The 118,822-nt window shown below is 28.4% G+C and overlaps 1 protein-coding gene across 3 annotated transcripts; it reads left to right on the forward strand.

Moving 5' to 3' along the window:
- Nucleotides 1-14,615: 14,615 nt before the first annotated feature.
- On the forward strand, nt 14,616-112,354 carry LOC119604677 (adenylate cyclase type 9). Of its 3 annotated transcripts, none has more exons than XM_037957450.1 (5): nt 14,616-15,119; nt 91,699-91,976; nt 103,817-104,959; nt 105,252-105,352; nt 105,419-112,354. In XM_037957450.1, exons 1-5 carry the CDS (start codon nt 15,093-15,095, stop codon nt 108,511-108,513), a joined length of 4,644 nt encoding a protein of 1,547 aa, XP_037813378.1. In that variant the 5' UTR covers nt 14,616-15,092; the 3' UTR covers nt 108,514-112,354. The 3 variants fall into 3 exon arrangements, with proteins under 3 accessions (XP_037813378.1, XP_037813379.1, XP_037813381.1); XM_037957451.1 differs by lacking the exon at nt 14,616-15,119 and adding an exon at nt 63,491-63,685; XM_037957453.1 differs by lacking the exon at nt 14,616-15,119 and adding an exon at nt 63,930-64,142.
- The last annotated feature ends 6,468 nt before the right edge of the window (nt 112,355-118,822 follow it).

Consider the following 118,822-nt stretch of genomic DNA (forward strand, 5'->3'; position numbering starts at 1 on the left):
ATACAAAAAAAAAACTAAACTCTGTCTGTCGTGCTTACAAACATAATTTATTTACAACATCATTTTTAATATAGAGAATGTATAAAATAAATTTTTATTACTGGAATTTGTGTGTGTGTGTGTTCTGTATACTGCATCTGGGGCCCAACCATTAAAATCATTTCTATATATTTTTTTGTAAACATTTTTACTAAGTGCTCTTATTGTGTGGCATAGAGATGGCAGCGTGTTGAGAAATTGTGGTTAAAGAGATTTAATTGAAATCGTGACTTGACAAATAAAAGCTTTTTTTCGCATGGGGTTTTCATAGAAAACCTTTAGTTCGAAAGACTTTTTATAGAAATGTATTCGTTTTTTTACAGAAAAGCTTTCGTTAGGAATTTTTTTCTTATAGAAAGCATTCGTTTTGGTGGTTTTTTAATAAAAAATCTTTTGATCTTCAAAATTTTCATAGAAAGCTTTAATTTGTTTATATTGAAAAGTTTTCGTACCTAACATTTATTTAAGAAAAGCTTTCATTTTAAATGGATATTTTATAAGCTTTTATTCGTGATGTTTTTATAGAAAAGCTTTAATGTAAAAGCTTAAATTCCAAATGTTTTTATAGAAAAGCTTTTGTTTGAAAATTTTTATAGAAAGTCTTGCTTTTTAAAAGAAAATCTTTCCTTCAAACGGTTTTTATAGAAAAGCTTAGAAAGGTTTTTATAGAATTCTTTAGAAACGTTTTTATAGAAAAAATTTTCTTAGAAAGGTTTTTATAGAAAAACTTTAAACTTTCCGTCTGACGGTTTTTGTAGATAAGATTTTTTGTTCGAAAGGTTTTTTTTAGAACAGCTTTTGTTCGAAAGGTTTTTATAGAAAAACTTTCTTTCGAACGGTTTTTATAGAAAATGTTGCATTTAGACGGTTTTTATAGAAAAGCTTTTATTCGAAAAGTTTTTATAGAAAAGCTTTCTTTCGAACAGTTTTGTAGGAAAGCTTTTTTATGGACAATTTTGCGTTTGAATTTTTTAAAAGCTTCCGTTCGAATGTTTTCTGCAGATAAGCTTTCGTTAGAAAAATTTTTATAAAAAATCTTTTGTTAGAAAGATTTTTATAGAAAACCGTTTAAAAGCTTTCCTTCGAATGGCTTTTGTGAATAGAATGTTTTTTTTCAAAACATTTTTTTAGAATAGCTTTTTTACGACTGGTTAAATAAAAAATCTTTCTTTCAAACGGTTTTTGTAGAAAAGTTGTCAAAGAAAATGAAAAAATATATTGGTATGTATTTATAGAAAAGCCGTACGAAAGTTTTTATAGAAAAGCTTTTGTATAAAAACTTGCATTCCAATGATTTTTATTGAAAATATAAAATGGTTTTTATAGAAAAGCATTTGTTTATAAGGTTTTTATAAAAAAAAATTTATACAAGAACTTTTAAAATTTTTTCATAGAAATACATCTTTTTAAAATTTTTTATAGAAAAGCTTTTTTCAAATGTTTTCCTTTAAAAAGTTTAATTAAAATGTTTTCAATTTAAAGTTTTCCAATAGAAAAGTTTTCAATTAAAATGAGTCAATAAAAAAGCTTTAAATTAAAAGATGTTCAATAGAAAAGCTTTCAATCAAAAGGTTACCTTGCAAAAACTTTCTATTATCAAACTTTGCAATGAAAACATTCAATGTAAAGGTTTTCTGTGTAAAGTGATTGTTAATTTTTTTTAATCACTTTTCCATCTCCTCTCAAGTACAGAGCACTTAGCGACAGTAATGTCTGCAAAACGACAAGGGCAAGCAATAGCTGTTGTTGTTGCTATTTCCTCATGGTCGTTATTCTTTCGGTGTCATACTGCATTTCCCGTTTGAAAAACAAAAACATTTGAGCGTCTTTAACTTCTGTTGCAGATCCCAGAGGGGGTTATTAATAAAAATAATTAAATAATATTATGTGGGTTTTATAGAAAAGTAAAAAAAAAGAAAATACAATGAAAGCATTAAATTTTAATTAAATATTATTACAATTTGAAAAATGAAAATATAATCATTTTATTATTGTTTTCGGCATAAAGTTTGATAAAGTGAAATTATTTGAAGTTTTTTGGTTATTAAATTTTATTTCTCACTAAGGGACAGATATAAAATTGTTAATTTTGTCATTTGGTTTTAAACCAAATTTTCTTAACATTAAAATTTTCTTAATATGAATTGAGTTGAAAACTTTGTGAATACAAAGTACTTATATAAGAAACATAATTTTAAATGTACATTATTCTTGTTGCTATAGGTAATTAAACTCAAGTTTATTAAAACTTAATGAACCTAAATTAATGTGTTTAATAAACCAAAATTTTACACCCAGACATAAATATATCAATTTCATATGGACAACAACACAAGTTGATCAAATTACATTGTACAACTTATTACATACAACAATATGAAAATGTTTCTTTTCAGAAGCAAAAACAAAAAATGTTTTATATCTTCTTACCAATAAAAAAAACAACAAATTGCTGTTTGCATCTTCACATCTTAACTTGGTTACCAACTCGACAAGTCTGTTTTAGTTTCTGTTGCCGGCTTAAATTTAAAACTTTGTCTTGGTATTAAAAAAAACACATATTTTCAAGCAGACTTTGTGACTCTGGCGCATGCTTAACCAGTTTGTTTAAATTTTTACACGATTTGTATGATGGATGAAGTAGTACGTATTGCTTGCTACTACTGATATAAATATATACATACAGACTGGTATTTTATAACATATAAAGTGTTATATAAGCTCAAACAGATCCAATCAGTAGTAGGTAAGTATGGAAATATTTTAAAATTTTTTAAATACAATTAAGTGATTTTAGTTTTATCGTCATCACTTTTAGTTATTGCTGAGAAAATTGTAGGGTAGTAGTACAGTTGTGAACAAATTTGGATGTGCTGGTGGTTATAAGTATGATGAGTTGTTTTAGCAAGTAGTTGGATCTGGACTTAGATATCACAAACAGCATTAAAATGTCTTTGTTTGAAAGGTTTTCTGTTTATAAAAGCTTTTGTTCCATAGGTTTTCTATATAGAATGATTTATAGCAAAGCTCATTTGCGAAAGATTTTCTTTATAAGAAAACGTTGGTTCCAAAGGTTTTCCTTTTAGAGAAGCTTACGTTCGAAATGTTTCTAAGAAAGTTTTCGCTACATACATATATATGTATATAGAAAGGTTTTCTTTATAGGAAAGCTTCCAAACGAGAAAGTTTTTTCTATAGAAGATCAAGGTTACAAATGCTTTTCTTTATACAAGAGCTGTCGATCAAAAGGTTTTCTTTATAGTGAATCATTCGTTCTAAAGGTTTTCTTAATAGATAAGCTTTGATTCGAATGTTAGAAAAGCTATTGTTTGAAATGTTTTTTTTTTATAGAAAAGCTTTCACTGAAAAGGTTTTCTTTATAAAAAATCATTCGTTGAAAAGGTTTTATTTGTAGAAAACTTTCGTTGAAATAATGTTTTTTAAGGAAAGCTCTCTTTAAAGGTTTTCCTTTATAAAAAGATTTCGCTCAAAAAGTTTTCTTTACAGAAAAGTTGAAAAGTTTATTTATAAAAAAGCTTTCGCTCAAAAGTTTTTTATAAGAAAGCTTTCCCTCGTAAGGTTTTCTTTTTTCATTCTAAAAGTTTTCTTTATATAAAAACTTTAGTTCAAAAGCTTTTCTTTATAAAAAAGCTTTTCTTAATAAAAAAGCTTTAGTTGCAAACGTTTTCTTTTTAGAAAAGCTTTCATTCTAAAGGTTTTATTTATAGACAAATTTCCATTCGAAATGTTTTTTATAGTAAAGCTCTCCTTCAAAATGTTTTATTTAGAAAAGCTTTCATTTGAAATGTTCTTTTATATAAAAGCTTTTATTCGATAGATATTTCTATAGAAATGCCTTCATTCGAAAATTTTTTATAAAAATGCTTTGATTTGAAAAGTTTTCTTTGAAAGAAAGTTTTCGTTTGAAATGTGTTGATATAGGAAATTATACGTTCGATTTCTTAAAAAATAGATAGAAACGCTTTCAGGCATTAGATCATTTTTATAAAAAAAATTTTGTTTAAAATGTGTTTTCTTAAAAAAGCTTTGAAAAATTTTCTATTATATTTTATTTTTTATAAAAAGCTTTCGCTCAAAATGTTTTCTTTAAAGAAAAGGTTTTCTTTATAGAAAAGCTTTCGTTCAAAATGTTTGCATTATAGAAAAGTTTTAATTCCAAACGTTTTCTTTATATAAAAGCTTTAGTGCGAAAAGTTTTCTTTTTAGAAAAGCTTTCATTCTAAAGGTTTTATTTAGAAAAGCTTTCGTTTTAAATGTTTTATTTAGAAAACCTTTTGTTAGAAATGTTCTTTTATAGAAAAGCTTTCGCTTGATAGATATTTCTATAGAAATGCTTCATTCGAAAAGTTTTTACAAAAATGCTTTAATTTGAAAGGTTTTCTTTAAAAGGAAGCTTTCGTTAGAAATGTGTTCATATAGAAAAGCTTTCGCTTGATAGATATTTCTATAGAAATGCTTCATTCGAAAAGTTTTTACAAAAAAGCTTTAATTTGAAAGGTTTTCTTTAAAAGGAAGCTTTTGTTTGAAATGTGTTCATATAGAAAAGCTTTCGCTTGATAGATATTTCTATAGAAATGCTACATTCGAAAAGTTTTTACAAAAATGCTTTAATTTGAAAGGTTTTCTTTAAAGGAAAGCTTTCGTTTGAAATGTGTTCATATAGAAAATTATTCGTTCGTTTTCTTATAAAAATGCTATCGTTCAGAAGACATTCTTTATAGAAAGGCATTCACTCATTAGATCTTTTTTATAGAAAAAACTTTTGTATAAAATGTTGTCATTATAAATAAGCTTTGAAAAATTATCTTTTTGTATTTGCTTAATAAATTAATTATTTATAGAATTTCATTTATTAAAAAATTGCCGATTATTTTCATCTATCATAAAAAATTTTGGATACATTCTTTGTTTACGCCAAACATTTCTCTTCTTAGTAAATGTAAAAAAAACTTAACTCTTTTCTCAAAACATATTTTGTGGAGAAGTGAAATGTAATATTTAAAAATTTTCCCTTCTCTTGATTATAAAATTATTTTGATATGAATCAAGTAATAATTAAAAACAAAAAACTTTTAATTACAGTTGTTTTAGAAAGAATTTCTATATCTAAACAACAACACCAAATAAATCATTTTACAACATTTCTTTTAAAGATAAACACAACCACAAATTTGTTGTGTTCTCATTTTTAACTAACTACTGTAATTAAACCTACTGAATTTTTAATGTTTTATAATTTCTTTGAGCAAAAAAAAAAAAAAGGAGGCAAAAACGAACTTCACAAATTAAAACACTTTCTTAACCTACTAAACTTTTACACTTCCAGCATTAGAACAGATATATAGAACGAACGTCGGAGGTAAAACTTGTTGCTTTTTTTCGTTTTTTTTTTAAGTTTATGACTTTTATAAAATTTTTTTTATCTGATGCCATTAACAATTGTAGAGGTATTTGCAGCAAAATACACACTGCCTACAGTACATTGAGAAAATAATAAACAGGGAAAACATACATGTGACTAAACATATAATGCAGTGATGGGCAACACATATGTATACTATTTCATTTATAGTGGGGAGTGAAGCAGCAAATAATAAAGTTTCACTCAAATAATTATTGATCTTCAAGAAGAGCTTAAGATTAACTATATGCTTTGGCGTAACTGCAACGCATTTGTACTGTTACCTAAGATTTATATATAAACCCCCATGGCTGCTATAAACTCTTATACTAAATTAAATATTTATGTAATAGATGTGTATCTAGTTTCTATGATTCAAGTACTATTCAAACAATTTAGTACAACAAAATAAAACAGCTGGTCTGCACAGTTTGCAAAGTGCATGCAGGAAGTTGTAAAACTTTTTTAAAATTTTTGAATATTAGTAGAAAAAAAAATAGAAAATAAAAATACTGAAAGTTTTTAAAGTATTCAACCAGTTTCCGCCGTTAATTGGGTCCGTGATGTTTTTTAATTTGAATTTTTTTCATATATTGTAACATCAAATTAACGGGTTTTATTATATGTATTTTTATTTTTTTTTTAAACAGTCACCTATCAAAAGGTGTCAAATACTACTCACAATTACTCGTTGTTATATATATGTATATATTTTTTCTTAATAATTTATTTAATTTTTAGCGTGTGCATGACTTGAGTCAGAAGAAAAAAAATATGTACATTATAAAAAAACGCAAAATACAGTTGTTGTTGTCTGGAGACAATTGCATTTGTGTCATAAAATGCATTTAATAATTGTTTATAGAGTGTTTTAAATTTCGTCTCGCGCCTACTCGGGTGTCAATAACTCTTATTTTAATCAGTAAATTTCATGATTTTTTTTTCGTTTGGGCGTTTTTGGCTTTTTATGTGAGTTAGTAGTGACTGCATATTTAGAATGGAGACAACAGAATATGTCTAGTAGAAATAAAAATTAGCTCAGAAATAATCATGACACCATCAAGTCTAGTTTAGAAATACATATATTAACTTATAATAGGCACGTGTACAGTGAAGGAGAAAAGTTTTCGTTTGAAAGATTTTCTTTAGAAAAAGTGTTTATAGAAAAGCTTTTGTTCGAAAGGGTTTCATATAGAAAAGCTTTCGTTTAATATGGGCTTTTATAAGCTTTAGGTCGAAAGCTTTTCTATATTGAAAGGCAATTCGTTCGAACATTTTCAGTCAAAATGATTTTTTGTAGAAAAGCTTTAGGTAGAAAGGTTTTCTTTGTGATGATGTATAAAGAAGCTTTCTTTCGAAAAGTTTTCTTTATCGAAAAACGTTCTTTCAAAATGTTATCTTTATAGAAAATCGTTCGAAATTGTTTCTTTATTGAGAAGCTTTATAAAAAGATTTTGTATAAGAAATCTTTTATTTTAATGGTTTTTTTTATATAAAAGCTGTAGTTCGAAAGGCATTCATTACAGACAATTTTTACAGAAAAGCTTTCAATGTAAAGGTTTCCTTATGGAAAATGCTTGTGTTCAAAAGGGTTTCTTTATATAAAAGCGTTTGTTCGGAAGTTTTTTATATGAGATTAATTTTGAATGTTTTTTCATATAAATGATTTCGTTCGATACATTTTCATTATAGAAAAGCTTTCTCTCTATATGCTTTCAGTATAGAAAAGCTATCATTCGAAAGGCTTTCTTTATAGAAAAGTATCTATTGAACATATTTGTTTACAGAAAAATTTTTGTTCGAAAAAGCTTTTTTTCGACAGCATTTCGTTAAAAGCTTTTTTTTCGAAGATTTCAGATATTTGGAAAATTAGTTATAAAGAATCCATATTTGTAGTTCCTGGGGTTTTCTTAAACTTGCATGTGTACTTGGGAAATAAAAATTAAACTTTTAAATGCTTAAAATTTAAATTCAACCATAAATATGTAAATTGACTAATAACAACTTCAAATTTACAAGAAAAACATAAAAACTGTTGAAAACATTTATTGGACTAAATTCTTTTATCTACTCAAATCACTTATTTAAAAGGAAATTTATTATCTACAGCCTGTATTGTGATTTTAGCAGAATTAACTTTTTTGTTTAAAACAAAAATTTTGTGTTCTAAGTTTTCAATTTCATGTTTGTAACTCAAGTATAACAAGTTGGTCATATTTTATAATTGCAGCCTTAAGCGTAATTGGATGTTTAAACATGTAAATTAAGTAGATGGTTTAAAATGAAACTATAACGAGCAGCAATTGCCAACAAACCAACAACAACCACAAACAATGGCCAAAAAGCTAAAATATAAAAATTTTAAATTTTTCATAAAAACCAACGAATTTATTGGAATTTTAGTAGTTCATATTTATTTTGTGATTTTTATCATATTTATTTTAAGCAATTTATTTTATATTGACCAAAATAATTTTCGTTGTTGGTGATTTTATTTGTCAATATGTGTGAGAGTGTGTATACTTGAATCCAATTATTATATTTATAACTTGTTATATTTAAATAATAATGAAAATTGTATGTGAAAATTATTATTACTATTAGTATGTTTAGTGTGTCTCTCTTCTAATAGACGGATAGAAATTTGAAGGTATGAAATCGTTATTCATCAAAAATTTTCTACTTTAAAAACTTGCCGAAAGTTTCTATAAAAAGATGAATTTATAGAAAATTTATAAAAAGAAGAAAAATTAACGAAAATTTTTATAAAAAGAGAACATTTATCGAACAGTTTTCGTTAAAAAGAAAATTTATCAAAAATTTTCTTAAAAAGAAAATTTATCTAAAATTTTTCTTAAAAAAAAAATTTATCGAAAGTTTTTTATAAAAGAGAGTTTATAGAAAATATTCTATCAAAAAAGATTTTATCGAGAATTTTCTATAAAAAAAAATTTATCGGAAATTTTCTACAGAAATAAAATTTATCGAAAATTTTATTTAAAAATAAAATTTATCGTGTATTTTCTATAAAAAGAAAATTTTTCGAAAATTTCTATAAAAAGAAAATTTTCTATAAAGAGAACATTTTTCGAAAATTTCAACAAAAATAAAATTTATCGAAAATGTTCTATAAAAAGAAAATTTATCGAAAATGTTCTAAAAAAGAAAATTTATCGAAAATGTTCTATAAAAAGAAAATTTATCGAAAATGTTCTAAAAAAGAAAATTTATCAAAAATTTTCTATAAAAAGAAAATTTATCGAAAATGTTCTATAAAAGGAACATTTATTGAAAATGTTGTATAAAAAAAAAAATTTATCGAAAATGTTGTATAAAAAGAAAATTTATCGAAAATGTTCTATAAAAAGAATATTTATCGAAAATGTTATAGAACATTCATAGAACATAGAAAATGTTATAGAACATTCTTTCTTTTTTCATAGAAAATTTTCGATAAATTCTCTTTTTATAGAAAATTTTCGATAACTCTCCTTTTATAGAAAATTTTCGATAAACTCTCCTTTTATAGAAAATTTTCGATAAACTCTCCTTTTATAGAAAATTTTCGATAAACTCTCCTTTTATAGAAAATTTTCGATAAACTCTCCTTTTATAGAAAATTTTCGATAAAGTCTCCTTTTATAGAAAATTTTCGATAAAGTCTCCTTTTATAGAAAATTTTCGATAAACTCTCCTTTTCTAGAAAATTTTCGATAAACTCTCCCTTTAATGGAAAATTTTCGATAAACTCTTCTTTTATAGAAAATTTTCGATAAACTCTCCTTTTATAGAAAATTTTCGATAAACTCTCCTTTTATAGAAAATTTTCGATAAACTCTCCTTTTATAGAAAATTTTCAATTAATTTTCTTTTAATAAAAAAATTTCTATAAATTTTCTTTTAATTAAAAATTTTCTGTAAATTTTCTTATTATAGAAAATATAAATATAAATTTTATTTTTAAATAAAATTTTCGATAATTTTTTTCCTATAAAAGGAGAATTTATCGAAAATTTTCTCTATAAAGAATATAATCGAATATGGACTATAAAGGAAATTTATCAATAAATAGAAAATTTATGGAAAATTTTCTATAAAAAATATTAATCGAAATTTTTCTATAAAAAGAATATTATACGAAAAATTTCTCGAAGTTTCCTATAAAAAAGAAAATTTATTGAAAATTTCCTATAAATTTTCTATAAAAAGAAAATATTTGAAAATTTTCGATAAAAAGATTCGATTTTAGCAAAAATTTTATATAAAAAGAAAAGTTAGTAAAAATTTTCTAAAAAAATTTCACGCAGATTTCCCACAAAAATAAATTTATTGAAATTTTTCCATAAAAGAAAATTTGTGAAAAATTCAACAAATTCCTTTAGATTGTTCCCCATCAAATCAAAATGTATGCATGTTTGTCCATAATATTAGAAATCATCATGACTTTTTATATTTTTCAAATCAAACAATCGTGAAGTGTTCATTTTGATATTTTTAAATTATTAATTAAGGTGCTAATTAAAAAAATTAATATAGACTCCACGAAAAAATAAAAAAAATTATAATTTCTCGATTTAATAAATTAAGTCAATCAATAACAGAAAATCTAAATAACCCAATTACGGAATTTTCAAGAATAGATCTCCTATACATTAATTATAAGATACCTCATCAATATTCAAAGAATTTCTTTAAATAATTAAGAATTAATTTTTACAATTAAATTTATAATTAACAAACATTAAAGCAGCAGCACCTGCTGTCGTTATGATAATTTTTTTTTTTTTTTTTAATTTTTTCTTCATTTAATTTATTTATTCCTCCAGCCGGATTTTATGAAATTCAGTTTTAATTCTTTTTTACATTTTATATTTTTATTTTATTTCATTAATGCATATGTCGGTCGTGTGGTTATTATGATTTTAATCAAATAAAAAAAGTGTAAAAAAAATAAATAATAAAATTTATTGAATATTTATAAATTGATTGTTCATACATTCCATCAATTGTGTGACTGTTGATATATTGATGCTGGCACTGCTGCAGCGTTTGATTGCTCGGCTGGCAGAGTTTATATTTTAGTAAATAGTTGACAAGTTGACATATTTTTTGGACCAGTCAGTTATTTAATTAACATAGTGTTATATTGATGTATTGATGCTGTTTAAACTACAAAAAATATACATATATCATTTGCCAGACATTGCTAGAGTAAGAAATAGAAATATTTAAATAAAAATATAAATATTTATGCAAATTAAATAATTAAATAATAGCGAACTTTTACTGCGCACATTTTAGATTTAGTTGAACTTGTGTGTTATTAAGTGGAAAATTAAAATAAGTATTATTAGATAATATTAAGTAATTCTTAACAATTAACTTTGCTATTAGGAAATTCATAACAGTGTCTATTAGGATAATGGAAATGTCAAATAATTAAGTCTCTGATTACAAAGAATTTTTCTTTTTATGCGTTAAAAATCTCGACAATAGTCTGAACTACAGATCAGTCGATAGCCTTGAAAATAGAACAGCCTATAGTTTCGACTATAGAGCAGATTATAATCTTAACTATAAAGCTTACTATGATTTAGACTATATTCAATCTATAGTTTCGACTATTAAGCAATCTATAGTCTCGACTATAGAGCAGGCTATATTCTCGACTATTGAGCAGCCTATAGTCTTGACTGTATAATAGTCTATAGTCTCGACTATATAGCAGCCTATAATGCAGTCTATAGTATCGACTATATAGCAGCATATAGTCTCGAGCAGCAGCCTGTAGTCTTGCCTATAAAGCAGCCTATGGTCTCGACTATAGAGCAGCCTAAAGTCTCGACTATAGAGTAGTCTATAGTCAAGACTATAGAGTAGTCTATAATCTCGAGCAGCCTTTAATCTCCACTATAGAGCAGACTGCAATCTGAACTATAAAGCTTACTATAGTTTCGATTATTGATCAGTCCATAGTTTTGGCTATATATCAGTCAATATATAGTTTATTCTATATATCAGTCTATAGATTCGACTATTGAGCAATCTATAGTCTCGACTATAGATCAGCCTATAGTAACGACAATCTCTAGTCTTGACTGTAGAGCAAACTATAATCTCGAATATAAAGCTGATTATAGTTTAGACTATTGACTATTGAGCAATCTATAGTCTCGACTATAGAGCAACCTATAGTCTCGTCTATAGAGCTGTCTATAGCCTCAACTATAGAGTAGCCTATAGTCTCAACTATAGAGTAGTCTATAGTCTCAACTATAGAGCAACCTATTTTCTCGACAATAGAGCAACCTAGCTAGTCTAGACTATAGTAAGCTTTATAGTTGAGATTGCAGTCTGCTCTATAGTGGAGCAGCCTATAGTCTAAACCATAGAGCAGTCTATAGTCTAAACCAGCGGTTCCCACCGTTTTTTACTTCGCGGACCCCTTGAGGAATTTATTTAATTTCACGGACCCCCATACATATTTTGATATCTTATTGTTATAAATAATTGTTCATCCGAAAATTGTCTTAGTCCTGGTCCATAAACCCTATGAAATATTCCCGTACATTGAGAATATTTAGTATTTCGGAGATGTTTTCAATTGCATGGTTTTAATTATAGAATGACTTCTAACATGATGTTTAATTTTATGATCGTGAGAGCTTTCATGTTCATTTCTCGTCAAGGTAGAGAAAAGGTTTCTTTAACAAGTATTGTCGACATGTGCTTAAAGAGTCATGTTTCTAAATTTTTTTGCGATTGCATAGGAGTGAGCTGAGTATGTAAGCTAAGTTTTCGGGAAAATATGTGAAAGTTAGACTTCTTCGATGTTGTTGCGGAATGCGTTACCCACATAAAATATGACCTGAACTCTTTGCGAATGTACTGTGAATTTGGATCTTAAATTTGAATTTTAAAATACCTACAAATTATTTTACTGCGTGGTTTTGACTATTTACGCAAAACGCTATGAATTTTCTGATGTTGATTTAATAATATTGGACAACAAAATGAAGTTAAAATCTGTGTATCACGTCGGAATGGAATATTTATATTTAAAATTAACTAGATTAACACTTTTGCTTACAATTTAAAAAAATATTATGAAATGTGACCTAACTTCATATTCCGGGATACCAGTATCAGTATTTAATTCTAAGGCAAATCATTATCCGTCTGATATAAAAACATTTATTTCGATACATATACATTTATAAAAATTACAAATCACGTAATATGTACTTTACTTTATAAAAGTGAAACGATAAATTTGTAGGGCCTAGCTTCATCCTGATAAACGACCGAAACAATAAAATTCAAAAAGTCGCCAACAAATCTGGGATTATTGAATAAAAATTGTGTATTTTACTATTTATGAAAAATTTGGAGATATTTTTAATATTTTCTAACATATAGAGAATATTTTTTATTCATTATTTTTTTCTTTCGTCTTCGCGGACCCCCTAGGATTTTGCTACGGACCACTAGGGGTCCGCGGACCCCCTTTTGGGAACCGTTGGTCTAAACCATAGAGCAACCTATAGTCTCGACTATAAAGCAGTCTATAGTCTTGGCTATAGAGCAGACTATAATTTCGAATATAAAGCTGATTATAGTTTAGACTATATATCAGTCTATAGATTCGACTATTGAGCAATCTATATTCTCGACTATAGAGCAGTTTATAGCCTCGACTATAGAGCGGCCTATAGTCTCGACTATAAAGCAGTCTATAGTCTCGACTATAGAGCATTTTATAGTCTAGACTATAGAGCAGCCTTTAGACTCGACTATAGAGGAGCCTATAGCCTGGACTGTAGAGGAGCCTATAGGCTGGACTGTAGACCTGTCTTTAGACTGAACTGAAGTAACCTATTGTCTTTACTATGTACTAACTGTAATCTCAACTATTGAGCACTCTATAGTACAACTATAGAACAGTCTATAGTCACGACTATGCAGAACAGTCCTTGGCAAAAGTTACTAAAATTTGACACTTTAGAATGGTTTTGGAATAAAAATATAACTAAAAATTTAACTGAAACATTTTACCACTTCCAATATTTGTGTCCTTTTTTATTAGTTTATTTACTATAGCAAGACGTCACATTGTCTTCACAATTTATTCAAATTCAATCAATTACCACCCACAACACACACACATGAAACGGCTTCTTGCATACAATCCGACTTAATTCCTAAATATCTCCTATTGATTAAGTATTAACCAACCACCACCTACGGTTTGTCAATATCAATTCAATTACTTTCAAATCTTCTAACAATTGTCTACACAATTCAAAAATACTTTTGCTCTCTGTCAATGCATTTATTAGATTTTCAATTTTGCAACATATTGTTTTTGATTAAATCATGTCATCGAGTAGAAAATCCCAATACTAATTCAGCATTCAACAAAAATATAGAAACAAAATTTATAAAAAAAGCAATTTGTGTATTTTAGGCTTCAATATGTCACGTCTAACTAACCGTAATTTAAACTGTAAGGATAAAAGGTCAAGAACATTTTTTAAATTATTGACCTGCTGTAAACAATAAACAAAACTGGGGTTTATATATATCTATGTATATGTTTATTCTGTTGGTTTCAATGTCTATAACTGTGTCTGTAATTTTCTTTTTTTTACTATTATTGAAAAATCATTTAAACGTGAATTTTTATACATGTAGATTTGTTATAATTAAAATATGTAAATATTTTTGTTAAATAATTAATGCAAAAATATATATTTTTAAACAACTAGTAAATATGCAAATTAAATTGTAAAAATTATTTTAATATATAAAGTTTATATTACATTTTTAATTACTTTTAAAATCGTAATGTTACCTGTGCCAAGTGTTATTTTTATTTTTTTTATTTTAACTAAATGGGAATTATAAAGTGAATACAAATTTTAATAGCTAGATATTAATAAAACTAGTTAGTACTACTTTTTATTAACGATAAAAGTTGATACTGAAGTTTAGACATTGATCAAATTATTACGAATTTATAATTTAATTGATTCAATTATTTTGTTAATTGAACAAATATTTTATTATATTAAATAATATTTAAATAATTAGTCCATTTTTCTCTCTCTTTACAGTTACTTTTGCAACCTTAAAATTACATTTACTTTTTAATAGTAAATAATTAAATCCAACAAACAGCACACAACCGCAACAAAAATGCATTTTCCAAAAAAATTTAAAAATCTAAACAAAAGCCATTTAATGCTAAAACGAACTATAAATGTATTAAATTCTACAACTATTGTACAGCAACAATTTAACTTAAAATCCCTTTAGAATTAGACAAAAATAAAATTGCTTTAAATACTATTTAAATAATACATTTTGATAAACATTTTCCTTGGAAAGTAAAACCCAACAAATTGTATGTGTTTTCCGGCATTTATGTTCCTGTATGTGATTTAAGTAGCTGAATTTTTTATCTTTTTTTTTTTTTGGATAATTTACACCTAAATAAAAAAAATCTTTAAAAACAAACTAACAACCAACAATATAAATTTTAAAAAATAAGCACAAAATCCTTGGCATCAACTCGTTGCGGTTTTAGTTATTTTGAAGCACAAAAAATTACTGTAACTGGAGGAAAACCATGAAGGAAAATTGTAAAATGTCAGAGGTATGTACACATTTTGTATTGCTCATATATATTGTATAAGCTGGTAGTTGTTTGTTTTTATTTACATTTATTATTTATGTTTTTATATGTATTTATTTATGTATATTAAATTAAATATGTCTGCAAGTTCATAATAATGATACTTGACAGGGAATATTTCTTGAGGCGTTACAAGGTCTTGTTTTCTTATAATATTCTCTGTATTTTTTTTATATTAAATTGTCACAAATGATTTAAGTTTTAAAACATCAAACAGTTACAATTTTTTTTTCTTTTTTATAAAAAAAAAGTATATTATTTTTCGTTATTAATTTCTAAGAATATTTAATACTTAGTATTAGAAGTCTTTTTGGCATTACAAATAATTTATATTATAATTTTGAGTTATTCAAAAAAGAATGGTTATACTATAGAACAGATTATAATCGGTACTAACAAATTTAATATCGATTATAAAACAATCAATAACGTCGACTTCATAAGACTTTAACCTCAACTATAAAACCTTCTAAAGTCTCAACTATATAAAATACGCATTTTTATAGTCACGACTGCAGACTATAGTCACGACTATAGATACATACGTCTCTTTTAGTCAAGACTGCAGACTATAGTCCCGACTATAGATACATAGGTCTTTCTATAGTCACTACTGTAGACTATAATCCTGACTATAGAGTAGTCTTTAGTCCAGAATATAGAGTAGTCCATAGTCAAGACCATAGAGTAAACTATAGTCCCGACTTTAGAGCATTTCCGATTATAGAGAAGTCTATAGTCCCGTCTATAGAGTTGTCTATAGTCCCGACTAAAGATCAGTATATAGTCCCGACTATAGAGTAGTCTATAGTTCCGACTATAGAGTATTCTCTATTCCCCACTATAGTGTAGTCTATAGTCCCGACTATAGAGTAGTCTATAGCCCCTACTATAGAGTTGTCTATAGTAACGTCTATATATTTGTCTATAATCCCGACTAAAGATCAGTCTATAGTCCCGACTATAGAGTAGTCTACAGTCCCGACTATAGAGTAGTCTACAGTCCCGACTGTAGAGTAGTCTATAGTCCCGACTGTAGAGTAGTCTATAGTCCCGACTATAGAGTATTCTCTATTCCCGACTACAGTGTAGTCTATAGTCCCGACTATAGAGTAGTCTATAGTCCCGACTATAGAGTAGTCTATAGTCCCGACTATAGAGTATTCTCTATTCCCGACTACAGTGTAGTCTATAATCCCGACTATAGAGTAGTCTATAGCCCCTACTATAGGGTTGTCTATAGTAACGTCTATATATTTGTCTATAATCCCGACTAAAGATCAGTCTATAGTCCGGACTATAGAGTAGTCTACAGTCCCGACTATAGAGTAGTCTATAGTCCCGACTATAGAGTAGTCTATAGTCCCGACTATAGAGTAGTCTATAGTCCCGACTATAGAGTAGTCTATAGTACCGGCTATAGAGTAGTCTATAGTCCCGACTATAGAGTAGTCTATAGTCCCGACTATAGAGTATTCTCTATTCCCGACTACAGTGTAGTCTATAGTCCCGACTATAGAGTAGTATATAGTCCCGACTATAGAGTAGTTTATAGTCCCGACTATAGAGTAGTATATAGTCCCGAATATAGAGTAGTCTATATTCCCGACTATAGAGTAGGTTATAGTCCCGAGTATAGTGTAGTCTATTGCCCCGACTATAAATTAGTCTATAGTCCCGACTACTCTATATTCTGGGCTATAGAATACTCTATAATCGGGACTACAGACTACTCTATAGTCGGACTATAGACTACTCTATATTTGGGACTATAGACTATAGTCCTGACTATAAAGTAGTCTATAGTCCTGACTATGGAGTAGTCTATAGTCCTGACTGTGGAGTAGTCTATAGTCCTGACTATAGTGTATAGTGCTGACTATAGAGTAGTTTATAGTCCCCACTATAAAGAAATCTGTAGTCCCCACTATAGAGTAGTATGTAGTCCCCACTATAGAGTAATCTGTAGTCCCGACTATAGAGTGGTCTGTAGTCCCGACTATAGAGTAGTCTATAATCTCAAGTATAGAGTAGTCAATAGTCTCGACTATAGAGTAGTCCATGATATCGACCATAGGGTAGTCTACAGTCTCGACTAGGTTCTTGTATAAGTTTCGCTACAGATTTTTTCGACCATAGATAAGTCTATACTCTCTGCTATAGAGTAGAGTATAGATCAGTCTATAGTCTCGATTATGTCTGATTCTATAATGCGAAAGTTTGGGCAGTCATTCAAAACTACTCAGTTACATTTGCAAACTTAAACTTTAAGGTCTGTGCTCAATCATGAAGTAACTCTAAGAACATCACATTTAATTTTTTATAAATTGTTTTTATACATGACCTTGACCACTGCAGGAATATACTTTAAATTTGACAAAATGTATTTTGTATTTATTTCGTTTAAAGCAAAAACAATTGTAATTTATATTAAAATAAAGAATTTTACATTAATGTTATAACCGTAGACAGATATTGTTTGGCTGATGATTTCCATGTAATGAAACGCATTTCATTCAATATTCATTTAGTTGATAACGATAAAATATACTGACTAATTAATTTTATTCCAATATTTAAGAAAATACAACAACGCAAATCAAATTGCTTTGTGGATTTTGTTTGTTTTGTGTGAATAAATAACTGTCAGTGTTGAAGTGCGTGCTGAAGTATATGTTTGACATTGTTTATAATTAACAGACGTTATGCCTAGAAATTAACTTCTCTAAGAAACTAGATTTTTTTTGGAGAATTTCATTGATGTCTAATTTGTTATTACATTTTTTTGTTTGTACAGTGGTTATGAAAGAACAAAAATTCTTTAAATTTTTTTTTTAGGATTGACTCCACTTTTTGTTTAGGATTGACTCCACTTAAGATTTTATAAAAAACAGATATCGACACAGTGTTTACATGTCATTAAATATATCAGACGTGATTTTGCTTTCATGATAACCAATATTCTATCGGCCGCTGGTGGCTGTAAATGCCCACCTCAACTATTTATAAAAAAAGTTTTGATTTGCCTTATTGATATACAAGTGCTGGTAATCAACAAAAAGTCATCAACTTTATGTTCATAAAAATAATTTAATATTAAACATAATTTTGTTTGTTTTCGTTTTCATTATTTTTAAATTAACAATGACAACAACAACAACAAAAAAAATCATTAAACCCTCAGATACCACCATACAATACACAAACAAGAAACTCACGTGTTACAATTAACTAAATTATGATTTTGTTTTGAATCTTTTGTTGTCATTGTTGTTGTTGCTGGGTCTATTAAAATTAAAATGTTTTGATTTTTTTTCCCTAGCTTTATGTTTTTGGGTGTTTAGTTTTTGTTTTCTTTCGTCTATGACCAAGTACTTGTTTATGATGGATTTTTTGTTGTTTGTTTGAATTTCATTGAAGTTCGATGAACTTTTTTATTTGTTGTTGAAATCATGTACAATGAATAGATTTTTATATAAACAAATAAAAACTAATTTAGTTAATTAGAAAGAAATTAATTTACACATTTTGTTAAACTGTTTTTTAATATAGGGAGCCAATTAACAGAGGAACAAGGTTATTTATAAAATTATATTTAAAATTAATTTTAAATATGTGAATTTTTTTTATAAATATATAGTTTTATACAAAATATTTTGCTTTTTTTCTATTTAGTTCTACCGTATCTGGTTTACTTTTCCATACATAAATTTTCATTCTCTGATTCATGTTTTACTTTTACTTTCTTTTGCTTTGGCGTTGATTACATTAACTATTGATTTTTTGTGTTGTGTTTCTGTCAATTTATGTTGTTTTTTGTGCAGATATTAAAGATTCAGTTGAAAATCATGAGTATTAAGGAATATGTTGCCAACCTATTAAATCGTCTTATTTTATTATATTTCAATTGAATTTGGTCATTTATTTATTTTAATAGTTTTTTTCATTATTTTCTTGTCAAGACTTTATTTAAATCTACATTATGTATTATAGAGAATTATAGATTATTCAATAGTCGGACCTATAGATTAATCTATAGTCTGGACTATAATTTTATGTATTATAGAACAATCTATAATCTCAACTATTGAGCGGTCTACAGTCAGGTTTATAAATTAGACTATAGTCTGAACATTATATCGGTCTATAATCTATAGGTTAGTCTATTGCGTAGAATATAAATTAGCCTATTGTCTGAACTATAAATAAGGAGAAAGGAGGAAATCTATAGCCTTAGTCGTTCATCAAGTTCTATTCTACAGCACAGTCTACGGTCTGATCAGTCTATAGTCTTGTCTACCGATCAATCTATAGTCTGGTCTATGGATCAGTCTATAGTCTCGACTATAAATCAGTCTATAGTCTCGACTATGAATCAGTCTTTAGAACAGTCTGGACTATAAAACAGTTTATAGTCTGGACTATAGAACAGTGTATAGTCTGGACTATAGAACAGTCTTTAGTCTGGACTATGGAACAGTCTACAATCTGGACTATGGAACAGTCTATATTCTGGACTATAGAACAGTCTATATTCTGGACTATAGAACAGTCTATAGTCTGGACTATAGAACAGTCTATAGTCTGGACTATAGAACAGTCTATAGTCTGGACTATAGAACAGTCTATAGTCTGGACTATAGAACAGTCTATAGTCTGAACTATAGAACAGTCTATAGTCTGGACTATAGAACAGTCTATAGTCTGGACTATAGAACAGTCTATGGTCTGGACTATAGAACAGTCTATAGTCTGGACTATAGAACAGTCTTTAGTATAGACTATAGAACATTATATAGTCTGGGCTATAGAACATTCTATAGTCTGGGCTATAAACAGTCTATATTCTGGACTATAAAACAGTCTATAGTCTGGACTATAGTACAGTCTATAGTCTGGACTATAGCACAGTCAATAGTCTGGACTATAGTACAGTCTACAGTCTGGTCTATAGTACAGTCTATAGTTTGGACTATAGTACTGTCTATAGTCTAAAGTATAGTACTGTCTATAGTCTAAAGTATAGTACTGTCTATAATCTAAACTATAGTACTTTCTATAATCTGGACTATAGTACAGTCTATAGTATGTACTATAGAACTGTCTATAGTATGTACTATAAAACAGTCTATAGTGTGGACTATAGAATAGTCTATAGTCTAGACTATAGAACAGTCTACAGCCTGAACTATGGAACAGTCTATAGTCTGGACTTTGGAACAGTCTATAGTCTGGACGAGAACAGTCTATAGTCTGGACTATAGAACAGTCTATAGTCTGGACTATAGAACAGTCTATTGTCTAGACTATAGAACAGTCTATAGTCTGGACTATAGAACAGTCTATAGTCTGGACTATAGAACTGTCTATAGTCTGGACTATAGACCAGTTTATAGTCTGAACTATAGAACAGTCTATAGTCTGGACTATAGATCTGTCTATAGTCTGGACTATAGATCTGTCTATAGTCTGGATTATAGAACTCTCTATAGTCTGGACTGTAGAACAGTCTATAGTCTGGGCTATAGAACAGTCTATAGTCTGAGCTATAGAACAGTCTATAGTCTGGGCTATAGAACAGTCTATAGTCTGGGCTACAGAACAGTCTATAGTCTGGGCTATAGAACAGTCTATAGTCTGGACTATAGACCAGTCTATAGTCTGGACTATAGACCAGTCTATAGTCTGGACTATAGTACAGTCTACAGTCTGGACTATAGAACAGTCTATAGTCTGGTCTATAGAACAGTCTATAGTCTGAACTATAGATCTGTCTATAGTCTGAACTATAGAACTGTCTATAGTCTGGACTATAGAACAGTTTATAGTGTGGACAGAACAGTCTATTGTCTAGACTATAGAACTATAGACTATATACTGTCTAGACTATAGAACTGTCTATAGTCTGGACTATAGAACTGTCTATAGTCTGGACTATAGAACTGTCTATAGTCTGGACTATAGAACTGTCTATAGTCTGGACTATAGAACTGTCTATAGTCTGGACTATAGAACAGTTTATAGTCTGGATTATAGAACAGTCTATAGTCTGGGCTACAGAACAGTCTACAGTCTGGACTATAGAACAGTCTATAGTCTGCAGTATAGAACAGTCTATAGTCTAGTCAGTCTACAGTCTGGACTATAGAACAGTCTATAGTCTGGACTATAGAACAGGCTGTACTAGAGAACAGTCTATAGTATGTACTATAGAACAATCTGTAGTATGTACTATAGAACAGTCTATAGTATGTACTATAGAACAGTCTATAATCTGTACTATAGAACAGTCTATAATATGTACTATAGAACTGATGTACTATAGCATAGTCTATAGCCTCTACTATAGAACAGTATATAGTCTGTACTATAGAATTTTTTTTCGACTATAGAGTAATAAGCAAACGAGTTCAGTCAATTTCAATGGTGCAAACTTCCTCTTAAGCACTTACTTTCCTATAAAATTTCCCCTCTATGATGTACAGTCACAAAAGTTATTTCTCATCATTATAATAGTATTTGTGGTATTTTTCTAATTCTCCTAACAATCTAACCATGGCTACTAAATTACTTACAAAAAAAATCAAACATACGAACATAAAAGATAAAAAGAAAATAAAATATATAATTTAAATTCTTGTTTCTAAAGATTCAAGGCACAAAACTTAATAAAAATTTTTTCATGCCACAAAAATTGAATTATACCTTTTGTTTGGAAATTTATAATAACACAGAATAAAGAAGTCTTTTGCTTATAAAAATTTTAATATGATTTCAGTTTAACTTTAATATTTTAATGGTTGTAAGTAATTATAACATGGTTTCCTGTCAGCTTTTTTGTATTTAATCATAAAGGTACTGCTGTACTTGAGAGGTTATTTATTTAAAGAAAAAAAGATCTGTTGAATGGAGTATAAAGTTGTTAATATTATTAAAGCTAAAGCAAAATGTTTGTTCAACCAAGGGTAATATGGAAGTATTCTTAGTTATGGGAGGTGGGCCTCTGAGTATCTATATGAGTAATTGTTTTGTTAAAAACATATTTATTATAAAATTTTTAAGCAGATTATGTTCATAGTTGAAGAAAGTTTATTTATCTAAATGCAGACGACATCAAAGTTCATAAAGGTTTAATATATTATATACATATATTATTTAAAATCCACACGTGTTGACATTTTTGCTTAAAACGAAAAATTTATGAACATTTTTATCTTTAACCCAATATTAAAATATTCCTTAATTTATACATAGAACCCATTTTATTATACAAATTTTATTATCGAAAACATTTTCTTTTCAATCTCAATTCAATTGACTGGCTATAATTTATTTTGTTTAACAATTTTGTGGCTTTTACTTTTACCCAAAAATAAAGCAAGAATAGAAAATAAAATTATTGGCATGAGAAAACCCCTAAAATAGAACATATACTCATGTATGCTTCCCAATCTATACTTTTTATAAATATTTCTAAATTTATTTCTATACTAAAAATATCATCAGACTAACATAACATTTTTACTTAGAAAAAAAAAGTATATATTACTTACTTCCTTAAACATATTATCTCATAAAATCATAACTATAAATATGTTAGATCGAAAATAACAGCAAAATAATCTATATTTTATTTATAAATATTTTAACTGACGAAAATTTGTAAAACCAATAAAATGTTTTCATGTTCAATATTTATGCATGGCTAAGTGTACATAAATATTTATGTTTGTGTGTGTGTATGTATAAATGTCCTTTTGTTTTTATATTTTATCCAATTTATATGATTGACAGGACATAAATAACAACTTAAAATGTTTACACATATCCTATTATATACATATTTATGCATGTGTGTGTGTGGTGGTATGTTTAAATGTGTGCTGGTGTATATAAATGAACATGACAGGAACCACTTTTCGCCCGGAAATTTAAAATATTTTACTGTGTTTTTGTGGGAAGCGGTAAGTTTTTGATTAATTTATTTTGATCACTTAAACATTTGATGGGCATAACAAAGCAGTTGGAATTAAAGCTAGATTTACATTTTTAAAATATTTGAGTTGAAGGATTAAATGTAAATAATACTACTAGGTATGTATATGTATAAATATTTGTATTTAATAGAGCGTTCGATTTTTTTCTAACTTTGTTAAAGCATATTTAAATTCAAAAAGAGTTTATTAAAGGAAAGACTTTAAGTGGGAGTGGCACGACCTCCCAGCTCTAGTTTACGTATAGTATTTACTTCCTAAGAGATTATTTAATTGGTTTTAATTACTCCTTGGTTCCACGAATTGAAATAAATCACATAACTGTTAACTCTTCCATGTCTTCATAAATATGTACCTGGAAGCGGAAGCTTTATCTATTTAGTTGTTGCTGAGAAAAATGTGTTAAATAAAACAAAATTTACATATCACACGGTCTTTTAATATGTAAATTATTATATATGCATGAAAATCATATTTTTGTTTGTAAATAAATATGACGCAATTTATATACCTTTTTTTTGTTATATTTAAAAATTCCATCACCTCATATCCTTTCCTAGAATCAAAGTGTAAAAAAAATCATACAAGTACATGTCATACACAATATTTTAAAATTAAACGAAAACGTAAAAATTTTTACTATAAAAATACAAGTACACAAACAAGTACTAAATAAGTATTCAAGCACATAAACCTTAAAAGTACTTTATGGTTGCTGAGGTACTGACATTAACAAAAGTATCTACCTACACATTTGCATAAAGAAAAAGGGTGATATTTAAAGCAAAATTTAAATACTAAATCTAATTTCTGCTTGGGAAGTTAGTATAAACATTGTTAGATACACAGATTTTCGATTTAAATAAAATCCTTATTTTTGAACCTTAAATTACTCTTTTACCTTTAATTTTTATAGAAACTTTACATTATTTTATTATCTGCTTGAAATTTAAGCTCGTTATATACATTGCATAATGTGTATTTTTTTAAATTGCTTACATCTAAAATCAATAAGTTTACATTTTCAATGTCATTGCAATATATAAATATTTCGAAATTTATGACGATGTATCATATCCCGTTGTGTTACCCTTTCTTACGTGAATTGATGGCACAACTACTCTACTGAATACTGAATTGTTTAAAGTTTTACGTACTACTTTAAAAACATGTATAAATTAAATATTTATAAAACATCTGGGTGTATAAAAAGGGGATATTATTTTCATGCAAATACTTACAAGACAGGGTGACAAAGAGTAGTTCGTACTTGAAATGATCAGTTCTAGTTCTGTTCTAGTTCAGTTCTAGTTCTAGTTCAGTTCTAGTTCAGTTCTAGTTAGTCAGTTCTAGTTCAGTTCTAGTTCAGTTCTAGTTCAGTTCTAGTTCAGTTCTAGTTCAGTTCTAGTTCTAGTTCAGTTCTAGTTCAGTTCTAGTTCAGTTCTAGTTCAGTTCTAGTTCAGTTCTAGTTCAGTTCTAGTTCAGTTCTAGTTCAGTTCAGTTCTAGTTCAGTTCTAGTTCAGTTCTAGTTCAGTTCTAGTTCAGTTCTAGTTCAGTTCTAGTTCAGTTCTAGTTCAGTTCTAGTTCAGTTCTAGTTCAGTTCTAGTTCAGTTCTAGTTCAGTTCTAGTTCAGTTCTAGTTCAGTTCTAGTTCAGTTCTAGTTCAGTTCTAGTTCAGTTCTAGTTCAGTTCTAGTTCAGTTCTAGTTCAGTTCTAGTTCAGTTCTAGTTCAGTTATAGTTCAGTTCTAGTTCAGTTCTAGTTCAGTTCTAGTTCAGTTCTAGTTCAGTTCTAGTTCAGTTCTAGTTCAGTTCTAGTTCAGTTTCTAGTTCAGTTCTAGTTCAGTTCTAGTCAGTTCTAGTTCAGTTCTAGTTCAGTTCTAGTTCAGTTCTAGTTCAGTTCTAGTTCAGTTCTAGTTCAGTTCTAGTTCAGTTCTAGTTCAGTTCTAGTTCAGTTCTAGTTCAGTTCTAGTTCAGTTCTAGTTCAGTTCTAGTTCAGTCTAGTTCAGTTCTAGTTCAGTTCTAGTTCAGTTCTAGTTCAGTTCTAGTTCAGTTCTAGTTCAGTTCTAGTTCAGTTCTAGTTCAGTTCTAGTTCAGTTCTAGTTCAGTTCTAGTTCAGTTCTAGTTCAGTTCTAGTTCAGTTCTAGTTCAGTTCTAGTTCAGTTCTAGTTCAGTTCTAGTTCAGTTCTAGTTCAGTTCTAGTTCAGTTCTAGTTCAGTTCTAGTTCAGTTCTAGTTCAGTTCTAGTTCAGTTCTAGTTCAGTTCTAGTTCAGTTCTAGTTCAGTTCTAGTTCAGTTCTAGTTCAGTTCTAGTTCAGTTCTAGTTCAGTTCTAGTTCAGTTCTAGTTCAGTTCTAGTTCAGTTCTAGTTCAGTTCTAGTTCAGTTCTAGTTCAGTTCTAGTTCAGTTCTAGTTCAGTTCTAGTTCAGTTCTAGTTCAGTTCTAGTTCAGTTCTAGTTCAGTTCTAGTTCAGTTCTAGTTCAGTTCTAGTTCAGTTCTAGTTCAGTTCTAGTTCAGTTCTAGTTCAGTTCTAGTTCAGTTCTAGTTCAGTCTAGTTCAGTTCTAGTTCAGTTCTAGTTCAGTTCTAGTTCAGTTCTAGTTCAGTTCTAGTTCAGTTCTAGTTCAGTTCTAGTTCAGTTCTAGTTCAGTTCTAGTTCAGTTCTAGTTCAGTTCTAGTTCAGTTCTAGTTCAGTTCTAGTTCAGTTCTAGTTCAGTTCTAGTTCAGTTCTAGTTCAGTTCTAGTTCAGTTCTAGTTCAGTTCTAGTTCAGTTCTAGTTCAGTTCTAGTTCAGTTCTAGTTCAGTTCTAGTTCAGTTCTAGTTCAGTTCTAGTTCAGTTCTAGTTCAGTTCTAGTTCAGTTCTAGTTCAGTTCTAGTTCAGTTCTAGTTCAGTTCTAGTTCAGTTCTAGTTCAGTTCTAGTTCAGTTCTAGTTCAGTTCTAGTTCAGTTCTAGTTCAGTTCTAGTTCAGTTCTAGTTCAGTTCTAGTTCAGTTCTAGTTCAGTTCTAGTTCAGTTCTAGTTCAGTTCTAGTTCAGTTCTAGTTCAGTTCTAGTTCAGTTCTAGTTCAGTTCTAGTTCAGTTCTAGTTCAGTTCTAGTTCAGTTCTAGTTCAGTTCTAGTTCAGTTCTAGTTCAGTTCTAGTTCAGTTCTAGTTCAGTTCTAGTTCAGTTCTAGTTCAGTTCTAGTTCAGTTCTAGTTCAGTTCTAGTTCAGTTCTAGTTCAGTTCTAGTTCAGTTCTAGTTCAGTTCTAGTTCAGTTCTAGTTCAGTTCTAGTTCAGTTCTAGTTCAGTTCTAGTTCAGTTCTAGTTCAGTTCTAGTTCAGTTCTAGTTCAGTTCTAGTTCAGTTCTAGTTCAGTTCTAGTTCAGTTCTAGTTCAGTTCTAGTTCAGTTCTAGTTCAGTTCTAGTTCAATTCTAGTTCAGTTCAGTTCTAGTTCAGTTCTAGTAAGTATTTTCCACATCAAATTTTTGCAATATATACCTTGTATACTATGTTCTATGTTACTTTTAACTAATGTCAGTTGAAAAATTAAAAACATCATATAAATATTAAAAATGAAGAAGGAGTAATTTAACTTAAAACATATAAACAATAATTCCCGAGCTTCTAACTGACATGTGTTCTGCTGGCAAATAACATGTTCCAGCCTGAACAAGTAAATGTAGATTAGATTATGGAAAAATGCCTTAAATAATAAAACAAAAGAAGATGAAAATGGTATTATTTTCACTCAGGGAAACCACACACAAACGCATTTCCCATTTACAGTGAAAAATACGCATTAACATTTGAGTAAGAACTAAAGTACAACACAGCGTATGAACAATAATTTTAATTAAATAATGCTCATACGTCAAAGTGACCTTCATATACCAAAAGTACATAAGTGCTATTTGTTTTGTGCATACTACTTCCTTAAAAGCACACAAGTTTTAATTAAACAATTTAGCATTTTTACAAGATAAATATTTAAATTGTTGTTTAGAGCTAGTTTCTCTTATGAAGTTTTCCCAACAGTTATCTTTCAGTTGCTAAACGTTGTTTCTTTTTACTTTTAAAAGTATTATATTATGTCAACTTTTATGTCAAGTGGTGAAAATACATATGTATATAACCCATTTACCTAAATAAAAAAAACTTTTTTCATTTTATGTTTTTTTTTTTTCTTCACAAAGAAAAATATTGCAAAAGAAAATTATATTCCTAAACAAAATTGACAGGCAACTTATAGTCAACCAAGTTTACATTGATGACCCAATTTAACATATTTTTATGACAACAACAAACTTACAGGTAAATATTTGAAATATGTCTTCTGTACATTTTTGTAAAACTTAAAGGTTTTGCTATTTTTTTTTTATATAACTCAGAAGCATTATACATTTATTTGTATGTTTTGTCATGACAAAGTTTTCGTTTCTGCTTTATTTTTCATTTATCATTTTCCTCTTCATAACATATGATTATTTTTTAAAGAATAAGAAGGAAATTATATCATTTGCATATTATATGTATATAAAGTAGACATGCCCTTTAAAAGAACATGAGCATTCCAAGGATGTCTTTTCAAATTTATCTTTAATCAAATCCTACAGGATAATTCTTATTTTTGTCGGGCAAGTGAAAGATCATTAAGTTAACATTGAAGTCAAATACTTACATACTATAAACGCTTGTAAGTTTTAGATTAAAAAGTCATTACTAGACTACTTCTATGTATGTTATACAGTTGTTATGAACAAGTATGTTAAGTAAGTGAAAACTATTAACCGACTTTAACAAGGATTTTCGCAAAATATTCTTTATTTAAATTGTTTATATCAACAATCTCCTTAATAAACATATAATTTATTTACGAGAAAAAAGAATACAAATAATTATAATTCCCAGGGAGTATAGAGTCACTGTTCTATATTCATCCATATTACATACATCAAATCACATTATAGTATGTTGACAAAAGAAAAACGAACAACAGAATATAAAAACGGCCATGTGAATATAATGAAAAAAGGGACAATTGAAAGTTGTTTTACTTTATTACAAATATTCTATACACAGAAAATAGTTGTTTTTTGTTCAGCAAATAATGTGTGTGGCAGTTGTAATGAAAAACTTTTATTAAGAGTATAAAATCATATATTGTATGAAGATTAGGGTAGTACCTTTTGAAATAATGTTGCTTAATAAAAAGTATTTGTATTTTGGTTTAGAGAGCCATTTGTAAAAAAAAATGAAAACTATTTCTTCTAAACTTGCTTTTAATCATTTTCAAATTTACCTTTAAAATTTTTTCCAAAATTTTCTTTCTAAAATTAAAAATGTATCCAAAATTTTCTAGAAATAATAAATAGAAAATTTATCAATAATTTCTTAAAAACATTAAATGTATCTTATTATACAGTACAACACTATAGTGGGGAGGGTATTATGCGTTTGTGCTGATGTCTGTAATACCCAAAAATATTGGTCCGACACCCACCTTAAAGTATACAAATCGGCTCAGATTCACTTTCTGAATCGATCGTACGGGCAGTCCGTCTGTCCGTCTGTGTGTCCATGTAATCCTTTTGCGCACTCTGCAGGTCGCAATTTTCAAGATAATTTGGCACATACTCCAAGAACGAAACCTATTGCAAATGGTTAAAATCGGACTATTATTTCGTTCAGCCCCCATAGAGTATCATATGTTCGGCCATGCCATACTTACTTGTTTATTTATCAATTATAAATATTTGTTACAATACAGCACTTGCGTACGTATAGTTAATATTTATTAAATTTTAAATTACATATTACTCATACGCCATACGTAACTAACAAAAAATTAAAAAATAGGCGAGAATCCATATCAAATCGGATAGAAAACATCTATTTAGAAAGTTTTCTATAAAATCAAAATTTAACGGAAATATTCTACAAAATCAAAATTTAACGAAAATATTATAAAAAATTAAAATTTAACAAAAATATTCTATAAAAAGAAAATTTAACGAAAATTTTCTATAAAAAGAAAATTTATGGAAAATTACTTAAAAAGCAAAATTTTTCGAAAATTTTCTAAAAAACTAAATTTTTCGAAAATTTTCTAAAAAACTAAATTTATCGAAAATTTTCTAAAAAAAAAATTATAGAAAATTATCTTAAAAACTAAATTTATAGAAAATTTTCTTAAAAACTAAATTTATAGAAAATTTTCTTAAAAACAAAATTTCCCGAAGATTCTACAAAAAGAAAATCTATTGAAAATTTTCTATAAAAAGAATATCTATTGAAAATTTTCTATAAAAAGAATATCTATTGAAAATTTTCTATAAAAAGAAAATCTATTGAAAATTTTTTATAAACGGAAAATCTATTGAAAATTTTCTATAAACGGAAAATCTATTGAAAATTTTCTATAAACGGAAAATCTATTGAAAATTTTCTATAAACGGAAAATCTATTGAAAATTTTCTATAAAAAGAAAATCTATTGAAAATTTTCTATAAAAAGAAAATCTATTGAAAATTTTCTATAAAAAGAAAATCTATTGAAAAATTTCTATAAAAGAAAATCTATTGAAAATTTTCTATAAAAAGAAAATTTATTGAAAATTTTCTATAAAAAGAAAATTTATTGAAAATTTTCTATAAAAAGAAAATTTATTGAAAATTTTCTATAAAAAGAAAATTTATTGAAAATTTTCTATAAAAAGAAAATTTATTGAAAATTTTCTATAAAAAGAAAATTTATTGAAAATTTTCTATAAAAAGAAAATTTATGGAAAATTGTCTATAAAAAGAAAATTTATTGAAAATTTTATATAAAGTAAAATTTATTGAAACATTTCTATGAAACAAAATTTATTTCAAATTTTCTATAAAAGAAAATACCCCTTAATATTCAGATATTACTGTTGTCGTCGTTTATTTTCTTTTGCCTTTGTGCCTTCATTATTATGACGGCAAAAACATTCATATAAATATGTTTGTACTAGCATTTACACATTTATTCTTACAAGCAAATACTCGTAGAAGCAAAAGCAGTAATCTACACTTTTTTCATGGAACACCATGGATCTGTGGTAACACCAATATCATCCCAGCGGAAACTGGATAATGGCTTTCAATTGTAATTTCTTACCTAACAACATACTTTTCAATAACCACTACATATGGTCTGGATTACATAGAAGTTGTCTAATAAGGTCTTACTAATAACTTTCTAATTCATTAGTCATCTTGCCAATGAAGATATAGAGGCTGTATACGTTTTTTCATGCGATTTACAATGACTACTTTTTCTAATTACTTGTAATCGTTTGTGGTAAGTACTTGCCTCCAATGACATCACTGTGTTAAAATAATGACTTAAAATGCTATTGTGTAAGAAAATTTTAGCATTTTAACTTCTTACATGGTAATGAAAGTTTTTACTTGGATATTTGAAATCTATCTATTAAAATAAAGCCAGGAAAATTATAGAAGATTTCTGCTTTTCCCATGCTCACTACAGAGATTTTGCTCTCCGTTATCAGTGTAGATAACAGTCATTGCATCTTAACATTACATATGCATGTTCTTTATGAACAATGAACAAAAAATATCTTACAAATAGAATGAGTGAGAGGGAGCAAGCATAAAAAAACTGCAAGCATATGGAGAACAAGTGAAAATAAATAAATTGCATTAAAATGGACATAATCAAATTGCATGACATTTTGCACATTTCATACAAAATTGAAAAATATATAATAATATTAAAAAAATGTGCACAAAAAAACTTTATAAAATCATGATAATAACAATATGCATAATATTTTATTATAAACTTAGGATTTTGCTATAAAAAAAGAAAGTCATTGAAATCGAGAGTAAGTAAGAAAAAAAACAAGATTGGTATTTTTCTTGCAATCCTTTTTTTTCAAGCTGAAAATTAAATTAAGATTTCCTAAAATAAATAGAGCAAAAAAAATAAAATGTTCATTGTTAGTTTAAGCATAAAATTCAATTTGTAAATATTGAACAAAAAAATGTCTCTATCACCACAAAATGACAAAAATATCATTTATTCTCAATCATCATTTGTTTTTCTTGAAGGTTTTTTTTTTAGATTTTCTATCATTTATAACTTTTAGATATTTATTTCTTGGATTTGAATTGAAGCGGTCATTGTTAACACTTTTGTTTGATAAAATCGCAAAACAAAAGTTAAAAATAAGTGACATAAAATAAAGGAAAAGTTCATTGACTGTCAAAGCAAAAGTCAAAAGGATTTGACTATAATAGTTTTCTTTAGATGGTTAGCAATTTGAACAATTGAACAAAGTAACAGAATATGTATTATTAATGACTTTTCTATTTTTGTAAAAGAAACAATAAGAAATAAATAAGAATAAGAAAGTTACTTAAACAAATTAGAAAATTGTACAAAATAATAAATTTATTGAAGATTTTTGTAAAGAAGAAAATCTATTGAATTCTTTCCATTAAAAGAAAATTTAATGAAAATTTTCCATGAAATGAAAATTTAATGAAAATTTTCTACAAAAAGAAATTTTAATTAAAATTTTCTATGAAAAAAATTCTATAAAAGAAAATTCAAATAAAATTTTCTGTAAAAAGAAACTTCAATGAAAATTTTCTACAAAAAGAAAATTCATCGAAAAATTTCTTTAAAAAGAAAATTCATCGACAATTTTCTATAAAAAGAAAATTCATCGAAGATTTTCTATAAAAAGAAAATTCATGGAAAATTTTCCATAAAAAGTAAATTTAATGAAAATCTTCTATAAAAGGAAAATTTAATGAAAATTTTATATAAAAAGAAAATTTAATGAACATTTTTTACAAAAAAAAAATTCAATGAAAATCTCTACAAAAAGAAAATTTAATGAAAATCTCTACAAAAAGAAAATTTAATGAAAATTTTATATAAAAAGAAAATTTAATGAAAATTCTCTATAAAAAGAAAATTTAATGAAAATATTCTATGAAAAGAAAATTTAATGAAAACTTTCTATGAAAATAAAATTTAAGGAACATTTTCTATAAAAAGAAAATTTAATGAAAATCTTCTATAAAAAGAAAATTTAATGAAAATCTTCTATAAAAAGAAAATTTAATGAAAATCTTCTATAAAAAGATAATTCTATGAACATTTTCTATAAAAAGAAAGTTCAATGAAAAATTTCTATAACAAGAAAATTTAATGAAAATTTTTTATGAAAAAGATTCTATAAAAGCGAAAATTTTCTATAAAAAGAAAATTTAATAAAAATTTGCTTTAATAATAAAATTCATGGAAAAATTTCTAAAAATTCATCGAAAATTTTCTATAAAAAGAAAATTCATCGAAAATTTTCTATAAAAAAGAAAATTCATCGAAAATTTTCTATAAAAAGAAAATTTCTTTTTTACAGAAAAATTTCGATAAATTTTCTTTTTTATAAAAAATCTTTGATAAGTTTCCTTTTTACAAAAAAATTTTGATAAATTTTATTTGTAAAGAAAATTTTCGTTAAATTTTATTTGTAAAGAAAATTTTTGTTAAATTATTTGCCGCAAATATTACGTGGTTTCTATAAAATAAAAAAGCATTTATGAAAAAGAATAATCATCAATTTTTTTTCATACAAAATACAATAGCAGCCGAAGGCCACATCTTAAAAAGAATTGTTTTAAACTAAAGTTTACCTTTATGTGTGTGTTTCTCTTTCGCTCTTTTATTAGAATTCATTTAGTGTATTACACTAAAATAAAAATGCAATATGAGCAGAATAAACAGAGTGTACGCATATTAAACAGCAACCACAAATTCTAAAGCTTTTGTTTATTTTTTAAACCTTAACAAAAATTTTATTACGCATTTTAAATACTTAAATGATTTTAATAAAAAAATATTTAAATTTACTCGCATATTTGTGGTTAAACTTTAGATAATCATCGTTAAATTTCTTTACATAGAAATTTGTTTACAAATTAAGTGTAATTTAAACGAAATGTATCTGAAAGTAATAATAATCAGTTATTTCATTTCAATGGCTTAAGGGTTTGTAAAGTTTATTTGTGTTAGAAAAGATATAACTCAATTTAAATGATTAAAAAAAAAGTTATAAAATATTTGTCTTATTTGAGACCTTTAAAGTTGTTAACGTTTTTCTCTATTATTTGTTGTCTTGAGTTATGACATTATTGCCACAAATGTGTTATAAGTTCTCATTATAATTGAAAATTATATAAATATTTATATCAATTTAGAACTTTAATTGAAATATAGATATTAATTATTAAAATTGTTATTTTAATTTGATTTGATGATGTTACATACATTTGTAAAAGTATGTAAATTGAAATTTGCTTTTAATTGTTCAATAACAAGTTAAAGCAATCTTATAAAAATTATAAATTTTCTTAAAAATTTAATAATTAATACAAAAGTCTGAGAATAAATTAATTTAGTTTTTTAAAAAGACATTGTATTAAATACTTAAAGACAACTATAAAGAGGAGTAAAATTGAAGAGAATTTCAGAATTTCCAAATAGGGTTAATAATCCTCAATATGTATGAGGTGAAAAGGCATACCAATGTCCTATGGTTCCTATGAGGAATATTCTCATTCCATTTGCCTACAGCGTTCTAAAGTTTTCGTCTCCATGTATGCAGTGAACGACCTCTTCTACAGTAATTAGCAGCATTTGCAATATCCACCTCGATTTAAGAATGAATATTTCAGTTTTTATCGGATTTTGCTCCAGAGCTTCAGGCCAGAATATCCATGAGATCCTGCTCAAACACCGGTTTACGAAAAGCAGCACAGCATGTATATCCCACGCATGCAAATGTACGAATTTGACACAGGTGTTGAATAGTTATACCCTACACCACTATAGTGGGAAGGGTATTATGCGTTTGTGCTGATGTTTGTAACGTATTAAAATATTAGTACTATACCCACCTTAAAGTATACCGATCGACTCAGAATCACTTTCTGATTAAAGGATGTCCGTCCGTCCGACCGTGTGTCCAGGTAAACGTTGTTATCAAAGTACAGATAACATCAAGATAATTTGATGAAATTTGGAATACACGTTTGTTTTGAACGATGCCTATTGAAAATGGTTAAAATCGGTCCATTATTTCACTTAGCCACCATACAACTGAACCTCCCGAAAAGGTCTTTTGAGCTCATAATTATGTATAATATAAATGTATCTCGATGAAAGTTCGGACAACTAAGTTTTATACAAGCCTTGATGATCGGACTTCATTTGACCCTAACCCCCATACAAAGCCCCCTTTACGAAGTGACTTGAATATCCGTAATTCATTTATTAGCATTTATTGCAATGAAATTTAGCACAGACAAATATTATATAAATACAAATCTATCCAGCCCATTTTATCGGGATCGTTCCACATTTGCTCCTATCCCCCATATAAAGACTCTTTTAGAAAATAAGTTTTTCGTTAATAAATTGCTTAAATAAATCGGAATCAAGGTAATATTCAAGATAAATGCTTTGTTATGAAAAATAAATCACATTTAATATTCATAACTGGTGTAGGGTATCATATGGTATGCCAAGTCCGACTATACTTTTTTATTTGCTTTATCATTAGAGATGGAGATGATATCTTTTGTTATTCGATATATCTCCTGTATTAGTAATGATTCTTCCAAGATAACAAAACTATTGTTTGTCTTAATTACTATTAATTTCCTTTTGTCTACATTTCTATTTCACATTTTTGAAATTTTTGTTAGTTACGTATGGCGTATGAGTAATATGTAATTTTAAATTTAATAAATATTAATTATACGTACGCGAGTGCTGTATGGGAACAAAAAATATATATGGGAACAAAGTTTCAAAAAGTAAATTTTTCCAAAAATTTTTTAAAATACTTCTACTGATCAAACAATGTCAAATTAGATGTCCAGCGAACAACAAGATTTGGGAGATATTTTGTATTATTTCTATTTTATTCTGTCTGGATAAAAAGATGTCAACAATGTCTTTTAAAATGTTTATCCTTTAATATTTGTTTCAATATTATTTTTTTAAACATTTTTTGAAAGATATTTTCTACATCTTTTGATTCTTAGAGAATAAAATAAAAAACATTTTACAACTCTTCTTGTTCGCTTGACATTATTTGATCGGAAATATTTTAAAATATATTAATATTTAAAATAATATATATTTTAAATATGCTTTTTAAAACTTTGGTGTCCTTTAAAAAAGACACAGGATCACGAAATGAAAAACTAAAAAGGCATTTTTTCTCCATTAAAGGTTCGTGTCTAATTTGGAGTGTCGGACGGTGTAATAAATAAATAAAACATAATGAGCAAATTTTGTTTGCTATAAAAGTCTTATCGATTGGATGCACTGAAGATAACTTTGAGGTCTTGCGTATAACATTGAATTTTTTTGGACATATAAAAGTGGACACAATGGTCCTATAATCACTTTAAACAAAATCATTTTATGATCTATGTAGTTATGTTTCTTTGCAATGCTTTCTTTGCTACGTCTGTCCGTCCGTCACACCTTTCCTGAAGAAAAATTTGCATGTGGAAACGGGTTCATTTCAGAACAATTGATTTTAACGGGTAAACGCAGATCACTTCCATAAGGCTACATAAAATTATATCCATTAGAAATCATTCTTGATTCAGTCCAAGGATATGTGTACTTGGCCAAATAACTCAAATGTAAAGTAGTACAAATGATGAGTATCTCTTTTTTTACATCTCACTTTCTTAATTTCCTTTAAGTATAATTTTAACTGCCAACGTTGTCCCCAAATTTCCTGCTCTATATAATAATTAATCATACGCTTTTTTATAACTAATTTGTAATTAATGGTTTGTATTATCTGCTCCATTTATTGACCTTCTTTTGTCATTATTAATTCTTCAAAAATGGCTTAAACATTATTGGTTAAGCAGTAAAGAATAATAAATATATTAATTGTCCTTGGAGGTGTAGTCAAATGTCACTTGTCAATCATTTTACAAATAATTTTATAAAATGTTTAAGATAACATAAAAATAGAATATAAGAACGCCCTGTTATTTTTTTGTAATTTTGTACAAATTGTACAGCTTTACGTATGAGTTATAATTAACCTCATGTATGCAATTCATATTAATCATACGTATTGGGTATTTTTATTTTAAAAAGAATAATTTAATAGGTCTTATTAAAGAGGTTGGTTGCACATTTAAATTAGCATAGTGTTTTGTTAGAAGGAAACTTGTGACCTGATTTATTTAGCTTAGTTATAGTTGTGTAAACGAAAAATACCACACCATGGTATAATAATTATAATATTAGACATGGTTTACTTTTCTAAAGAATATCTAAAATCAAAATATGTATTTTTTGAGCGAAGTAATGTTTATGCTTATTTTTTTTTTAATTTATAAAAAAATAATAATATGATTAAAGCCTCCTGAAAAAAACATCACATTTTATTGATTCACTTAATTAAAATTGTCATAGTAGATTTTATTTATTTGCATTATTTACTAAAGTTGAATAAATATTTACGTTGCATATACACACTGCAATGTTATAATAAAATATTGAAATAAATAATTGTCAAACAAGTGACATTTTTAACACAACTGATTGTTACATGAAAATGCACTTAATTTATAATGTGTTTATGAATTCATAAAATATTAACAACAATAACTATATTTTAATAAATTTGTATTAAGAATTTTTATTTTCTATTTTAATTTCAGGTATGTGGAAATGTTTAATGATGTGTATATAATAACACTGTAAGTATCTCAAAAAGACACAGAAAAACGCCGAACTAATTATGAAAAACCGCTTAGAGTGGAAATCAATTATGTCTGTCTGCAAATCTGCAAATCATGTCACCTTTGTAACGATACTCAGTTTTTTAATATATGTATTTCTAAATAGATATAGTTAGTAAGTTAGGTAGTTAGTTAGTTAGTTAGTTAGTTAGTTAGTTAGTTAGTTAGTTAGTTAGTTAGTTCGTTACTTAGTTAGTTAGTTAGTTAGTTAGTTAGTTAGTTAGTTAGTTAGTTAGTTAGTTAGTTTAGTTAGTTAGTTAGTTAGTTAGTTAGTTAGTTAGTTAGTTAGTTAGTTAGTTAGTTAGTTAGTTAGTTAGTTAGTTAGTAGTTAGTTAGTTAGTTAGTTAGTTAGTTAGTAGTTAGTTAGTTAGTTAGTTAGTTAGTTAGTTAGTTAGTTAGTTAGTTAGTTAGTTAGTTAGTTAGTTAGTTAGTATTAACTACACCTAGCCCTCTATTGGGTGGTCTAAATTTGTAATCACTTAAGATTTCGATTAAAAATGGATTCTTCTATGAAAAACCTATAATTACCTCTAAAACCTCAAATATCAATTTAAAAAATTATGAAAATTTGCGATCTGTCATAATTTTTAACTAAAAGTGATTTTTGAGAAAATGAGAAAATATGAACATCCAGTACGGAATTATACAAGATGCTAGAAACAGAAAAATAAATTTAAATTTATAATAGTTATATCCATGCGATGCTAGACAGCTGGTGTTTTGATATATGTAATTCTTAGTAACAACATAAATCAAAAATATTAAGAACTTGTGGTACTAAGCTTCTTGTAGATTTGTTGTCTGTTGGATACCTTCTTACTTGCTATTTATATACGCGTGTAAAAATTATTCTAAGAATTACTTTACTATTAAAAGTAATTCAACCACATCCGATACATGTGGGTGAACTCATTCAAATATCAATCCAAAAAATGTATTACAATTTCTATGGGAAATATTTAAATGTTTGGAGATTACGGATAAGCATATACATACATACTCATAATATTTTTTTATGATTTTATTACTTATTGACAAATACTTTACATCTAAATATGAATAAATATTTGTAAATATATACTTAAGAATATACATCCCTTTTCGAATATGCTTTATTGTCCTTAAACATTTAATATTAAATGAACCTTAACGTAAATTTATCATACTTTTCATAATGTAAACATCATTGACTATTGAATCTAAAGTTAGTGCATGTGTTTGTGTTCATCTATTAGAAATATAAATAATAAATATATTTTTCATCAAAAATATTTTATCTTAATGCCTGCTTTTAACTATTCTCATCAAAAGTATTTATATTTGAATTATTAATAATAATACTTAATATTGATTATATCTTTCGTTTCTTATACTTGAGATTTTGTCTTCTTTTCTCGACCAAATAAAAATAAGCGTAATCCTTCAAGAAACAAATTTTCTATAATGGCAAATTAAAAATAAAATGTTTAGGCAAATAAATTAATAACATATTAATTTTATTAAGAATATAAACATAATTGGTATTAATAATAGTTAAGTTATATATTACAATAATTAATTTAGCTTAAGAGAAAATCAATTTACTTACTATCGTAAACTGAATTTTATTACATAATGATTATAATAAATATAAAAATGCTAAAATTTTATTAGTAAAATATTCGTCAAATATGTCAATATGATAGTTACGTATGAGTAATATCTAATTACGGGAGAAATAAATAACACTCATACTCATTTTTGCTAATTTGTAAATTTTTTATACATTTTGTTATTATATTCAGTTCTAGTTCAGTTTTAGTTCAGCTTTAGTTCAGTTCATGTTTAGTTCTAGTTCAGTTCTAGTTCATTTCTAGCTCAGTTCTAGTTCAGTTCTAGTTCAGTTCTAGTTCAGTTCTAGTTCAGTTCTAGTTCAGTCTAGTTCAGTTCTAGTTCAGTTCTAGTTCAGTTCTAGTTCAGTTCTAGTTCAGTTCTAGTTCAGTTCTAGTTCAGTTCTAGTTCAGTTCTAGTCAGTTCTAGTTCAGTTCTAGTCAGTTCTAGTTCAGTTCTAGTTAGTTTCTAGTTCAGTTCTAGTTCAATTCTAGTTCAGTTCTAGTTCAGTTCTAGTTCAGTTTCTAGTCAGTTCTAGTTCAGTTCTAGTTCAGTTTCTAGTTCAGTCTATTCAGTTCTAGTTCAGTTCTAGTTCAGTTCTAGTTCAGTTCTAGTTCAGTTCTAGTTCAGTTCTAGTTCAGTTCTAGTTCAGTTCAGTTCTAGTTCAGTTCTAGTTCAGTTCTAGTTCAGTTCTAGTTCAGTTCTAGTTCAGTTCTAGTTCAGTTCTAGTTCAGTTCTAGTTCAGTTCTAGTTCAGTTCTAGTTCAGTTCTAGTTCAGTTCTAGTTCAGTTCTAGTTCAGTTCTAGTTCAGTTCTAGTTCAGTTCTAGTTCAGTTCTAGTTCAGTTCTAGTTCAGTTCTAGTTCAGTTCTAGTTCAGTTCTAGTTCAGTTCTAGTTCAGTTCTAGTTCAGTTCTAGTTCAGTTCTAGTTCAGTTCTAGTTCAGTTCTAGTTCAGTTCTAGTTCAGTTCTAGTTCAGTTTTAGTTCAGTTCTAGTTCAGTTCTAGTTCAGTTCTAGTTCAGTTCTAGTTCAGTTCTAGTTCAGTTCTAGTTCAGTTCTAGTTCAGTTCTAGTTCAGTTCTAGTTCAGTTCTCGTTCAGTTCTAGTTCAGTTCTAGTTCAGTTCTAGTTCAGTTCTAGTTCAGTTCTAGTTCAGTTCTAGTTCAGTTCTAGTTCAGTTCTAGTTCAGTTCTAGTTCTAGTTCAGTTCTAGTTCAGTTCTAGTTCAGTTCTAGTTCAGTTCTAGTTCAGTTCTAGTTCTAGTTCAGTTCTAGTTCAGTTCTAGTTCAGTTCTAGTTCAGTTCTAGTTCAGTTCTAGTTCAGTTCTAGTTCAGTTCTAGTTCAGTTCTAGTTCAGTTCTAGTTCAGTTCTAGTTCAGTTCGTTCAGTTCTAGTTCAGTTCTAGTTTCAGTTCTAGTTCAGTTCTAGTTCAGTTCTAGTTCAGTTCTAGTTCAGTTCTAGTTCAGTTCTAGTTCAGTTCTAGTTCAGTTCTAGTTCAGTTCTAGTTCAGTTCTAGTTCAGTTCTAGTTCAGTTCTAGTTCAGTTCTAGTTCAGTTCTAGTTCAGTTCTAGTTCAGTTCTAGTTCAGTTCTAGTTCAGTTCTAGTTCAGTTCTAGTTCAGTTCTAGTTCAGTTCTAGTTCAGTTCTAGTTCAGTTCTAGTTCAGTTCTAGTTCAGTTCTAGTTCAGTTCTAGTTCAGTTCTAGTTCAGTTCTAGTTCAGTTCTAGTTCAGTTCTAGTTCAGTTCTAGTTCAGTTCTAGTTCAGTTCTAGTTCAGTTCTAGTTCAGTTTTAGTTCAGTTCTAGTTCAGTTCTAGTTCAGTTCTAGTTCAGTTCTAGTTCAGTTCTAGTTCAGTTCTAGTTCAGTTCTAGTTCAGTTCTAGTTCAGTTCTAGTTCAGTTCTAGTTCAGTTCTAGTTCAGTTCTAGTTCAGTTCTAGTTCAGTTCTAGTTCAGTTCAAGTTCAGTTCTAGTTCAGTTCTAGTTCAGTTCTAGTTCTAGTTCAGTTGTAATATACTTCATATTAAACATTTTAACAATCACTTTATAATTTCAATATCTAAATTTAAGATCAATTTTATGATTATTAACTTGATAGAGAGAACAGTTATAATTTTATGTACCAAACTATTTGCAATTAAAACTAAATACCCACTAATTTAAATTTTATGGACCCATGTATTAATTATAATAAATGCTTATTGCATTATTTTGTATTACTAAACTATATAATTTTAACATTACCAATTACTACTTATTCGAAATCATGTAATTAGACATGCAAATATTAGAAGTAAATTACTTAATATTTTAATACTTAAAATAAATGGGCTCCAAACAAATATAATGATGAAACAATAAACATTTAAGAAACAGACTAAATTATAAAAATATTATATATAATTTTTTTATTTAATATTTATTAAGTTTATATTTATACATATTTACTTTACAACATTTTTATATTATAAGACTAATTTTTATGTGTGTAGGCATATGAACAATATAATATAAAATAATTTGCTTTATAATGTTGTAATGTTGTTTGTGGATTATTTTGTCTTTTTATGAGTCAAAAGTCCTTGAGAAAAAGTCATTTAGCTAAGAAAACATCTAAAAATCCTGTTAATAATTCTTTACATCAACATGTTATTAAATTAACGAATAAAAATTGACTTAATGCCCTTAAGGACAGATAGAAAGAAATGTTTAAGAACTCTGTCCTGGTATTTATTTAGTGAAGTTATATACTGAAAACAAAAAGATTGGTTCAATTTAATAAGGACAAGAAATCTAATAGGGTTTTTAAAATTCAAGTATATGTAGTAAGTGGAATTAATAAATAATCGCACACATTTTTTTAGAAATCTTTTAAGGTTAATTGTCATCAGAAAATTGACCACCATCTTTTGTCAAATAAAGATCTCGACATAAAAATACAATTTCTCGTGTGTTTTTGTTGATTATGGGTTCTCTAATGATAAATGTTATTTTGTGTGCGAGTTGCTTTTAGAAATTAACAGAAAGTAAATGAAAAAGTAAATAAGAAAAAATATAGAAACATTTATTTACTTGCACACAACAGCTAATGAGACACATGTGATAGATTCATGAATGTTAGTGTAAACATATATTATTTGATTCTAATCTCACTCACGATTAATCTGTATATAATTATAATAAAAACAAGTCACCCATTTTCCAACATGTTAATAGAAATTCATATATATGTAGGTAATATTATTAAATATTCAAGAAACATGTGTATGTCACAAGATAATCATAATTACAAGTTTTAAAAGCAATTTCTTGGGGCAAGAATTGGAAATATTGTTTTAGGGTTATAAAGTACATAATTAATGATATCGATTACATTTATTGTTATAGAGCCAGAGCTGTGATTCTCAGAAATCGGAATTTTATTTTTATAAAGTGAAGCTTCCACCACGATTAGTATGTTATGCACTTGTAATTTTAGCTTTTTAATCGATTTTTAACTCCTACAGCTAGTTCAGATTTAACAGCTGATCCAAATATCGAACAGTGTGGAGAATGAACTAGAAATGAACTGGAACAGAACTAGAATAGAACTAGATATGCAGTGGAACAGAATTAGAACTACAACAGAACTAAAATAGAACTAGAACAGAACTAGAATAGAACTAGAACAGAACTAGAACGGAACTAAAACAGAACTAGAACAGAACTAGAACAGAACTAGAACAGAACTAGAACAGAACTAGAACAGAACTAGAACAGAACTAGAACAGAACTAGAACAGAACTAGAACAGAACTAGAACAGAACTAGAACAGAACTAGAACAGAACTAGAACAGAACTAGAACAGAACTAGAACAGAACTAGAACAGAACTAGAACAGAACTAGAACAGAACTAGAACAGAACTAGAACAGAATTAGAACAGAATTAGAACAGAACTAGAACAGAACTAGAACAGAACTAGAACAGAACTAGAACAGAACTAGAACAGAACTAGAACAGAACTAGAACAGAACTAGAACAGAACTAGAACAGAACTAGAACAGAACTAGAACAGAACTAGAACAGAACTAGAACAGAACTAGAACAGAACTAGAACAGAACTAGAACAGAACTAGAACAGAACTAGAACAGAACTGGAACAGAACTAGAATAGAACTAGATATGCAGTGGAACAGAATTAGAACTACAACAGAACTAAATAGAACTAGAACAGAACTAGAAACAGAACTAGAACAGAACTAGAACGAACTAGAACAGAACTAGAACGGAACTAAAACAGAACTAGAACAGAACTTGAACAGAACTAGAACAGAACTAGAACAGAACTAGAACAGAACTAGAACAGAACTAGAACAGAACTAGAACAGAACTAGAACAGAACTAGAACAGAAACTAGAACAGAACTAGACAGAACTAGACAGAACTAGAAACAGAACTAGAACAGAATTAGAACAGAATTAGAACAGAACTAGAACAGAACTAGACAGAACTAGAACAGAACTAGAACAGAACTAGAACAGAACTAGAACAGAACTAGAACAGAAACGTAGAACAGAACTAGAACAGAACTAGAACAGAACTAGAAAGAACTGAACAGAACTAGAACAGAACTAGAACAGAACTAGAACAGAACTAGAACAGAACTAGAACAGAACTAGAACAGAACTAGAACACTAGAACAGAACTAGAACAGAACAGAACTAGATCAGAACTAGAACTAGAACAGAACTAGAACAGAACTAGAACAGAACTAGAACAGAACTAGAACAGAACTAGAACAGAACTAGAACAGAACTAGAACAGAACTAGAACAGAACTAGAACAGAACTAGAACAGAACTAGAACAGAACTAGAACAGAACTAGAACAGAACTAGAACAGAACTAGAACAGAACTGGAACAGAACTAGAATAGAACTAGATATGCAGTGGAACAGAATTAGAACTACAACAGAACTAAAATAGAACTAGAACAGAACTAGAACAGAACTAGAACAGAACTAGAACGGAACTAGAACAAACTAGAACGGAACTAAAACAGAACTAGAACAGACTTGAACAGAACTAGAACAGAACTAGAACAGAACTAGAACAGAACTAGAACAGAACTAGAACAGAACTAGAACAGAACTAGAACGAACTAGAACAGAACTAGAACAGAATTAGAACAGAATTAGAACAGAACTAGAACAGAACTAGAACAGAACTAGAACAGAACTAGAACAGAACTAGAACAGAACTAGAACAAAACTAGAACAAAACTAGAACAGACTAGAACAGAACTAGAACAAACTAGAACAGAACTAGAACAGAAACTAGAACAGACATAACTGAACTAGAACAGAACTAGAACAGAACTAGAACAGAACTAGAACAGAACTAGAACAGAACTAGAACAGAAAAAAAACAGAAAGAAAAACTAGAACAGACTAGCAGAACTAGAACAGAACTAGAACAGAACTAGAACAGAACTAGAACAGAACTAGAACAGAACTAGAACAGAACTAGAACAGAACTAGAACAGAACTAGAACAGAACTAGAACAGAACTAGAACAGAACTAGAACAGAACTAGAACAGAACTAGAACAGAACGAACAGAACTAGAACAGAACTAGAACAGAACTAGACAGAACTAGAACAGAATAGAACAGAACTAGAAACAGAAATAGAACAGAAACTAGACAGAACTAGAACAGAACTAGAACAGAACTAGAACAGAACTAGAACAGAACTAGAACAGAACTAGAACAGAACTAGAACAGAACTAGAACAGAACTAGAAAGAAACTAGAACAGAACTAGAACAGACTAGAACAGAACTAGGACAGAACTAGAACAGACTAGAACAGAACTAGACAGAACAGAACAGAACTAGAACAGAACTAGAACAGAACTAGAACAGACTAGAACAGAACTAGAACAGAACTAGAACAGAACTAGAACAGAACTAGAACAGAACTAGAACAGAACTAGAACAGAACTAGAACAGAACTAGAACAGAACTAGAACAGAACTAGAACAGAACTAGAAACAGAACTGAACAGAACTAGAAACTAGAACGAATAGAACAGAACCCTAGAACAAATAGAACGAACTAGAACAGAACTAGAACAGAACTAGAACAGAACTAGAACAGAACTAGAACAGACTAGAACAGAACTAGAACTAGAACTAGAACTAGAACAGAACTAGAACAGAACTTAGAACTAGAACAGAATAGAACAGAACTAGACAGAACTAGAACAGAACTAGAACAGAACTAGAACAGAACTAGAACAGAACTAGAACAGAACTAGAACAGAACTAGAACAGAACTAGAACAGAACTAGAACAGAACCTAGAACAGAACTAAACAGAACAGAACTAGAACACAACTAGAACAGAGATATAGATTTAAACACAAACAAGTAAGAATTAGGGTCCTATTTGGTTTTCGATGTAGTTTTTGCATAATAATTAACGAAATAATTCAAGGAATAATTGAATATAATACCACTACGCAGTACAGGTTTTGTTTATCAGAATTTGTCATGGTCATCACTGTCCTCACTTATAATAAAAACTGTAGGCTGATGTGTTTATTAAACCTTTTTAATTTTTTAAATGAAAAATATATTCAAAGTTTCACAAAGCAACTTAGTTGACATCCTCGAACATTCTCTATAACTATATTGTCACGCTTACAAGAGCCTATTAATTTAATAACTGTCAACAAATTGTCATTCTCTTATTTTTAAAACCATAAACTAACATTTTTAGAACTGTTCACCAAAAAGTAATAATTGTCGTAGTGTTAATTTATTTAACAATTAATTTTCGCAACATAAAAGACTTAGTTATACATTCATAAGCTAGAAAACTTTATTGGTTCTTTTTCTCCAAAAATTATTCAAAGGATTTTAAAAGAAAATTTGGTTTTACGTCTGTAGCAAATTGTTTTATTGCGTAAATCTAACTACAATTTAATATAAATATATGAATAATATCGTATAGTGAGACAGACAAGTAAACACCAAGTTAGAAAGCTTGTACAAAAAAAAATTTAATAAAATTTACATAAACAAGTGTGTGCGTATTTTATCAAGTATGTCTGTGGGGTGATCACAAAATTTTCATGTCTATACAAACAAACTCATTTAGAAACTTACATGTAATGTTCGTTTACTTAAAGAGTGTCTTAGGCAAAAAAATGTAATTTGTCTTTAAATAATATGGCGATTTCTTAAATGAAATAAAGATTGAAATTGTTTAGATATTACAGTTTTGAAGTAATTGAGCGTTATGTACTTATATACTAACTGCAATCTCTTATAGACATTTAGCCACGTTTGTGTTGGAAAAATAAAGAGAAATAAATGTCAACAAGACCTTAAAACAAAAACGGTTTTGTGCTGATATATTGAAATTTAAGATAATATGTTTAGATAATTATAATAACAAGTAAAATATTTGCATGTTAAGATATTATATTTTAATTTATTACACTTACATATTTTAAAAATATTCTAAAATTAATTGAAATGCCTAAAATTAATGATTATAATTATCCGAAAAAACACCAAAGCGTATACATAACGAGAATATATTGTATTCAACATACGTATGATATGATTGTCAATTCACCTCCGGCAGATACATACATATGTATGTGTATGTTATAAGCACCAGAGTCACGTTAAAAAATCACATCATTAAAAACAATTTTAAACAAAAACACATAATTACAATTATTAATGTAAAATATCACTCGTGTAAATATTACATAAACTAACTCATGTTAAAACTTTTAACTCATTTTCATATAAACAAATTAACTTTTCCACATTTAAAACATATAATAACACTTAAATTTGTAAACATAATATTTTAGAAACGCCATAGTAAAACTTTTATCCCTTTATAAACTGTCAATTAATTTATTATCACCCCCATATGACTTCCAACTGTAATTCAGTTGAAATTTTTTTAAAAATAAAATAAAATTATCTCTATAATTACTAGTTTTTATTTACATGTTTTAAAAGTTCCAGAAAACTTTTTTTTTTCAAAATATGCAAAAGCTAATAAAACTTTAACTCTATAAAACGAAAATTTCCATTTTATATGAAAAAAGTTCCATTACAATATTTTATCACATAAATATTTAAACTGCTAAACTTTATTAATTTATAACTAAACAGACATACTTATATTTATTCGTTCATATTTTTAATATAAATATACTTATTCTCTTATAAATTGTTGTTTCATCGAAAAGAAACTGAAACTTCGTATAAATGAAATGCATACGGGTATGAAATTTTATAAAATTCTTAACAATTGTAAAAGTAAATATTTTGCAGCAAATAAGAATGAAAGACAATATTTATTTTTATTTACATACATTTTGTTAGTAAACATCAATGTAAATGATCATCAGACATGAAATGTTTTATTTTTTTTTTGTTTATATTTAAAAAATAACAACAATAGTTAACACTTGTTATAAATAAGTAACAGTAGCATATCAAATCTGATAAAATTTAAAATTGTTCAGTTCTAATTCAGTTCTAGTTCAGTTCTAGTTCAGTTCTAGTTCAGTTCTAGTTCAGTTCTAGTTCAGTTCTAGTTCAGTTCTAGTTCAGTTCTAGTTCAGTTCTAGTTCAGTTCTAGTTCAGTTCTAGTTCAGTTCTAGTTCAGTTCTAGTTCAGTTCTAGTTCAGTTCTAGTTCAGTTCTAGTTCAGTTCTAGTTCAGTTCTAGTTCAGTTCTAGTTCAGTTCTAGTTCAGTTCTAGTTCAGTTCTTGTTCAGTTCTAGTTCAGTTCTAGTTCAGTTCTACTCAGTTCTACTTCAGTTCTACTTCAGTTCTAGTTCAGTTCTAGTTCAGTTCTAGTTCAGTTCTAGTTCAGTTCTAGTTCAGTTCTAGTTCAGTTCTAGTTCAGTTCTAGTTCAGTTCTAGATCAGTTCTAGTTCAGTTCTAGTTCAGTTCTAGTTCAGTTCTAGTTCAGTTCTAGTTCAGTTCTAGTTCAGTTCTAGTTCAGTTCTAGTTCAGTTCTAGTTCAGTTCTAGTTCAGTTCTAGTTCAGTTCTAGTTCAGTTCTAGTTCAGTTCTAGTTCAGTTCTAGTTCAGTTCTAGTTCAGTTCTAGTTCAGTTCTAGTTCAGTTCTAGTTCAGTTCTAGTTCAGTTCTAGTTCAGTTCTAGTTCAGTTCTAGTTCAGTTCTAGTTCAGTTCTAGTTCAGTTCTAGTTCAGTTCTAGTTCAGTTCTAGTTCAGTTCTAGTTCAGTTCTAGTTCAGTTCTAGTTCAGTTCTAGTTCAGTTCTAGTTCAGTTCTAGTTCAGTTCTAGTTCAGTTCTAGTTCAGTTCTAGTTCAGTTCTAGTTCAGTTCTAGTTCAGTTCTAGTTCAGTTCTAGTTCATTCTAGTTCAGTTTAGTTCAGTTCTAGTTCAGTTCTAGTTCAGTTCTAGTTCAGTTCTAGTTCAGTTCTAGTTCAGTTCTAGTTCAGTTCTAGTTCAGTTCTAGTTCAGTTGTTCGTTCTAGTTCAGTTCTAGTTCAGTTCTAGTTCAGTTCTAGTTCAGTTCTAGTTCAGTTCTAGTTCAGTTCTAGTTCAGTTCTAGTTCAGTTCTAGTTCAGTTCTAGTTCAGTTCTAGTTCAGTTCTAGTTCAGTTCTAGTTCAGTTCTAGTTCAGTTCTAGTTCAGTTCTACTCAGTTCTACTTCAGTTCTACTTCAGTTTACTTCAGTTCTAGTCAGTTCTAGTTCAGTTCTAGTCAGTTCTAGTTCAGTTCTAGTTCAGTTCTAGTTTCAGTTCAGGTATCAGTTCTTAGATTCAGTTCTAGTTCAGTTCTAGTTCAGTTCTAGTTCAGTCTAGTTCAGTTCTAGTCAGTTCTAGTTCAGTTCTAGTTCAGTTCTAGGTTCAGTTCTAGTTCAGTCTAGTCAGTTCTAGTTCGTCAGTTCTAGTTCAGTTTCTAGTTCAGTTCTAGTTCCAGTTCTAGTTCAGTTCTAGTTTCAGTTCTAGTTCAGTTATAGTTCAGTTCTACTTCAAGTTCTAGTTCTAAGTTTCTAGTTCAGTTCTAGTTATAGATTCAGTTCTAGTTCAGTTCTAGTTCAGTCTAGTTCAGTTCTAGTCAGTTCTAGTTCAGTTCTAGTTCAGTTCTAGTCAGTTCTAGTTCAGTTCTAGTCAGTTCTAGTCTTCAGTTCTAGTTCCGTTCTAGTTCAGTCGGTCTACTCAGTTCACTTCAGTTCTACTCAGTTCTAGTTCAGTTCTAGTTCAGTTCAGTTCAGTTCTAGTTCGTTCTAGTTCAGTTCTAGTTTCAGTTCTAGTTCAGTTCTAGTTCAGTTCTAGTTCAGTTCTAGTTCAGTTCTAGTCAGTTCTAGTTCAGTTCTAGATCAGTTATAGTTAGTGCTAGTTCTAGTTCAGTTCTAGTTCAGTTCTAGTTCAGTTCTAGTTCAGTTCTAGTTCAGTTCTAGTTCAGTTCTAGTTCAGTTCTAGTTCAGTTCTAGTTCAGTTCTAGTTCAGTTAGTTCAGTTCTAGTCAGTTCTAGTTCAGTTCTAGTTCAGTTCTAGTTCAGTTCTAGTTCAGTCTAGTTCAGTTCTAGTTCAGTCTAGTTCAGTTCTAGTTCAGTTCTAGTTCAGTTCTAGTTCAGTTCTAGTTCAGTTCTAGTTCAGTTCTAGTTCAGTTCTAGTTCAGTTCTAGTTCAGTTTAGTTCAGTTCTAGTTCAGTTCTAGTTCAGTTCTAGTTCAGTTCTAGTTCAGTTCTAGTTCAGTTCTAGTTCAGTTCTAGTTCAGTTCTAGTTCAGTTCTAGTTCAGTTCTAGTTCAGTTCTAGTTCAGTTCTAGTTCAGTTCTAGTTCAGTTCTAGTTCAGTTCTAGTTCAGTTCTAGTTCAGTTCTAGTTCAGTTCTAGTTCAGTTCTAGTTCAGTTCTAGTTCAGTTCTAGTTCAGTTCTAGTTCAGTTCTAGTTCAGTTCTAGTTCAGTTCTAGTTCAGTTCTATTCAGTTCTAGTTCAGTTCTACTCAGTTCTACTTCAGTTCTACTTCAGTTCTACTTCAGTTCTAGTTCAGTTCTAGTTCAGTTCTAGTTCAGTTCTAGTTCAGTTCTAGTTCAGTTCTAGTTCAGTTCTAGATCAGTTCTAGTTCAGTTCTAGTTCAGTTCTAGTTCAGTTCTAGTTCAGTTCTAGTTCAGTTCTAGTTCAGTTCTAGTTCAGTTCTAGTTTCTAGTTCAGTTGTGGTTCAGTTCTAGTTCAGTTCTAGTTCAGTTCTAGTTCAGTTCTAGTTCAGTTCTAGTTCAGTTCTAGTTCAGTTCTAGTTGAGTTCTAGTTCAGTTCTAGTTCAGTTCTAGTTCAGTTCTAGTTCAGTTCTAGTTCAGTTCTAGTTCAGTTCTAGTTCAGTCTAGTTCAGTTCTAGTTCAGTTCTAGTTCAGTTCTAGTTCAGTTCTAGTTCAGTTCTAGTTCAGTTCTAGTTCAGTTCAGTTCTAGTTCAGTTCTAGTTCAGTTCTAGTTCAGTTCTAGTTCAGTTCTAGTTCAGTTCTAGTTCAGTTCTAGTTCAGTTCTAGTTCAGTTCTAGTTCAGTTCTAGTTCAGTTCTAGTTCAGTTCTAGTTCAGTTCTAGTTCAGTTCTAGTTCAGTTCTAGTTCAGTCCTAGTAGTTCTAGTTCTAGTTCAGTTCTAGTTCAGTTCTAGTAGTTCTAGTCAGTTCTAGTTCAGTTCTAGTTCAGATCTAGTTCAGATCTAGTTCAGTTCTAGTTTTTATTCGGTGTAAAACTGTCCATAAAACCAATCGATTTTTCGTCAACACAAATTTGCATTTAATTAAATTGTGTGCTACAAAATTAGTCCAAAAGCTAATAAAACTTTAACTCTATAAACGAAAAATTTCCATTTTATATGAAAAAAGTTCCATTACAATATTTTATCACATAATTTATTTTTCTAAATATTTAAACTGCTAAACTTTATTAATTTATAACTAAACAGACATACTTATATTTATTCGTTCATATTTTTAATATAAATATACTTATTCTCTTATAAATTGTTGTTTCATCGAAAAGAAACTGAAACTTCGTATCTAGTTCTAGTTCAGTTCTAGTTCACTTCTAGTTCAGTTCTAGTTCAGTTCTAGTAAGTTCTAGTTCTAGTTCTAGTCGTAGTTCAGTTCTAGTTCAGTTCTAGTTCAGTTCTAGTTCAGTTCTAGTTCAGTTCTAGTTCAGTTCTAGTTCAGTTCTAGTTCAGTTCTAGTTCAGTTCTAGTTCAGTTCTAGTTCAGTTCTAGTTCAGTTCTAGTTCAGTTCTAGTTCAGTTCTAGTTCAGTTTCTAGTTCTAGTTCTAGTTCAGTTCTAGTTCAGTTCTAGTTCAGTTCTAGTTCAGTTCTAGTTCAGTTCTAGTTCAGTTCTAGTTCAGTTGTGGTTCAGTTCTAGTTCAGTTCTAGTTCAGTTCTAGTTCAGTTCTAGTTCAGTTCTAGTTCAGTTCTAGTTCAGTTCTAGTTCAGTTCTAGTTCAGTTCTAGTTCAGTTCTAGTTCAGTTCTAGTTCAGTTCTAGTTCAGTTCTAGTTCAGTTCTAGTTCAGTTCTAGTTCAGTTCTAGTTCAGTTCTAGTTCAGTTCTAGTTCAGTTCAGTTCAGTTCAGTTCTAGTTCAGTTCTAGTTCAGTTCTAGTTCAGTTTCTAGTTCAGTTCTAGTTCAGTTCTAGTTCAGTTCTAGTTCAGTTCTAGTTCAGTTCTAGTTCAGTTCTAGTTCAGTTCTAGTTCAGTTCTAGTTCAGTTCTAGTTCAGTTCTTAGTTCAGTCCTAGTTCAGTTCTAGTTCAGTTCTAGTTCAGTTCTAGTTTCAGTTCTAGTTCAGTTCTAGTTCAGATCTAGTTCAGATCTAGTTCAGTTCTAGTTTTTATTCGGTGTAAAACTGTCCATAAAACCAATCGATTTTTCGTCAACACAAATTTGCATTTAATTAAATTTGTGTGCTACAAAAATTTTGTCCAAAAACTCTTATTAAAGATACCCAAATATTGCCAACATTTAAGAAAGGGAAACTGGCCAGTTCACCTTATAATAATCCTATTAACAGTATATTTTTACACGCCATTATTTTCATAATAAAACTCTAACGACTTTCTCATACTGCCTGCATCCCTCACAATCAATATTCTACTGTTTCTAGCAGACTTTAAGGCACAACAACATGTACTTGCAATGGTAATAAAACAAGAAAAAAAGTTAAGAAAAAAATTGCAAAAGTAGAAGAAAAAAAAATAACCGTAAGTCTTAATAAATTTTCTCATTGGAAATGTCACTAATGTCTTCAATACTTTGTGACAGTTATTGTAACCTTGCTCCAATTTGTTGTATGTTTTGCTATTTACTCTGCTTGCAAGTTGTAAATGTTGATGTTGTTGTGTGGAAAATTTTCTATTTTTAATTATTTCGTTAACATGATATAAAAATAGCAGCAATGAAAAGTTTATTTTCATATAAATACTAGTACTTGTATATGGAATAAAAAATTAATACATTTACAAAAGTGGTTGGGTATTTTTATTTTTAGTCTATAAATATTTATAGATTTATAAGTGTATTAAAAGAAAATGGTAGAGGTAATAAAATTAATAATGAAAATGTTGTAAATTTGAATGGACTAAAGTGATCTTAAATAAGTTATTTTCAAGGTATTTTGTAGATTGAAATTAATTTAAACAAAACGTTTGAATAAATAAATATAAAACATTTTGAAATTGAGCAACTTTTAATCCTTTTAATTCATGTAAAAACTAGTATTTTATTTACTTAAGTTAGTAAAACAACAGAATACAAATTTCCACATGATAACACTTATTTATAGGTATTAAAAGTATCTTTTTTTTTGCTAAAACAAAAGAAAATGCTAACGTTATCAAAGGAAAATAAATAAAATAAATTTATGTGCATAAATAACTAGCAACTAAATTACAGATCATAGAAAAGGAATACAAATTTAAAAATATTAAAATTAAATTATTAATAAAAACAAATAAGAAAAACTTAACAATACCAAATCTATTTTACAGATTCAAGACAATTGTTGAAATTAAATGACAAAATTTTCTTCCTGCAAGAGACAGTTTAAGTTAAAAAAAAAGAAAACTTGAATAAAATAAGAATAAGCGTAAAACATCATAAAACAAAAAAGAATAGAATTTATTAAAGATTATGCAAAAATGTTGAGTTAGAATAAAAATACAAAGGAAAACAACAGAAAAAATGTCTTAAGTAGTGACAAGAATATTCACAAGATAATCATGATGGTAGAATAAAAATGAAGAAATTTTTATAAAACTTCCTACAGCTAACACAAAAAGAATTTTTCAATAATCTAAATGTTTGAAAATGAGCAACAACATGAAAATTAAAAATAAAACTACAAGAATTTAAAATACGATTTTATGTACGTACTCTGTATTGTGTTTGTTTGTCTGTTTTTTTTTTTTAAATATTTAAACAAAAAATACGAAGAAAACAAACAACTCAGTGTCATTGTCAACTTTTGCAAATGACGCCAGTAAAACAATATATAAGTCTAATGTACACGATCTACAAACATTCACTCATTCATGCAGTACATGGAAATACTTATAAATATATTCTTATTACACTATATTTACTAAGATAGGAAACGGAAGTATATTTTGTAGTGGTTGTGTTGGTTTGTCGTAGGTTGGTTTGATTGTTTATTAAGCCAACCGTATAACCAATATAACAACCCAGCAGTCAACCCAACTAAATTGATGGCTGCTTAAGTTATTTGTGTATTTTTTGTATATAAGGAGGCAGGCGGTAAATTCACTTCGAAGCTAACAACTGCTATAACTTTTTTCAAGCAGAAAAATTTTCCACGGAAAATTTCTTTCCGAAAGAAAACTACTTTTCATCAAAAATTACCCATTGAAGGAACAATTTTCTATAGAAAATTTCTCTCTGAGAGACAACAATTTTCTATAGAAAATTTCTCTTTGACAGAGAACAAAATTTTGTGTAGAAAATTCCTCTTTGAAAGAAAACAATTTTCTATAGAAAATTCCTCTTTGAAAGAGAACAATTTTCTACAGAAAATTCCTCTTTGAAAGAGAACAATTTTCTACAGAAAATTCCTCTTTGAAAGAGAACAATTTTCTATAGAAAATTTCTCTTTGAAAGAGAAAAATTCTCTATGGAAAATTCCTCTTTGACAGAGAATAATTCTCTATAGAAAATTTATAAATGTTTCTATAGAAAATTTCTTTTTAAAGGGGAACAATTTTCTATAGAAAATGTCTCTTTGACAGTGAACAATGTTCTATAGAAATGTCTCCTTAAAAGATAACAATTTTCAATGGAAAATTCCTCTTTGAAAGACAGCAATTCTCTATAGAAAATTTCTCTTTGAAAGAGAACAATTTTCTATAGAAAATTTTTATTTGACAGAAAATAATTTCCAATGGAAAAATTTTTCTTTGAATGAGAACAATTTTCTACAGAAAATTTCTCTTTGACATAGAACAATTTACAATAGAAAATTTCTCTTTTAAAGAGAACAATTTCCTATAGAAAATTTTTCTAGGGAAATTTTCCATAAAAGATTTTCGTTGAAGGAGAACAATTTATATAGAAAATTTTTCTTTGAAAGAGAACAATTTCTATAGAAAATTTCTCCTTGCACGAAAACAGTTTTTTATAGAAAACTACTCTTTGAAAGAGCCAAATTTTCTAAAGAAAAATTTAACTTTGAAAGAGAAAATTTTCTATAAAAATTTCTCTTTAAAAGCGAACAATTTCTATAGAAAATTTCTATTTGAAAGATAACAATTATCTATAGAAAACTTCTCTTTGAAAGAGAATAACATCCTTTGGAAAATTACTCTTTGAAAGGAAACAATTTTCTATAGAAAATTTCTCTTTCAAGGAGAATAATTTCTATAGAAAAAATCATTCTTAAATATAAATTATTTCTTTAAAGAACTTTCCAAACTCCCCTCATATGTTAAATTTTCATACATTTTTCACTAGGTAAGTTGATTGTTTGTAATCATAATCCTGTTGGAATTTCCTTAGGTATGACAATGTGTAAACGAGTATATAATATCCTTGGTTACACTCTACCTCTTGTAACCAACATTAAAATGTCTTTTTAATCGAAATTCTACACATAATGTAAATATTTAGGTCACCATTTATTAAGATTAAATTATAAACGAATAAAAACAAAAAATTTAGTTTGGAACGAATCAAATAAAGAAAGAAAGAAAATTATGTAAATTGTTTTGTTTAACTTTCATAACACGAATTTATTAAAAATTTATTTAGCTCTCAGTGATTTAAGGTATTTCAGCCTAAAAATATGCAAGCTAATGTTTGTTTTATACTTTATTTTCCTTGTTACCGTTATTGTTGTCGTTGTTGTTGTTGTTGTTTTTGAATTCCGTCTAGAAAGTTTACTTTTTACAAGTTTTAACATTTATGATAATGTTTGAACCTAAATATTTATGTACGTGGATTGTTTTAAAGGTTTTGGAAAGAGCTTAAATTGTTTGTTTTTCTGTTTCCTAAAACCTGCTGAACAGATTTAAATTTTATTTATGCAAAATATTTAATAATTTTTTTAATTTTAAAATGAGTTTTACAAGAATTTTGATTAAAAATTACTCAAACAAACCAAAGAATATTTTTCTAAAAATTTCTTGAAATCATAAAATTTTATTTACAAAAAATTCCTACTTGCAATTAGTCAAGGTATAAGTAGTCACTACGTACATTTTAAATACTAAACACAATAAATTAACGATAAGATAACAAGTATTTAAATTATTACGACAAATTCCAAAAGTCATCAACACTGCTAGCAAAGACATTAAATAAATATTAAATTTTAAAAAATCGCTCAAGAAATTTAACAAAAAGTAAAGTAGATGAGCGATAACAATGACAGCTACAGTAGTATGACTGACAACAACAAAGAGTCAGTTTTTACTGACTCGAAAGTCAAACGTTACTTGCTTTCTAAATTATAGCTCATTTTTTCGCCAACAATAACAAAGATAATGGTTAATCCACAAAAATGATAATTAAATTAGTTCAAGACTACTACAACAAAGAATTAAAGAAACCATTAAACTGAGAACGAAAATAAAATATTTTATTTATAAAAATATACTAATTTATATTTTATCTCTAGAAAAAGCATAAAAATAAATTTTTTGTTAAATAAAAGTAACAAACTTATTTATCTTGGTTATGAAATGATATCGTCTGCTATTACTTCTATCATTTTGTTGTCCGTTAATATTACGTACATATATTGATTCAAATACTTCTGAGGGTAATATAATTATAAGGGGTCGGTGTCCATTTATAAATAGGTTTATTTCATTCGGTCGTTTTCATTCATTTTCTTCGAACTTAAGTCAAAAGCAAATTAAATTTATTTGCCAACAACAAATTATATTAGAAAATCAAACAAAATTGTTTCGTTAGTCCAGTATTTTCAATTGTGTTGATGAAGATTATTGTTTGTTTTGATTTGATATTAGACCTTTTGAACAAGAGACTCCATATATACTATATTATTTGGATAATAGGGAGAAGGTTTCCCTAGAATTTTCTTTACTATTTTTCTACATATTTGGAAAATAGAACAATTTTCCTTAAAACTTTTTTTTAAAGGGGACAAATTTCTCTTTGAAAAAGAGCAATTTTCTATGAAAAATTTCTCTTTGAAAAAAACAATCTTCTATAGAAAATTTCTCTTTAAAAACAATTTTCCATAGAAAATTTCTCCTTAAAAAAAATTTTCTATAGAAAATTTCTCTGAAAAAGAACAATTTTCTATAGAAAATTTCTCTTTGAAAAAGAACAATTTTTTTACAGAAAATGTATCTTTGAAAAAGAACAATTTTTTACAGAAAATGTCTCTTTGAGACTGACTAATTTCCTATCGAAAATTTCTCTTTGAAAGAAACAAATTTTTGGTAGAAAATTTCTCTTTGAAACATTTTCTGTAGAAAATTTCTCTTTGGAGGAGACCAATTTTCTGAAAAAAAAATTCTATTTGAAAGGATTAATTTTCAATAGAAAATTTCTCTTAAAATAAGACTAATTTTCATTAGAAAATATTACTATGAAAGAGACAAATTTTGCACAGAAATTTTAACTTTGAAAGAGACTAATTTTTAATAGAAAATTTTTCTGTGAAATAGATTTATTTTCTTTAGAAAATTTTACTTTGAAAAAGACTAATTTTCTTTAGAAAATTTCTCTTTGAAAAAGAACAATTTTCTATAGAAAATTTCTCTTTGAAAAAGAACAATTTTCTATAGAAAATTTCTCTTTGAAAGAGACTAATTTTCTATAGAAAATTTCTCTTTGAAAGAGACTAATTTTTCTATAGAAAATTTCTCTTTGAAAGAGGCTAATTTTTCTATAGAATTTTTCTACAGAATTATCTAAAGAAAATTTCTCTTTGAAAGAGATTAATTTTCTGTAGAAAATTTCTCTTTGAAAGAGATTAAATTTCTGTAGAAAATTTCTCTTGAAAGAGACTAATTTTCTATAGAAATTTTCTCTTTGAAAGAGACTAATTTTTCATAGAAAATTTCTCTTTGAAAGAGACTAATTTTCTATAGAATATTTCTCTTTGAAAGAGTTCTAATTTTCTCTTTTAAAGAGACTAATTTTCTATAGAAAGTTTTTTTTTGAAAGAGACTAATCTTCTATAGAAAATTTCTCTTTGAAAGAGACTAATTTTCTATAGAAAATTTCTCTTTGAAAGAGACTAATTTTCAATAGAAAATTTTTCTTTTAAGAGACTAATTTTCAATAGAAAATTTCTCTTTGAAAGAGTTCTAATTTTCTCTTTTAAAGAGACCAATTTTCTATAGAAAATTTCTCTTTGAAAGAGACTAATTTTCTATAGAAAATTTCTCTTTGAAAGAGACTAATTTTCCATTTGAAAGAATATTATTTTCTATAGAAAATTTCTATTCGAATTTGCTACAGAAATTTTCAATTTGAAAGAAAAAATTTCTCTTAACTATGCTTGTTTTCTTAATAAAGTTTTTCCTTGAAACAGTGATAATTTGTTGTAGGAAAACCCTAATGACATTTTACTTCCTCTTTGGCTTTCCAAAATCAATTGCTTTACCTGAGCATACCTTACCTAACTCCAATGGCGCTCTTGTTTAAATTAAAATTAATTTTGATTTTGTGGTTTCGATTTATGATTGAGTACACATTCCCATTATAAGACTTTTGATTTTGTATGGTTTTCTTTGTTTTCATATATTTTTTCTATTATTTTTTTTTGTTTGTTCGTACTTTGGGAAATTTTGTTTGGTCGTTTTTAATCTACTGGAAGTATAGTATAAGAAATCATAGGAAATTAATTTAAAAAGGAAATTAACTTGAAATCAAATGAGGGGGAAATACAATTGAGTTAATTTTTGAAGTATTTATAAATAAAATAAAATACGATAAGTGATAAATTGATGAAGTGTTTGTTCTCTCTGCTAATACTGACAGTAACAGCGGGGGCTTTTTAAAGGAAACATAATATTTTATTCACAGTAGCGGTTAAAGAATTCTCATGTTATTTTCTTAAAGATCTTGTAATTAAACAAACTTTATCTACTTAGGCGTTTAGGTGTAGTTAAGTTTTTTTTACAGCTTTCTTTCATAAACCACAAATATGATATTGTGTTCTTGTGTTTTCTTGTCTGAGATTTCCTGAGGCGATAATTTTTCAAGTTTAATTTCACATACGTGAACAAACAAAAAACAGACAGACGGACAGACGGACAGACAAATAGAATGGCAAATATTTATACATACCAAGGTATTGTTTACCTGACATATAAATAAATAATACGTATGTATGTATTCATACTGTATTTACAAGGCAAATAATTATTTTTGCATTTATCTTGTCGTTTTTTTTTTTTTTTTGTTACTTTTTTTGCTCGTCTTGCTGATGATGTAGCAAATTTATGTTATTTTTAAAATTTTTGTGTAATTGAAGAAAATAATATAAAAAGGTTGTTAAATTTTTGAGATAATTAAGGAAAATTTTATACAACATTTTTTTTTTCATATTTGAGTTTATAATAATTTCGCTTTCGCTAACTAGTATAAATTAAGAAAAAATTTGCTTTATTATTCTTTGTTATTTTGAATATTTAGCAAATAAAATAAATAAATGAATGTGTGTTTTTTAATGCAAATATATTGTTGTGGAGCAATATTTGCCCTATTAAATGTGGGAGTGTAAATATTTATTTTATTATAGGTTTTATTAACCGATATTGCTATTTTTAGAATATGTGTAAGAATTTTCGCTACTACATAGAGTTAGTTTATCAAAGTTGTGCCGAAATTTTCTTAAATTTTGTAATATTTAAAAATAAAAATTCCTTTTTTTATTTTTATAAATTTTGAATAAATTGTGTTGTTCTATAGTTGTGTTTTTTAATTTAATTGTGTTATTCCTCTGTAAACTTCAAAGCTAAATTTTGAAGTTTTTTTTTTATTTAAAATACCTTTTTATCTTTTATCTCAAGTATTTTAAAAATTAAATAATAAATTAAAAAAAAATTAAATTAAACTAATCACGGTTTCGTTTAATTTTTTTCTATGGTTGTTGATAGCTAATACTTCAATAAATTCTAACCACCCACTCGACAACCACTTATCATCACTCTCATCTCGACACAACTAATACTCAAATACTCTTATTAAACATTATTATTTTTTATTATTCCTATTATCACGTTCTCATTATTGTAGCTTATCTATGAAATATATATAGTAAACTTATGAAGAAGTCCAGGTATGTTATATATTAGGATGACTCCCAAAATTATTATATAATTTAAAAAAAAAATTAATTAATTATTAAATTATTCTTTTTATAAACTACATATCGTCTCAACCCTTTAACATTTTGTATTATGCACCGTATTTGTATATCATGAGACCTAAATCACTGGGTAATCGTTATATATATAAAACAAGTAAGAAATTATAGATGGGCGAGGCCGACCATATAATACCCTACTTATGCCATTTATTATTGAATAAAATTTGAATATAGGGGCTAGGGTCAAATGAGGCCCTATAATTATAAAATTCATGAAGGTCATTAAGGCTAGTATAGAACTAGGTTTTACAGCTTTTTGTCGAGATAGGAGTATATTAAACATAATTATGAACTTAAAAGGCCTATTCGGCGGGTTCAGTTGTATGGGGGCTAGGTGACATAATTGACGGATGTTAACCATTTTCAATAGGCGTCGTCTCCGGTGCCATAGAAGATCATGTGCAGAATTTCTCCAAAATTGCGACCTGTAGTTTGATTGCAAGGTTTACAAGCCCTATTCGGGGGTTCATTTGTATGGGGGCTAGGTGATATAATGGACCGATCTTAACCATTTTCAATAGGGACAATAGAAGATCATGTAAAAATTTCATTGAAGTATCTTCAAAATTGCGACCTGTAGTTTGATTACAAGGTTTACATGGATGGACGGACAGACAGACAAACAGACAGCCAGCCAGACAGACCGACAGACAGACAGACGGACCGACAGACAGACGGACGGACGGACTTAGCTAAATTGACTCAGAGAATTATTTTAAGCCAAATTTTAAGGTGTTTATATTATTGTGCGTTACAAACATCAGCACAAACCCAATATACCTTCCCCACTAATGTGGTGTAGGGTATAAAAATAGGGACATTTTTGAATAGGATAAATTTGTTTGAAAATATACATTGACCTTTATATTCTAAAAGTTGTAGAAGAATCTCAAAAAATTGTTGTACATTGGTAGTATATGTTAGACAATTTATTGCGACTGCTTTTAAGTTTGTTGGTATTTAAAAGTTTTATTTCAGTTCCACTCAATTGGGCCTCCCCTAATTTATTGATTGTATATGCCTGTCGTAAGCATATGTGTGAGAAAAACAACAAAAAATATAGCAAAAAATAATTCTTTGTATACTCAGGTTAAAATCTAAAGTAAATGCAAAAACAAAAACAATAATAAAATAATTACCGGTATCATAAACACAACACACAAAAAACAATAAACTTTAAGACTAAATATAAAAAAATGAGACTTTTAATTCATTTTACAGTAATTGATACTATATTACATGCACCTTAAGAAAATTGAAAAAAATAATATTTCCATTTTTGGATAATTATGTGAAACTTGGTATTGAAAAATAGTTTTGAAGAGTCTCGAAGCAAATAATGGTAAAAATCAGAACCGATTTGATTACAGCCCCAATTGATTTTATATATGAATTTAAACAAAAGATTTTCGTATTTTTATTAACATTTCATAGGAGATCAATCCATTATAGAACCTATTCTCAATTTCAAATATATAGTATGAAAACTGCTTGGTCCAGACGATTGTAGTAAATCAAAATAAAAATATTTTTAAATAAATAACGGTCATTTTTTGTAATGCCAAATTATCCTATTTTCTAATCAAATTTTTCAATATTTTCTTATACATTGTTTTTCTTTTTATTTTCAGGTAAGTTTTGGACTTATTGTGATGATGTTTGTGTTAATAGTAAGTAAAATATAAAAATAATTTATTTTTAGCACTATAAAGAATTAAAAAAGTAGAAAAAATCAATATATTCAGCTTGCAAATTGCGACCAGGTTTACATGGATACACATACGGAGAGACGGACAGACAGACAAACAGACGGACGGACGGATATAGCTAAATCAACTTATAAAGTGATTCTCAGGCAATTGGTATACTTAAAGTAAGGCGTAGAACCAATATTTTTGGGTGTTACGAACATCAAGACGAACCCATAATACTCTCTTAACTATAGTGGTGTAGGGTATAATAATAGGATCAAAATAATATGTAAGCTACTACTATCAGCTATTTGATTACAAGGAAAATATGTATGTAAGTATAGAGTTTCCGTGTTCCAATTTATTTGTACACACGGCTTCCAAAAGGTTCGTATTACTGTACTGAATACGATACCCCCGGCCCTTTTTTTGCTGAAAACCCAATCTTGTTATATTGCAATCCCGGGGTATAGAGGCGCTACCAGTACCTCTAGTCTGCCGGGACTAAAAACTGGTGATTATCAAATGTATCCTCGTCCTTTCCTTGGAATGATTTGACATGGGGTCGAACCAGAAAACCACATAATCTGGTACTACGGGTGGCCAGTTGCCCGCAGGACTTTGTCCTAGCTGGCCAGTTTGTTGTGATTCCTTCGGGATCCACGTAGTGGCTGTAGTTTAAACCCAAATTCGCGGGAAGACAAATTGTCGGTTAAAGGACTGATGCACTGTGGAATCTATAAATCGGGATAAGTTCGGTGCTGCTGCCGAAGTCAACAGATACCCTACCGAAGAGTGACTGTGGGACTAAGCGTTGGAAATGAGTTGGTGTTAAGTGCATATGATACATGATGAATGTATAGGTCTCTAGGTGCTGATGCCGACTCAACAGAGGCCATCCCATCTGCGTGATTTTAAAAGGAAGTGATGTTCTTGCATCTAGGATGTTAAGCAACGGGGCAGCAATGATTAGAGATTGCATAACTCATGTACTTGAGCAAAGAGTTCATTAGATCACAGAATGTGTTCATTACATAAATACGCACCTTCCCAAAAGCGCTGTTCCTCGGGACACTGGACGGATGAAAGATAGACAGACGGACGGACGGACATCACTAAATTGACTTACGAAGTTTTTCTAAGTCGTTTGTTAACTTAAGGGACGATAGTCGTGTAGGGTATACAAATTTATTTATCATTAAAAATCCGATTAATAACAAACTCCCAAATTTGTATCTAAAACAAGTAAGAAAGTATAGTCGGGCGTGGCCGACCATATAATACCCTACACCAGTTATGAATATTAAATGTGATTTATTTTTCATAATAAAGCATTTATCTTCAATATTCCCTTGTTCCGATACATTTAAGCAATTTATGGATGAAAAACTAATTTTCTGAAAGAGGCTTTATATTGGGGCTAGGGGCAAATATGGACCAAGCCCGATAAAATTTTGTGAATATATTTATATTTACATAATATTTTATTGTGCTGAATTTCATCGCGATACTTGTGTTTATAAGTTAATTTGGGACATTCAAGTAATTTTCTGAAGAGGACTTTGTATGGGAGCTAGGGTCAAATGGGGGCCGATCTTTATGAAATTTGGCAGGGTCATCAAGACTTCTAGGTGAAATAATGGACCGATTTTAACCATTTTCAATAGACTTCGTCCTTGGGTCAAATAAAACGTGCGTACCAAATTTCATCTTGAAAATTGCGACAAGGTTTACATGGACAGCCAGCCAGCCAACCAACGATTCTAAGCCGATTGGTATACTTTAAGGTGGGTCTAGGACGAATATTTTTGTATGTTACAAACATCAGCACAAATCCAATATACCCTCCCCACTAAAGTGGTGTATGGTATAATGATTAGGTTAGTTGGTTCACTCAAAATCCGATTTGGCACCAAAACTCAAATTTTTCCTTCAATAACCATTTTTCCGTAGAAATTTTTTATTTCACTAAAACAAAAACTTTTTACATATAACAATTTTTCACAAGTAATTTAATTTAATTTAAAATTGCATATTTCTTCTAAATTATTCCTTTCTTCACTTCCCCTAAACAAATAAACCTTAGTATAAACTCGTTGTCTACACACACAATATACATACTTATACTCATATAAATGTAGACATTGAGACTTATAAATTTAACATTATATTTTAATTAAAGGGGGCTAGAGAAATTCTCCATAATTTTCAACTGGAATCAGTTAGTAGCGTTTGACAGCCTTTAAACGTAACATCACACAATACTCTTCAAATAAAATCCCTTAAAAAATAAATTAAATAATTGTTTATTGTTAAAAAAAATTAAACAAAAACAAATAGTAGAAAAGTAAAACTACAGTTAAAATGAATTAATACTAAAGTATTACTTAATATTTGTAACCAAAAAAAAGTTTTACTTCAACTTTGCGTGTTTAATGACAATTTAACCATATAAACAAAATACAATTTAAGTTTTCCGAAGAGTATAACATTATGTGTGAGAGTAAGTGTGTTTGTTCTTTTGTGTCAATTTGATTAAATCCCGGAGAGCGTAGAAGGAAAAGTGAAGTGGTAATAACAAAAATATATCGAACTGTGTGTTTTGTTGGCTTCACAATGTGTGGAGAATTTAGTGCGTTTCCGTGTCAATTTTGAGATTTTTTTTCAAGCTCAATATTTTGACAACAACATGCAATTTTCTTTATTCAAATTGTTGTGATTTTTTCTCTCTGTTTTTTTTTTCAAGAGTGAAATGTTGGAAACATGCAATTTTGAAATTAATTTATTCTTGTTCATTTGTTATAGTTTTCTGTGGCACACGTTTTATTTCAAAATTAATAAATTATTGTATCATTAATAAATTCGTACAATTTTTACATAATTATACACTTTTTTTAATTGGAGTTGCGTGTGTTCATGTAAAAAATACATATATAAATAAAGCATAGAAATCATTTTAATTTAAGTGTTATTACACCGTAACTTTTTAAAATACTACCGGATTATTTATGCATAAATAATAAAATGGGTATGTAGCCTTAAAACCTAGTTAAATATGTATTTATTAGTTATATTTTGCCATTTTTTATAAATAATTTTTTAATTTATTTATTTGAATTATTATAGTTGTTGATTTATAATTTGTTGCCTTTTGTTATTAATTGTTTGTTTACATTAATGAAAAGTAGTAATTTAGTTGTTAAACAAATATTTTTTAAATTTCTACCAAATATTTTTAAACAAATGTACATTTTAATAAATGTCATTTAGTTAAAAATTATTTTATCAGACACTTAAAAAAATATTTATTTTTTTTTAAATCCCATATTTCTATATTTTTATTTTTAATCACAACTGTTTGGTCATTGAACTGTTAAATTAATTGATTTACCTTGAGATCTTTAGTATATAGACCTCTCAGTCACCTAACGTTAAATACTCTCGTCTAATATTATAATTTTAATGTAATTTTTTTCGAAAATAATTAACTTGTTTTTGTGTGATTCTTTTTTTTTTAATATTCTAAAACGGAATCATTCTAAACGTGTCTAAATGTTGAGATTCCCCTTGTTAGCATTTGCACGTGCATGAATATTTAATGACGTAATTTAGCGTGATCTTGAGATCATAAGTATTTGAACCTAAATAATTTCAATAGCGAAATATTTATAATTATCAGTAAAAGAGGAACATTTGTTCAGCGAAATCAAGCAAAGACACTGACGTGAATCAGAGTGCTTAGTTAAGCTTAGTGACATATCTTGTATAACCTTCACCATAGTTATTTTTATATATTTGTATACCCTACACCGCTATAGTGGGAAAGGTAATATGAGTTTGAGCTGATGTTTGTAACACATTAAAATATTAAAGCTACATCCACCAGTTTACCAATCAGCTTCAAATAAATTCTTAGTCGATTGAGCTATGTCCGTCTGTGTGTCCATGTAAACCTAATGAGCATGTACAGGTCGCAAGATAATTTGATGAAATTTGGCAAATGTACCCTATTAAAAATGATTGAAATTGGTCCTCTGAATACGGCATTGATTTTTTAAAAAATGACATGAAAATCAAAATTTCATTTATAATCACTACTTTTTAATTAAAAAAGAATCTTTTAATTTTTTATACTTTTGTAATTTCTACAATATAATTTTCCGACCCTATATAGTACATATAAGTATTCCCAATTGATTAAGCTATGTATGTCCGTCCGTCTGTCGTTCCTTCTGTGTGTCTGTCTGTCCGTATGTCTTTATATATTTATGTCCGTCCGTCCCGTCTGTCCGTCCCGTCTGTCTGTCCGACTGTTATTAAGTAATTAAGAGAATCTATAAAAGGCTAACTTTTTGGTACTTTATCGTTCTTCAAAAGGTACTTTTAGAATTCACTATAATAATGAACCTAAAAACATGAAATTAAGCACGTAGAGCCCGGAGTAAGTGAAAACATAAAAATTGAACCTTTTTCGTTCTCCAAAAGGTACTTTTTGAATTTTCTTTATTATTGAACCTAGATACATACAATTAAACATTCAGAGTCCAAAGTGAGTGCAAATGTGCAGGAAAGAATGGAAAATCGAAATTTTGAAAAGGTATTCAGTGAGTTATCCTAATGATTTTTACTGAATTTCAAACTTTTTCTGACCATATTATGGAATGTTACAGAAGGAATTCTTGTTTTGGTCACATATCAAAACAAAACTTGGACACTAAATAAATTTAATCAACTAGGATTTATACTTTATATGGAATGATATATAAAAGGTTCTGTCTGTCCGTACGTACGTCTGTATATCTGTCCGTCCATCAGTCTGTCTATCTGTCCGACTGTAATTAAGTATTTGAGCATTAGAGCACTGAGTAAATAAGAATCTATAAAAGGGAAACTTTTTGATACTTTATCGTTCTTCAAAAGATACTTTTAGAATTCACCACAATAATGAACATAGTAACATGAGTAAGTGAAAACCTATAAATTGGGACTTTTTGGTACTTTTTCGTTCTCCAAAAAATGAAATGATAAAGTATGACACAAATTATTTGTGTTTTCATTCATATATTTCATAATATTTATAAAAGTCCATTTTCTGTAATAGCTTAATTTAGAAAATTACATTACTTTAATGAAAATTAAAGTACATGATACATATTTTTTTCACAAAATATTATTCATACCTTTTAAGGTAAATAAATGATTTTATTCTATGCCAAATTTATACATACAAAATAAATGATTTTTTTAAATGTAAAATGTATTCCCCATAGACCCACTATAGACATTATTTTTTCTTTACCAGATCTTTAAATTAAACAAAACTTTAGCTACTACAACAAATTATATTTTAACTTAAGTATATGTTTTACAACAGATGTTTTCTTAAATAGTAAAAATATGACATTTTTATTTCAACTTTTATTGCGTAAAACCATGTTTTTCGTTTTAATTTTTTTTCAAACATTAATTTAATTAATTAAATATAAACGTTTTTGGTTAAAAATCATATACATATTTAGTTATACGTATAAATTTAATAAAATACAAAAATAATTAACAGCAATAAATAAAAAAAAAATATTTTCAAAAACCACTTTTTAAATCATATTGCCATAATTTTAAACTGTACTACTTAAAAATTTATAATATTTATTGCATGTTACAAAAACACAACTAATTAAATACAGAATGCAGTGGGAAATTAAGTGTGTGTGTGTGTGTGTGGATGTTATATACATTTTATTTATATGGTTCATTTATATCCAAAGTGTGTTAACTTAGTTTAGAGAAAAAAATATACTTAAAATGTTTTGGGTCTTTCAACTATTTAACAAAGTAAAAGCAGTGGCCGAATTTCCATATAAATACATATGTACATATGTATGTTCATACAAACTTTATCTTAAATTATATCTGTTTAAAGTAAAAAACTGTCTAAAGATAATTAAAATTAATTAAAATTATAAAAATTATAAAATTTTCTTGAAATATCTCCGTCCGTCTATCCGTTTGTCCGTCTGTCTGTCTGTTTGCTTAAAGTACGATAGAGCCTAAAGGGGAAGAGATAGGTGCTAACAATTTGCCAACCAAAAACCCAATTCTTGACCCATATTGAGACGTTATAACTGCTCGAAGAAAACTTTATTTATAAAATGATATGCCCTCTGAAAGCCCATTCTTTTATTATTTTACAAAAAAAAAAAAAAAACAACTACATTCCAATTTTTCATATTTTTTTACAACACTGTAGTGGGGAGGGTATTATGCGTTTGTGCTGATGTTTGTAATGCATAAAAATATTTGTCCTACACCCACCTTAAGGTATAATGATCGACTCAGAATCACACTCTGAGTCGATTAAGACATGTCCGTCTGTCCGGCTGGCTGACTGTCCATGTAAACCTTGTGTGTAAGCTACAGGCCACAATTTTCAAGATATTTTGATTAAATTTGGACCATATAAGTTTTTCGGCACAAGAATGCCTATTGAAAATTGTTGAAATCAGTTCATTATTTGACCTAGCTTCCATACAACCTGACCTTTTAACTCATAAGTTTTATATAGGCATAAATGAACATACCAATCGGCCGTTGAAATCGGTTCATTATTTGACATAGCTCCCATACAACCTGACCTTCCGATTTGGGGTTTTTAACTCATAACTGCGTCAAAAAAAATACCAATAATTGACACAGCTAAGTTTAATATAGGCATAAATGACCATGCCAATCGGCCGTCGTTTGACCCTAGCCCCCACACAAACCCCCCAATAAAAATATCTAAAACATCCAAAAATGGACTTCTAACCATTAGTATCGTGATGAAATTCAGTATAACTAAACTTTATATAAAAATACATCCCTCTTTCCAATTTGTTGAGGATCGGCCCATATTTGACCCTAACTCCCATATAAAGCCTCTTCTAGAAATTTTGCTTTTCATCAATAAATTGCTTAAATACATCGAAATTAAAGTAAAATTTAACATAAAAGTTTCTTTATGAAAAATAAATAATATACCATTGGTGTAGGGTATCATATAGTCAGTCCGCCACGCCCGACCTACATGTTTAATTGTAGTTGCTGAGAAATCATCCATTGCAGTTGACGGACGGACAGACATCGTTAAGTCGAATCAGAAAGTTACTTATGTTCATTATAAACAATATTTACAATGCCATCTCAAATTTCAGGACATGATATCTGAAATCCCAGATGTGATAGTTTTGAAATATCCTCTTCCAAGTTTCATGAGGATCGAGACTACAATTGACCCTACTCCACATAACTGTTCTCACCGGTGAAACAAGTTTTATAAGAAGCAACATCACTCCACCAAGTTTAATTAGGATCAGGGTCGGTTTAATTATGGACCGATCTTGGTGAAGTGATGTTGGTTCTTATAAAACATGTTTTCCTGCTAAAAACTTTTAAGAAATTAATCATAAACCTGAAAATTGTCGTTAGTACACTGTTAAAGTAAATAAAAGCTATGTATTGGTGTGGGTTTTGTGCAAAGTTGTTTGTTGTAATACAAAGAAACATTAAGTGACATAAATTATTTTACATTATTAGTGCTGAAAAGTAAATTAATTTACACGTTCATTTACTACGCACACATAAATACTTTTACTAGACACATTCAATACTCTATGGTATACACTAAAGCCTCAATATACGGCTAATTAGTTGAGGGGTTTTCTATTTAAACAACCCAGCAGTATAAAAAGAAATCAACGTATAGTTACCAAAGATTTTTCGAACTATATACTTGTTAGATCTACTAAACAAATGTGTAAACAAATGTGCCTCATAGGAAATTACTTGTTCGGAACTGCATGGTACAGTTAACCTTCAATAAAGCAAAATGTAGTAATAGGTGTAAAAATACACAGAAAAAAGTGTGTAGAATAAAGAAATAAAAAATTAATTTACAATAATGACTTAATTTAAAGTAAACCATTTGCCATTTTTGGAGTAAAACAAGATCCAAATAAAAAAAAATCTATTAACATGACACATTTCTACTTAATTTAATAGAATTGCACTAAACTTTGACCTAAATCCAAAGAAAGTATGAAAAAGAAACAAAATCTTACCTTTTAAACTTCTATTACATATTTACTTAAAGCTGAAAAGAAAATAAACAACTTTTTTACAAGAAACACAAAACTAATGTTGTTTACCTCAAAACATCAAAAGAAAAAAAAGGATATTTCGAAAAAGGTAAATTCAAAAGACCTAAAAAAACATGACCCAAAAAAATTTAAATATAAATAAAGTATTGCTTAACAATATGCTTGTATTTGTAGAAAAAGTAAAACGTGTAACGTTTTTTTTCAAAATGACATAAAATTTTATGGAATAAATAATAAACAGTTTCATAAGTAAAATTGACTAAATACCAAAACAATTTTACATCATGCTTTATTACAAAGTAGCAGTTTTAGAAAATATTTAAGGCTTTTTAACTTTTGTAAAAAGTTTAGAAAGGTACAAATGTGCTTTGGAAATAGTTAATCTAACAGTAAAAAAAAAAACATTTTTAAAATATTTTATATTATGTTTTTCCCTTAGGGAAATATGTGGAAGTACTTTTAAACGTCCTCAAGTCCAATGACCTGAAAAAAATTTTAAATACATGACTTAAATTTGTATAATAAACTTTTTGTACACTTTTTAGTCAAACCACAGTTTACAGATGAATATATGTACATACATATATTTATAAGTTAGGCAAAGGTCTGGAAATAACGGAAATCTATTGAAGCAATCCTAATCCATGATAAATAATGGAGATGAACTTGCATTTTAAATGCATCCTGGCCGAGTATATTGTTTAACATTTTGTCTAAACTATCGTCCGCACTAGACTTCATTACAGTCCAGAATAGAGTCCAAACTAAAATCCAGACTAGACTTTTTCAGTACTTTCAGATAACATCGATACCCCCACCTTATTTCTTACTTTTTCTAACATATAAAAATTTTCATATGTAGTCAATAACCCAGTCTGTAGTCTAGTCTATAGTCTAGTCTATAGTCTAGTCTATAGTCTAGTCTATAGTCTAGTCTAGTCTATAGTCTAGTCTATAGTCTAGTCTATAGTCTAGTCTATAGTCTAGTCTATAGTCTAGTCTATAGTCTAGTCTATAGTCTAGTCTATAGTCTAGTCTATAGTCTAGTCTATAGTCTAGTCTATAGTCTAGTCTATAGTCTAGTCTATAGTCTAGTCTATAGTCTAGTCTATAGTCTAGTCTATAGTCTAGTCTATAGTCTAGTCTATAGTCTAGTCTATAGTCTAGTCTATAGTCTAGTCTATAGTCTAGTCTATAGTCTAGTCTATAGTCTAGTCTATAGTCTAGTCTATAGTCTAGTCTATAGTCTAGTCTATAGTCTAGTCTATAGTCTAGTCTATAGTCTAGTCTATAGTCTAGTCTATAGTCTAGTCTATAGTCTAGTCTATAGTCTAGTCTATAGTCTAGTCTATAGTCTAGTCTATAGTCTAGTCTATAGTCTAGTCTATAGTCTAGTCTATAGTCTAGTCTATAGTCTAGTCTATAGTCTAGTCTATAGTCTAGTCTATAGTCTCTAGTCTATAGGTCTAGTCTATACTGTAGTTTATACTCTGGTCTACGGATCACTGTATACGCTAAGATGCAGGCCATACTATAGACTACAATACAAACTAAGGTGCAGACCATATTACATACTATAATAAAGACTATATTCTACACTGTAGTACGTAATATATTCTAGGCTTTATTTTAAACTATAATCATATGTTTGCACCTCAAAAATGCGGTTATAAGTTGAATGTGAAATTCTGAGCAAATTAGTTTTTTTTAGTGTATCATTTAAAAGTATCATTAAGTTGTTGCAAATATTAACCAACACAGCTCGTATGCGTGCTAAATTTAACAGATGTCTATACTCAAGAGATTGTCATCCTTATTTGAGCTTAAATTACAAAACAACTATAAAATTATTAAATATTAAAGAATAAATAAATTAAGTAAATAGCTGCAATAGACAATTTAGGAAATATTGTGACAGTTAATCAAAATATTTGTTTTTTAAACCCACACAAACCACAAATCCTTGAGGCTTTCAAATATGCACACCCTTCAATAATTGTCAGATTAATATGAGATTGCTTAAAAGATTTTACATACGTAAATATAACAAGCCGGAATCACTTTTCAACAAATAAATTGAAGGATTTTGAAAAGAATTGTTCCACTTCGTACTCGTTATGTTTTTGGCTAAATCCGAAATCAAACATTTGACCGATAAGTGCGATAAGAAGTTTTTTCAATGCATTACTCTTTGTTTTAAATGAATGTTTAATAATTTCAACAAATTTTATATACAAGAACTTTTTAATTAAATTTAAATGAAGAGAATTTTCCATGTGTTAAGAAATTAATCTCTTTTGTTATTTGTTTCTGTTACATTGTGGTAGAATACTCATATAAATATTTGACCGAAAATGTACAAACATGTTGTTAACACACAAGGGAGCATACAAGTAGTGTGCATTGCAACAATCCGTCCGAACAGGATATAAAAGAGCAGGATGAAAAGGAAATTAACTTTATGGTTAACAATTACGAACACTATACAAAGACATACAAGACCATTAAAGTTTTACATATGTATATGAATTTATATAGGGGGTTACATAAAACATACACATCAAATATTAAATAAAATAAAGGATGAGAATATATATAAGCAATAATAGTAAAAATTATTAAGTGACTCGTTGTGACATGTGATTACCTTATTTAACTTACCATCAAACACCAATATAAATACTAATATTCTTCCACGAAATAAATTGATTATAATTACATACAAGAAAAAGTATAATTACACACTTAATGAGCTTTAGCTTTTGCCTAAAAATAGTAATAAGTTAATTACATAATAATCTTTAAAAAATATGCTAATCATTTCTAATTAAAGAAAAAAACTATAGTCTCCATAAATTGCTCTAAGTGCATTTTCTTAATTGTTTTAGAACAAATTTAAATATTTTATACATTCTAAGTGATATTGAAACCATTATTGTCGTTATTATGCCTTTTTCTCCAGCTTAACTAATGAAATGCATTGATCTAATGACTTCTACTCTATAATTGTTTCTACTTAAAACATTTACGCAGTTTTTTTTCTGTTTGTATTATGTAAAGGCTTTTTTTCTTCTTTTTCTATATTTAAACTCATACATGAGTGTGGCTCACATAAAATTCTTTAAAATGTCTGTGACTGTGCAAACAACCTTCAGCCATAGAGTATGAAAATAAATAGAATACTACTACCAACAATAACAAAATAAAAGCAATTACTGCGACATCTAATAATGACCCCGTAGACAACCAATGAAATGGAATCAAAATGAACTGTGGCGGTTTGCAGGCAATCTGGTTAGGCAGCAATAGCAGCAAAAAGAGCAAGACCATAAAAAATACCATGTGTTGTGCATGTTACAATTTACTCAGAAGCAGAAATCTAAAAGATAGAAATCATGATTCAGAAATCATAGGCTTACACTTTGCCGATAATATTTTTTCTAGAACTAAACTAGAACTGAACTAGAACTGAACTAGAACTGAACTAGAACTGAACTAGAACTGAACTAGAACTGAACTAGAACTGAACTAGAACTGAACTAGAACTGAACTAGAACTGAACTAGAACTGAACTAGAACTGAACTAGAACTGAACTAGAACTGAACTAGAACTGAACTAGAACTGAACTAGAACTGAACTAGAACTGAACTAGAACTGAACTAGAACTGAACTAGAACTAGAACTGAACTAGAACTGAACTAGAACTGAACTAGAACTGAACTAGAACTGAACTAGAACTGAACTAGAACTGAACTAGAACTGAACTAGAACTGAACTAGAACTGAACTAGAACTGAACTAGAACTGAACTAGAACTGAACTAGAACTGAACTAGAACTGAACTAGAACTGAACTAGAACTGAACTAGAACTGAACTAGAACTGATACTAGAACTGAACTAGAACTGAACTAGAACTGAACTAGAACTGAACTAGAACTGAACTAGAACTGAACTAGAACTGAACTAGAACTGAACTAGAACTGAACTAGAACTGAACTAGAACTGAACTAGAACTGAACTAGAACTGAACTAGAACTGAACTAGAACTGAACTAGAACTGAACTAGAACTGAACTAGAACTGAACTAGAACTGAACTAGAACTGAACTAGAACTGAACTAGAACTGAACTAGAACTGAACTAGAACTGAACTAGAACTGAACTAGAACTGAACTAGAACTGAACTAGAACTGAACTAGAACTGAACTAGAACTGAACTAGAACTGAACTAGAACTGAACTAGAACTGAACTAGAACTGAACTAGAACTGAACTAGAACTGAACTAGAACTGAACTAGAACTGAACTAGAACTGAACTAGAACTGAACTAGAACTGAACTAGAACTGAACTAGAACTGAACTGACTAGAACTGAACTAGAACTGAACTAGAACTGAACTAGAACTGAACTAGAACTGAACTGAACTAGAACTGAACTAGAACTGAACTAGAACTGAACTAGAACTGAACTAGAACTGAACTGAACTAGAACTAGAACTGAACTAGAACTGAACTAGAACTGAACTAGAACTGAACTAGAACTGAACTAGAACTGAAACTAGAACTGAACTAGAACTGAACTAGAACTGAACTAGAACTGAACTAGAACTGAAACTAGAACTGAACTAGAACTGAACTAGAACTGAACTAGAACTGAACTAGAACTGAACTAGAACTGAACTAGAACTGAACTAAGAACTGAACTAGAACTGAAACTAGAACTGAACTAGAACTGAACTAGAACTGAACTAGAACTGAACTAGAACTGAACTAGAACTGAACTAGAACTGAACAGAACTGAACTAGAACTGAACTAGAACTGAACTAGAACTGAACTAGAACTGAACTAGAACTGAACTAGAACTGACTAGAACTGAACTAGAACTGAACCTAGAACTGAACTAGAACTGAACTAGAACTGAACTAGAACTGAACTAGAACTGAACTAGAACTGAACTAGAACTGAACTAGAACTGAACTAGAACTGAACTAGAACTGAACTAGAACTGAACTAGAAACTGAACTAGAACTGAACTAGAACTGAACTAGAACTGAACTAGAACTGAACTAGAACTGAACTAGAAACTGAACTAGAACTAGAACTGAACTAGAAGAACTGAACTAGAACTGAACTAGAACTGAACTAGAACTGAACTAGAACTGAACTAGAACTGAACTAGAACTGAACTAGAACTGAACTAGAACTGAACTAGAACTGAACTAGAACTGAACTAGAACTGAACTAGAACTGAACTAGAACTGAACTGAACTAGAACTGAACTAGAACTGAACTAGAACTGAACTAGAACTGAACTAGAACTGAACTAGAACTGAACTAGAACTGAACTAGAACTAAACTAGAACTGAACTAGAACTGAACTAGAACTGAACTAGAACTGAACTAGAACTGAACTAGAACTGAACTAGAACTGAACTAGAACTGAACTAGAACTGAACTAGAACTGAACTAGAACTGAACTAGAACTGAACTAGAACTGAACTAGAACTGAACTAGAACTGAACTAGAACTGAACTAGAACTGAACTAGAACTGAACTAGAACTGAACTAGAACTGAACTAGAACTAGAACTGAACTAGAACTGAACTAGAACTGAACTAGAACTGAACTAGAACTGAACTAGAACTGAACTAGAACTGAACTAGAACTGAACTTGAACTAGAACTAGAACTGAACTAGAACTGAACTAGAACTGAACTAGAACTGAACTAGAACTGAACTAGAACTGAACTAGAACTGAACTAGAACTAAACTAGAACTGAACTAGAACTGAACTAGAACTGAACTAGAACTGAACTAGAACTGAACTAGAACAACTGAACTAGAACTGAACTAGAACTGAACTAGAACTGAACTAGAACTGAACTAGAACTGAACTAGAACTGAACTAGAACTGAACTAGAACTGAACTAGAATTGAACTAGAACTAGAACTGAACTAGAACTGAACTAGAACTGAACTAGAACTGAACTAGAACTGAACTAGAACTGAACTAGAACTGAACTAGAACTAAACTAGAACTGAACTAGAACTGAACTAGAACTGAACTAGAACTGAACTAGAACTGAACTAGAACTGAACTAGAACTGAACTAGAACTGACTAGAACTGAACTAGAACTGAACTAGAACTGAACTAGAACTGAACTAGAACTGAACTAGAAACTGACTAGAACTGAACTAGAACTGAACTAGAACCCTGAACAGAATGCCTAGAACTGAACTAGAACTGAAACGTAGAAACTGACTAGAACTGAACTAGAACTGAACTAGGAACTGAACTAGAACTGAACTAGACTGAACGAGAACTGAACTAGAAACTGAACTAGGAACTGAACTAGAACGGAACTAGAACTGAAGAACTGACGAACTAGAACTGAACATAGAACGGAACTAGCAACGACAACTAGAACTGAACTAGAACTGACTAGAAAACTGAACTAGAACTGAACTGAACTAGAAGAACTGAACTAGAACTGAACTAGAACTGAACTAGAACATGAATCTAGAAACTGAACTAGAACTGAACTAGAACTGAAACTAGACTGAAACTAGAACTGAATAGAACTGAAACTAGAAATGCTAGACTGAACTAGACTGAACAGACTGAACTAGAACTGGACTAAGAACTGAACTAGAACTGAACTAGAACTGAACTAGAACTGCACTTAGAACTAGAACTAGAACCTGAAACTTAGAAACTGAACTAGAATGAACTAGAACTGAACTAGAACTGAACTAGAACTAAACTAGAACTGAACTAGAACTGAACTAGAACTGAACTAGAACTGAACTAGAACTGAACGAGAACTGAACTAGAACTGAAACTAGAACTGAACTAGAACTGAACTAGAACTGAACTAGAACTGAACTAGAAACTGAACTAGAACTGAACTAGAACTGAACTAGAACTGAACTAGAACTGAAACTAGAACTGAACTAGAACTGAACTAGAACTGAACTAGAACTGAACTGAACCTAGAACTGAACTAGAACTGAACTAGAACTGAAACTAGAACTGAACTAGAACTGAACTAGAACTGAACTAGAACTGAACTAGAACTGAACTAGAACTGAACTAGAACTGAACTAGAACTGAAACTAGAACTGAACTAGAACTGAACTAGAACTGAACTAGAACTGGAACTAGAACTGAACTAGAACTGAACTAGAACTGAACTAGAACTGAACTAGAAACTGAACTAGAACTGAACTAGAACTGAACTGAACTGAACTAGAACTGAACTAGAACTGAACTAGAACTGAACTAACTAGAACTGAACTAGAACTGAACTAGAACTGAACTAGAACTAGAACTGAACTAGAACTGAACTAGAACTGAACTAGAACTGAACTAGAACTAGAACTAGAACTGAACTAGAACTGAACTAGAACTGAACTAGAACTGAACTATGAACTGAACTAGAACTGAACTAGAACTGAACTAGAACTGAACTAGAACTGAACTAGAACTGAACTAGAACTGAACTAGAACTGAACTAGAACTGAACTAGAACTGAACTAGAACTGAACTAGAACTGAACTAGAACTGAACTAGAACTGAACTAGAACTGAACTAGAACTGAACTAGAACTGAACTAGAACTGAACTAGAACTGAACTAGAACTGAACTAGAACTGAACTAGAACTGAACTAGAACTGAACTAGAACTGAACTAGAACTGAACTAGAACTGAACTAGAACTGACTAGACTGAACTAGAACTGAACTAGAACTGAACTAGAACTGAACTAGAACTGAACTAGAACTGAACTAGAACTGAACTAGAACTGAACTAGAACTGAACTAGAAATGAACTAGAACTGAACTAGAACTAAACTAGAACTGAACTAGAACTGAACTAGAACTGAACTAGAACTGAACTAGAACTGAACTAGAACTGAACTAGAACTGAACTAGAACTGAACTAGAACTGAACTAGAACTGAACTAGAACTGAACTAGAACTGAACTAGAACTGAACTAGAATTGAACTAGAACTAGAACTGAACTAGAACTGAACTAGAACTGAACTAGAACTGAACTAGAACTGAACTAGAACTGAACTAGAACTGAACTAGAACTAAACTAGAACTGAACTAGAACTGAACTAGAACTGAACTAGAACTGAACTAGAACTGAACTAGAACTGAACTAGAACTGAACTAGAACTGAACTAGAACTGAACTAGAACTGAACTAGAACTGAACTAGAACTGAACTAGAACTGAACTAGAACTGAACTAGAACTGAACTAGAACTGAACTAGAACTGAACTAGAACTGAACTAGAACTGAACTAGAACTGAACTAGAACTGAACTAGAACTGAACTAGAACTGAACTGAAACTAGAACTGAACTAGAACTGAACTAGAACTGAACTAGAACTGAACTAGAACTGAACTAGAACTGAACTAGAACTGAACTAGAACTGAACTAGAACTGAACTAGAACTGAACTAGAACTGAACTAGAACTGAACTAGAACTGAACTAGAACTGAACTAGAACTGAACTAGAACTGAACTAGAACTGAACTAGAACTGAACTAGAACTGAACTAGAACTGAACTAGAACTGAACTAGAACACTAGAACTGAACTAGAACTGAACTAGAACTGAACTAGAACTGAACTAGAACTGAACTAGAACTGAACTAGAACTGAACTAGAACTGAACTAGAACTGAACTAGAACTGAACTAGAACTGAACTAGAACTGAACTAGAACTGAACTAGAACTGAACTAGAACTGAACTAGAACTGAACTAGAACTGAACTAGAACTGAACTAGAACTGAACTAGAACTGAACTAGAACTGAACTAGAACTGAACTAGAACTGAACTAGAACTGAACTAGAACTGAACTAGAACTGAACTAGAACTGAACTAGAACTGAACTAGAACTGAACTAGAACTGAACTAGAACTGAACTAGAACTGAACTAGAACTGAACTAGAACTGAACTAGAACTGAACTAGAACTTAACTAGAACTTAACTAGAACTGAACTAGAACTGAACTAGAACTGAATTAGAACTGAACTAGTACTGAACTAGAACTTAACTAGAACTGAACTAAAACTGAACTAGAACTGCTCTAGAACTGCACAACAAAATCTCAAGTTTTTACCTTTAAAGAACTGCTTTGTTTAAACTTTAAAACAAACAGAGAAACAAACACGTTAACAATGACAATTTAAACCAAATATTAAACCAGCAACAACAACAATCAAGTTAACAATCATTTAGCTGCATATGTATAACAGAAACATACATATTATACATACATATGTACTTATATGTATGCATATTGTAAACTATAGGTAAATATATACCAACTAAATATGTATGTATGTATGGTAAAAACTAAACTAGGTCAATGTAAAAACGTAGTAAAGTTCGAGTTTGTAAAACAACTTGCAACCAACTAACCAACCACCATCATTTTTTGCCACCACAATAATATTCCAAATAATTCAACTGAATAAACCGCTACACACTACTTCATACAAAAGTGTTTTTTTTTTTTTGCTGTAACCAGCAAGTGGCAATTCTATATTGTACGTTACGTTTAAATGATGTTGACAATGTTTATTTTTATGGTGGTTTTTTTGTTTTAAATATTTTACGAGTGTAATATAAACGACATGGCTTTTTTTCTGCCACAACGATATCCTCCACCCAAATATAAGAATAATACTTAACTTAACAATCCAACTCATAGCTATGCATATGAATTTCTGATTTTTTCGCTTTTCCTATTTGAAAATGTTTGAGGCATCCACGTGTTTCTCTACTACGCAGTATATTTGGTCTAGTTTTTTTTTAATTTATGCAGCTAATTGTTATTGCAAATGTATGAATGGTTTAGGAAAGTAAAATTGAAACAAAAATAGACAAAATAACCACTATTTAATATGCTATTCGTTTCTACCAATCTAGTAACGGTTGCCATTAATGTCTATTGTTACATGGTTATAAAAACTGGAAAGTTTAGAAATTTGTATGCATTTTCTAAAGATTGCAAGAGTCAAATGTGATTCTGTTTTGATGATCATTTTCTTTGCTTCTACCTCCCTACTTACTCGCTATACGATTTCTGTGTAGGTCGTGTAAGTATTTCAGAAGGTAACTAGTTACAAATTCACTATAGAAATATTTCAACCAAGTGTTGCAGGCATACTATATGTTTACTTCTTGTTTCAAAATAAAGTTATTTGAAATATTAAAATATATTTTATTTGCATGACTTCAACTACGTTTTTACATAAAACCATGTCTGGTTATAAACATGTGGAAATTTTATAAAAAAGAACATGGACACATGGAAAAAATAACATTCCTGTAACAGCATGTTTAGTTGCAGTTACAACTATATTCATATGTGTAAATTTTTTACAGGAATTTTTATACATTTTTTTCTTTCTAGTGGCCACTAAAGGTTTGCCCAAAAAAGTTTTGTACTTTGTTTATGTAATTGTTGGGTGGTATATTAATTTGGTCACTCAATATGTAACACAGTGACCCTAAAATTTAAAATATTCTGTGATCTAGTTAGAGTTAGAGTGAAAGATAGGACCAGAAATGGGGATCGGGGCAAGTTACCTTGATGAAAGATCCTCATCTTGGTGTTATTGCAATCCCGGTGAAAAGAGGTGCTACCAGTGCCTTTAGTTTGCCGGGACTATAAACTTTCTTTGGAATGGTTTGACATGGGGTCGAACCAGTGCACCAGATAATCTGGTACTACGGGTGGCCAGTTGCCCGCAGGACTTTGTCCAGTTGGTTAAGATTCCTTCGGAATCCATGTAGTGTCTGTGATTTAATACCCAAATTCGCGGGGTTTAATCGGTTTAAGGACTGATACATCCAAATGTCTGGATTCTTTCTCCAGTGCCGTTGCCATCTCAACAGATGTCAATGGATTTCTAAACCCATTGAGTATCTCGTACTCTTCGCGTAGTAAGGCGACAGTATAGGTTGAGGAATTTTCTGGTTGAAATTCGGTAGTTGCCTGTCATTCCGCAGATCGTTCTTTATGTTTTAAGAGTGGAACTGATGTAAATTGGTGAAATTTCGGGAAAGTCTCCTTTGATCGACGGGATACTAGTACTGATTAAGCATACCTTTACTTCAGACAAATTCTCAAGCTGTTGCCATCTCAACCAGATGCAAATTGTTATATGCTACTCGACAAACGGTTGAGGACCACCGCTCAACTTATTGGTGAAATTATTGGGTTCGTTTGACTTTGGAAATTCCTACATCCTTCGTTACATTATATCGACATTATATCACAGAGGGATACTGATCTATTGACTGGGTATTTCGGACTACCAAATTCGTCTCTAGGTGCTGTTACGGAAGCAACAGAGCCTTGTGCTGTGGTTGTGCGACTGAGCGATGAGAAATCTGACAGAGCGGATAATCAGAGGACGAGGACGCTACGGCATGGTGCGTTTGTTTCTGATTCGTCCGGCACATCTCTGCCTGTCGGGGTAACATTGTGCTACTTGTCATTCCGCAACGTGATCACTTGTTAAAAGATTAGGTACGCCGAGTACTCCTAGCAAAGTATTTGTACATGGACCGGCAGAACCATGTACAAAAATTGACACCTGAGTGTTCTTCATTGAATTCATTAGCGGCGCCCAGTGGATGAAAAAGGCCACCGTGAAATAGGGTCGTCAAGGGAGGTGTTCACGTAAAGCACTCAGACATTCTTTCTTACACCACCATAACTTAATTACAAAACTCAAAATAAATATATTACATATATGATTACATGTAAGTCATTATTAGAGTACTGAAAAGTAATACATACGGTAGATACTTAGTAGTCGTTGAAAAGTAAGTTGTCATTACCAAGTTTTAAGTGGGATTAATTCCAAAGATAATGTGATGAGTACCTCTCAATTCGGTGCAACCAAATATATCACTCTCCCTTGTTTCCTCAGACATTTACAACCAATGAAGCTTAAAGTTTTTCAACAAAATTGTACTACAACAAAAAAATCAAAAAAAAATGTAAATAACATGAAAAATATAAATAAATATAAATATATTCATAATAAACTTGTTGGAAAAAAGTTAAGGTTGCATGACACACATATGGTTACACTTAGAGAAGAGTAAATAAAAAATGTTGCAAGTACTGGAAAAAATAAAGAAAAGTTTTTATAAAAAATTGTTACTTAAAATTCTTAACAATATGAAATTGTTTTACTCTCCTGAGACCCACTCAAATACACAACTTGTCCCCTTACTGCCCAATAAAAGCAAAAAAAAATGTTCTTTATTAAACCATATAAATTTCATTATAAATAAACAAAAGAAATAAATGTGTTCAGTCATGAGACATTTTTTGTGAAATTTTGTAAGCGCTATTAATGCATTTTAATCCCCCACCTGTGCTTATTTTTGTGAACTGTCTATAGTGAAGGTAAATGTTGACATTAATACTGGCACGAAGTATTACAAATCATACATCATGCTCGTTTATACTTTCCTACAAATTTTTGGGGTAGACAGAGACAATCTTATCAGACCCGTTAAAACAAAGCAAAGCAAAGCAAAACAAAAATATAAAGTTTTTTTTTTTAATTTATATATATTTATATTTCAATATTAAAAGTTCTATAAAGAAAACGAGATAAAATTTATTTAATAAGAAAGAAAAAAAAGTAAAAATAAGTAAAGAAAAGTTAATTTCTTATAAGTTTTTTTTCCTCATTTTTGCCAAGTTATCAAAAATACAAAAATTAATAATATTAAAACAAAAAATAAGTGAAAAGTTGTCATTTCATTTGTAAATTTTAATTAAGCTTCAATTGTCAGTAAGACCTTTAAATTATCGTGACCTTGACGCCGTATTCGGGCATTTCAAATATTTCTTACAGAATTATTATTGTTTTTTTTTTTCTATGCAAGTTAAATGAGTGTGAAAATTTATAAAACACCTTTTGGTGACAGGCACAGTTATTATTTAGTATTTTTTGTTGTTGTTGTTACTGAGAATTCAATTAAGAAGGTGGCAATTTAATTTTTTATTTTAAATATCTACTTACGAAAGAAATTATTAACAGTTAGATGATTGACCAGAAATATGAAAAGTTTTAGTTAACTTTGATGAATTTATTTGGTGTTGAATGGTTTTTCTTTTAAGAGTGTAAAGAGGGAATAAAAAATTAAAATTTTTTTATGAAAACATTCAACTGAGCGGTACACAATGGGGAAGAATATTTTTTTTAATTAATAAAAGGAGATATCTGGGGACATCGGAAAATATGTATATTTGAACAGATATACAGACAGACAGAAAGGCAGACGGACAGACAGACATACAGACATACAGACAGACAGACGGACAGACAGACAGATAGACAGACATATCTTTATCGACTCGACAGACAGACAGACAGACAGACAGACAGACAGACATACAGACAGACAGACAGACAGACATATCTTTATCGACTCGACAGACAGACAGACAGACAGACGGACAGACAGACAGATAGACAGACATCGTTATCGACTCCGTCATCTAAAAGGATTCAGAATACTTATATATACATATATGATTATCTGATTATATGTAAGTCATTATAAGAATACTTAAAAGTATTACACACGGTATGTAGTAGTCATTTAAAAATATATGGTTATGTAAGTACGATATTTAGCTGGGTGTTTATACCTTTCTCATGAAGATGAATGATATGATAATGATAAAAATAATAAATAAAAATTAAAGGAAATTCTTTTTCCTAGAAAATTTTGTTCTAAAGTAACTACTGCTGGAATGAGTGCAATTAGAATGATTTCATATTCTTGAAAGTAGTTGAAAAACAATTACTTCTAAAAAATATTTCTCTTAAAATCTTCATTGTATTTGAAATTTCGATGAAGAAGGCAGGACATTCCACACCAGGATCGTAGATTTTCTCTGTAAACGTATTCTTTTAATTGCTCTCAAATAAAATTGTACATGCTTCTATACAAAAGTAAAGGGAAATAACATAAATTGCAACTTTTATTTCCCCAAAGATTTGTATCACTGGTAAATATATTCCAACTGTCACATTTGAATGTAATCTAACTAAATATACTAATATAAACTACTCCTTTGTGTCGATAGAAGAAAAAACAACAAGAATGTTATATTCGGCTGTAACGAAACTTATGTACCCTTTAGTACTGTATGGTTTAATAAAAGTATAAAAAATGTTATATATTAAAAACCGAATTCTGTATATCAAAATAGTTTCAAAAGATTAATTCTCAAATAGATTAATTCTCAAAAGCATGTCCGATAGAAAGATGTAAAGCTCTTAACGCGAAGATACCTAAGGCTTAAACGGATTCACAATGGTGAAGGGTATGAAAACGTAAATTTGTCAAGATTATGTTTACTCTCTCTCTCTCTCTCTCAACTTTTCATAGAAAATAATAAACAAACTGGTTATAAATAATAACTTTTCTTACAACTTTTTGCTTATTTACATCAAAGCAAAATAAATTTTTTCGCATATAAAAAGCAAAAATTGGCAGCAATACCACCGTTAGGAAAGACTGAGACAAAAATGTAGCAAAAAAAAAAATGTTAACACGTGCAGCAAAAGTCAAAAGGAACAAAAAGTTAAATAAAAATTTGTAGCAAAAAAAAAGCACAGTAGCTATAACAGCAAGTATGCTAAATGATACCAACCATGCTTATAGCAATTACGACACTAACAATTTGTGCAACAAAAAAATGCTAAACTGCAGCAATAAAAATATAAAATGTCACAAAAAAAAAAAACAAAAAATAGAATACTTATGTGAATACTATACCGGATCTTAAAAAAAAATTATTTATATAAAAAAGTTCCAACATTGTGGATTTGTTTTGAAAACCCATTGAAGAAAATTTTGATAGAATTCTAAACGGAAATCAATTGTCAAATTGCCTAAAAGTTTTAATATTTTCTATTTCAGTTCTTTTTTAAGTTAAAGCCATTTTAAGGGCAGGACTAATGAGCCTACATGTGCAGTTTTATGTACTTATACATTTGAATGCATAGATATTTGATATAAAAAAATAAGTGGAGTCAGTCATATGGAACATATGGCCACCCTATAGTAATTTTCATAAGGACTAGTTAAAACCGAAAATGCTCATTAACATCACAAGTAATATAATTAAAACAACATTCCTAAATTCATAGCTTCTGAAGCTCAAAAAAGATGGGGGTATATTGATTTTGCCATTCAGTTTGTAATACATCGAAATATTGGTCATAAACCCACAAAAGTATATGTGTCTTTATGAAATGCTAAGACGATCTAGTCGTGTCCGTCCGTCTTTCTGTCTATTGAAAGCACGAACGGAAAGAGCTAGAGAGTTGCTAGAGTACAAGTGGCCCCCCGAAAAACAGCTTTAATAGTCATAACTGTTTTAAAAATAGTATAGTGATGAACTTCGATCTAAATAAGTTTTATATGAGCTAAAATCCCTCAACCAAATGTTATGAGGATCGTTCCATAATTGACTTTTACGCTTCGTACTGGCTTAAAAATACGAGTATAGCGCTGAAATTCTTACAAACAAAAATCCCTTTAACGAATTTTATGAGAATCGGTCCATAATTGACCCTATAATTCTATTAGTCATACTTTTGTGAATACATATTCTTATAGAATGGGGGGTCCATTAAGCTATGTATGCCTTTCTTCCGTACGTCCGTCTGTCTGTATTTATATCTATCTATCTATCTATCTATCTATCTATCTATCTATCTATCTATCTATCTATCTATCTATCTATCTATCTATCTATCTATCTATCTATCTATCTATCTATCTATCTATCTATCTATCTATCTATCTATCTATCTATCTATCTATCTATCTATCTATCTATCTATCTATCTATCTATCTATCTATCTATCTATCTATCTATCTATCTATCTATCTATCTATCTATCTATCTATCTATCTGTCTGTTGAAATCAATTTTCTGAAGATCGCATATATTTATGGGTTCCAAGCTTTCGAGAAATTTGCTATTTAAAGTCAATAAAGTCTGTTTTAAATAACGGTGATATGAACAAAATTCCGAAACAACCCATGAAGATATTGTGAAAAGATTTGAACTGTTGTCATTATTAAACACCGTGAAAACAACAACAATATGCAGCTTCTTTGTTATGTATTGTTGTTGTAGTTAGTTTTTATACGAGTGACCTCCGGTAGTTTAGGGGTTAGTGTTCCTGTCTGTTAGACTGGACGTCGAGGGTTCAGTTCCCACCTGATGTACTGGTAAGGGAGCGAAATTAGGCCCGGTGGAGACCTAGGTATATTTCCTCAGATTTGATCCTCCTTTCACGGCTAAAAACAACAATATCTTTGTTGTTTTGTTTTTATTCTTAACAAGATTTGTCACTGTTTACAGCAGAAATCAGGGATGGGAAAACTATATAAATGAATTCGAACTTTTTGGACAAATTAAATTAAAAAAAGATATTAAACAAAAAAACTGCGTTATATTTTTTATATAACACAGCTGAATACATTTCTCTTAGTTGTTAAGCTTTAGAGTCATTAGAAGTTTTTTTTTTTGGGAGCTTTATCCAACTCTTAAGATTTTAATAATTTTTTTCTACAAAACGAAACTCGTGTTTGAAGAATCTTTCTATAGGATGGCTTGGGTTTAATACCGGCCCATGCTATAATTTGGTAAAAGTATTAAGTTCTTTAGTACTTTTATCCTTTTCAAGTTTTAAAAAAATAAGGAAATATTTTACATCCAATATCATGATGTTTAAAAAATCATAATTTGTGATTATAACAAACATCAGCAAAAACTCATGATACCAGTATCACTGTATAAAGAATATAAAAACTAAGAGAGGAAAAAACACTTAAAATATTGGCTTGAGGAAGCAACACTGTGCAAATGTTAAGATTTTTTCCGTTTAACAAGTATGCACTTCTAACAGTACTTGTGGATGTACATTAGAGTGCTCCAAAAAAACGAAGTTACGAATTTTGCCCGTCCCCCCCTCTAGAATTGTTCTATGGGTTGTAAAACTATGTCATACAAAAAATTAGGCTGATAGGATAACGTTAACAGGTGCCGCAACGGCACTAAAGTTTCCAAGTGCATTTACAAGGGGAAAAAATCGATTTTTTTCAGTTTTTGCTAAAATTTTGCCACTTAATAATAAACTTTACAATGTATTGTGATGGAATCGCAATGTACACATAATAAGCTTTTCGGAAAGATATAAAACATAAATATTGGTTGAAAACTTTCAGAGTTATTGCAAATTCCCCAGACCATTAACGTGTCTCACAGCACATGAATTCGAAATGTGACAAAAAAATTAACATTTTTTAGGAAATATTGTAAAAAAACATTTTGTTACTTAAAATATATCTATAATAACTAGAATGTTAGCTTTTGTCTTTATACGATAACGCAAACTTGTTCTCAGCTATGGTTAAAAAAGTTTGAATTTTTCAACGGCCGTTTCAAATCTCCAATTTCAGTTTTTTTGAAACTTTGTTAAACAAATTTTAAAATTTTTAGAAGATCTCATGGGGATTTATGGACAATAGATAAGGGAATAAAACGGTAAAAAAATTAGATCAATAATTCTTACAGTTTAGCTGTACCTGCGATTTGAACTCGGCGGATTTCGGGAAAATCGCATTTTTTTGTAATATATTAGAGAATACGTATTAATTTTTTACTGTTGTACATTTTAAACAAAGTATTTTCAGCGTATTATAGACCAGATAATATAAAATATATATTCCAAGTTTTATTCAATTCGGACATTCTTAACCCATAAAATGTGGAGTTCAAAGGTCAAATTTTGCTATATTTGGGAATTCTCAGTGTACCATATCGAAATATTATGTATTTGTCGGTCATATTTAATAAAGATGACTTGAATTTTTAGTATAAAGTCTTATGTTTAAAATAGCAGCGAAAAAAAGTAAAATTAACCCTTTAAAACACATGGGAAAAATTTAACCCCGAAGATCAAAAAATCGTAAAAACACTATCCATTTGAATAATGCTCTATATAATTAGAGGAATAACATAAATAAAACAAAAAAATATATATTAGGTATAAAAACTTATGAATTAACCCTTTTTGAACCTATAAAGTTTGTATTTTTAGACATATTATGTCGAAAATGGTCCGAAAAAATGGACTACATAAATTATCAGTTTTAAAAACAAAATTTTTCTTTTAAAAATGTACACCTATAGTTTACTCCATAGTCGAAAAGGGTTAAAGTATAATTTTTTATACTTAATATATACGTTTTTGTTATATTTCTGCTATTTCTCTAATTATATAGAGCTTTATTCAAATGGATAGTGCTTTTTCAAATTTTTGAACTTTTGTGTTAAATTGTTCCCAAGTGCCTTAAAGTGTTAATTTACCTTTTTTTCACTCTATTTTAAATATCGGACTTTATACGATAAATTCCAGTAATTTTTGGTAAATATGGCCAACAAATAAATAATATTTTAATATGGTGCACTGAGAATTCCCAAATATAGCAAAATTTAACCTTTGAACTCCACATTTTATGGGTTAAGAATGTCCGATTTAAATAAAACTTGGAATATATATTTTATATTATCTGGTCTATAATACTCTGAAAATACTTTGTTTAAAATGTACAACAGTAAAAAATTAATACGTATTCTCTAATATATTACAAAAAAATGCGATTTTCCCGAAATCCGCCGAGTTCAAATCGCAGGTACAGCTAAACTGTAAGAATTATTGATCTAATTTTTTACCGTTTTATTCCCTTATCTATTGTCCATAAATTCCCATGAGATCTTCTAAAAATTTTAAAATTTGTTTAACAAAGTTTCAAAAAAACTGAAATTGGAGATTTGAAACGGCCGTTGAAAAAATCAAACTTATTTGACCATAGCTGAGAACAAGTTTGCGTTATCGTATAAGGACAAAAGCTAGTATTCAAGTAATTTTTAGTATATTTTAAGTAACAAAATGGTTTTTTTACAATATGTCCTAAAAAATTTTAATTTTTTTGTCACATTTCGAATTCATGTGCTGTGAGACACGTTAATGGCCTGGGGAATTTGCAATAACTTTAAAAATTTTCAACCAATTTTTGTGTTTTATATCTTTCTGAAATGCTTATTCTGTGCACATTACGATTCCTTTACAATAAAGTGCAAAGTTTTTTATTAAGTTGCAAAATTTGAGCAAAAACTGAAAAAAATCGATTTTTTCCCCTTGTAAATGCACTTGGAAACTTCTGAGCCGTTGCGGCACCTGTTAACGTTATCCTATCAGCCTAATTTTTTGCATGACATAGTTTTACAACCCATAGAACAATTCCAGAGGGGGGGACGGCCTGTCGGATAAAATTTTTTTTCCTTCATACAAGCTTGGAGCACTCTAATGTACATATATATATGTATGTATGAGTGTATATGAATATAGTAGTACACGAAGTGATGTGGGGTACCAAGTTTAAGAAAAACTTGTGGTTAAAGTACCATAACGGAAAGTTTTTTTTTTTGTTTTTTTGCAATTATGTTGAAAATAATTATTAAGATGTAGAATAGTATTAAAAGTTTATTTCCATGTCAAAGAATGAAATGAATTCTTGGTAAATCTTGTATAAAATGAATTTTACATTTTAGATATTAAAAGTTTATCAAAGTATTAAAGGGCATTTAATGTAACTAAACAAAACCGGTTAAGTTTTAAGTTTGAGTACAGAAGAATCTGTAAGGACTTTATAAAATATATATACGTGTCCAATATTAAAACCATTAAATTGTGAGAAAAGTATTTTTTTCTTTATTGCACTTTAATATTTCTCTTTAGTTCACACAAACCTAAATTGCTTAAAGCACTTTACAAGGCAATCCAATAACTATTTTAAAAGATTTTTATTAAAACGAAGAATATGTTGAGATAAATAAAATGTTGAAATCATGATAAAACTACAAAATACACATGGTCAAGGACAATACTTATGGTCATCTAAATGACTAAAAGCATTAATTGTTTTGTGTGGATGTTGCGAAAAAGGGAAATCAGCTTAAAGCTAAAAATGCGCTGATAACATAAAGATATTAAATACATAAAACTAATAATTTAAATTCTCAATTTGTTCATAAATTTTCAGCAAAAACAAATTAAACGTTTTTTTTTCAAAAGCAATGTATGTGTTCACAAATCAATTGTTTCTTTATATAAAATTTCTATTTAAATTGGATAACACACATACTTACATAAGCTAGTATTTGTTCAAGAGTTTTATAGAATAATACCTAACATTTTGATGCAACAGCATTATGTAGCAACATAATGTTCCCTATAAAAGTAGTGCCTAGGAAATCAAAATTATAAGGACATATTTATAGTTTTTAATTGGTTTGATCTCTCAGCCATATAAGCTGAAATTACTGTGTTGCAAACAAAACAAAAAATAATTAAAATTTTGTGTAATTAAAAGTAAGAAAAATAAGAAAAATAAGAGCAAAATTAATTGGGTCAATTTTTACAGCAAATTTTTGGAAAATGAATTAAAATGTTGGTTATTCTATAAATAGAAAATTTATCGAAAACATTTTACATATAAAATAGAACTTTTGTCCAAAATTTCCACCAAAAAGATATCTATGAATAAAATTTTCTATAAAAAGAAAATTTATCAAAAATTTTCTATAAAAGGAAATTTATCGAATATTTTCTATAAAAGGAAATTTATCGAAAATTTTCTATAAAAGGAAATTTATCGAAAATTTTCTATAAAAGGAAATTTATCGAAAATTTTCTATAAAAGGAAATTTTTTGAAAATTTTCTATAAAAGGAAATTTATCGAAAATGTTCTATAAAAGGAAATTTATCGAAAATTTTCTATAAAAGGAAATTTATCGAAAATTTTCTATAAAAGGAAATTTATCGAAAATTTTCTATAAAAGGAAATTTATCGAAAATTTTCTATAAAAGGAAATTTATCGAAAATTGTATAAAAGGAAATTTATCGAAAATTTTTTATAAAAGGAAATTTATCGAAAATTTTCTATAAAAGGAAATTTATCAAAAAATTTCTATAAAAGAAAATTTATCGAAAATTTTCCATAAAAGAAAATTTTCTATAAAGAAAATTTATCGAAAATTTTCTAAAAAAGAGAAAACTTATCGAAAATTTTCTAAAAAAGAGAAAACTTATCGAAAATTTTCTATAAAAAGAGAAAACTTATCGAAAATTTTCTATAAAAAGAGAAAATTTATAAAAAATTTTAAAGGCAATTTATCGAAAATTTTCTATAAAAGAGAAAATTCTATAAAATCGATATAAAAGAAGATATTTATCGAAAATTTTCTATAAAAAAGAAAATATATCGAAAATTTTCTATAGAAAAGAAAATATATCGAAAATTTTCCCTAAAAAAGAAAATTTATCGAAAATTTTCTCTAAAAAAGAAAATTTATCGAAAATTTTCTATAAAAAAGAAAATATATGGAAAATTTTCTATAAAAAAGAAAATATATCGAAAATTTTCTATAAAAAAGAAAATATATCGAAAATTTTCTCTAAAAAAGAAAATTTATCGAAAATTTTCTATAAAAAAGAAAATGTATCGAAAATTTTCTATAAAAAAGAAAATATATAGAAAATTTTCTATAAAAAAGAAAATGTATCGAAAATTTTCTCTAAAAAGGAAAATTTATCGAAAATTTTCTGTAAAAAAGAAAATATATCGTAAATTTTCTGTAAAAAAGAAAATATATCGAAAATTTTCTCTAAAAAAGAAAATTTATCGAAAATTTTCTATAAAAAAGAAAATATATCAAAAATTTTCTCTAAAAAAGAAAATATATCGAAAATTTTCTCTAAAAAAGAAACTTTATCGAAAATTTTCTCTAAAAAGGAAAATTTATCGAAAATTTTCTATATAGAAAGAGAAAATTTATCGAACATTTTCTCCAAAAAAGAAAATTTATCTAAAATTTTCTATAAAAGAGAAAATTTATCGAAAATTTTCTATAAATATGTAAAAAAGAAAATTTATCAAAAGTTTTCTATAAAACAGAAAATTTATGAACAATTTTCTATAAAACAGAAAATTTATCGAAAATTTTCTATAAAAACAAAATTTATCGAAAATTTTCTATAAAAAATATTGCCTTTTTGTTTAATCATAAAAATAGCTTAAGTACAAAAATTTAACTAATTCATATAAAAAAACTCAACCACCTCACGTATGAGTAATAAATTATAACTTTAAACCAGCACAGCGTATGAGCAATAACAATAAATATATCGTATGTCATACGTTTAATGTACTAACATTCTAAACATATAAAAACAAACTATTAATAGCTTTTCTTTAACAAGTTTTCTTAATGTTTCTTCTCTTCTTTTATTGTAGTCGCGTCGACAATCAGTCAGCTTTACCGCCATGCCACCCGGTGTTTTAGCCAATGACAGTCGTAACAATTCCACCGATGACATACAAATCGCTTTAGCACCACACATACAAACCTATTTAAGTCAAACGGGACGTCGTCATTCCTGCTGCAGCGTCATGTTACCCGTAGCCTTTGAACGTGCTGCTTCTAATTCCTGGCTAGATCCTAAATTCGATTCAGCCGTATTGGAGGGCCAATATCAAACAAGTGTATTTTCGCATGTACGAATGAGATACAGGTAAGTTAACGAGTTTATTAGAGATGAAAGTTTTTTTGGTTTAACAACAACCACAATGTGTAGCAAGTTATAAGGGAACATAGTTTATTATAGTGTTATGGTTAACAACGAAAAAAAAAGTAATTTTAATGCCACTAACGTGGTTTTATTGTACACAAAATGAAAAGGAAAAAAAATACCATCAAAAAAGTTGTTGCATGCTTTAATGACTTTTCAACTGTAGGCCAAAATGAAAATAAGGAAACGCAACAAACAATAATGAAACTACAAGACAAACGCACTGTAACTAGGGGGATGTAAATAAGAGGTCAGACTGAAAAGTTGTTTTTTTTTTAATCATATAGGAAAAGATTTTAGTATTATTTCGAACTTTAAAAATTATTCCAAAGTTTTTTTTCTTATTTTTACTGCTTGTGTTTAAATCAAAGATTTTAATATTAGAAGGAAAATGTTCAGACTACTCTCTCTATCTCTTAACAATATGTGTGTTATTATTAGCACATGTTTTCCTAGAATATTGGCTTTACAATATTTTATGTTGCACCTAAGTTTGTTAGTGCTATGGCAAAGTTTGTTGTCCATGTTAAAGGATATTTTTTACAATTGTTATGACTGCAGTATGTAAACCAATAACCACCACCGAAAGCATTTATTAAACACATACAATCTACTCGTACATTTCCATCTATAAGAACAAGTTGTTTTTCCTATAGTTGTAGTTTATGGTTGTTTTCCTTTTTTTCTCCATACTAGTTTAACATTGTTGTTTTCCACTTATATTGTTTTTGTTACGCGATACTCAGTACTGCACTACTCTGCGTGTTTGCAATTTTTACAAAACATCAGGAGGTCGTTGGCATTTGTTTAGTTTCGTTATTTTGTTAGAAAAACTAATAAAAAAATGGAACAGAACACCAGAGATTAGAATTATTAGTGCATGTGTGGCATAGTTATAAACATGTGTGTGTGTATGTGTATGTGTGTGTGTGTGTGTGTGCAACAAAACTTAAGCACTGTGTGCATATACAAGCAATAACAACAACTTTAACAACATGCATTGAAAGTTAAGTTATAAAGTTAACATTAATGCTGAAAAATGGCTTGTTGCAAACAATATATACGATTTTCTTTTATACCCATATATATATGTAAGCTGTTGCACAAAGTATGAAATCTTTTTGAAAAAAAGGAAGAATATAAATTCGAATTTACGAAAAATGTTTCAGTAAGAGAAAAATTTATCAAAAATTTTGTAAAAAAAAAATTGCTAAATTTATAAACTTATCGAAAATTTTCTGTAAAAAGAAAATCCATAGAAAAGTTTTAATAATAAGAAAATTCATCGAAAATTTTTTACAAAAATTAAAATTCAGCGAAAATTTTCTAAAAAAAAATTTATCAATAATTTTCTATAAAAAAACAATTTATATAAAAAGAAAAAATTATCGAAAATTTTTTATAAAAAGAAAAATTTATCGGAAATTTTGTATAAAAAAGAAAATTTATCTAAAATTTTCTATAAAAAAAGAAAATTTTCCATAAAAAAGAAAATTTATCGAAAATTGTCGATAAAAAAGAAAAATTTATTGAAAATTTTCTATAAAAAAGAAAATTTATCAAAAATTTTCTATAAAAAAGAAAATTTATGGAAAATATTCTATAGAAAGACAATTTATCGAAAATTTTCTATAAAAAAAAATTTCTGAAAATTTTCTTTAAAAAGAAATTTAATTGAAAATGTTCTATAAAATGAAAATTAATCGAAAAATTTCTATGAAAAGGAAAATTTATCGAAAATTTTCTATGAAAAAGAAAATTTATCGAAAACTTTCTATAAAAAGGAAAATATATCGATAAATTTTCCTTTTTATATAAATTTTTCGAAAAAATTTCTTTTTTATATAAATTTTGCGAAAATTTTTCTTTTTTATATAAATTTTTCGAAAATTTTCCCTTTTTATAGAAAGTTTCCTTTTTATAGAAAATTAATCGAAAATTTTCTATAAAAAAAAAAATTAATCGAAAATTTTCTATAAAAAGAAAATTAATCAAAAATTTTCTATAAAAAGAAAATTAATCAAAAATTTTCTATAAAAAGAAAATTAATCGAAAATTTTCTATAAAAAGAAAATTAATCGAAAATTTTTTATAAAAAGAAAATGAATCGAAAATTTTCTATAAAAAGAAAATTAATCGAAAATTTTCTATAAAAGGAAAATTAATCGAAAATTTTCTATAAAAAGAAAATTAATCGAAAATTTTCTATAAAAATAAAATGAATCGAAAATTTTATATAAAAAGAAAATTAATCGAAAATCTTCTATAAAAAGAAAATTTATCGAAAATTTTCTTTAAAAAAGAAAATTTATTTCTATAAAAAGAAACTTTTCAAAGATGAGCTATAAACAGAAAATGTATCGAAAATGTTTAATAAAAAGGAAAAGTAATAAAAAGAAAATTAAAAAAAAAAATTATTTTAAAAAAGAATGTATGAAAAATTTTTTATAAAATAGAAATTTATCGAAAATTTTCTATCAGAAAAAACTTATCAAAAAATTTCTTTAAAAAGAAATTTTATCAAAGACGTTCTATTAGAACGAATTTGAAACAAAAACCTTCTATAAAAAGAAATGTTAACAAAAATTATCTATAAAAAGAAACTTGATCGGAAATCTTCTGTTAAAACAAAATGTATCGAATATTTCCTATAAAAAGGGAAAATTTTCGAAAAATTTATATAAAAAAAAAATTTTCGAAAAATTTATATAAAAAAGAAATTTTTTCGAAAAATTTATATAAAAAGGAAAATTTATCGAAAATTTTCTATAAAAAAGAAAATTTATCGAAAATTTTCTATAAAAAACAAAATTTATCGAAAATTTTCTATTAAAAACAAAATTTATAGAAAATTTTCTATAAAAAACTAAATTTATCGAAATAAAAAGAAAATTAATCGAAAATTTTCTATAAAAAGAAAATTAATCGAAAATTTTCTATAAAAAGAAAATTAATCGAAAATTTTCTATAAAAAGAAAATTAATCGAAAATTTTCTATAAAAAGAAAATGAATCGAAAATTTTTTATAAAAAGAAAATGAATCGAAAATTTTCTATAAAAAGAAAATTAATCTAAAATTTTCTATAAAAGGAAAATTAATCGAAAATTTTCTATAAAAAGAAAATTAATCGAAAATTTTCTATAAAAATAAAATGAATCGAAAATTTTATATAAAAAGAAAATTAATCGAAAATCTTCTATAAAAAGAAAATTTATCGAAAATTTTCTTTAAAAAAGAAAATTTATTTCTATAAAAAGAAACTTTTCAAAGATGAGCTTTAAACAGAAAATGTATCGAAAATGTTTAATAAAAAGGAAAAGTAATAAAAAGAAAATTAAAAAAAAAATTATTTTAAAAAAGAATGTATGAAAAATTTTTTATAAAATAGAAATTTATCGAAAATTTTCTATCAGAAAAAACTTATCAAAAAATTTCTTTAAAAAGAAAATTTATCAAAGACGTTCTGTTAGAACGAATTTGAAACAAAAACCTTCTATAAAAAGAAATGTTAACAAAAATTATCTATAAAAAGAAACTTGATCGGAAATCTTCTGTTAAAACAAAATGTATCGAATATTTCCCATAAAATGCTAATTTATCGAAAATTGTTTTTAGTTTACATTCCTTTAAAGTTCTCATATAACTAAGATACACAAATATTCTCACTTTTAAACTAATGTTGTTTTATGTGCAATAAACATTAAAACTTAAATCGATATTTAGTAAATTTTCTAAAAAGTTGAAACATTAAGCTGCAAACGACAATATTTAGTCGGTTGGGGTAGGTTTCCTGTGGTATACATATTAAACATTCAAATTCCTAACATCTTCATAAGAATAGAATGAAAGTTTTCTCAAGAAATTATAACAAACAAATGATAAATTTTGAAATCTTTTGTGGCATTACAAACTTTATTTAGTTTCTCTACAATTTCTTTCTCTTTTCATTTCAAATTACAATCAACTTCAAAAATTCAAGGTCTAGTAAACTTTTCTTATACTTTTCTTTTTCCATTCAATGTCTCGGTTCATTAGTGGCCATATGATGATGTTTATTTAGGTTAAGATTTCTTACAAATAATTTTTCAGGGCCATATTTTCGAATAATTTTTTTTTGTTTTGTTTATATTTACCAAAGGAAGTAAACAAAGCCGTCAATATATATAAATAATCTAGTTAATGGTTTTCTTATTTATTAACAAAAATAATCATCAATTAAATTATTGTCGAAAAAAATTATTGCTTTATTAGCAAATATTGTTTATGTCATAATTTTTTTATTTGCAAAAAAAAAAATTCGCTATGTTTATTAAACAAAATTTTAAGAAAATAAAATTGTGAGATATTTATATGGATTTTTTTCAAATGTGTATCCTGTTAATGGCGTATTTTGTGCCGTCATGAGAGAAAATACTATTAATGAGTGTGATAATATTTTTATTTAAAAAATATGGAAAAAGATAAGAATAGAAATTTATAAACATTCAAAATATTCTTTTTAGTAATTTTTTAATTCGATAAAATTTTCTTCTTTATGGAAATTTTCGATAAATTTTCTTTTTTGTAGAAAATTTTCCATAAATTTTCTTTTTTATAGAAAATTTTCCATACATTTTTGTTTCTATAGAAAATTTTCGATAAATTTTATTTTTTATAGAAAATTTTCGATTTGACCGATAAGAACGGATAATCGATAGTATGGTTAAAAGCAGTATACCAGATAGAAATCAAATATAAGCAACATGCTTATGTAAAGGGACGATCAGTAGAAACGGTGTTTAATGAAGTTGTCCACTATATAGGTGAATCCTTCGATAGTAAACTCTATACACGCGCCTTCAACAATACACTGATACTCCTTTCGAATCCTTAGACCAGTTTTATGTTGATCCAGTTACGCAGCAACCGGTGCTAAGGAACAGTTGGATAAGCTGAAAGATGTATGATATGGCCATCAGGAAAAGGGTATTTTGCGGTACACCACAGGGCGAAATTTTGTCCCCTTTAGCCTCCTAAGGAGCCTAACCGTGAAAGGATTTAGATCTGTCTGCTATGCAGATAATACTTCTAAGGGGAAAGGAACACGGTATTGAGCTTGGCTCAATCTAGAGTCCTCAATGTTAACCCGTCGAAGACGCAAATGTGTCTTTTCATAAGAAATACAAAAATTTCTGAGTATATTTAACCCTGTTTCCTGGGCAAGAAGATACCGGTGACAGACAGAGTTAATTACTTCGGTGTAATCCTGGAGACTCCACATAGAGGAAAGGATTAACAAGGCACATCGTTGCTGGGCGCTATGTAGAAGAACCATAGGCATGAAATGGGGCCTTAGTCCTACTATTGGCTTTATAAATGTGTAATTATACTTACGTCAACCAAGGCACTGGAAACAATGCTAGATATTCAACCCATTGAAACATGCATATATAAGATTTGAAGCGGCACTTACAGCCGAACAGCTCGTAATTTTAGGCAAGTAAAGTTAAACCTTTCAGGGTCAAAAATAATTTATGTCTAGAAAAAAACTTGAAAACTTATATTTAAGATAATTTGGGTATGCTGAATCCGGGAAAAATAATATTTTTTGAATTTAAGTTTTCCCTAGTGAGTTATAGAAGGTCAAAGTTAAATGTCGAATATATTCGGCATTCGAAAAATAGTCTCCAAAAAGTACCACCAATATTTTTTATGAATTTTTTTTTTTTGTAAAATGTCTTCTTAAACTTCTTTCAATACAATACAATTTAAATCTGCATAGTCCGATCTCCTAAAATACGATTTTTTTGGCCATTAAATGAAGCTGTTTTTTAAACGTTGTTAAAAAGCTCCTTTTAAAAAGTAGTCATAAGTACAATTTCTTAAAATCTGATTTTTAAATACTTTTAAAATACGGAAGATCTTTCGAAATCTTAATTATAAATATAATAAAGTCTTCATTTTCATCTTAGAGAAAAAAATTAAAACTAAAGTTAAATATTATACCAAAAAAATGCTTAAAAACAGAGTCTATCGTAATGTCGAATATATTCGACAAAACCACGGAAAGGGTTAAATCTAAGACTATATAAGCTCTAACCGAATACTCATGCAGAGGTAAGGTTCACATCATACCTAGGCCACTCGGGAGTAGTCGGCAATGAAAGAGCGAATGTAGTAGCTTTAAAGAGAAGGGAGCTCGAGGTAGTTAACCTGACGAACGAAATTTAAAATTATAGGTGAGAGTAACCTATAAGGTCTCCTGGAATAATGAAACCGTGGGTAGAACTACAAAGATCCTATGGGGTGACCCTTAGGATTTACGTCCTGGAAACTGAGTTTCTAAACATCGGACCAATAGAAATTTAAAATTATAGGTGAGAGAACCCTACAAGGTCTCCTGGAATAATGAAACCGTGGGTAGAACTACAATGATCCTATGGGGTGACCCTTAGGATTTACGTCCAGGAAACTGAGTTTCTAAACATCGGACCGATAGTGCCCTAGGTGTACTTCTTCGGATTTGATGTAATTTCATCCTCTTATCAACCTAACCTAAAATTTTCGATAAATTTTCTTTTTTGTAGAAAATTTTCTATAAATTTTCTTATTTATTAAAAATTTTCGATCATTTTTTTAAAAAGAAAATATTTGGTAAATTTTCTTCTTTATAGAAAATTTTTGATAAATTTTCTTCTTTATAGAAATTTTCGATTATTTTCTTTTTTATACAAAAATTTTCTATAAATTTTCTTTTTTATAAAAATTTTTCGATCAATTTTCTTCTTATTAAAAAATCTTTTTTCTTTTAATAAAATGTTCGACAAATTTTCTTCTTTATAGAAATTGAAATTCTTTTTATTTCAATATTTTCAATTTAATGAAATTTTTTTTCTAAATATTATTTTTTATTGAAAATTTTCTAAAACTGTTTTTTTTATAGAAAACTTTCAATAAATGTTCTCCTAATAGAACAATTTCTATAAATTTTCTTTTTAAGAATATGGTCGACAAATTTCCACTTTAAAGAAAATTTTGGATAAATATTCTTTCTATAGAAATTATTCGTTAAGTTTTATTTTTGTAGAGAATATTCCATAAATTTTCTTTTATAGCAAATATTTGTTGAATTTTCATATTATTTTCTCGTTAAATTTTCTTTCTATGAACAATTTTCAATTAATTGTATTCTTTATAAATTTTCGATAAATTCTCCTTTTATAGAAAATTTTCAAAATAGAAATTCAATTAATCAAAAAGTGATCCTTATCAAAAAAAAGCAACTTAATGATCTCCAATTTTTCTAAACATTAAACATTTTCATTTTTTATCACAAACGATTAAATATATTTTTAGGACAATTATAATTATATAAAATAACACACATACAAATTCCCATGTGATATGACATTTAACGTTCAATCGAATAATGTCCCCTTATAGTCTCCAATGAGCCACTGAAAAATGTTTTTTCCTTCTAAAACACATATCCTCTTTCTACTTTTTCTATGCTGTTCTCATTACGTTGAATAGAAAGCAAAATAACTTCTAATTGTTCTACACGTATTTGTCATTAAAGTTGACGACAAACAATCATTATGACCGCATTAAACTAATGTTTTATAACAAAGTTTTACTCAAATAACATGATTTCATACAAACATATGAATGTATGTATATGCTTACTAACTGTATTTAGTAATAATGAGATAATCATTTAAAAACAAACAAACAACAAAGTGAATAAGTGTTTATGGTTTAGGAAATCTACTTTAATGATTTTTAGATAGACTTAACAATTTTATTGTTGTAGCCACCATTATAATGGAGTTTGTTATATAAATAGTTAGAAATTACTAGTAAATAATTGACCTAATACTTGCAACATATTCATGTAAACAAAGGGCATATTCTTACAAATTAAAGGTTATTTAAAGCACATTGAAATAAATTTATGTTTATTGTAGAAATACACCAATTTTCCTATATTTTCTCTAATTAACAACGTAAATTACTTAAACACATTTTTCATACTAACTAAACTACATACATATCTGTAATAAATATTAAATACTGAAAATTATCGATTTTTGTGGTGTTGAACAATTTCTTTTTTAATTACATTTACAACTACACGTACATATTTCTAATACAACTTTTTTCATTATTTTCACAAGCGCATACACACACACTTAAATTAATCTCTAGAAATTTTATACTTTTCCTTGCTGCAAAACGCTTTTAATAGAGTTTTTCTCAGCTTCGAACAGCAACTTATTAAAGAAGTTTTAATTGCACTTAATTAGTAATAATAACTCAGCAAAATGTGTTAAAAAGCAAACACAGTGAATGATTGCAAATGTTTATAATGAAACAGATTATGTTTGCGCACGTGTTTGCTCTAAAAAGGATTTGTTATTAACGAACAGCGCTAAGTTTAATAGTAGTTTGAATTGTTAGAACAATATTTTTTTTAATCTAATTGCTTTTAAATTTTGCGTGAATCTCACCCCAAAAAAAATTTCGTGAAATTTTCTTCTTTATAGACAATTTTTAATAATTTTTTTCTTTTTTAGAAATTTTTCCATAAATTTCTTTTTTTAGAAAATGTTCGTAATTTTCTTTTTATAGAAAATTTTCATTAAATTTTCTTTTTATAGAAAATTTTCATTAAATTTTCTTTTTATAGAAAATTTTCGTAATTTTCTTTTTATAGAAAATTTTCATTAAATTTTCTTTTTATAGAAAATTTTCATTAAATTTTCTTTTTATAGAAAATTTTCATTAAATTTTCTTTTTATAGAAAATTTTCATTAAATTTTCTTTTTATAGAAAATTTTCATTAAGGTTTCTTTTCATAGGAAATTTTCGTTAAATTTTCTTTTTGTAAAAAATTTTCATTAAATTTTCTTCTTATAGAAAATTCTCATTAATTTTCTTTTTATAGAAAAATTTCATTAAATTTTCTTTTTATAGAAAATTTTCATTAAATTTTCTTTTTAAAGAAAATTTTCATTAAAATTTCTTTTTATAGAAAATTTTCATTAAATTTCTTTTTATAGAAAATGTTCATTAAATTTTCTTTTTTTTTAAATTTTCATTAAATTTTCCTTTTATAGATAATTTTCATTAAATTTTCTTTTTATAGATAATTTTCATTAAATTTTCTTTTTATAGAAAATTTTCATTAAATTTTCTTTTTATAGAAAATTTTCATTAAATTTTCTTTTTTAGAAAATTTTCATTAAATTTTCTTTTTATAGAAAATTTTCATTAAATTTTCTTTTTATAGAAAATTTTAATTAAATTTTCTTTTTATAGAAAATTTTAATTAAATTTTCTTTTTATAGAAAATTTTAATTAAATTTTCTTTTTATAGAAAATTTTCATTAAATTTTCTTTTTATAGAAAATATTCATTAAATTTTCTTTTTATAGAAAATTTTCATTAAATTTTCTTTTTATAGAAAATTGTCATTAAATTTTCTTTTTATAGAAAATTTTCATTAAATTTTCTTTTTATAGAAAATTTTCATTAAATTTTCTTTTTATAGAAAATTTTCATTAAATTTCTTTTTTATTTTCTTTTTATAGAAAATTTTCATTAAATTTTCTTTTTATAGAAAATTTTCATTAAATTTTCTTTTTATAGAAAATTTTCATTAAATTTTCTTTTTATAGAAAATTTTAATTAAATTTTCTTTTTATAGAAAATTTTAATTAAATTTTCTTTTTATAGAAAATTTTAATTAAATTTTCTTTTTATAGAAAATTTTCATTAAATTTTCTTTTTATAGAAAATATTCATTAAATTTTCTTTTTATAGAAAATTTTCATTAAATTTTCTTTTTATAGAAAATTGTCATTAAATTTTCTTTTTATAGAAAATTTTCATTAAATTTTCTTTTTATAGAAAATTTTCATTAAATTTTCTTTTTATAGAAAATTTTCATTAAATTTTCTTTTTATAGAAAATTTTCATTAAATTTTCTTTTTATAGAAAATTTTCATTAAATTTTCTTTTTATAGAAAATTTTCATTAAATTTTCTTTTTATAGAAAATTTTCATTAAATTTTCTTTTTATAGAAAATTTTCATTAAATTTTCTTTTTATAGAAAATTTTCATTAAATTTTCTTTTTATAGAAAATTTTCATTAAATTTTCTTTTTATAGAAAATTTTCATTAAATTTTCTTTTTATAGATAATTTTCATTAAATTTTCTTTTTATAGAAAATTTTCATTAAATTTTCTTTTTATAGAAAATTTTCATTAAATTTTCTTTTTATAGATAATTTTCATTAAATTTTCTTTTTATAGAAAATTTTCATTAAATTTTCTTTTTATTGAAAATTTTCATTAAATTTTCTTTTTATAGAAAATTTTCATTAAATTTTCTTTTTATAGAAAATTTTCATTAAATTTTCTTTTTATAGAAAATTTTCATTAAATTTTGTATTTATAGAAAATTTTCATTAAATTTCCTTTTTATAGAAAATTTTCATTAAATTTTCTTTTTATAGAAAATTTTCATTAAATTTCCTTTTTATAGAAAATTTTCATTAAATTTTCTTTTTATTGAAAATTTTCATTAAATTTTCTTTTTATAGAAAATTTTCATTAAATTTTCTTTTTATAGAAAATTTTCATTAAATTTTCTTTTCATAGAAAATTTTCATTAAATTTTCTTTTCATAGAAAATTTTCATTACATTTTCTTTTCATAGAAAATTTTCATTAAATTTTCTTTTTATAGAAAATTTTCATTAAATTTTCTTTTTATAGAAAATTTTCATTAAATTTTCTTTTTATAGATAATTTTCATTAAATTTTCTTTTTATAGATAATTTTTCTTTTTTATAGGAAATTTTCATTAAATTTTCTTTTTATAGAAAATTTTCATTAAATTTTCTTTTTATAGAAAATTTTCATTAAATTTTCTTTTTATAGAAAATTTTCATTAAATTTTCTTTTTATAGAAAATTTTCATTAAATTTTCTTTTTATAGAAAATTTTCATTAAATTTTCTTTTTATAGAAAATTTTCATTAAATTTTCTTTTTATAGAAAATTTTCATTAAATTTTCTTTTTATAGAAAATTTTCATTAAATTTTTTTTTTATAGAAAATTTTCATTAAATTTTCTTTTTATAGAAAATTTTCATTAAATTTTCTTTTTATAGAAAATTTTCGTTAAAAATTCATTTGTTAGAAAAATTTTGATAAATTTTTTCTTTGTATACAAAATTTTCCTTGAATTTTTTTATAGAAAATTTTCGATAAATTTACGTTAAAATTTATTAAAAAATTCTAAATTTTCTTTATTTTCTTATTAACATTTTTTCTTAAACTTTATTTTTATAACATTTTCATTAAATTTTCTTTCTTAGAAAAATTGCGTTAAATTTCTTTATACATTTTTTGCAAAATTTTCTTTAAAAGGAAAATAAAATAATTTCAAAGGAAACGTTCGTTAAATTTCTTTTTATATTGGGTTCTGTTTCTTAACATTGGGAACCACTGAATTATTCTTTTATAATCCCAAAAATGTAATATGTCAAATACACGCTTCAGACTTTTCAAAGTTCATCTATAAGTTTTGCTAAGATAAGCGAAAACAAAAAAATGGGGGAAAAACCAAACAAATTAAAATTTAGTTTATTGAATAATTTCTGTTAAAGGCATTAGTGTCCTTAAAGGATAACAAAGTATTTAAAATTTTTATAAAAAACCAAAAATCATTTTTACTTAAGTATTTATTAGCCAGAAGATAATTAAATTTAATTAAAAATTTTCCTTTTTTCTAGATTTACTCTCTCGTACATACTGCTCTGTTCGGTAGCCTGGTTTTTCTACTTCCTCGTGGATGGCGGTTCAGAAGACTTTTGGCGTCCTATCTCAAGTTCCTTTTCTCTTATATCGCTTATAACAATCGTGGCCATATGCTTTACACACTGGGATATGTATCGAGCAAATCACATAGCCACATCCGCAATTACGGCGGGAATATTGTGTGCTACGTCACTAATATTTCTCACATATACAGGGCGAGCTTTTAGCCCACTGGGTCATTTTGCCATTTGTTTAGAAATAGTCCTGCTGATCTATACCGCCCTACCCATGACGCTGTGGTTGAGTGCGGCCATAGCCGTCAGCTATACCATACTGTTTGAGGTGGTTACCCATATGGTGGTGGCAGGAAATGCTGTGCATGGAGCGACGGCAGATTTTAGTTATAAAATTCTATTCTTAAGGATACTTTGTCATGTGTGTGTACATTTGGTGGGTTTGCATGTGTTGGTCATGAATTTGGTGCGAATGCGTGGTACTTTCATGAAGGTGGGTCAAAATTTACTAGTCAGACGTCAGCTGGAGTTAGAGAAACAATTGAAGGAGAAAATGATTCACTCGGTAATGCCGCCTAAAGTTGCTGACATGTTGTTGAATGAGGGAGGCATTGATGGTAATAATGATGGTTCCATTAAGCCCGAATCACATTATATGCGTCCGAGGCCCTCGAATGATGTGAAGTCTTTATTTCGTCCCTTTCACATGCATAGTATGGAAAATGTCAGTATACTTTTTGCCGATATTGTGGGCTTTACACGAATGTCTTCAACGAAAACCGCCGAACAGTTGGTGGAAATTTTGAATGATCTCTTCGAAAGATTCGATGATTTATGTACGTTAAATGGTTGCGAGAAAATCTCTACCCTAGGTGATTGTTATTATTGTGTATCGGGCTGTCCGGAACCTAGGCCGGATCATGCTATATGTTGTGTGGAAATGGGTTTGGGTATGATAGATGCTATGCGTTGTTTTGATGCTCAGCGGCATGAAGGTGTTAAAATGCGTGTGGGTGTTCACACGGGCACCGTTTTGTGCGGTATAGTTGGTACGAGGAGGGTCAAGTTTGATGTCTGGAGTAATGATGTCTCGTTGGCTAATAAGTGAGTAAAATAAACACCTACATTAAGTAATACATTACCATTATTATACAATTTTTATTCAATTAAAAGTAATTGTAATTGAAAAACACCAACTACAAGTAATTGTAATTGAAAAATCACAAGTAATTGTAATTGAAAAGCAATAATCACAACTAATTATAATTGAGCAATAGTAATTACAATTATAATAATTGTAATTGAAGAATTCAATTACAACTAGATGTATTTTAAAAATTAATTAGCTTTCCCCAAACCATTTTTTAAAATTTACTATCATTAAATTATATTTTAGAATGGAGTCCTCTGGTAAACCTGAACAAGTTCATATATCCGAAGAAACGGCAAGTTTTCTGGGTGAAGCTTATTATCTAGATGAAGGAGAAGAGGTTTTTGGTAAATTTTTAAATATTTTCAAAACTTTAAAAAAGATTTATAAATTTTTTTTTCCCATTTGTACAGGTCATCGCACCTATTTTGTGGTGGGTCGCCGAAAAGACATCTCCCGCGCCAACAGTTTATGTCCCAGTGTACATGCCAACTCAGCAAGCAGTCATTTACAGCTGCCCGGCATACCAGGACAACCCATCTCGTTAACGCAAAGTGCTACCAACATTTCTGTTATACATCCCAATGTTCCACCCGCTTCACCGGTGGGTCAACTATCAACATCCTTAAATCCTTCGCCTGTACTCTCAATACGACCAAGACTGACTTCGTTAAGCATGAAATTGCGCAAAAAATCACAATCCCGGGAAATGGATGTTGAACGTGGCATTATACACCCCGCTGCAGCGGGAATACCTCCCGTTATAGTTTGTCGTGAAAGACCAAAGATAATAATAACAACGAAAAGTTTACCTGGGAGTTTGGATTCTGAAAATGAACCTGAACAAACGAATGATGAGAGCCAAGAGTCCAATAAAAATGGCAAAACTGCAGTAGGCAATAGTAGACCAAAGATAAGATTAAAGGTATGGAAGGTACCGAGATTTCTTAAGAAACTGGAGGATATTGGTAAGACAAATGAAAAGTCTACCAACACCGAGGTAAGCATCAGCTTAATGCATCCTGTACCAAAGACACCCACGGGAAACGAAGAGACCGTAGCTTTTATAGAACCCAATGGTTATCAACCGCTGCAACCTGTGGTAGTGGAAAATAATAAACCTAACACCAATATGCTGGAAATACCACATAAACCCGCGCTGCATCATGTGGCCACTTCAACGGGTATAAGTAACAATGTTAATCGTTCTCCCGATGCCAGTTGTTGTTCTCCCGGTCAATACTCCATGTTCGATGACATTATTGATATAAGATCATACATTAGTCAGTCTCGTAGTGATATCTCTCCATTTGGTAGATCTGGTAGCTATCGTTCACAGTGCGGTAGAAGTGGACAATCGGAAACCTCACCATTACCTAGACCCAGAGCTTCCACCTTGACGGCAGCCAAAGCGGAGGGAGTGAATAATAACAATGCCGCACAACCACTAATTGTACCTGGTGCAGCTACTGCACATCAACCTACACACTCACGTAACTCCAGCATATGGCCGGATGGTTTAAGTATATGTCCCTCCGCCACTTCCCGCAAAGATTCTGGCATCAAAAGTAATTCACGCCGTTCATCGATACAACAGCAAATATATGCCCTTAACCAAACCGCCATTAGTACTCACCGTGTTTCCGGCTATTTTACCAGTTCAACTTCCAGCATCTCCAATTTGGGAGATGTACAAAATGTACCCAATGTGCCACTACCTGCCGCCATGATGCCACCACCGCCGCCTGAAGATTTTGCAAGTGGACAAGTTGCTGATCCGTTGGCCGCTTGCTTACAACAACTGCGCAAACAATCAGATCTCCAGCTGATACGCTGTGTACGTGATAATGCCAAATCCCAAAGGAGTTATCTAGTCAAACCTCCTCTTAGGAAATTTAGTTTATACTTCAAATCCCGCCAAATGGAAAGAGACTTTCGTTCGAAAGCCCATAGATTTGGTAATGAAAGTGAAACGGAAGGACCTCCCACATTAGCCACGCCCAGATATAATACTTACATAGATATTTTCGTGGGTTTGGCGGTTTATTTGTGTATTTCCATCTCTTTATTCCTGATGACACCCAATACGGTTACTCCCAGTTTTCGTCTATGGGTGTCGCTTTTCACCTGCTTTACCGCCATACAAATTTTCGCTTTATTTCTCTTTACCCGCCAAATGTGTCGCAGACATTCCACCCACACTAGGACGAAAGTGGCCAATAGCGAATCCTGTGCCGATCGTTTATTTGAGGCCATTTCCAGTTGGTATCCTTGGCACATTTGTTTGGCAGTATTAATGGCCATGCCGGTTATTTTAATTATAGCGAATTTTCTTTTATTGGATCTCAATGAACTGGAGGCATTCGAATATCATTATGGTTTTCTGATATTTGTGTGCATAGTCCATTTCTGCAATTTTACCCAATTGAACTGTTGGATGCGCAATATTTTGGCCTTTCTAGCAGCTTTATGTTTTGTGGGCATAGCTGTTTCCCAACTATTGGTCTACTCAAATCGTTCCGATGCCACCGAGTCCGCCGCATCTCTACTCAATGCCACCCGTTTGCCGCATCTCCGTCGGGATGTGGCCAAATATATTATCGAAGAAATTAAATGGTTTCAAGATTATCATGTCGAAATCTATTTGGATTTATTTCTCATACTTGTGTTAGTATGGTTTCTGAATCGGGAATTTGAAATTGGTTATCGTTTAACATTCTATGGTAATGCGGTGGCCAATCAGGATAAGATACGTGTCCAAAATATGAAAAATCAAGCTGACATGTTGCTGCACAACATTATACCCAAACATGTGGCTGAACATTTAAAAAATACCGCCAAATATTCCGAAAATCATCATAATGTTGGTATTATTTTTGCCTCCATTGTTAACTTTAACGAAATGTACGATGAAAGCTATTTGGGAGGCAAGGAATATCTGAGAGTTCTCAATGAACTGATAGGAGATTTTGATGAGTTGTTATCGCGTCCAGAATTCAAATGTGTGGAGAAAATTAAAACTATTGGTTCCACATTTATGGCAGCTAGTGGTTTGGATCCCAATCATCGTGGCGATGGCTATGAACATATTTATGCCTTAATGGAATTTTCCATGGCCATGCAGGGTGTAGTGGATGCTTTCAATAAGGATCTATTGGAGTTTAATTTGATACTGCGCATAGGTTTCAATGTGGGCGATGTTACCGCTGGCGTTATAGGCACTAGTAAACTGCACTACGATATTTGGGGTGATGCGGTTAATGTGGCTTCTCGTATGGACTCCACTGGCGTTTCGAATCGTATACAAGTGGGTAAAGATTGTTTACCTTTTCTGGAAGCCAAATATGAATTTGAACCTCGTGGCAGTGTTTATGTTAAGGGTAAAGATAATATGGAAGTATTTTTATTCACCCGCCGAAAACCCGATCTTTTGGGTGATGACGAAGAGGAGGAAGAGACTCACAGTTCTCAGATGGGAAATGGTAAGCAGAATGGTAGTGTTAGTTAAATCATAAAGATGATTTGTTTTCTTTTAAACATACAAATTATATGATGGAGAAATTTTTCTATAAGAAACAAGACAAAGGCACAAGAAGCAGTTTTTGTTATATTGATGTGAAGTTTTCAAAAACTGCTTTTAACGGCCGGCCTGTTTCTTGAACATGAAAATGGCTTAGAGTTTTTGAGAAAAGTTTGCAACTGTATGGTGGCCATAAAGTTTTTCAAAATGCTATAGAATGATATATATTTTACTAAAACTTTTTTTGGCAACCAAGTCTAGAGGAAGAAATTGTATTTCTCTGATTTTACTTATTTATTATATTTATAAAGACCTACATGCAGTTTTCAAAAAATATCGAAATATTGCTGCATGTTATGGAAAACTCTGATTTACTCAAGCGATTACAAATGGTTTCAAATGCATACAATATGCGAAACTTAAATGTTTTGATAATTATATTAATCGAAGATATTTAGTTAAATGCCAACATGATATTTGCTATATCGAAAATCTTAAGATATATAACGAGCTTTGTATTACATATGTAAATTAGAATGGTGTATAATATTTACAAACATTTGTCCTTTAAATTATCTTATTATATATTTTACTTTTGATTCTTTAATTTATCTAATAATGACTAGCTTAAACCGATCGCATTACTAGACCTAAACAATTACTTTGTGTATTACGGAATTCTCTATATTAGGATCCAATTGTCTTAAAAATTAATAAACCTTTTCTTCAGATTACCTGTAGTTGGCTTAAATGTTATAGAAATATTCTTTGTAATTCTTTATTTTGTCTACTTTTTCCGATCGTTGGAATGGCATAGAAAGCAATTCTCTCATTTCCATTAACACAAGTACAAATTTTAAGTTGTCTTCCAAAAATCTATTTTCCAATTGCTATCTATATCTACATGAATAAACTGTTCAAACCTGTCAAAATGTGGACTAAAAACAACAAGTATGACCGACTTAAAGTTATATACCACTTGAGATACTCTTAAGAAATGTGATTGCCTTTATCCAGTTAAGATTTCTTATAACATTCTCGGTATTAGTTCAAAATATTGAAGAATTAAGCAATTTTTGGACACAAATTGAGACTTGCAGTTTCTCACCTGGGAAGTCATGTAAGAAAAGCTATTGATTAAAATAAAATTCTTAAAAATATAGATATATTATTTGGATCCCACAAGTTGTTTACACAAAATGTAACATATTTTCTTTAATTTTTACCTAATTTGACTTGCCATTCTATAACATATAAAGTCTATGTAAATATTTTTCAAAAAACCGTAACATTTTGTAAGCCATATCTTGCTGAAATCCAAAAAACCGATTCAAATAGTGAAAACTCTACTTGATAAAGAAAATAAATATATTTTATGAAGGACCATATTTGATTTTAGCTAAGCCATAAACCTTTCCTTTTTAGTAACCTAACACGAACTATTCCTAAAACGAATGTGAAAAAATAGTATGAAAAAAGAAACTCAGATCTGCACTTTACTTACGAAGGACCATATTTAGCAGGTTTAGTCAAGACATACACCTTATTATTTTTCTAATAACAAAATTCATATTATTCGTGAAATAGATAAGAAATCTAAATTGAACAAAAAGAGAACTAGTTACTAGGTATTTCTTTAAAAAAAAGTGGACTAGACTCTCTATAATATGAACAACAGAAAATGGAGTGGAAATCTGTAGCTTACGAGGGACCAGGCATGGAAAATACAACACTATTGTAATTTTTCAGTATTTTTTGACTACTCTATGGACTACTTATGAAAATAGAAAATATATTACTGTATAGACTGAACTAGATTTTAGATTACAAACTATGGACTAGACTAGCCAACAGACTAGTATATAGAGTAGTATATAACTTTTAAGTAATTTCTGACTACTCCATGAACTATTTTCATAAGTAGTTCATAGAGTAGTCAATATATTACTCCATAGACTTGCCCAAAAACTAGTCCATAGACTACACAATTAACTAGATTCTAAATTACAAATTATGGACTAGACTAGTCCACAGACAAGTCAATAGACTAGTTCATAGAGTAGTCCATAGAGTAGTCCAATATACACTACTAGTCAATTGTCTAGTCATTGAATAGCCAATTGAATAGTCCAAAGACAAACTAGTCTCAGACTATTCTATACACTAGTTCATAGACTTATCAATAGACTAGTTCATAGACTGGTCCATAGAATAGTCCAAAGACTAGTACTCACAATAGTCAATAGACTAATCTATAAACTAGTCAACAGACTAATCTACAAACTAGTCTATAGAATAGATCATTTACTAGTTAAAAGTCTAGTTCATACGGTTCTATTAATCGTCTTTCGAATAATCGAAATATGGACTTTTTGTCAAAAAAAGTTGAAGTAAACAATTATGTCCCAATAAAGTCAAAAAATTGACTTTAATGTAAGAATAAAATTAGAAATGTCAGAAAAAATCGACTTTTGTTAAATGACTAAAATGTGGAAAGTAGACTGACTTTTGCATAGCCTAGTTCCAGATTTGCCTAGACCATAGATTAGACCGTAGACTAGCCAATTGATTAGTCACTGAACTAGTCTATTGATGTAAAACTATTGAAGGTACTAAAAAGGACTCTTTATAATAAAAGTTAGTAATATGTCCATGCTGGTGAAGGACCATATTTGTTAGCCAAGACACAAACCATTTCCTTGTTAACTAAACACAACTATACTCAATTGAAATGCGTTCTTAAAATTTAAAAAAAGGCAACTAAAACTTTACTTACGAACATTCATATTTGTTAACAGTTTTAGCCGAGACACCAACCTTTTCTTTTTTCAGTAACGAAACACGAACTATGCTAAATAAATATAAAATTTTTTTATAATTCTTTTTTATATTCTTGCCGTTCAAAATACACATGTTTTTACACAAAAATATATACATTCAAAATGACATAATATTAAACATTTTATTAAATATAAAAATATATTTAAAAAATCAAAACAACAACTTGTATTTGATATGAATATGTCACGTATTTAGATGTATTAGCAAAATATTAACAATATAAAACAAATTGTTAAAAAATAAAAAAATGTATTAGAAAATCTTGTAAAAAAAATTAGAAAAAATTCTAAATATGTTATTTAAGAAACTAACTGTAATATTAACACTATTCAGAGAGTACTTAAGCAAATGGTCCCTTTGTTTAAAACTAGAAAAGGATAAAACCAAAAAAAAAAGTTGTCCATGTTTCCTACTAAAATAAAAGTAGTTTTTTAAAATTGACATTGCAAAAAGTATTAGATTAACTAAAGATAATATCAAACCGATATTAATTACTTTTAAAAAAAAAAGCTCAACATATAGAAACAAATTTAAAAAAAATCTTGAAATGAAATAAAAATACATGAAACGAACTCAAGTTTAAAACTGTTTTAAAACTAATTATAACAAATAAACATAATTAAATATTATCATAAAAAAACTTATTTATTATTAAAATAATAATAACAAGAAAAATCTTTATGTCTACACCTTTAAATAACAAAAAAAAAACAAAATCAATTTGTTACACATTTTTTAAAAAAAGAATTTTATATATTTTTTAAATATCATAAAACCGTAACAAAACAATTAAATGTCAAAGTTTACAACAACAAGCTTGTCACAGTCTTAAAACACAATCATTTAAAAAGAAACTGTGAACAGCCTTTATATTAAAAGAAAAACTTAAATATCCTATTACTCAAATAAATATTTATTGTGTATAAATTATAGTTTTATAAAAATGTTACTAATTTTTTAAATTGTATATATTTTTTTTTTGTTTTATTTAAGGCTTTCTTTTTTATTAAATATAATAAACAATTTTGTAAATTATTTTTTATTATTATTATTAAACTAAAACTTTTTATAAAATTTACTCTATTTAAACTATAAAAAAAAATTTTATATTGTATGTTAAGTTTTCCAATGTTATAGTTTTTATATGTACTTGTATGAAAAATCTATTTAAATATTTATATATAATAATTGTTAGTAATTAGCCAAAATAAAAACAAAAAAATTAACTCAATTATAAATATTAATTTTTAATATAAAATTGTTATTAATTTATAACAAAACTATAACAGTAACACAGTAAACAAAAGTGTAACAAGAAATCGAAAAAATATTTAAATATTACGGATATTATAAATAATTTATTTATATGAAAATAAAAATCATACACAAAAAATAATACGAAATTATTAGAACAAAAAGAAAATAAAATCAATCAAAAATATATTTTGAATGTTATTAGAAAAACTACATCCAATGCGTAAATTTATTATTATTAGAATCGTATGGAAATGGTAAGTAAGCATTATAAAGAGAAAAATCCAAAAGAATATCAAGAAGAAAGAAGAATTGGCTAAAATTCATATAATGGGCCTTAAAATTGAAATAGATCTAGTAGCCTAATTTTGTAGCTTAAATATGACACCAATTTTATTTAAATATCTTAAATAGTTTTCGAGATATTAAGCTTTTAGTAGTGTTATGAAACCAGAAACACATTTACATTACAGATATTAGAGTATGAACTTTGAGCGATCATGAGTTCCTTCCTAGTCAACAAATCACCCTGAAAATTGGCTGCCAGATAGATATTGAACTGGTCTAGATATTTGTTGCCTTAAAAAGCATAAAATCCCATAAATTATATATAAATTGATAATTTGTTTAAAACGCCTAGTTTTCATAGAGTGGGCATTTCAGTAGGCGTTAACATTTCAAACTATCTTGTAGCCCAATTCTGTAGCTAAAGTATGACACCATTTTTATTAAAATAACTTAAATAATTTTCGAGATATAAAGCTTTTAAGAATGCTATGAAATCGCAAACACATTTACATTCCAGATATTAGAGTATAAACTTAAAGCGATGATAAAATCCTTCCTAGATGATTAATCACCCTGAAAATTGGCATGCCCATAGAAATTGAACTTGTCTACAAATTCGATGCTTTAAAAAAGTATCAAATCCCATAAATTATAAATAAGTTGATAATTTCCTAAAAACGCCTATTTTTCATATAGTGGGCGTGGCAGTAGGCGTTAAAATTTTAACCGATCTTGTAGCCCAATTCTGTAGCTTAAATATGACACCAATTTTATTTAAATATCTTAAATAGTTTTCGAGATATTATGCATTTAGTAATGTTATGAAATCGGAAACACATTTACATTACAGATATTAGAGTATGAACTTTGAGCTATCATAAGTTCATTCCTAGATAACAAATCACCCTGAAAATTGGCTGGCAGATAGAGATTGAACTTGTCTACAGGCTCGTGACCTTAAAAAAGTATAAAATCACATAAATTATAAATACATCAAAGTATTACTTAAAAACGCCTAGTTTTCATATAGTGGGCGTGGCAGTAGGCGTTAAAATTTTAAACGATCTTGTAGCCCAATTCAGTAGCTATAATATGACACCGATTTCGTAACAATATCTCAAGTAGTTTTCGAGTTACTAAGCTTTGAAAAATAGTATAAACAAAAAATCACCTTCTATTCAATTATGTTCTCCTGGTGTTCCACGAAATTTTTTAAAGTGCATTTTTTCGCTTTTTCTGGTTTTTCAATGATAAACTTTGTAGCATCATATCTTCTGTTGTAGGAGAGCTTTTTTATTCAAATTTTACAGTCTAAGAGGTAATGAACTTGTCTACATATGTGTTATAAAAAATTATAGCCACGCCCTAAAGGGGCGGAGATTTTAAGTGACTTTAGATAGTATCAATTTTAAAAAGTAGACGAGGCAGTTGGTTGTAAAATGTTAATGGAACCTATAGCTATGTTCTTTAGCTAAGATATGATACCAATTTCGATTCAATATCTCAAATAGTTTAAGAGATATTAAGCTTTTAACAGTGATATAAAAGCACAACTACACTTCCATTAGTTATGTTAGAGCATTAACTTTGAAGTACCATAACATCCTTCCTAGATAATGAATCACCCTAAAAATTGGCACACAGATAGATATGGAATTTGTCTACATATTGGTTGCCCTATAAATGTATCAAATACCATAAATTTTAAACAACTTGATAACTTATTTAAAACGTCTAGTTTTCATATAGTGGGCGTGGCAGTATGCATTAAAGTTGCATTCTATCTTATAGCTCTATAGTGTAGCTAAAACCTGAAACCAATTTCATTTAAATATATCAAATAGTTTTCGAGATATAAAGCTTCTGGCAATGCTATGAAATCAAGAACACATTTACATTAGTTATATTACAGTATGAACTTTGAGCGATTATAAGTTCCTTTCTAGATGACAAATCACCCTGGCAGATACAGATTGAACTTGTCTACAGATTGTCTACATTATAATCTAAAAAGCATGCATCTGTTAGATGAATAAGGTTAAACCAGATACATTGAATTAATACAATTTCACAGCAAAATAAATTATTTCGAGGAGGACAAAGATATCCCAAAATCTCACAATTATTCCAGGGTTTTGAAATTATCAGCATGTCCTTGGACCAAAAGAGGCATTCGTGCCAAAATTCATCGAATTATCTTAATTACATGCACACACAGACGGATGGAAAAGCGGGTCCGATGAGTGCACATAGGTCCAATATTTTTGGGTGTTACAAACATCAGCACAAACGCATTATACCCTCCCCACTATAGTGGTGCAAGGTATAATTAGTTGATAACTTAATTTAAATAATTAAATTTATCTTAAATATAAAAACTCTGATATTATGTTATTATAATTTATATATTAAGATAAACAATTTTATGTATTTTTTTATTATTTACTAGGATTTCATTTTAATTAATTAAATAAAAATATAAATATAATATTATTGTTAATATTAATTACAAATGTATTAGTATTAAGTTTAATCATTAAATAAAGGAAAATTATTAATAATTTTATTAAAAATCAGAATGAAAAGAGTTTAATTCTTGGAAAATCTAAACATTCGGAGGTAAGTTGCTAGTTGTGTTTTTATAGGTTTCTAAGCTTCTTTACATAACAAAACGTCCACTTTCTTAGGTCACTTTCAAGCCAGATTCTGCCAGTAAATTTGGGGGTTCTTGTATTGACTATTGAAAAATTTACAAGCCAAGACAAGAACCTCATATATTAGAAAAATCTTGATGTGAAATCAAATTTCGTGGAATATTTGGTTCAAAATTTTTGTACTGAAATTTTTATGAAATATTGGACCTAGTTCAATTCTGAAACCATTTTCGGATTCAGCATAGATTTTAGTCTTAAATGACAAATTACAGTTGTCCTCGGCCTCCAAATCCCGAAATAACACAACAAATTGTTCAAATTAAAAAAATGTCGGGAATTTTGATGAAACAATGGACCTAGGTCCATTCTGAGTCCATTTTCGGATTCAGCGTGGGAATTTATTAGAAAGGTGAGTTTCCAGCCAGATTCGGCCAGTAGTTTTCGAGATTAAAGCAAACAAAAAAATAAATTTGAAATGTTGTTGTACTATGGGTCCTGGGTCCAACATTCACCAAAATTTCAGATTTTTTTTATTTTTACTTCAAACTCGGGAACTACTGGCCGAATCTGGCTGCAAACTCACCTTTCTGGTAAAATCCCATGCTGAATCCAAAAATGGAGTCAGAATGGACCTGGGACCAATATTTCATCGAAATTCCCGAAAATTTTTTATTTTAAGAAATTTGTGCTATTACATCTGGGTCTCGAGGCCTAGAGTTGCAAGAATTTGACATTCGAGATTAGTGCTTAAGCTTAATCCGAAAATTAACTCATAGTGGACCTGAGACCAATATTTCATCAAAATTACCGATCAAAATTTCAAACCGATTTTACTACAAAATTTTATGTTGTCTCAAAATTTACTCTACATTTGTTGGTTCTTGTCTCGACTATTGAAAAATTTGCTAGCCAAGACAAGAACCTCATATATTAGAAAAATCTTGATTTGAAATCAAATTTCGTGGGATATTTGGATCAAAATTTGTGTACTGAAATTTTTTTGAAATATTGGACCTAGGTCAATTCTGAAACCATTTTCGTATTCAGCATAGATTATAGTCTTAAATGACAAATTTCAGTTGTCCTTGGCCTCTAGATCCCGAAATAACACAACAAATTGTTCAAAATAAAAAAATGTCGGGAATTTTGATGAAACAATGAACCTAGGTCAATTCTGACTCCATTTTTGGATTCAGCGTGGAAATTCACCAGAAAGGAAAGTTTCCAGCCAGATTCGGCCAGTAGTTTTCGAGATTAAAGCAAACAAAAAAATAAATTTGAAATGTTGTTGTACTATGGGTCCTGGGTCCAACATTCACCAACATTTCAGATTTTTTTTATTTTTACTTCAAACTCGGGAACTACTGGCCGAATCTGGCTGCAAACTCACCTTTCTGGTAAAATCCCATGCTGAATCCAAAAATGGAGTCAGAATGGACCTGGGACCAATATTTCATCGAAATTCCCGAAAATTTTTTATTTTAAGAAATTTGTGCTATTACATCTGGGTCTCGAGGCCTAGAGTTGCAAGAATTTGACATTCGAGATTAGTGCTTAAGCTTAATCCGAAAATTAACTCATAGTGGACCTGAGACCAATATTTCATCAAAATTACCGATCAAAATTTCAAACCGATTTTACTACAAAATTTTATGTTGTCTCAAAATTTACTCTACATTTGTTGGTTCTTGTCTCGACTATTGAAAAATTTGCTAGCCAAGACAAGAACCTCATATATTAGAAAAATCTTGATTTGAAATCAAATTTCGTGGGATATTTGGATCAAAATTTGTGTACTGAAATTTTTTTGAAATATTGGACCTAGGTCAATTCTGAAACCATTTTCGTATTCAGCATAGATTATAGTCTTAAATGACAAATTTCAGTTGTCCTTGGCCTCTAGATCCCGAAATAACACAACAAATTGTTCAAAATAAAAAAATGTCGGGAATTTTGATGAAACAATGGACCTAGGTCAATTCTGACTCCATTTTTGGATTCAGCGTGGAAATTCACCAGAAAGGTGAGTTTCCAGCCAGATTCGGCCAGTAGTTTTCGAGATTAAAGCAAACAAAAAAATAAATTTGAAATTTTGTTGTACTATGGGTCCTGGGTCCAACATTCATCAAAATTTCAGATTTTTTTTATTTTTACTTCAAACTCGGGAACTACTGGCCGAATCTGGCTGCAAACTCACCTTTCTGGTAAAATCCCATGCTGAATCCAAAAATGGAGTCAGAATGGACCTGGGACCAATATTTCATCGAAATACCCGAAAATTTTTTATTTGAAGAAATTTGTGCTATTACATCGGGGTCTCGAGGCCTATAATTGCAAGAATTTGACATTCGAGATTAATGCTTAAGCTTAATCCGAAAATTAACTCATAGTGGACCTGAGACCAATATTTCATCAAAATTACCGATCAAAATTTCAAACCGATTTTACTACAAAATTTTATGTTGTCTCAAAATTTACTCTACATTTGTTGGTTCTTGTCTCGACTATTGAAAAATTTGCTAGCCAAGACAAGAACCTCATATATTAGAAAAATCTTGATTTGAAATCAAATTTCGTGGGATATTTGGATCAAAATTTGTGTACTGAAATTTTTATGAAATATTGGACCTAGGTCAATTCTGAAACCATTTTCGGATTCAGCATAAATTATAGTCTTAAATGACAAATTTCAGTTGTCCTTGGCCTCTAGATCCCGAAATAACACAACAAATTGTTCAAAATAAAAAAATGTCGGGAATTTTGATGAAACAATGGACCTAGGTCAATTCTGACTCCATTTTTGGATTCAGCGTGGAAATTCACCAGAAAGGAAAGTTTCCAGCCAGATTCGGCCAGTAGTTTTCGAGATTAAAGCAAACAAAAAAATAAATTTAAAATTTTGTTGTAGTAGGGGTCCTAGATCCAAAATTTATAAAAATTTTCTGATTTTTTTATTTTTGCTTCGAGAATTTGCGCAAAAAACTATTTTCCTATGAAATTTAATAATTTTCTTAAATTTCCTGTACATTTAGGTTCATGTTTTGTCTATGGTAAATTATTTGTTTGCCAAGGCAAGAACAGAACTAAAACTGAACTAGAACTGTTTCAGATCTTTGGAGTGAATAAAAGACTAAAAATTTTTGTTTATTTGTATCTTTATTTCAGATTGTTGTTATTATCTTAAGTATACCTCTATTTGTATTGTTTTTATAATATATTTAAAAAGCCTGGTGCTGATCCCACCATGAAGATAGATGCTG

Source organism: Lucilia sericata, unplaced genomic scaffold (assembly GCF_015586225.1).
Source record: "Lucilia sericata isolate MDLA Ls3-8-SP2 unplaced genomic scaffold, ASM1558622v1 Contig000418F_arrow, whole genome shotgun sequence".
In the NCBI taxonomy this organism is placed as follows: domain Eukaryota; kingdom Metazoa; phylum Arthropoda; class Insecta; order Diptera; family Calliphoridae; genus Lucilia; species Lucilia sericata.

Excerpts from the sequence above, each read along its gene's own strand:
- LOC119604677 (XM_037957450.1), top strand. The coding sequence starts at position 15,093 with ATGAAGGAAAATTGTAAAATGTCAGAG. Across the intron at positions 91,977-103,816 it reads CATGTACGAATGAGATACAG|ATTTACTCTCTCGTACATAC; the intron begins GTAAGTTAACGA and ends CCTTTTTTCTAG. Across the intron at positions 105,353-105,418 it reads TGAAGGAGAAGAGGTTTTTG|GTCATCGCACCTATTTTGTG; the intron begins GTAAATTTTTAA and ends CCATTTGTACAG.